The sequence below is a fragment of the Hibiscus syriacus genome, unplaced genomic scaffold (genome assembly GCF_006381635.1).
Source record: "Hibiscus syriacus cultivar Baekdansim isolate YM2019G1 unplaced genomic scaffold, ASM638163v2 tig00111506_pilon, whole genome shotgun sequence".
Classification (NCBI taxonomy): domain Eukaryota; kingdom Viridiplantae; phylum Streptophyta; class Magnoliopsida; order Malvales; family Malvaceae; genus Hibiscus; species Hibiscus syriacus.
The window spans coordinates 718,682-830,140 of NW_024063109.1; the positions used below are offsets into that span (position 1 = coordinate 718,682).

General features: G+C 33.2%; 14 protein-coding genes, 1 long non-coding RNA gene and 1 pseudogene across 30 annotated transcripts; 9 read left to right on the forward strand and 7 right to left on the reverse strand.

The window, feature by feature from the left end:
• Positions 1 to 1,440: 1,440 nt before the first annotated feature.
• On the reverse strand, positions 1,441 to 3,522 carry LOC120164253 (abscisic acid 8'-hydroxylase 1-like). The gene is made up of 7 exons (XM_039174009.1): positions 3,282 to 3,522; positions 2,870 to 3,188; positions 2,396 to 2,782; positions 2,136 to 2,310; positions 1,944 to 2,050; positions 1,705 to 1,823; positions 1,441 to 1,615 (listed from the first exon to the last, which is right to left on the reverse strand). The coding sequence occupies exons 1-7, from the start codon at positions 3,479 to 3,481 to the stop codon at positions 1,522 to 1,524; spliced, it is 1,401 nt and encodes a 466-aa protein (XP_039029940.1). The 5' UTR covers positions 3,482 to 3,522; the 3' UTR covers positions 1,441 to 1,521.
• A 19,120-nt stretch (positions 3,523 to 22,642) lies between these two features.
• Positions 22,643 to 27,821, reverse strand: LOC120164254 (cyclin-dependent kinase F-4-like). Of its 3 annotated transcripts, XM_039174011.1 has the most exons (18): positions 27,599 to 27,821; positions 26,793 to 27,058; positions 26,146 to 26,692; positions 25,986 to 26,064; positions 25,814 to 25,882; positions 25,646 to 25,735; positions 25,440 to 25,578; positions 25,242 to 25,344; positions 25,086 to 25,138; positions 24,935 to 25,001; positions 24,719 to 24,827; positions 24,510 to 24,575; positions 24,301 to 24,369; positions 24,138 to 24,201; positions 23,927 to 24,043; positions 23,545 to 23,576; positions 23,380 to 23,458; positions 22,643 to 23,091 (listed from the first exon to the last, which is right to left on the reverse strand). In XM_039174011.1, the coding sequence occupies exons 3-18, from the start codon at positions 26,151 to 26,153 to the stop codon at positions 22,871 to 22,873; spliced, it is 1,365 nt and encodes a 454-aa protein (XP_039029942.1). In that variant the 5' UTR covers positions 26,154 to 26,692; positions 26,793 to 27,058; positions 27,599 to 27,821; the 3' UTR covers positions 22,643 to 22,870. The 3 variants fall into 3 exon arrangements, with proteins under 3 accessions (XP_039029942.1, XP_039029941.1, XP_039029943.1); XM_039174010.1 differs by lacking the exons at positions 26,146 to 26,692; positions 26,793 to 27,058; positions 27,599 to 27,821 and having other exon boundaries at positions 25,986 to 26,139; XM_039174012.1 differs by lacking the exons at positions 26,146 to 26,692; positions 26,793 to 27,058; positions 27,599 to 27,821 and having other exon boundaries at positions 25,973 to 26,054.
• A 5,955-nt stretch (positions 27,822 to 33,776) lies between these two features.
• On the reverse strand, positions 33,777 to 36,567 carry LOC120164252 (probable methyltransferase PMT21). The gene is made up of 8 exons (XM_039174008.1): positions 36,484 to 36,567; positions 35,889 to 36,193; positions 35,668 to 35,816; positions 35,395 to 35,590; positions 35,084 to 35,294; positions 34,323 to 34,998; positions 34,121 to 34,198; positions 33,777 to 34,050 (listed from the first exon to the last, which is right to left on the reverse strand). The coding sequence occupies exons 2-8, from the start codon at positions 36,168 to 36,170 to the stop codon at positions 33,822 to 33,824; spliced, it is 1,821 nt and encodes a 606-aa protein (XP_039029939.1). The 5' UTR covers positions 36,171 to 36,193; positions 36,484 to 36,567; the 3' UTR covers positions 33,777 to 33,821.
• A 661-nt stretch (positions 36,568 to 37,228) lies between these two features.
• On the reverse strand, positions 37,229 to 38,149 carry LOC120164191 (hevamine-A-like). The gene has a single exon (XM_039173948.1). The coding sequence runs from the start codon at positions 38,127 to 38,129 to the stop codon at positions 37,233 to 37,235; it is 897 nt and encodes a 298-aa protein (XP_039029879.1). The 5' UTR covers positions 38,130 to 38,149; the 3' UTR covers positions 37,229 to 37,232.
• Positions 38,150 to 39,932: 1,783 nt separating this feature from the next.
• On the forward strand, positions 39,933 to 42,862 carry LOC120164162. Of its 8 annotated transcripts, none has more exons than XM_039173911.1 (6): positions 39,933 to 40,152; positions 40,282 to 40,323; positions 40,562 to 40,692; positions 41,035 to 41,160; positions 41,264 to 41,391; positions 42,165 to 42,862. In XM_039173911.1, the coding sequence occupies exons 1-6, from the start codon at positions 40,125 to 40,127 to the stop codon at positions 42,445 to 42,447; spliced, it is 738 nt and encodes a 245-aa protein (XP_039029842.1). In that variant the 5' UTR covers positions 39,933 to 40,124; the 3' UTR covers positions 42,448 to 42,862. The 8 variants fall into 8 exon arrangements, with proteins under 8 accessions (XP_039029842.1, XP_039029844.1, XP_039029840.1 ...); XM_039173913.1 differs by having other exon boundaries at positions 40,562 to 40,584; XM_039173909.1 differs by having other exon boundaries at positions 39,933 to 40,323.
• A 1,636-nt stretch (positions 42,863 to 44,498) lies between these two features.
• On the forward strand, positions 44,499 to 45,216 carry LOC120164315. Its single transcript, XM_039174064.1, has 2 exons — positions 44,499 to 44,905; positions 45,038 to 45,216. The coding sequence occupies exons 1-2, from the start codon at positions 44,578 to 44,580 to the stop codon at positions 45,214 to 45,216; spliced, it is 507 nt and encodes a 168-aa protein (XP_039029995.1). The 5' UTR covers positions 44,499 to 44,577.
• Positions 45,217 to 45,307: 91 nt separating this feature from the next.
• LOC120164181 lies at positions 45,308 to 46,526 on the forward strand. Its single transcript, XR_005519714.1, has 3 exons — positions 45,308 to 45,442; positions 45,553 to 45,692; positions 46,490 to 46,526. It is a non-coding gene; the product is annotated as an uncharacterized LOC120164181 (long non-coding RNA).
• Positions 46,527 to 48,640: 2,114 nt separating this feature from the next.
• On the forward strand, positions 48,641 to 52,701 carry LOC120164337 (protein root UVB sensitive 1, chloroplastic-like). Of its 2 annotated transcripts, none has more exons than XM_039174085.1 (7): positions 48,641 to 49,390; positions 49,481 to 49,756; positions 49,830 to 49,886; positions 50,041 to 50,239; positions 50,318 to 50,433; positions 51,811 to 51,987; positions 52,249 to 52,701. In XM_039174085.1, exons 1-7 carry the CDS (start codon positions 48,740 to 48,742, stop codon positions 52,519 to 52,521), a joined length of 1,749 nt encoding a protein of 582 aa, XP_039030016.1. In that variant the 5' UTR covers positions 48,641 to 48,739; the 3' UTR covers positions 52,522 to 52,701. The 2 variants fall into 2 exon arrangements, with proteins under 2 accessions (XP_039030016.1, XP_039030017.1); XM_039174086.1 differs by having other exon boundaries at positions 50,318 to 50,431; positions 51,809 to 51,989; positions 52,256 to 52,387.
• Positions 52,702 to 53,193: 492 nt separating this feature from the next.
• Positions 53,194 to 56,857, reverse strand: LOC120164196 (WAT1-related protein At4g19185-like). Of its 2 annotated transcripts, none has more exons than XM_039173953.1 (7): positions 56,540 to 56,857; positions 56,165 to 56,278; positions 55,939 to 56,055; positions 55,525 to 55,807; positions 54,707 to 54,862; positions 53,730 to 53,881; positions 53,194 to 53,593 (listed from the first exon to the last, which is right to left on the reverse strand). In XM_039173953.1, the coding sequence occupies exons 1-7, from the start codon at positions 56,740 to 56,742 to the stop codon at positions 53,389 to 53,391; spliced, it is 1,230 nt and encodes a 409-aa protein (XP_039029884.1). In that variant the 5' UTR covers positions 56,743 to 56,857; the 3' UTR covers positions 53,194 to 53,388. The 2 variants fall into 2 exon arrangements, with proteins under 2 accessions (XP_039029884.1, XP_039029885.1); XM_039173954.1 differs by having other exon boundaries at positions 56,165 to 56,227; positions 56,540 to 56,854.
• A 1,806-nt stretch (positions 56,858 to 58,663) lies between these two features.
• On the reverse strand, positions 58,664 to 62,397 carry LOC120164332 (conserved oligomeric Golgi complex subunit 6-like). Its single transcript, XM_039174082.1, is given in 13 exon segments — positions 58,664 to 59,319; positions 59,437 to 59,583; positions 59,772 to 59,983; positions 59,986 to 60,055; positions 60,138 to 60,404; positions 60,526 to 60,672; positions 60,766 to 60,889; positions 61,235 to 61,302; positions 61,544 to 61,651; positions 61,752 to 61,804; positions 61,807 to 61,898; positions 62,024 to 62,090; positions 62,093 to 62,397. Coding segments are annotated over 13 exon segments (2,064 nt in total). The 5' UTR covers positions 62,295 to 62,397; the 3' UTR covers positions 58,664 to 58,812.
• Positions 62,398 to 77,311: 14,914 nt separating this feature from the next.
• LOC120164347 (ABC transporter G family member 14-like) lies at positions 77,312 to 79,950 on the forward strand. Of its 2 annotated transcripts, none has more exons than XM_039174096.1 (5): positions 77,312 to 77,526; positions 77,624 to 78,413; positions 78,693 to 78,866; positions 78,946 to 79,136; positions 79,224 to 79,950. In XM_039174096.1, exons 1-5 carry the CDS (start codon positions 77,407 to 77,409, stop codon positions 79,872 to 79,874), a joined length of 1,926 nt encoding a protein of 641 aa, XP_039030027.1. In that variant the 5' UTR covers positions 77,312 to 77,406; the 3' UTR covers positions 79,875 to 79,950. The 2 variants fall into 2 exon arrangements, with proteins under 2 accessions (XP_039030027.1, XP_039030028.1); XM_039174097.1 differs by having other exon boundaries at positions 78,952 to 79,136.
• A 2,471-nt stretch (positions 79,951 to 82,421) lies between these two features.
• LOC120164326 (uncharacterized zinc finger CCHC domain-containing protein At4g19190-like) lies at positions 82,422 to 85,774 on the forward strand. 3 transcript variants are annotated; one of them, XM_039174075.1, is made up of 8 exons: positions 82,422 to 82,731; positions 82,819 to 82,881; positions 82,973 to 83,106; positions 83,215 to 83,340; positions 83,716 to 83,917; positions 84,226 to 84,340; positions 84,453 to 84,913; positions 85,043 to 85,774. In XM_039174075.1, exons 1-8 carry the CDS (start codon positions 82,495 to 82,497, stop codon positions 85,325 to 85,327), a joined length of 1,623 nt encoding a protein of 540 aa, XP_039030006.1. In that variant the 5' UTR covers positions 82,422 to 82,494; the 3' UTR covers positions 85,328 to 85,774. The 3 variants fall into 3 exon arrangements, with proteins under 3 accessions (XP_039030006.1, XP_039030005.1, XP_039030003.1); XM_039174074.1 differs by having other exon boundaries at positions 82,423 to 82,731; positions 84,453 to 84,831; positions 84,895 to 85,770; XM_039174072.1 differs by having other exon boundaries at positions 82,425 to 82,731; positions 84,453 to 85,761.
• Positions 85,775 to 93,303: 7,529 nt separating this feature from the next.
• On the forward strand, positions 93,304 to 94,295 carry LOC120164342 (upstream activation factor subunit spp27-like). Its single transcript, XM_039174092.1, has 2 exons — positions 93,304 to 93,582; positions 94,083 to 94,295. Exons 1-2 carry the CDS (start codon positions 93,361 to 93,363, stop codon positions 94,206 to 94,208), a joined length of 348 nt encoding a protein of 115 aa, XP_039030023.1. The 5' UTR covers positions 93,304 to 93,360; the 3' UTR covers positions 94,209 to 94,295.
• Positions 94,296 to 95,801: 1,506 nt separating this feature from the next.
• Positions 95,802 to 98,053, forward strand: LOC120164316 (coatomer subunit zeta-2-like). Its single transcript, XM_039174065.1, has 6 exons — positions 95,802 to 95,891; positions 96,300 to 96,459; positions 96,731 to 96,878; positions 96,973 to 97,050; positions 97,802 to 97,886; positions 97,994 to 98,053. The coding sequence occupies exons 1-6, from the start codon at positions 95,889 to 95,891 to the stop codon at positions 98,051 to 98,053; spliced, it is 534 nt and encodes a 177-aa protein (XP_039029996.1). The 5' UTR covers positions 95,802 to 95,888.
• A 3,959-nt stretch (positions 98,054 to 102,012) lies between these two features.
• Positions 102,013 to 103,480, forward strand: LOC120164340 (glycine-rich protein A3-like). Of its 2 annotated transcripts, XM_039174091.1 has the most exons (4): positions 102,013 to 102,081; positions 102,692 to 102,957; positions 103,095 to 103,213; positions 103,268 to 103,455. In XM_039174091.1, exons 2-4 carry the CDS (start codon positions 102,708 to 102,710, stop codon positions 103,337 to 103,339), a joined length of 441 nt encoding a protein of 146 aa, XP_039030022.1. In that variant the 5' UTR covers positions 102,013 to 102,081; positions 102,692 to 102,707; the 3' UTR covers positions 103,340 to 103,455. The 2 variants fall into 2 exon arrangements, with proteins under 2 accessions (XP_039030022.1, XP_039030021.1); XM_039174090.1 differs by having other exon boundaries at positions 103,095 to 103,480.
• Positions 103,481 to 106,051: 2,571 nt separating this feature from the next.
• LOC120164238 lies at positions 106,052 to 110,163 on the reverse strand (annotated as a pseudogene).
• Positions 110,164 to 111,459: the final 1,296 nt, after the last annotated feature.

Sequence of the window (111,459 nt, forward strand, 5' to 3'; positions counted from 1 at the left end):
AATTTTATCATTATGTCGAGTAAGTCATAATGCAAATTATTATTATTTTTTAGATAATCTATAGTGATTACAATATAATAGTTGTTCAGAATCTTTCTTACTATTAATAATGCACATACATCCACAAACGCAACTGCTTGAATTCATGACCTCTAAAGATCAATATTAATTCTTGAAAAATTACATGTTCTTTATTTTGTCAAGAGAAACGGAGATCCCAAGGTCTAGTAATGAAGCCGGGTCAAAAGGAGAAGCTAGCTGTTGCCATTGCTTGATTCTTGCTTGAGCTCCACTTCTTCCTAACAATATCATTATTGATAGTCAAATTAAAAAAATAATCATACCCAAAGAGAAAAGAAGCCTAAGTTTTCTCCTTGAAATGATCATTGCTTATAACAATTTTGATGTCAACTCAACTCGTAATCTATCTCGAAATTTGTTTAAATTAGACGATGCAAGCTTTATATAAGAAGTTGATGTTACAGATTCTCCCGCAGTTTATTAATTTCCCTCGTAAATGAAAACGACACTAGCAATGTGCTTCGTCTTGCTCTTCCACAAGGAATTATTCTGCAAATTAAGCATAGTGCAGTGATCGTCTTCATTATACAGCTTCCAACAGAAATTAACTATCTTTATATCATTCCCAAGAGTCGTCATTGTGAATTAACTACAGGAGTTGCATACCCAGAATTGAGGATTTTTTAGAACATTACATTGTACTTTTTGCAGATGATAAATATTAGAGAGTTGTTGAGTTGCATTTGCAGGCAGCAATATGTCCCTTGACATGAACCTCTCAATTTTCTCCTCTGCTACCACATAAAGAAGAGATACTTGAATTCATCAATTAATTCATTAGTTTGAGTGCAGATTCGATGAGTCTTGCTATAGTTCCCAGTCCATGCAATGCATGCACGTAGAAGAATCATTTCAAATTCCTTGTTCCCATTCATTTTCTTTCTCTAGTTTAACCCTCAATCCATTGAGTGATCTTTCATGGTAAAAGGGAGTGTTATTCTCCCTCGAGTTCTTAGGTTCGAACAAATTACATTTGTAGAATATACGTGCATATTATTAATGATTAAAAAAATTATGAATAAATATATTAAAACACTGATTCAAGGCATAAACTATGAGATTAATTAATGGCTGATTTTGAGGAGAGAGAAATGAAGTGTATGCCTTTGGCCTTTCATGAACACCAGTAATAATAATAATAATAATAATAAGTAACAAAATTTCACTAATCCAATTATGTAAAATCTAATTCTGCCTTGCGGACTTTCATTTAAATTAATAAAATTACAAAAGACTCTCCCTTTCGTTCTTCTTTTCTATGAGTTGAAAAAAAGAATTAAACAGAAATTTTCTCTTCTTTTCTTGTTGGGTTCTGGCAGAGACCCTTCTCTTCTGTACAGTTGGGGGTGAGTTTCTCCATTTTCTGCATTCTTTGTTTCACAATCATCCAATCTAATAAGCCTGCTCTGATCACACTACGTCTAAAACTGAGTTCGTTGGCTATGATTTTCTGATTAATCTGAGTGGTAAACCATTCTGGGGAAGAGCAAAGGGACCATATTGAATCCCAGTATTTGTACCCACCATAGACCACCTGCAAAATCCCATTTTCATGTCAGAAAACATGGTCATTTTTTTACCAGAAACTAAAAAAGGAAAAGATTTCAACAAAATTAAAGTTACCTGTACTTTGTGGTCAGATGATGGAGAAAGACCAAGATTTCCAGCTTGGCCAACTCATTCCCCGGACATGAATGGGTTCCATTGCCAAACGGCATAAATGTATTGGGTTTTGGAACAACCTGTTCAATCATTGACAACAATGTATGCTTTAGTTGATTGACAACAACTATAATACATTTGCATGTACGGCTACCAAGGGTAAGTAGACCTTTAAAAGGAAAACAAAAAACAAAGTTTACCTCAAATCTTGAGGGATCAAACTTTTCAGGATCCGGGAAGATTTCTGGGCTGTGATGAATGTTTCTAAAAAGTGGTAAAACTTTCCATCCTTTTGGTATAAGATACCCTGAAGAAAACAAGTCAGGCTATTAGCACCAAAATGAATGAAATAAAACTACACTAACAACTAGTAGCTGCTGCATGTAACTCACCTTCATATTCAACATCCTCCACTGCTTCTCTGAAGGTAAAAGATAAAATTGAAGCAACCCTAAGTGTCTCCTGAATCACCCTCGAAGTAATCGGCATCGCCTTCGTATCGGCCCAGCTCAGGCTTTGCTCCTCGCCGCATTTCTCTTTCTCTCGTATTATAGCCTCTTGTTCATCCTGTATACACATATACAACCAAGTCAATCACTGTATACAATGGATATACTGTAGGAGCAATCATGTATTATTATCACAATCTTACCGTGACAGCTTTAAGAACGCTTGGGTTTTCACCGAGGTACTTAATTATCCATGTGAGTACGCTGGCGGTGGTGTCACGAGCGGCGAAGATTACACCGATGATGTTGTCGGCGATTTGTTCATCAGTGAGGCCTTGTTTATCACCCATGAAAGACCCCAACAAGTCATTGTAGTCATGTTTCGTTTGCCTTCTGGTTGATATGATTTTGGCCAGGATCTGAGCGAGCTCTTTCCTGGCTTTCATCGATTTGTGGAAGAGTGTACCGGGGACGTTAATCGGCATCGAGTTATACCCTTTCTCTAGAATGTAGTAGCATCTCTTGAGATCTTCTCTGTATAGAACTTCATCCTCTCCGAATATCGACAGCAAAGCAACATTGAACGTGTACTGCAAAATTCGATATCCATATATCGATAAACAGGGGAAAACGAAACAGAGGAGACGACTATGTATTATTTTTTTAGAAATACTTACTGTTTTCATTTCTTGGAAAGTGGTGATCAACCTCCCTTCCAAAGACTGGAGAGAGCCTTTGGCGACGGATTCGATGTTGGAGATGATGGTTTTGATGGCTTCCGGCATGAAGGCACGGAGGACAAGCTTCCTCAATTGGGCATGATACTGCCCTTGGCTGAAGAAAATGGCTTGTTTGCCTAACATCCTCTCTTTGCTGGCGGGGAACGTCGGCTTAAAGAGATGAGCTTTGGTCACCAGCACAAATTTAGCCGCTTCGGGGCTGGAAATCATCACGCAGGGACACCCGAGTATATGGGTCTTGAAAATGGACCCAAACCTATAAAAAATCGAAACATTCACTACATTACAGAATGAACGCAGAAGAGAATATGTTAAAAATGAAGTCGCCGGAAGAGAAAGAGTAAGCCACCTCTTCTGCTTGGAAGCAAAGAAGACATTTGGGTTCTGGGAATAGAGCTGGAAGGTTTGGCCGATGTACGGCCAACCCATGGTGCCCGGCGGGAGGGGCAAATTGTGGTGGTCGTTGGATTTAAAGAATTTAAGTAAACAATAGAAGAGGAAGACGAAGAGAAGGGAAACGAATAAGGGAAGCACGAATTGGAATGCCATGGTTTTTTTTTTTTTTTTTTGAATGGTGAAAAAAGTAGCTGAGTGGTGAGGAAAAGAAGTGAAGCAACGTGGGGTATATATAGGCAGGTGGGGGAAAGGGGTAACCGGTCGGGTCGGGCCGGGCCGGGTCGGGTCAAGGACAGGAAGGAGATGGGAAGGGGCTTTGGTTGTCTTCTCCCCCACACGCGGAATCTCACTCCAGCTCATTGTAGTTAACGGTTAGTGATATTTACCCCACACAGAACCGGCACAAGCCAAGAGTCATGCCAAAAAGAGCGCGTGAGACTTTGACCACATCAAATAAAAAAAGGGGATTTTAAAATAAAATGGGATCTAAAACATGAAAACGTCCCTTGAGCAAGACAAAAGGAGAGTTTAAACTAAGCTGTGTTTTTAATGATAGAAGACCCCATTGCAATAAACAGGCAAAGAGAGGGAGTGTTTAGTTTAATGTAATAAAGCATTTTGGTGGTGTTTTGGTCAAGCATGCGTGGGACAGTCGTGTATTATGCTAGCGGTTCGCCGATGGGCCTTGCATTTATTATTTTTCTTTCAATAAAAATCTCGTTGAATACTCGAATCACACTCTATTTGAATGATCAAATTTGGTCAGTTGTAAGTTTACAATATTGCCTCCTCAAATCAATCTCATTTTTCTTTCGTGTTGGCTGGCCTTCTCTATCATAAATTTACGCTCTTTTTTTAGGTTTAATGCCACAATAACCCTATTAATCTTTCATTTTTAAAAAAATCCATTTCATTAGTGTAGATAGGGGATAAAGAGATTAAGTTATATAAGTCTTTGAATTATAATATATATATCTACCATAAAAATTTTATTTTTATTTTTATACTTTTAGAAATATTAACATTTAGATCAAATTAATTGTCTATTTGACTTTAACATTTTAGATTGAACTTAAATATTCGTTATGTTTCTATTAATTTTAAATGAACAAATTGATCCTTTTAAATAAAGAGTAATATAGTTATTATACACTTCGAAAGTAGAAAAATAAGATCAAACTATGACGATGTTAACTTTTTTTTGTTGGTGCATGACGTACATTTAATTGTAGGATAAATTTTTTTAAAAAAATTATATACTTTTTATTTTATTTTTTTGAAAATTTTAATTATTTTTAAAAATAAATCTAGCACTTAAAGGAATGGTTATTATTCCTAGAGGTCTCAAGTTTAAGTACACTGCAGGGTATTTGAGCGTTCACCGTCAAATAGTTGAGTCTTTAGAACATATACTACCACTTATAATCACCCAATATTAATAAAAAAATTAGATTGTTTGGATAAAATATCTATTTGGTACCCCACATATTCTCGTGTTTATGTTTTGGTCATCAACTATTTTAGTCTCAAACCTAATAAATTCTATCAATTTGATCCTAATTTGAAATAATTAAATAAATCATCATTATTTAAATCTTATCAATTTGATCCTCCTTTTAATTTGAAATATTTTAATAAATTTAATCTTTCAATAACATAATAACATGTATCATCATATTATTAGAGAAAAAAAATGAAAATGTATAACAATGAAAATAATTATAATTATAATAGCAGTGTTGCAGTGGGTTCTCCTTACGATTTCGGGGTGTTTAGAATAATAGTCTTGGGGTTTTCGAATTAAAGATTATAGTTTAGACTTTTTTTTTATTTTGTAATTCAATCATTGTTCAACTTTAATTTTAATTAGTAATCAAAAGATTATGAATAAATATTTATTATACAATTTTATGTTATTAAAAAATTATAAGAAATATGAAATAGCTGTCCTAAGCGGCCTAGATGTAGAGCAATGAATGGTCACATTTGTCTTATACCACTAATGACATGTTAATCGAATGAAATAAAAGACTAATTGATATAAATTCCAGTGAGATCAGTGCTGTATTTTTACACATTTTCTCACATTTTTTAATATATTTTTTCTCAGAATTCTCTTAGCTGAATACATACAATGATAACCAGCATACATACAACGACTTGTACCAAGATACGTGGCACTAAACCTAGAAAGAGTTGAGTTGTCAAAGTCAATTACCAAAATGTAAGGGATTTGACTATTTTATGCTTAATTATATTGAGATCAAGTTACTTACCTTTTCTTCGTTTTATAATATTAGATATTATCCTTAATAATTACGTATTTGTTTATATACAGTGATTTTCCAAATCGCTGACTTTCTGTGTTGAAGCCATCTGTTCGAATACTCAATAAAATAAGTAAAATATACGAAGGGACTTATTTTTAATGGCTGACCTTTTCCATTATAAAAAAACTAGGGTTATTTTCAAAACACATGCCTTGTCCATAGGAAACTTGCCATCTTGAAACCATAGTCGTAGAGCTAATCCTATCCCAAATAATTATATATTATATGTATGTGTGTATATATATGATTTTGACCCTATATGCCTATATGATATCGGCTAAAAAGATTAAGGATTTTGAGTTGATTGTAGAAAATCATAACAAGAGATTATATTAATTATCATTATATCACAAGTTGATTAGGTTAAGATTTTGTTATAAAGCTATATAATTTATAATAAGAATAAAAGAGAAACCAAAGAAAGATAAAGAGATAATATTATTTTTTTCAATTACCACTATTTATAGGGTTAAAATTCTAGTCATAAAGGGAGTGTAACAAAAAGGTGAAATATGAAGGATCTAGTTAAAATCTTCTTAGATATAGATCTGTCAAGTTTTTACTTAATGTATATATTATATAATGAAATCTATATTTTCATCCTTTTGTAAATCAAAAGTGAAGAAAAATCTTAGTGAGATATATATTGTTCTATCACTTTTTATGTACCATTCTTTAAGTTGTGCAATGCATGTTGTATTATGTTCATAAAAGATTATTTGAGGTCCTTTTCTGGAGCATAAGCCAGACTTTTATGTATATGATGAATTACATATCTCAACCACAGTCATTCACTACTAGCCTTATAGTTAGCTAAAATTTTTAGCATGGTTTTGAAGAAGTGACAGTTTTTTGTTTGTTCCATAGAGCGCCTAGGGATTGCACTACCACCATATATGAAAATCTATCTAATTTGAAAATTATGGGGAGCAAATAAGTACCACACGTATGCAAAACCAACTAAATTTGTTTTGAACAAATTAGTAAAAAAAATCTCATGTCTTTCGTAGCTTGAAAATATATATGTTTGACCACATTCAAATGCCTTCGGATTAGACATGAGCTAAATTTGGCTAATAAATTTACAAGAAATGATATTCAAATCGTGTATGACTAGTAAGATATATTAATGCATCAATGACACTTGAATATGATAATTTTATACCAAGAAGATCATCTATTTTTAAGAGGTTAGAAATGATCTTTATTCACATCAAGTGACCTAATAATTATTTTCAACATATGTATATTATGCATGTGAAACCCCAATAAAGATGCTCAAATATTGGTACCCAACTCGTCCACCAAATTTCAAATGTTGTCTAATAATAAATGACTTTATCCTCGATTGGTTTTCATCTATATTCAGCATGATTGATAATACCATAACTTGTCATGATTGATAATACCATAACTTATCATTTTAATGAATCAATCTCTTGATAGAGAATTAGATGAATAAGCGAAACATGCCAAACTTTTCAAGCTAAGTTGAATAGGTAGTAGATATAGTTACCAATATCAAATTAAAATCCTTGTTGAACGTCACCAATTAAGAATAAAATTGAGCGGGGTCGTGCTAATAGTGTGTTATAAAATTATAAAATTTGCAATAAGAACAAGAGAGAAATTAATTAAATAAAAATAAATAACAATTTGAGAGAGATGGTATTGCTTTCCAATTATTATGAGCTTTACAAAGTCACTGTTTATAGTACTAGAATTGTAGTCATGAAAGGATAATTAATTAATTATTCGGAGGTGAAAGATTAAGGATATAAGAGTTGAAATATGAAAATATATCCATTTTTAATAAAATTTATAACAAATATATATATATATACATGCTAATGAAATTATATTATATATTTATCTATTTTTTTTACAAATTCTAAATCTAATCCTAATTTTAATCCTACGTAGAGGGAATGGGAAAAGAAGGGAGACTTTAGGGGAGGAAAAGAGAGTACTTCTAATAGATCTAGAACTCATAAACTAAGGGAATATGAGAGAACAAATATGAGTAGCTTGACCAACCGATCAAAAATACTTACTCATATTTTACAATTTTTAATAAAATAAAGTTTTTTTTAATAATCTAGGGTGATTACAATATATTATTTGTTTAGAATTTTTTTAACCATTGGCAACGCACAAACATCTACAGATACAACTTTTAAACTTAAGATTTCTAAGAATAACATTTTTTTAATCATTGAAACCATATGGCGGTGATTTTAAAAAAAATCAACGTAGGTGTGTGGTGGTCCTGCAACACATATAATAAGCAGCGGTGAAAAGGCATATGAAATCCACCTTTGTACACTTTAGATCTCTACACTATTTCACTTTCCTTGTAATATCCACTTTTAAGTCATCCCCCCTTGTCGCCTTTTCTTCAGTGGTAACTGTCAAGTGGCAAGTGGGAAAGCACACTGTATATTATTACCATTATATTTTGTTTAATATATCCATCCAATGAACAAGTGGTTCCTTTATTTAATTCGTTTTGTTTTGCCCTTAACATGTACAATCTGTTTTCTTTATCTTGCATGGTGTAAGCAACAGAGTAATGTGAATTGAATTACACTAGCAAAACAACACATCTCTATTATATCATTCCTTATAACTTTTTTCGTTGAAATCGAGTTTGAGTAAAAAATATTGAATTATTTGAGATGATAAATACTATTTTATAACTCGAGTTTTATTTAAAAAAATTAAACCGAATCGAGTTTAAAAATTTAAGTCAATTTAAATTGTTGTTTAAATTTAATTGTATAATATTATAGTATTATTTGATTTCAATTAAAATGGTTTTCTATAGCAATATATATATATATATATGTGATATACATATATCATGCAAAGTTGAGGGATTCGACTTAAACTTGAAAATCAATCCACTAATTACTAAAAATTACGGGTTATTCAATTTTATTTCTAACTCAACTCAATTTTTTTTTTGAATTGACACAAACTTAATTTTTACCGTCAAGACAAATAAAAAAATTAATTTATCGAATCAAATTTTGTTAACGCTCACTTATAAGGGCAAAACTTTCGAGATAATGTTCTCGAATTTTTTATTTAACGATATAGCGTACTCCCAAGATTAATTGCTCAAATAATGTGAAATCCACATTGTTGGCCGTAGGTCGCCATGCCTTCCGGGCGACCTTCCAGGCATCCGAGGCCATCTGACCGAGGCCATCCGACCGAGGCCATCCGAAAGTATCCGAGAGCATCCGAGGCCATCCGACCGAGGCCATCCGAACGAGCTATGCGAGGACATCCGAGAGCAATCGAGCGAGCTATACGAAGGAATCCGAGAGCAACCGAGCGAAGATACTTCTACTATGACAGACAATAGCATCGAGGATGGATGGCAGTAGCTGGACATACACCTAGGTTTTTTTATGGGAACAGTAATATACACCTAGGTTTTCTTAGGTTTGAATCATATCGTATAGATGATGAAGCAATAATTGGATTCTTTCCACTATTCCCATAACATGTTTCGCTGGCAGATTTGCAGAGACGGCATTTTTGGGGATTAGATTAATAACAAAGGTACATTCTAACCCTACTTGTCTGCCATAAAATCTCTCTTTCATCTCCCTAATTTTAACAACATTTTACAACCAAATAAAGCAAAGAATTTAAACAACACATTCCAAGATAGTTCTGTTGTGCAGCGATATAATTTAATACTAATTTAATACGGGTTTTAATCTAAAATATTATTATGTTTAACTTAAAAAATTTATAAATTTATAACATTTCTTATTGTAATCGAAAAGTTATATTGTGGGGATTTGAAACTTGTAATCGAAAAAGTTATACAAATTTATAATATTATCTGCAATCGAAAATATTATGAAGAAGATTATATTTTCGGTTTCAACTTAAAACTTTACTCTATCTAACCTAAAAAAGTTAGATTATTGATAAAAATTCTAGTTAGATTTATGACGTTTTTTAACGTTATATAAACAAGGTGTAATTTAAAATTTTCGACCAATGCATGATTCTGACAACTGTCACCACATTCATGCAGGAAAAAAAATCCACTCTATTAAAACCTGTGGATGCAATATTTACCTTTATGCATTAATGGAAAGAATCTGCATGCATGCATGGTTCCATTATGTATCTGTGAGTAGAAAAGGTCAAAAAAGGCTACGACTAACGTGAGCTGCAAATTGTATTTGCTTTATAGATCTGATTTTGTCTGTCGTAAACAGAACTTAGTTTTTCCTTCTCTGGATAACGATTTATTCATGCATCATTACCAAATTTAGGAGTTAGTATTCGCTCGAGTTGAGTTAAAAGATTTTGAGTTAGTCGAGTTGATGAGTCTTATTTTATAATTTAAATTTTATTTGAATTTTTTATAGTCGAGTTGTTTTAGTATCTGTTTAAATTTAATTGCAAATATATATAATATTATGATATTATTTAATTCAAATTAAAACGATTTTCTATAATCATAGACGATATACATTATATATATATATATTTGTACAACAAAAGTTTAGGTTAGGGGTGGCTCCTCTATTCCAGGGTCAGGGCATACCTAAGATCCCATTGAGATTTACACAATAATTTACATATTGCACACAAAGAGTGACGGTGGTAGAATTTGAAATTGGTCTTACAAGCTCAAATTCCTAAATCTCGAACACTTATACCAACACTTGTTGGCACATATAATATATATATATATATATATATCTTCATATTTTTTATGTGTGATAAACATATATCATGCAGAGTTGAGACACTCAACTTGAACTTGAAAATTAATCTATTAATCATTAAAAAAATTCAAGTTGTCCGAGTTTTATTTTATAACTTAACTCGAATTTAAAAGTTTTTCAAGTCGAATCGCGTTTATGCAATTACAAGTTGAGTTGTTTTAACTATGAATCGAGTCAAAACATCTATTTTTCGATTTGAATCGAAATTTACTCACCTCTAACTAAATTTGATCAAAACTTTGATACCATCTAATCATTAGAATAATAAGACAATTGATTACATTAAACATACAACTGACGAAATGAACATCTGTACAATGCTAATAATTTCAATAGATTTGAAACATTGAATATGATCTAAATTCAGTCAAGTTCAAAGTTTGAATGATAAGTCTCCTTGGAATATTTATGGTCAAACGAACCACTTGGATTCCTCCCATTAGATTGCCGATATCATGAAATATAAGACATTGAATTAAATAGGGGACCCCTGTTTTCTTTGGGTTGGAAAATCTTGGTGACTATGCTGCCCTATTAAGTGTATGGGAGAATTTGGTACAACTGCAAGCTATAAAATTTGTCAAATATTCATAATACACATTTTGAATTTTAAATCATTTACATATCATATAATTAATTAAATTAATTTATAACTCTCAAATAATAATAATTTTAAAATTTAAATAAGTGAATTGGAAATGTTTTAAATGAATAGAAATGGAGGTCGAAAGCTAATATAGCGACTACTTTCCTATTTAGATAAGAACAGAAGGAAATTTTAGACACGGTTTTCGTTAGTCAATCCAATTCATTATAGAGTAGCTTTTGCTTTTTAATGCAAATAAATACGACCTCTCTTCATTTATGGGCGTTTTACCTAACATGTTGAAATAAAATTAATTAATGAAATAATATTTATTTATTTTTATTAATTTTTGAAATTACATCTATTTATATTTTGAAGACTGGAGAGTAAAATAGCATTTCATATATCAGCTGTATTTTAGAGAAAAATTAATTATATCACAATTAATTATTTTTTGTTTATAGATTAAAATTAATTTAAATTTATTTTGATCATTGAGTATTTGAATTTTAAACTAAGATAAAATTACTTAAATAAAATTAAAATTAAATAAATAATTAAATTTGAACTCGTTGAACGACCTTAGTGGTCAAAGGGAGTGTTGTTCTTCCCTAAAGGTCCCTTGTTCAAGCAGTTGTATTTGTAGATGTGTGCACGTTGGTAATGACTAAGAAATATTCAGAACAAATAGTACTTTATACTCACACATATATACTATTAAAGAAACAAACTATTATATATATATATAAAGTTGGATTTATGTTATTATTTTATTATTTATCACATTAATAAAAAAGAGATAATAGTAAAAATAAATAATGTGTTCACTTTGACTAACTTGTCGAGTTAAAATCAAGTTGATGCTTAATTCATATCATATTTAGTAAATTAAATTCAAATCACTTTCTGCTCGACTTGCTTTTGATTTGGGTTGCTTTCAATTCAAATTACTTTCGATCAGATTAAATTGAGTACGAGTCTATGTCGAATCATCGATCTAATTATAATTTAAATCAATTTAGAACAATTATATTGGAGTTTATATCAAATCTCAAATAAAGAGAATTAAATAGAATAATCAAATTCGGATTAAATTTGTAGGGTATAATAATAACATTATTTCGTTAAAAACTTGTATATTCAATCCAAATAAAGAAAACAAAAGTCAACTTGTACGGCTACAGTTTTACGGATCAGTGTAGTGTAAGAGAAGACAAACGAAGGCATGGGCGGGGCTAGGAATGTAGTGTGAGTGGTGACGTGGATATACGTGTACAATGATACCATTTCATGTAGTCCAAATCCAATGGATCGTCGTTCTGCAATAAAATCAAAGCCGTTTTGGCTCATGATAATACGACAACAATACGATATGACATGATATCTGCCCACAAACTCTATTACGAGAACCCCGTAGCATATGTTTTTCATTTCTATTTTTTAGTTAATTTGTATGTATATTTTTTAGTAAAAGCATATGTTTTCTCCACATTATTAATGGAGTATTTGAGTTTTGATGACTTTACGCAATTCGTAACTTTTAATTTAGGTGGAGAGTTGTATCGTTTTTTAGATAATTTAAATAAGTTGTATGCTTCAATTTTGTGATTTGTGAGATTATTTTGGTGAACCAACGTGACACTCACAAACTCAATGATGTGTAAAGGTCTGATTTGAAGGTTTTACAGGTAGAGACATTCTAATTTGAAGGTTTTATAGGTAGAGAAAGTAACTCAACGATGTGTAAATATCGGATTTAAAGGTGTGTGTTTCTTTTAACCATGAAAAAGACGTCTCTATATTCGTACTAGCAACAAAAAAAATATTGCTGTGGACTGGAGGTATCTTATACTCTTTAGAGAATCAATAAAGTCGTGATAGCTAGAGTGTGAGATAACTCGTTCCTACTATGAGTCATGTGGAGACATATCGTTGCCCTGTGGTGTGACAATGGAGTATTTCTTATTGCCAAGACGGAGGCATCCCAACTTTATCGAATGATTTTAGGAAGATTTTATATATGAGCATTGCCATCTTGAAGCTCTTGGTTGGTTTGGATGGCGCATATCAATTTGCAACAATGCATAGCATGTATAACGGATGCATTTTCACTCTTTAAAATTCTACGTGTGATTAAGGCATCTTCGTCTTCGTAAAAGTGAAGAATTAGAATAACTCTCGCTAGGGCACATTGAAATCACTCTTGTTTCTAGAGTGGAGGCTCTCCAACCCGTTGGGTAGTTTCAATAAGCAGTAAGCTTGAGGCATGTCAACGGTGCTCGTGAGTGGAGGCATCTCCGTTTCCCTTAGATAACAATGGAGTCTTGGCTCATCTGGTCGGTTAATGTGGAGATAACTCAACAAATTCAACCAAAAAGAAGACATCCTCACTATGAAAACATAGTGGAGGCGTCTCAATGCCATAACAACGTGACAGAGGTCATAAACATTCATGAGGAACTACTGATGAGAGGAGTACATGACGTACCTTTTGGGCAATTTTGATTTATAAATGGAGGAAGAAGAAACGTTGTTCAATTCCGTTGGTCAAATGGTCAAATTAGTTTTTTCTTCTGTTTAAGGGTCACATTGAGTTGGAAAAAAAATCATAAATTAAAATAATTTTTTTAAAAAAGTTTGAGAATCAAGTATACCATTAATAGATTATTATAATTCACTGTCACAACCTACGTGAAGAGAAGTTTTGAAATCAAGTACCTTTTCACGCACACAATTTGTCTCATTTTTAGACCAGAATTTTGGTTGCTTTTACAGATTTTTTATAATGAAAAGTTGTTGTTGGTTGGTTAAGCACTGCGTCATTAACGTCAGTTGGCCCCTAATTATTTAATTAATTTTAATCTGCACTGTATATTATGAAAAAGATTTAAAGGCAGTAAAGTAAGAGAAAAGTTGCACCGGAAGGTCTGTGGTGAATGACTTGGAAATCAGATTATCCAAATCTGAAAGGGTAGTTGGGATCCAGCTATGATTTGTTTTATTTGCGAGGCGAGAAGATAGTGAGAGATCTCCCACCGAGGTTTGAAGATGACATTCACTTGGCCATAGCTTCCAAGAAATCTGCTTTTGGGTTTGGTTTTACCATAATGGGTAGCCATCACAGAACCTCATTCACTAAAAAAAGAGAGTGATCAAAGCAAAATCCTGCTCCTTTTTGGATATCCCACTAATACTATTTTTGTTGGAATTTGACATCACCCTACCCTTTCTTCAATCTAACCAATTCCTTTATGTCTGTTGCTACGTGCCGTATATTCTTGCTAAATGAAGCACATCGGTTTCAGACATGATTAGCTGTTCTCAATTCTGTCACCAAAAATATCACTGCTTTTATTGACCAGGTTCAAAGTTAGTGCAGCAACTACTTTTTTGGACTCATCAAATTCTCTCTTTTTTGGGCATTTGACCCCCAGACTCTCTCTCTATCTCATCTTCCTACACTCTCACTCTCTTGCTACCTGCATGCTTCCCTGGTTAATTACTGGATCAGATTCAGAATATCTTGGAGCTTCCTTGTTTGTGGTTTACACTTCTTTTATATAAAACAATAGTTTCAGATTCGAATTTTTAAAATCAAATTATTTAAATTTATTTAGTTATATCAATAATAAAATAGAGTGTTTTTTTCTTAGAGGATTTAAATTTGAGCAGTTATGTTTGTAGAATGTGTTGTCAATAATTAAAAAAGATTCTATTCAAATATTAATTTGTAATCATCTCAACTATTAAAAAAGTATATGATTTTTTTAGAATTTAAATATTTAAATTGTGATTTAGATCTGTTTGTGTATGAGTCAATTTAAATTTAAATTAAAATAATTTTTATAATTAGATTGATTTTAAATTTTAGGGTAAATTACGAGTTTAATACTTAAACTATTAATTTTAGTCCATTTTAATACCTAAACTTTCAGTTTTCTCAAAACCGTACATAACATTTAATTTTTGTTTTATTTTAGTACCATTGCAGTTAAAAACTTAATGGACGGGCTTGTCGATTGCCGCGTTTACAGTCGTTGGCTGTCGCATCCGTCGGCCGATAAATCTCAAACTTTTCAGCCTGCACCATTTCGATCCCCTAAATGTGATTTTGGCCTTCGTTTCATCGGAAAATGCCTCAATCTTCCCAGATCGATGATAGACTCTTCGACTACTTCATCATTCGATCTCCATCATCAACCGTTCGACGAACCTGAAACTGGACTATGTTAGTCGGCTCGTCATTCTCTTGTGGTCCACCGTTTAGATTGGTCGTCCATCCACCGAAGCTATGCTCCGTCAGCCCATCCGTTAAGTTTTTAACGACATGATACTAAAACGAAACAAAACTAAACGTTAGTATGATTTAAAAAAAATAAAAGCGAAGTATTAAAACGAACCAAAGCTGATAGTTTAGATACTAAATAAGTAGTTTATCCTAAATTTTGATAAGGGGATAAAATTGAGATGTAAGCTCCAAGATATTTGAACTTGGATTAGTTAAGGCTGTGACCACGAAGTTTCGGTCACAGTCCTTTACTTATTAATTGATGAAATAAAAGATAAGCAAGTTGTGACTTGTGAGGATCAAAGAAAGGGTGAGCGTTGAAACGGGAATATTTTAGATTTCCGTACAGTGAGGGAAGGAAAAAGAAAGAGGAAAATTTAATACAAGCCAGCCCATGGCGTAGGAAGGTAAACCAGTATGGGCGAGTGGGATACTATGGGCCAAAACCAGGACAGCCTCCGTTTCATACATTAATTGTATCTACGAACTGGTTTTTGTAATCGATATAAGTTTCTACTTTTTTAGCTCTTCATTTTATATTCTCTCTGCTACTGCTAACTTATGCGTCTACGCATTACCACTAATAACAAACCCTACTTGCACAATAAAATAAACACTCAGCATCTGTTCATCTTCCTCTCTTTCTCTGTCATAAAAAACCATTTTATAAACCTTGAAGAATTAATGCATGAGTTTTCTAACCCTAACCCAACTTTCCTCACCACTATTTTAATATAAATTAAACTCTTTTTTTATGCAAAACACTAATTATAATTATTAATTTTTTGTGAATGCGACAATGTGGGATGGGACAAGCAGCCAGAAAAGAAGAAGAAGAAGAAGATGGAATCGTGCCTCACTTTGAATATAGAGTTTAGGGGTGGATACCACTACCAAGCTAAACTAAATCCACCTTTTGATGATGATATCAAAACCCTATGTGGGACCCTAAACCCTACTTGCAAAGGCAAATAAACACTAAAGAAAGAGTATATTGTTTTTATTTGCAATAGATATAGCTGGGGCATGTCCTGATTGATTTCATGCCAAGTCATTTTCTGACTTTACAGATAAGAGCGTCGCTGTTCCAGGGAATAAATTCGTCATTATTTTAACTAAATCACTGCGTTTGTCTTTTAATAATAATTCAGTAAACATGCTTTGACTTTCCGTTTAGTTTTATTTAAACTTGGCGTGGGATCCCATGCACAGGGACACGTGCTTATATTTCATTTGAGGTACAGTCAGATGCACGTACGTACGTAACACGTACATACAATACGTGTATAATTAATATGCCATCTGAGTTCTTCCACGAAAGCTACTCTCAACGGACAGCCTACTATCCTATTTCCCCCTTACCCCATTGTATATTGGAATTGAGTTTTGTTGTTGTTGTAGTTCTCACCAGGAAGCATCAATCAGTTTTTGTCCCTGTTGTCGAAAATTTTAATATACAAATTGGACCCTCAACTTTCTCAATTATTACTGAACAGAAACATTAAAGAGTAATTTATATGAGTACTTGTGGATCGCCCTAATAGATGGCAGGAATATTGCAAAGTAGATGAACACTGAGCTTTGAATGTTCAAAAGAAAATAGCTAATTATGGAATGTGTGATCATGTGCAATTGCTTGTTACTTAATTGCCTATACATTGTTTAATGCTTACCATCAATGTGCTGTTGACATGAACATTAAACTTTGTAAAATGCTTACCATCAATGTGCTGTTGACATGAACATTAAACTTTGTTTAACCTTGGGGAAATTAACTATTATATCCTAGTTTGACCATAAGTGAAGCGTTTAAGATTTCACGGTTATTTATAAACCAAGCGACCTCAATGGTTAAGAAATTTATCGTTGTCTTTTGAGGTCTCGAGTTTGAGCACCGCATATGCATGGCTATGAGTGTTCATTATCAAAGGTTTAAAAGTCTTTGAACATATATTATATTGTATTCACCCTAATTTATAAAAAAAGATAATGTTATGATTTATTCTTTGTACTCAAAACAAATAGTTGCAGTTTTTTTAACTTATTACAAACAAAAAGATTGTGAAATTCAGGCGGATAAAAAATAAAATTTGTGTCAAGATAGTTACATGGAAAATTTTTAATAACTGAAACCATGAACAATATAATAAAGATGATTCATATAATAATTTTTCCAAGTTATGGGATATTTTGCGGTTTTATCTGCACCTGACCTAATGTAAGGCAAGGCGTGGCCCATAAGTAGGATCAAGAGAGTTTTCCTAAACGAGAAAGTCCAATGTCATTAAATGGGTTGCCCGGCCCATAATTATATATATATATTATTTTTCTTATTCGTACAATTTGCTAGTTTATCGTATTCAATAATTTAATATTGTTAGCTTTTACATAAATCATGTAAGTTTAATGGTTAAGGGATTTGATGATACATCTTAAGGTCTTAGGTTCAAACATTGTGTATTCTAGAAGAATGAATCTTTATTATCAAATGGTTTAGAATTTTTGAACAAATACTACCTTAATTTACCAAAAAAAAAAATTGTTAACTTTTTTTTAGAAGAAATAGGATTGAAAATATATATAGAAGGTCGCACTTGATTTTAAAATCAACTAAAACATATAATAATTAATAAATAAAAATTATTAGAATGATAAGTATATTAAAGAGATTAAATTTATTAAATTAAAATAAAGTTATAACTAAATTGATAAAATATACTAATTTTTTAATAGTCACGTCAGTTGTTCCGTTAAATGTTAACGACTGATGGTTTGATAGATTACGATCAAATAATTAATAATCTTATTGACATAATTAAAAGATCAATGGTCAAAATGAAATTCGTTTATAATTGAGTGACCATGAGGTGTAGTTTTCCATCCTTTCAATCTTCTCTCCACTCTACCAAACAAAACCTTAAGGTTTCAAGTCACGTACTAATAAAAACAAACTTTATTACTTTTGGTTCACCTAATTAAACTTCTTTCTCAACAACCCATGTTTACGGGGAATGTCTCAGGAAATGCGGGTTAATATACGGCTAATATACAGCATTACCGGATACATTAAAATGTATTTAATAAATTCGGTTTAGCGGTACCTATTATGTTGACAACTAATAATGTTTTAGGTAGAAAATATGAAAAACTATTAAAAAATTTGGTAACCGGTAAACTTTGGTTATCGGTAAGTATCTATCCTTTTTATAAAAGTGTCCATACTTTTAACATATCAAGTAAATTTTACCGGTTTTGTCATAATGAATCTGGTTTTGTCATATTTTTACCTGTTATATTGTAAATTATCTATCCTTTTTATAAAAGTGTCCATACTTATTTCACTGTGAAAATATATTTATTATTATCTTTAGTTAATATTGTTAAATTTAAAATCTAAATAATATTTTATAAAATATCAAAACAATCAAATAATTTTTTGTGTAAATGAAATTATTAAATTAATATTGTAGGTGGAAAACATGAAACACTATTAAAAAAATTGAAACATAAATTACATAACTTTAAAAAAAGTATATATCATTTTTATAAAAGTGTCCATACTTATAAAAGTAGGTCTAAGTCATGAAGAAATATTAAAAAATTGTGCTACCGGTTCGTGTCGATCCAAATTAAAAATGTGTCGATCCAAAACGATATAACAGGTAAAACTATGACAAAACCGGTATAGAAATTATAAAACCGGTCAAGCGCTATCGGATACATTTAAAGTGTCGGTACTTTAATATAAGGATCGACACTTCGTGAATTTAAAAGAGAAGCAGTTTTAAATCCTATAAAGTGTCGATACTTTTAAAAAATGTATCGATCCAAAACTATATACCAGGTAAAAATATGATAAAACCGGTAACAAAATGATAAAACCGGTAAAACGTTACCGGATATATTAAAAGTGTCGATACTTTATATAAGGATCGACACTTTGTGAATTTAAAAGAGAAGCAGTTATAGCGCCTATAATGTGTCGATACTTTAAAAAAAATATATCGATCCACAACGATATAACAGGTAAAAATATGATAAAACCGATATCAAAATGATAAAACCGGTAAAATGATACCGGATATATTGAAAGTGTCGATACTTTCGTAAGTACGTGTAATAAATTATCGACACTTTCAAAGAAATAGGTAATTATCCTTTCGAAAGTATCGACACCTGACATAAAAGTATCGACACTTTTGTATTTGTATCGATTAAATATAAATAACATATCCGATGAAAATATAAAGGCCATAGCTAAATATCCTCTGAAAAAAGATAGAACGGACGAGTTTTTGAAATCGAAGAGTAATTGTTGCTGCATTTCAGAAGGCGTTTCTAAAGCGAAGTTTGTTTGTTTGTTGCTGCAGTCGAATCGAAAAGTATGTTGTCGAAACCCTAATTTTTTATTATTACAGTAATCGCGATAGGGTTTTTTATGTGTTGTTTGGGGTTTTGGAGTAAGGAAGCATTTGGGACCGATTGCAGGTAGAAATAGATATTCAAGGAAAAATATAAATGTCGATACTTTTATTAAATATTATAGGTAGAAAATGATATTATAGGTTGTATAAATGTGCCGACACATTTTGGTGTGGCCATTCAAATTCTTTTGAAGAAAACCGTTTTACCACAAGAGTAGTTATTTATATTTGTATATTGAATAAAGTGTATGTAACAAAATAATTTGATTTGCGTAAACTGATATATGAAGGAAAAATGGAGTCAATGGGTTGGAAAATTGTTGGTGGAGCAGATGACTTTGAAATTGAGGCCGAGACTCGAAAGCAACCAAAGGGTGGATATATGTACTTCTAGTAAGTATCAATGTCTTTTTGTTATTATTGTTGAAATGGTAATTGGATTAAAGTATCGATAAACTTTAAATTGATTACAAATTTTAAATGTTAACAGTATGGCCGAATGCAAAAGGATGAAGGGAGATGGCACACAGAGCGGTTCGGTATGTAAAATGAAATTGACATTGAGTAGTATTAGTATTTAGTGTTAATGTATTGATTAAGAAACGTTTATGTTTAATATTAGGTGAAAAAAGATGTGAGGTCCAAATGGAATTCAATGAGTGATGCTGAAAAGGAACTTTACATCACACAGTCAATGAATGATAGTAAAGAATACAAAGAACGGAGGAAAGCACATGAAAATAAGGTATTCATTAAACTTGTAAATACGTTGATACAAAATATATAAGAACTATAACATTATATATTGTTAAAAAATGTAGGAAGTGTCGACAAGATGCAGCATTAAAATGGTGAATTTATTAATTAAACACCTTAAGGAGAAGGGTCAGTTGAATGTGCTGGGAGAAATAGGTTTTGGATCGTTGATCGGAGTAAGGGATCGACCTATTCGGAGGGAATTGTGTGACAAGTGTGACAACTCCATCAACTCACAACTCAACTTTGAACTCAATCAATATTGTCTTTTAGCTTGATGGTTCATAAAGCATGTTACTTGAACAGTATGAATCAATTATGCAATTTTCATGTTCAATTTAACACTGCATTTCAAATTCATTTCATATGTAATTGGAGTTTGAATTTAAATTTCAATTTGAGTTTGAATTTCAATATATATTTCGGCTCCACTATAAATATTAGCCCAAGCCAATATGCATGTTATCATTGATTATTCCTAATTTCCATTGTTTTTTTCTAACGTTTAAACGCGAGGGAAATCCAGACCATTGTATTTTTTGGTCAACTTTAAAGCGTCAGAAACGTTTCGGGCGTATGATCTGGGTGGTAAACAAATAGCAACTAAAATCATAAGTCCGAAATGCTTCTGAGTACCACCCAAATCATAAGTCTGAAATACTTCCGATGCTCATCAAAATCCAAAGCTCATATGGTGCCAAGCAAAAGGAAATCAAAATTCAAATCTCATACAATGCCAAGCAAAAGGAAATCAAAATCTACAACTTGAGTTTGAACATTGATATGATATGTTCAGTTGTTATCATGTTGGGATTTTCTCGTTTTTGATTGCTTGGATAGTTGTTCTCTTGCTTCTTCAAGTGTCCTTAGCTTGTAATTTATAACTTGGAATGTGTTTGATGTTGTATATATTATTATTAAATTAAAAACAATAAACATATATATTACATATTTATTATTATCTTTGGTTAATGTTATTAAATTAAAAATTCTAAATAATATTTTATAAAATATCAAATAATCAAATAATTTTTTGTGCAAATGAAATTATTAAATTAATATTGTAGGTGGAAAACATGAAACACTATTAAAAAAATTGAAACATAAATTACATAACTTTAAAAGAAGTATCGATCCGTTTTATAAAAAGTATGGACACTTTCAATATAATATAATGTAATAGGTAAATTTGCAATACTATCGGTATAAATATACCGGTTTACTTATAAAATAGGTAAATATAAGCACTACCTATTACATTATATAAGCGCTACCTAGTATGTTATTGTACTTTATAATATTTCCGGTTAAATAATATAACATAACCGGTATAAATTTTAACTGGTCACTTGTTTAACCGGTCACGCCGTATATTAACCGTTTTTTAGGCGCCGCACCGCAGAACTACCCATGTTTACGTACATTGCTTATTTAGTAAACACCGTAGCGTTAAATTATTGTCTTACCAACTGACATAAAATACAACGTCATTTATTTAATATAAATAATGATGTGCTTTTTTTCTTCTTTTTCTACTTGTCTTGATAGGTATGGTGAAGAAAAATATTTGCTTTGCAGATAAAGAACCAATACACGAAACTTCTGTAGATTAATTCTGTGCTATCTTTATGGCTTAAAGCAGCACCAATACTGATACAAAGCCCGAGCTCGTCTAGCTTCATTAGACTCCCTTTTAACTTCTGTTCCAATTAATTCAATTTTCTCATCATTCTGCCACCACGTGGCTTCTCAAATTGGCAGAAATTGTCTATGGATCTAATTTGCTACTTACTCGATAAACCTCAGCTTCAAGATGCAAAGCTCAATCTTGTCAATAATGACCATACAATCTACAAGGTTACAAATCAAAGATTTAGCACGTGTTAACCTTTTCAACCTCTTTAATTATGTCATTCACTTCCTTTCCATGGCTTTTAATCAGGTTAAATGAAGGAACCGACTGATTATAAGCAATCAGAAATAAGCATTGATTGAATTCTTTTAACGTCTAAGCAAAACTTTCACTGCAAGAACAATAATTAACGGGCAGTTGATTCGAGAATATAATATAGAAAAGAATGTTAAGCATAGCCCAATGCCCTAAGTAAAAAAAAAGGATTGCAGGTACGGTTGAGAAGAGAAATCAGCGAATCAGGTATTCAAATTAAAAAAAAGAAAACACAACAGCTCACAATTCATTTATCAAGCAACGTCAATATGAAGAAACCAGTCAACTGTAACACAAACCATGTTTATTCTATGGTAACGCAAAACCACTCAAAATAAAAACAAATCAAACCAAAGCACTCATTCTTTTCGTATTCATGTATTGAATGAGATACCCTATTATTCAATTATTATAAAGCCATGATGTGGAGCGGCCCAGCCAGCCATCTCATCCCGCTACTTTTCTGGGAATACTTCTGCCAGGCTGTATTTGTTGGGTTGGCCTAAGAAACATGTCATTAGATTCCGCAGTCCACTGCACCCCAGCCTTCATAGGTGCCGGCCGTATTTGCCCAACATACTGCCTCTGATTTCCAATCCTAACATTTCCCGTCTTTTCTGCAACATCTGAAGCCGCTCCACCATCATTTTTATCCTTGCTCATGGATACTGCCAGACCACAAATACATTTCAATTCAATCGAACAAGATTACTACTAAAATAGACCCATTGAAAAATTTCAATGTCGATCTATCTTCAAAAACCAGAACAGGTTAAAGCATATCAGAAATGAACTACTTCTATTGATAGAACAAATATGGATAAATTTTATATTGCTTTCATTTTCCTTATACTTCAATGGACTGGTAATATTGAGATACTAGTCAAGATATAATTGAATATAAAAGGAAACAATATTTAAATCAAACAAAAATAAATAAATAAAAAGTCACTTACTTGGAGCCTTTCTTCCTGGTGGCAAATACCTGGGTTGTTTGGTAAAGTTCTTCACGGGTTTATCATTCTTTCTCAGATCCTTCAGAGAAGGCAATGATCATATTTAGCAGCAATACAAAGAAAATACTGTTAGAGAAGAAGAATTGACACCTTAAACATCGTTACCTGATTAAGCATCTCCGGTTTGCGTTGCACATCTACAAGAGTTGACAAAAAATAGAGAATCCACTATATAAAATCTAGGGAATAAACAACATTTGCAGTTGCAATTTAAAAAAAGGTAATGAGACAAAAAAAAAAACAGAACTAGATGCAACTCCTTAAAAATGCATAATTACAAATTTATTTGTAATTTCCTTCGGTAAAGAAGGTTCAAACTTCCCAAAAGGCATCACGTCTGTCTTAGTTTGATAAAAACCATGGCAAGAACACTTGATCATATTAATAATATGCAAGAAAGCTCTTTAAAGATACGAGCTCATGCACCCCACATCCAATATCATTAGTAAACTCTTTCCATATGGATACATATTCTACAATCTGTCACCTGTGCCAAAAGATGCATTCGTCTTCAGAGAAGAAAAGCTGCCAGTGAACTTCGTATTGGGTAGAGCCCCATAGGACCTCATAACTGATTGCTGTTCCAATGTTCCTTGAATCCCAACTACAAACATGCAAATCAGATATTAGCCACAAATGAGTCAAAATAATATACCCCTTCAAACATAAGAGAAGAACAGTAATGTTTTCAAACAAACCAGATGGAGTTGTTCTAGAAACAGCTATTCTGGGACGAAGAGAGGGAGGAACATAAAAGCAACTCTGCACATCATAAGAATTTCCTTCAGCAGAGTACTTGCTACAACATAAATGCATTTTACCATCATAATTAGGTCCCGCAATATAATTATAAAAAACCACCTGAAAGAAAGGATGTTGAAGGGCCTCGGCAGCAGTTGGTCTTTTGCAAGGATCCCACGAACAAAGAGACTAAACAAACAACAAAAATAATGTCAATTTGTCTTGAAGAAATCCAAAAAAAAGTAATATTAACAGTTTGAATCACAAACACAGAAAGCCCTTCCAGCTGTAGGGTGCAAAGGAATTAAAACCAACAGAGTACACTTAACTGTAATTAGACTTATAGCATCATTGCTTGCTGATGGTATCAATGCAGACAGATGGACACCATCGAACTGCAATGTCGAATAACAGAGATTAAAAATTATATAAGATTTCATATACACAAACTATACCAATAGAAACAGCACATGCTAAAATAACTTGGAACTCATGCTACAAAGTTACAATTTGTGCGAGAGAACTTCGAGAGGAAGACCTGTGGGAATTGGTAATTTATAGCGCTTGCAAGATCAAGCCCATCGGGCCACGATTCCTTAGTTGGGGTACCTATTACACTACAGATTTTGTAGATTTCATCTGCTTCACTGCAACAATGATGAAGGGCTAGCATCAATTAAATGAATAGCCAGACAAATACCCTAATTGCCAAACAAATTAGAAAAGATAATTAGATATAATCACAAGAACACACCTGGTTCCAGGAAAAAGAGGACGTAAGGTGAATAACTCAGCCATGATTGCACCCATCGCCCACATATCTGTAATAAGAAAAAAACATACTTAAAGGGCTGCTGCCACTTCTATCCTCAAGTGAATCACTATCAAATGCAAAGAAAACTTGCCAACTATTGAAGTGTATATGTATGATTGAAGAAGTACTTCAGGGGCACGATACCTAAAATACAAGGAATTCAAGGCTTAGATCAGTTTTCAATGAATATACAAACATACACACACAATATATTAAAAGCACAAAATTCTGAATGTACCAAACCTACCAGCGCGTTGAGACATACTCCGTGTACGGTGGATGTGAATTAATTTCACGTGCAAGACCAAAATCAGCAATTTTGATTATATCTTTACTAACCAACAAATTCTCTATACAGAAAAGGGCAGTCAGTTGCAGGATATTTCTTTGAGTAGATGTAAACAAAATAAACAGAATCTGGTAGACAAAAATTTAAACAGAATACCTGGCTTTAGGTCACGATGAAAATATCCACGCTGGTGCATGTATGCAAGACCTTGAAAGACTTGGAAACACCAATTTCTGATTTCAACTTCAGAAAAAAGCTTTTCCCTGTCTTTCATAAGTTGGTAAAGGTTGCATTCCTGGAACCATTTCATGTTTAAGGAAAACCCCAATAGTTAATAACACAAATAAAAGCTGGTCACTTACCATATATTCAAACACAAAGAATAAAATGTCATTTTCCCTGATGACTTCCTTAAGCTTCACAATATTCGGATGATTCATTCTCTGCAGTGACTGTCAAAACAAACAGATTTTAAGGCATATGAAATAAAATAACTACAAGCAAAACAAGAATAAAGCAACTCATATTACCTTAACTTCTCTCAGATTCACACATTCTTCCCATGAGTAATATTTCTTCTTCATTTTCTTAATTGCAACCTGCAAAAAAGAAAATATTTATTTGAAAAGGATATTTCAATATCAACATAACAGATGACAAATGATCTTAAAATTAAGTAAATAAGATCCCAGGCATACTCACAATTTGCCCAGACTGCTTATGAATAGCTCGCCATACCCTACCAAAAGTTCCATCTCCAACTTCCTTAATTAACTTGTACCTAGCATCATTCCAGACATTGATAAGCATAAATGACCATGCAGAAAATACTGTCTAGCAAATCCTGTATTAAACAACTTACCTCTCCATTTTTTTGCAGAACAAAAAGTAACCCTTTCTTTATTCAGGAGATTTATAGGAAACAAGGATAGGCATGTGACAATTATCTTCAGTAGAAGATAGCTTGTATTTAAAACTATAAAACAAAAACAAACCGCTTCGGAGATAAGATAAATCCACCATTAATTTCCGCTGGATGCATGAAATAACATAAAGCCAGAATTTTTATATTGGATGGGCTTCAAAGCCTTATTTGGTACTAAACCCGCAGCTTCAAGACCAAAAGAAGGCATCAACGGTAGGAATGGATGGGCTCCAAGAAACATACTGATACAACCCGAATGATTGCTCCAGCCAGAAGGAAGGGTTCCTAGCTCAAGATACACTCGTTTGGTTCAAAGGCTTAATTGCTGTTAACTCATTTAAGCTAAATATAAACAGTTGCAGAATGCTCATTAAAGCAACATATCCTCAGTAATCAGTACCCATCAGGAGCAACAACAAAACATAAACTAAGAACTACTAATGCTAATGCTTAGCAACCAACTTTCAATCATCTACTACAAGCCCTGTGATGATAAGAAGTGGAAAAAAATATAACAAAGGTTAGAAAAGGAAGTAGCAGTTAACAGATATGATAAAAGATAATTATGGAAATATATCATGTACCTGGAAGGTGTTTTTTCATGACTGGTTGTTGTATCAACAAAGCACTAAAATTCATTACAACTCTCGTGTTGAGTACTAGAAAGAGGATGGGCATTAAGTGCAATTGACAAAGGAAACCAAAAGAGAATCTCCACTAGCGATAAACCGCCAGTCAAGCACTTCTTGGAATAAAAAGACCCGGAAGAGGTTGCAATTTGACCAGAAGCAGACTTTTGCCATATCTTGAAAAGGAAGCTAAATTCCTTTAAATCCAAGTCCGGTGCAATCTAACATTAAAATAAACATCAATTGAAACTTGAGTCAACATACGTCTTAATTGAGCCCATATGACACACTGATTCAAGCATATGACATGAAACAAGAGATTCTAAGAAAATCGAAATCTCAAGAAAGCCGCAGAGGCTATCATATTCAAGCAATATTCAATAAAAATGCACAACTAGCGTCCAGCCTGCGACTCATCATATCACGACGAAAAAAATCAATGCCTGTTTATAGGTAAAAGAGCAATTCCTAATCCCTGTATATAAACCAAACAAACAGCGTATGTGACAATTGGAGGAGCAAACGAAATAGAAATAACAACAAAAACAAACCAATTAATGAAAGAAATCAATAAATACTAAGAAAATTTGTTACAAAACAGAAAATCCAATTCCCAATAGATTAATTTACCCAAAAAAAGGCAAACAGAAAATAGATCCAAATAAGAAAGGAAAAAACATATGATCTAACCCTAAACTGAAAATCACAAATAATAAATTAAATCGGATCAGATCTAGATGAAAATAAATGGAATTAGTTACCTGGAAACCAACCGGCATAAGCACCGTCGGCGAGGACGATAAGAGGTGGAATCCAGAGCTTCGTAATTTCTGTCTCTCGTGAAAAATAAAAACAAAATGATTTGCGAGCGTGTTTGGAATAAAGAAGGCAAATGCCTAATTTATTGTGGTGGGTCTGAGTTGGAGACTTGAGAATCGGGAGTTTCTCTCGTGTGAACCAAGAAATCGCATAATTTTTGGGTTCTTTTTATTTCTCTCTATTTATCGGAGCCCGATCGGACCGGTTGTTCATTAAGGTGGTGTTTGTTTTTAAGAGGCAAAAGGTTTAAAATCTACGGACTACATTTGTAGGTATCTGCAGAAGAAAAAGTAGACTAAAAATTTACAGTTTGCAAAAGAATATTGTTTGTTTTTTAACGTTTGCAGACTGCTAAAATGAACTGAAATATAAATAAATTGATTTTTTAAACTTAAAAGAGTTTTGTAATACTTAGATTTAAATAATTTTAGTTTTACAATACTGAAATTTAAATAATTTATACATCTATAATAATAAATTATTTAAAATAAATCAATTTATATTTTAAAATAAATAAATTCATACTAATAAATTATTTAAAATAAATCAATCTATATAACTACAATAATAAATCAATCAATATTTTAAAATAAATCAATATTTACTAATAAATTATTTAAAATAAATCAATCTATATTTTAAAATAAATCAATTCATGCTAATAAATTATTTAAAATAAATCAATCTATACAACTACAATAATAAATCAATCTATACAAATAAATTATTTAAAATAAATCAGTCTATATAAATAAATTATTTAAAATAAATCAATCCATATTTTAAAATAAATCAATCCATATTAATAAATTATTTAAAATAAATCAATACATATTTTAAAATAAATCAATCCATATAAATAAATTATTTAAAATAAATCAATCCATACAAATAAATTATTTAAAATAAATCAATCCATATTTTAAAATAAATCAATCTATACTAATGAATTATTTAAAATAAATTATTTTAAAATAAATAAATCCATATTTTATAATAATTTATTTTAAAATAAATAGTTTTATTAAATTATTTAAAATTATTTTAATAAATAACCATATTTTATAATTGTTCATGAAGAGATTTGAAGACCTTTGAAGACATAAAATCATATTTGCAGCAAGAAGAGCTCATGAGCTTATGTCTTATAAAAAACAAACGGTCTGCGAAGCCTAATGTCTGCTCGTGATCTGCGCGGCGCAAACATAAGAGGTTTGAAGAGGTGGAACCGTGAAAATAAACACATGCTAAAATTAGTTTACTTTATTCCCATATGTAATGGGCGAGGGGAGATAAGGTAGTAGGTTGTCTCCAACGCCAAATTGAGAACAACTTCCGTAAAAGACCTCCAATAGTCAGAATTATTCTACGCTTTGGAGTCGGATGGATGTCGTCATCATTTATTATCTCCTTTGATACTTTCTCTATTGGGATTTAGGACAACTAACGACGATGACTCATACCTTATTCATTTCTCTTTAATAAATGGCTTAATGCACAAATAAGGGCTCAAATTATACTTAAAATTAACTTTAAATATTTAAAGAATTTTTCGTTAAAAATAGATATGTAACGTTTAACGTTACACTTTTAGGTGTCTACACTGTAAAGTTTGTTGGCCGTTAAGTGACCCATATCACATTTATATTTTTTAAAAATATTTATTTTAAAAAATACTTAAAAATATTATTTGTTTATTCTATTGTCGATCAGTCATCGTCGATCCATGGTCATCACCGTTGATGTTATCAAGACCGTCTCGTCGCCGTGACCAAAACCAAGTCCCTTATCCAAGGTTTTCCTTTGCTATTTTTTTACCATTTTGACGGCTTCTGCTATCTGTGCGTTACACGACCATCACCATTGAGTTCCTCACATTGAGTTCCTCACATTGCTCTGAACAAAATTCAACAGGTGGTGACATTTCAAAGATTGGGGGATGGAAGGGAGAGAAAGCAAGGGCGGATGAGAAGAAAGGGACGGTGGGGGGATTTTTTAATTTTTTTTAAGTAATGTTTTAGTTTTTAAAAAAATAAAAATATATATGAATGTGTCGTGTCACTTACTGAGATTTTTTTTAATAGTAGACACTTAAAAATGTAATGAAAAAAACGTTATGCAACTATTTTTAACAAAAAAAAAAGAATTTATTCACTTATTTTTACATTGGGCCTTAATAAATATTTACTTTTCAATTTTGATTGGTTATTATTGTTTAATTAATTAATTTTACTTTGGTCCAACTTTAATTAATTAATTTTAAGGTAAACTACAAGTTTAGTATATAAATTACTACTTTTATTTCGTTTAGTATTTATATTTATTTTTTTTCAAAATCATACCTAACATTTAATTTAGGTTTCAATTTGACACCTCACCGTTAAAAAATTAACATAACTATATACGTGACATATTTTTTATTTTTTTCAATGATGATGCAATATTACCTTATGATGACACATCAACATCATTGTTAAGTTTTTAACGAAAGACACTAAAATGAAACTTAAACTAAATATTAGATATGATTTTGAAAAAAAAAATAATATCATAACAAAATAAAAGTACTAATTTAAGTACCAAACTTACAATTTACGCGAATTTTATAAAATTATAAACTATTTACTTTACTATCCCCTAATTTATTTTATCATTAAATAAAAGCTTTTCAATGAAGTTTAAAGAAAATATAAAGAAATATTAAATATGTTGTTAGAAATATTCATAGTTAATTCCTAAAAATTCCTGAAGTCGCTTTTATATTTATTTATTATTGGTTGATAAGCGACCACATCAATCTTGATGTCTATTGTTGCCATCAATATTTTTTATTTTTATTTTTTATGTGACATCTTTATTTTATTTATTTTTAATAATTTTATTTTTATAACATATTTTTTTCATCTTTATGACATTTTTTTTAATATTTTGACACATTTTTAATTGTTTGGTCGTTATTTTTGTTTATTTTTTTCGTGGTTGGACTTAACATCGTCAAGACTAATCAAAATGTCACTTATTTGTTATAATGTTGATCTTTCACGCTTTAGAACATTCAATTGGATTTAGATACGTGATTTGTGTTCATGGATAATTTTCTCAAGTCGCTCAACTCTGATTTACAATTTATCGGTGATCTTTCAATAGTTTGATCTCCTTTATAGTTCATTTATCGATACAATCAGATTTGTTCATATATATATTCCATTCGAGTTTTTTTAGTTAGGTTTTTAATATTTCTCTTGTATGATCCTTTTGTGATCTCTAGTGGCTATTTTTTGTGTCAGTAGTTATTAGAAGATGTCATAAGTATGTACTTAGTTTACGATTATAATTATAGACCTTCATTGTAATTTTAAATATTTCACATTTTAATAAAACTAGCGACTTCTATGAGAAAAAGAATCTATACTTCAATTTAAATTTGACGTGATCCAATTTTTTATATAAAAATATCTAGTTTTATTAAAAAAAAATATTTAGAATACACATGAAAATTTAAAACTATAATTGTAAACTAAACACACAATTAAAACATTTCCATAATTAAAAAAGAGAAAACTTTGGGTTCCAAGTTGGGAAAACAAACATGTATTAAGCCTTAGATTTATAATTAATTACAAAAACATATAATTTTTTTTAATAGTTGTCGGAACCGTATTTCGGTTGGGCCTCAAAATTGGACTTCGACGTGGATTGATTGGGTTAGAGTCGCCACCGACCATTTTAAAACGAATTTTGGTGGGTCAGACACCATCTTACCTGATTTGCGTTGTACCAGAAACGTGTTGGGTTCGGGAGTCGGTTACGGTCAAGGAAGAGTTAGCACCATTGAACTGCCCTTTCGGTACCAATTAATTTGCCGGTTATTTTAATTGCAAAAATTACAAATTAAAATTTAAAATTTCAATTTAAATGTAGTGTTAAACAATTAGACATATATAGGAATATAACAATTAAATGTTAAACAATTACTTTGAAAATGACAGAAGTGAAAACATGATATTAAATAAAATAATAGATAAAAGATGCTATGCACATTGAAAATGGTTCAATGTCTAATGATACCTCTGAATTCCAGAACCAATAATTATACCAATAATAAAAATATATGAAAAAGCAAATGATAAACAACAAGGCTTTAAGAAATGTTCTGTAACCATATTTTATATTGAAATGTTCTGTCAAACAGTAAGTAAGAATAGACAGACCAAAAACGATTCAGTGAACCTAGATTTCAATCTGACAGACATACTTTTTTCGGCACTACCAAACCTGAAAATGCTGATCCATAAGCAATTTAAAATGATTTTTAGGTCGTACGTGTTCATTCAACATCAGCTAAATTATCATATAATAATTCAGGTCAAAGATGGAATCCAGAAAATAAACCACAATAAAAGTTGAATCACTTAAAACATCAGGAAAACTGAGAACATTCTTAAATGTTCAAATACCCACGGGCTAGTACTCACCCCAGAAAGGAAATAACATCCCTTCTACCTGGTTTCGTTTTAAATCCCTGCATGATGTCTGAAATTGCTTTGAGAACGGCTTCCTGAGGCGGCCTTGCTCGAGTGCGGAGTTGGGAATATTGGAGTGTTCGACAAGCTTATCAAGCGCATAGAAATTAATATCGCTAGTCAAGTTGGCAAAGTTCAGTACTTTCAACGACGTGAAGCTCTCCGGGAAGCTGCTCAACCAACTACATCCTATATCATCACTGCCATTCTCCTGTGTGTCAAGCTCAGTCAAGTTCACTGCAAGGAACTCCAAGCTTTGGTCGCTGATCGCCATTCGCTTCAGCCTAAACTCTTTGAGGAATGGATACTTCGCCATGAAAACGACCAGCCACCTTCCATTCCTGCATTTTGAGCTATCAACGACGCTGGTGCAACAAAAGCCTTCTCTAAAATCGATTTTGTGTGCAACACCGGCCTTTTGGATCACAGGCAAACCCAGCTCGTAGTTTTCTCTGAGCCAAAACTGGGGTATTCATGCTATACGTAACCCCCTATCGGCTTTGTTGATTGAATTTTTACCAATAGATTGATAAACAACAGCTTCTTGCATTGTTTCAACCAAAGGAACACAGGTATTCATCTGGGAATCGTTCACCCCCTCTTTCGTTGTAGCGTTGGTAAAATTTTCGAGATAATGTTCTCGAATTTTTTATTTAACGATATAACGTACTCCCAAGATTAATTGCTCAAATAGGGTGAATTGCACAGTGTTGGTCGTAGGTCGCCATGCCTTCCGGGCGACCTACGGCGGCTTCCCAACATAGGTCGCCATGCACTCCGGACGACCTTGTAGGTCGCCATGCACTCCTGGCGACCTTGTAGGTCGCCATGCACTCCTCCTGCTCCTCGTGTGATTCCTCTTGCCCTCGGATGCCCTCGCATAGCTCGTTCGAATGGCATCGGTCGGATGCCCTCGGTCGGATGCCTTCGGATGCCCAACGTGTTGGAACGTGCATGACACATGCAATCTCTCTCATAGCTCGCCGGGAAGACATGGCGACCTAGTAGGTCGCCCGGATGGCATGGCGACCTACGACCAACACTGTAGATTTCACCCTATTTGAGCAATTAATCTGAGGAGTGCATTATCTCGTGAATTAATTTATTCGAGAACGTTATCTCGAGAGTTTAGCCCGTTGCACTGGAGGAAGCAATGTGAGGAGTGAAATTTGGGGGTGAGTTGAGTGAGTGGGTTAGGTGGTTTTTTAGGTGGGATTATCCCCAGATTTTCGGGGATAAGTTTTGAATTTGGTTTTTGCTTATTTGGTGCATATGGGTGTTGGGTCCGGATAAAAATTAGGTTCTAGTATGAGGTTATTACAACATATTAATATTTATCTAAATTTTTTTCACTATTAATAATGTAGATAACAATAAATCAGGACCTAGTTAAATAATCACAATAATAATATATCAGGACCCTGTGTGTATATAAATATATATGGTTTACAAAGATTATATCTACAAATGAACAAAATGGTATATTTCTTTGGCGGGGAGAAACATGAATTTGGAGATTCTTTTGATTTGTTTGGAATATCTGGTTATCCTTTGTGTATCAAAGTAGGTAACTTCCTTGTTTCAGATTAGTAATATTTACAATTAAACCTGACAAGGAGACTTGTCACATTGAATTTTTGGATCACTGTTGTGTACTGTTGTTGTTAGAGGAATACCACAGTGTTTTCTCGCATACTAATATCTTCTCCTTCTCCCCACCTTTTTCGGTATCTTCTTTACGGCAGTTCCACCTCACTGCCTCCGCGATGGCACCGATAGCATCAATAAAGTAGCTGGATTCCCGTATTAGTGCGTAACCCTCCGGACGAAGAATTCGGTCCATTTCCAGCAGCATGTACTTCATTTCACACCTGGGAAAGCAACTATGATTTTCGGAACATGATGCAGCAAACCATTAGATATGATTCAGTGTTCAATTACCTGTGGCTCTCAGCAGTGAAGAGGCCATCGACGTGTAGAAGATCATATGTCCGAGGATATGTTGAAAATGCTTCACACCTGCAAAAGGAGAACAAGTTAATACACCATGTAAGACTTAGCACCTTGAAAGCGATCATAATGCAGTCTCGGAGCAGCATTTGTATGCAAAGGATTGAGAATTCATGTATGTGTTTGAAGTTACCAATCATGATATGTGCCGATGAGGCCTCGGTCGAAGATCACGGGTAGTGTGTCCGCAGCATAGGAAGAGACAACATTCATAACCCATAAGGAATCATTGATGAGAGCTGCAGCTAAGCCCCCTAAATCTGTATTCATGTCCATAACATTTCTTATCTGATCACTCCCAAGTGCAGGGAGTAACTTTTTGTAGTGCTTGGCCCGCACTTTCCACTTGCTGGCATCATGATTTAAAGCAGTGCTACTCCCACCAGGAACATCTGAAATGCGCTCCGGCGTAACTTTCAATCTCTCTGGCCACTTTGGCAGGGAGTACAAGGATGTTCTCTTGAACTTTGGTCTCGGAGCTACAACACATGGGCGTAGCGGAGTGTACCAAGCTGAATCTGGTTCGATACTGTCATCGCACTTGGGAATATCGAGATCCGGGCTAGCGAGCTTCTCATAGCAGCTACTGTCTGAAGATTTCTGCCACACAGCAATATCATTCTGTTTGGCATAGACTGTAAAGCACATTGAAGACAATAGGTCCTGCAACTTCTCGTAAACTTCTCTCTGCTCTTTCTCGGTTGTATTCCATCCTTGATAGCGGTGTTCATAGTTTATGGGAGGACCAGACAAGACCCAGAAACCACCGGGGCGGAGTATGCGGTGAACTTCAAGGAGATAAATTCCACCTGAAAGCAAGGGCATCTAGTTTTAAGACAAGGGAAAGGCCTTTGAACCAATAGAGTGAAAAATCAGATAATGCCTATCAATTACCAAATTCAATCCATGGGATAAGACATCTTGAGCAATGAGCCATATCAAATGAGCTTGAAGGGAAAGGAAGGCGCTGTGTAGAAATGACACCAAGGATTGCAGGTATCCCGCGTTCTAATGCGAACTGGACCTGAGCTTCATGATTATCTCTAGGAGCCAGAGAAATCGTCAGAATCCCGCGGTCTAATAGATCACCTCCCCAACTTGCAACCTGGAAATACATCGATTACAAGAGTGAGGCCGGAGATAGAAGCACGACTAGTTCATGTTTTAGTATGAAAATTCCACAAACTTTCAGGATTGCAACTCACCCCACAACCGGTATCAATTGCAGTTCGAACTGTGCCATCTCTCATTTCAGGGATAAGATCTTGCATCAAGTTTACGTATGCACCCACTCCTTTCGGGAACATAGTACCACCACCAGGAAAAAGGAACTTGTCCCCTTGTTTCTTCAGCCAATTTTGATTAGACTTCTGCTTGTTGATCCAATCATATGGGACGTTTCTGAAAGCAGACCAACATGTTATAACAAAGCAATCGACCCTCTAAACATAAATTATGGCAAAACCAACAAATAATACCTGTACCAACATTGATCCCGACTCTTTGGCCATCTGATTGGTGGTTTGTATCCATCAGGAGGTGGAATCAAACATTCCTTCCTCTCAGACCGCGGAGGGCAGTGGCGTTCCAAGAAGGTAAGCCGACGGTAACCGTACTTCTTCCACCTCTGTATCAACAAACACGAGTTATTGATATAGCATTCTAACAAAGACCCTTAAAATGAAGAATGGTGTGTTACCTTGGGATCGGTGCATGGAGTGTAGTCCTGATATTCAATGCTGCATTCAGGGAAGGAAATGGATTTGATTTGAAGGGGTTGCACTGCAGATTCTTTCGGAGAAGAAACAACCTCGGAAAGCTCTTGGACCACTATCTTCCCTTCGAATATTTTCTTCTCGGAATAGAAGATTCCACCAAGATAGAAAGATAATCCACACAACGCGAAAACCAGTAATGTTGCAGGGACAATCTTGAAACCTTTATCAGGTTGGGGCTGATTTTTTTCATCTTTTTGCTTCATGATTTTCGGAAATAATTAGCTACCTGCAAATTGGAAAGGCACCAATCAACATATATGCTCATGCACAAGTGATGAACATCAAGAAGCAATGCAACATTACACGTGTAAATGGAAACAAGTAATTGAATCCAGTTAAACAAATTGTTCTGCAAAATACTAATAATAAATGATAATAATCATTTCCTTTCATTGCCAGTGCAGGCGAATAAGCTCTTTTTCTTTTGTTTTCTTCCTCACGAGCACTATCAATGAAGAAAAACTATTCAATTAACGAAAAGCAGACAAGCAGATAGTTTCAATGCCAATTGCATACCCTTCAAAACAAAGCATGAAACTTTCTTTCTGCGGCAACAAGAAATGAGAAAGCACAAGGAAGAAAGGAATTTGTTTGACTAGGTACTTATTTGAATTAATTTAGATAATTATCTAATGATAGTAAATTCCAGAGGACGGTGGTGCATGTACAAGAGAGAAGAACCACTAGTTCATGTCTTTTAAATAATGTCGGAAAATGTAAAAACCAAGTCTTTGCCAATGTGACAACTAAAAATAGGAAATCAATACAGAAAACAAGCTTCACCAGAGGAAATTAAAAAAAAAAAACAAGTCTCATCTTTCGAGCCATACGGAAGGCATAAAAATCCCCAAAATCAAAACTTTTCTTTTTATTGACAAAGACAATTTCTCTTCCAATGGAGAAAAACAAGGGATTTGCAGTAAACTCAATGAAATATCTGCTGTAAATTCATAAGTAAAACAGGCACAAAACCGCTCTACTTTATATAAAAGTAAGAAGGATGTGTTTGGTTACACATTTAAATCAAGGAGACATTTTGTATTTATTTTTTTATTGATATTTCACTTAAATTTTTTGTTATTTTCGACTTAAACATAAAATTTAATGTTAATATAGTTTAATGAAGATTATTTAATTATATTTTATAAAAACAATAAAATGATTTATAATATTATAATTTAATGATATACATGCATAACACATATAACAGAATCTAGTTTATAATATAAGAATAGATAGATACACGTATCGACTATACATAGACATCAAACATGGCTCTTGATGGAAGTGCTGTAGCCGCTTTGATCATCATAGTACTTGGACCAAAGCATAACGCCCCCATACTTGGAGGAATTCTTTATAGCTGGGAGAACCTTAGATGTCAGATCATTCACAGGGATGAAACCGCTGCCCGCAGCATCCGGAGATGCCGGTAGTCCGAGGAAAATCTTCGTCGCTGGGATATCTGAAGTCCATTGTTTCCATGCATCTTCGAGGTCGGAAATATCGGCAGATGAGTATTGGCAAGGAGGGTTGTTGTAGAATTGGACCCAAACATAATCGAATAGACCTGTTTTGAGTGCATTTCCGACCCAAGCATCAGGGAACGGGCATTGAGGAGCTGCCGTTAAGTACACTTTCTTCCCTTTCTTGCTATATCCCGAAAGGTACCTTGCGAGATCGTCCCAGTGTTCACCCGTTCCTCCTTCAATGTCGAAGTCGATCCCGTCGAGAACAGCGGGCCCGAGCGGTCGAGACGACGATGTTCCCCCCAAGAAGTTGTTCCAAAGATATGTCGCGACTTGCCTAGCGTCATCAGACGAAGCAAGGGAGTAACTACCGGCACCTCCGCCCAATGAAAGAATGACTTTAACTCCTTTGGCTTGACACGATTTAATATCGGAGCTCAACCCCGTGCAGCCATTGCTATAGGGATCACAATGACCGGCGAGGTTTATCATGGGAGTTTGGCCGTTACCAAATGTTGCCAAGAAGGCTATATTCACGTATTCGTACTTTCCCGTCGCACAAGCCTCGGCTAGGGTGCCCTCGTTACCGTTTTGGCCCCAGTAGATGGAAATTCCACCACCGTTTGAACCAGTTGCTAGCGCCAAAGCAATCAAACAGATGAATGAAACTGATGTTTTAAGCTTGAATGCCATATTCTTTGGGTTTCTTTATTACACGATCGAGTTGTTTCTGTGTTGAAAACCATGGTGGTGAAGCTCCACGTTTATAGCACAAAATTGGCGCTTGTCGTTTGACAATTAATCTGAAATTTTGCAGCAGCAGAGAACGTAGCGTCCCAGTTTTATTTCCTGTCTCAATATTTTAATGCTTGCCGTAAACTTCAGGCAAGCAGTAAGCCAATTTAATGGAAATTCCTATGGCATTCACTATATTATATCCCATAACTAAGAATGTTTAAAATTATTCTATCCGATATATTTAATTCGTTGATCCAATCAATTCAGATAAATTTTATTTGGATATTTTCCTTTAAAACACTCAATTTTTTTATTAGAATATTCAACCCGTTATTTTTCACTGGTCATTAATCAGATCATGGGCCACAGTTTTCAGCCCATTGGACCATTCAGTACCATTTCTTATTTTTCATTTTATATTAAAATTTTCATTCTAATTCTCAAATTATTTTATCGTGACATTCTAAATCATTGATTTTTCAAATTATTTCACATAGAGATTCTAAATTGTTTCTTTTAATTTCAAAACATTTTAAATTTATTTTTTTGTATATATGGTTTAATTCACAAATTAGCCCTCTAAGTATATATGGTTTTTCAGTTTTTGCACTCCAAAACCTTTTCAGTACTATTTTGACCTTTAGACTATACTCATATTTTTAATTTGCACCATGTAATAATTTGCACCAATCAAAATGTCATATGATACTTGATTTTTTTATTGTTTCCTGGCACATGGCATGTTTTCATTGTTTCAAATTGGATTTAAAATGAAATTATTTTATTAAATTTTATTGAATTGTTATAAATTAATAATTAAATATTATTGAAATTTATAAAATGATTATTAAATTTTATCAAATTATTATAAAATAATTATTAAATTATATTAAAATTTTACATTTATTAGTATCGTAGTGATTATTTATAACATTTCAATAAATATAATTATTATTTCATAATTTTTAAAAATTCAATTACTGAAACAATAATTTAAATATAGTTTAATATCTTCTAATTTTTAGAAATTCAATTACTGAAACAATAATTTAAATATAGTTTAATATCTTCTAGGGTAAAGTACACAAATAGTCCTTCGACTATAAGGTGATGCTTTGTTGAATCCCTTAACTATTAAAAGTTACAAAACGGCTCATTGACTATAGGATGTTGTTTTGTTGAGTCATCTAACTATTAAAAGTTACAAAATGGTTACTCGACTCATCGTATGTTCCGAACTCTTATTTTTCGTTAAAAATTTGACAATCGTCTGAGTTGTACATTAACATGTTGACTAAGATATAATAAAATAATATTTTAATAATACCTACTAGCACCGTTATTGCTTTCAAGCATGAGTTCGACAATATAATATAAATGGAGAATTGATACATAAAATACAACTCAAACAATTATATGATTAGATTTTATCACATTTCAATCAACAGGATAATATCCAGCTCATACGACCATCGATTTTTATGACAAAAAAGGACGAGCTTAGAACATATGAATAATTCGATGATCATTTTATAACTTTTAATAATCAAATGACTCAATAAAATAATTTTCTTAATTAAATAATTATTTTATAATTTTTAATAATTAGATGATCCAACAAAATAATATCATATAATATAACCAGGTAACATTTGTATACTTTACCTATCTTCTAATATACTTTTTAAAACACAGAAATTTATTTGTTTTTTCGTTATTTACACATCACGCTTTAAACAAACAAAAGATTTTTTTTCAAAGGAAACATAAGAATTGTTGGAAAAGGAAGAGAACCGTCTAAAATGCAACGATTCCCATCGTAGCGTGCATTCTTGTTTCTTCTTCTAAGTTCTGACTTTAGAAAGCTCTCCGATCACCGGATAAATAATTCTGGTGACCGGTACGCATACAGAAGTCATCTAGCTTCCGTTGATTTACGCCTTTGAATTTATGGATTCACAAGAACTCCCCGATAATGGTAACAAGGGTTTCCTCTACATGTTACTTCGAATTGCTTTTGCCCTTCTTTTCCCTATCTTCGCTTTCTTTTCCTTATCATTTCTAGTCGGGGTTCTTGCCATTTTCATGGAGGAATTATCAGTTTCAGATCCGATTTTCATGCCCACACAGTGCAAGATAGTTTCAAGCAGTAAATTTCTCTCCATTTCTCTTGCTGATCAAACGTTGAAATTTCCTTCTGTAACATTTGAGTATGTTTTAATTATTATTTATTTAATTTTAGCAAAATTTTATGGTTTAGCTGGCAAATTTACTTATGACATCGTTATTTAATGTATTTTGACTTATGGATTTTTTCCCTTGTAATATCTAGGTAATGCAAGCTTGCTTCTTATGGTATATTTTTTTCCTTGGAAATTTGAAATCAGGTGTGGATATTAGGTCGTCGAAGGTTTGTGAGCTTGGACTATTGAATTATAAAGCAAAACATGTATTTTATCATTCCATAAACAACAAATTTAAATGTCGACATGATTACTACTGGAGTTCAGTGTTCAAGGTAATAATATCTTATCCGATTTAAGTCATGAGCTCCTTTTCAGTAATAATTTTGGAAACTATGGATTTTTTAGCTTTGGCAAATATGCATAGTCAACTTCATTTTTCAATGATTATAGATTGGATGGTTTTTAATTTGCATTTCCATCTTAATGTTTTCCTATGTTCATATTTCAATTGGTTTTTAGATTTTCCAATTCTTGGTGTGCTAATTGTTTAGTTTATTATAATATTACTATGTAGGAAGGCAACAATTTTAGGTAGTCTATACTATGTAGGAAGGCAACAATTTTAGGTAGTCTAAACTATGTCCTTTTACATATTTTCTGCTTAAATATGGCAGGTAGAGTACAGAGACCGTTCTTTAGGTCAGATGCAATTTGCCCTGGCAGAGGCACCCAATGAAGCCCTTCCACTAAGTTGCAGACCTAACTTTGGTGCTGCTTGGTTAACCAAAGATAAGTTCAAGGTAATGCTTTTCAAGTTTCTATTGGTACTCATGACGAAGCACAGACCTGATTCTTCCTTTTAAAAGTGCAATTTTATATAATTGAACCTGTACTCCTTTTCAGATAAATGAAACCTATGACTGCTGGTACATATCTGGTAATCCTACAGTAAAGTTGTATAATGATGGTTTTTTCAGTTGCCAAGCTAAAGATCCATCTATAATCGAGATGATGAAGCGATATTTTATCATGTGAGTTTAACTCGTAAAATTTTCCCATTTAAAATTTATTTTATATGGTTGCTGGAAGTTGTTTTCATTGTTTTATTGTCCCATCAACAATGTCCTTACTCTGTTGTTAATTAGGTTGGGATTGAATAGGACCCTTTGATTTATTTGTACTCTGCTACATTTTGGTGAACTTGGGTTTCCAGTTAGTTTTTATGCCCTTGGAATTACTAATGAGGTTCATTTTGTTCCAAACATAGGTTACAAACTTGCATCATTAAGAGTAAAAGGGCTTTCCTCTGTAAATTTTGAGGGTTTGGTAATTATGATGGTATAGAATTTTTTTCTGGTAATTTATGCATATAGGAAAGTTTGTATTAGGTTGTTTTAAGCAGTATTCTAGGAACAGAACAGCAGCAAAGTGCTTTCTGAATTTTGGAAAGAGAATGAAAGTACATTTGAGAAGCCTAAGAAGGTAATAAAATCTAGTGAAAGGGAGAAAGGAAGAGAAAGAAGCTAGGGGATTCTAGTGAAGCAGATGGGAAAGCTGAACTAAGAGGGCATAATTTCTGTAACATTAGGCTGCAGTTAACATTTTGCTAAGAATGATGCAAAAATTTCTATGCCTTCTTTTTTGTTTTTAATTTAGTGTTAGTTAACCGCTTTTGATCATTCCTTTTTCGGTCGTAGTTGCAAATAGTTGAGTGGGACATTTTAAATGAGTCTGTTTTAATGGTTCATGTGTTAATTAATGCTATTTTCATCAATTTAATTATTGGTTGTTATGATGCCAACAGATCCACAAAGATTTTACAGTCTTGGTTTTCCAATGAGGGGAACGCCGGATATTTGGGGCAGGAAATCATAGCTGGTATTGTCACTGGATTTTCAACATCTATAATCACTATCAGCTTCGTTAAAATCCTAAAACATATGAAGTCCCGGTTGCCTCAAGCCATTAACACAGTCCATATAAAGCGTGTTTGTTTTCTGTCGGTGTACTTTTCTGTTATGGGTTGGTTGGCATCCCACTATTGGAGGAGCCTCAGTATCCCTTTTATTAAAGCTTTTAACTACTAGGCATCACCTTTTTTCAATGTGCTATTTTCTATTTCCCCTGGGAGTTGGTTTACATCGACTCATGCGCCTTTCCTCGGGGAAAGATATATGCTTGAGTGGTTACCCGATGTTTTGGGACAACAGTTGGATGTAGCTTATCAAGAGTACAAGGAGCAGAGAGAGATGAAATCGCCGTACTCATATTCCGGTGTATAATATGTATCACTATAGCGGTGAGATTCCGAGTTTCACAGTGCATGTTCTATTTCGATGCTTTCAGTGTTCTGTATGGAAGAGTCTTATGAACAAAATCCCTTATTTTTTTTCTTGGTTGAGTGTGATAATTGGAGGTAGTACCAAATTATGTAACGTATTAGGCGTTTCAAGCTAAAAGCTGAAACCATTATTTTACTTCAGCAAACCATTGCCCTTTTGTTGGACGGGTCTATTTTTTTCAAGTACGTAAACATAATTAAATCAGTCTCTTTTTTTTCAAATAATGTAAGATTCATGCACAATACTAATAAATTTTATGATTATTTAGATTTGACATGAGCTATAGTCTTCATTTCATGCAAAACGCTTCTAAAACTTAAATTTATCCAAAGATTGATATTAAATGATTGATTGTATTGTTAAATTTTCAAGAGGAGTTTACTTAAATGAAATTTATATAAAACGAAAAGCTTTATTTAATTATACTAAAATAATATGGTCCTTCTGTTACACCAAATTTGAACAAAAATAATATAGTAAAAATCTAGGTGGTTAACTTTTTGATGAATCTGTTTTTGGCCTAATTTCATTTTTTTTTCATCTTAATATCGGTCATTGACGGGTCCAGCGGTTACAGTATCGATTATGTTGAAGGAAGGGAGAAGAAGAAACCGTCGCCTTACCTTCCAATCTTGTACAGTTCCACCCTGGTGTACACTTTCAGTTCCATGTTGCCAACTCTTACCTTCTCCTAATTGAAAAACAGACTATTTTGGTAGAATTTCAGTTTTAGCTGCTCAATTTGTTATGGATTTTGGTAATTCTTCTTTTTATGTGTTTAAATCACTCTTCATTTGGTTCATCTTGTTATTCTGCTTGCTTTATTTCATCTTCTAAACCATCCATTTCTTGTTTGGAATCATGAAACCCTCTTCTTCTTCCAAACTCACTGCTGCACCGTCACCCTTTAGAGAATACGATTGATCATCTTCCATTTTACGTTACTCTTTTTTTATAGAGAAAATTTTAGTTCTATTCTTCGGTTTTGCTCATAACAATGCCGTGCACAGTATATTGCGTACCGGCAACATCTATGGTTTCTCAAACATTTGCTGATCACTGCTTTATCAGGAAAGCCTTTGAACTTGTTTATTTCTTTTCCGTTTTTTTCTTTATTAGGTAATTTCTTGATAATTGAACCTTTTTTATCTTCTCCTATACCTAGTAATTTAATTTGCTAAGTGGGTTTACTATTATTTGACTGTTTGGTATCTCTTAATCAGTGGGGGGAAATAGAATTTTACGGTACTAGTATAATTATAGAGAGACAAAAGAAGCATTATCCGTTTATTCTTTACGTTCAACAGGTATGATCACCACCATCCTGATCACAAGGACTTGAGATGGAGGAGTAGGACCTCTGCTGCTACTTCAACTTCTGCTTCTGCTTACCCTCTCTTTTCCAATCCCAATGACTTCTTCTCGTCACAAATTTGACCAGGAGGTTGATCTTGATCTATATATAATATATGCATATATGTTGTTCATCCACTCTGGATATCTGCATCACCATGTTAATCATCTTCTTGTTACATTTTCTTTTTCTAATATTCTGTTGAATTCGAATTACAATGTCACCATCTCTAAAGACTGCAAGGGACAACTTCACTCGGGAGATCTCCTTTCACTCCAAAGATGAAGACGTCTCACTGGCTAAGGTACATATATAATGAGTGACGCCTACCTGCCTACATCATCTTATTTTTTGTTTGACAAATGATGCTATCCAATAGATAATTTATATGGCCTTCACTAATTCATTTGCCGTGTCATTGCTTCGTTCATGCTCTTGAAACGTATGTTGGAAGTTTTGTTTTGCTTGATATTTTTTTTGTGTAGTCTTTGCTTTATGTTGCAGCTGAAGACGAGTCATTTATGGCTTACAACCGAGAAATGGACACTCGTTCCCTTCTCAATGAAAGGATGAATGTTTCTTCCTCATCTGATACCAAAGAGTGGGACACTGTGGACCAAATGCCTTTGGGTGGAAAGACCTTATCTGAATGGCTGAGTGAGTTAGATGCAATTACTAAAGAAGTCGAGGCGGAGCCAGTTTCAAGGGACATAGGCTGCCATCTGGTTGAAGTTTTGCAGGCAGTCAATTTAGTTCTTTTTGAGTTGAGAGGCTTTAAAAGATCCCCTGCTCTTGTAGACTCTAAGCATTCATACTTACACAAAGTGCTGAGCTCTGGATGTGGCAGTGGTAACTTTCATGCAATAATCCCCATAATTTTGATCTAGTGGCACTGCAATGGTTTTTCCTATTATAACATTTACTTCCTAACCATTTTTCGGCAGTTTAGGCAGTCTGATAATATGATTTTATTAATTGCAGCAACTTTGGTTAGCATAATTTACATTGAAGTTTGTCCGCGACTTGGTCTATCTATCTTGGGCTCTCGTGTTGGGGAAGATTTTCTGATATGGCCGCAGACAGCATACCCAGAGCCCAGAGGTTACTTCAATCTTGAAAATTCATCTTTGCATTTTACTTTAATGCTGCGTGATTCTTAGTTCAGATTGGTGGTGATGCATCGTTTGTCGTCTCATCAATCCCATGGTTAAGTTTGTGCTTAGAGACACGGCAAGAAACTCCCTTTTTCTTCTGACTTCTGACCTAACTTGAAGGTGTGTGGAGGACTCGATATCAATGGCATCGGATTTAACTGGTACATCACTTTTAGGGCTTGAGATAGCCACAAACCGTGATATTATTGGGATCTCTCTAGCCAATTTAATTGTAAGCTCTAATCCTTATAGTCAACTGTTTGTTCTTAAATCGGTTTCTTGTAAGCTGTACATGCCTCAAAGTATACTTATGAAATAACAAACTTCAAAAAAAAATTGCAGAGGCTTCACTAGAAACGTGCTTCGAGATCAAATCCTGGTTTGATGCTGACTTCTCCCCTGAGGAAGGTTCATAACACTGATGACAAACGTAACCAAATCGATAAATTAAGTGTCCCTTTGTCGCGGCCTCAAGATCTTAGGTAAATTCTAATTATCTTTATTAATTTTGTAATATAACTTTCTGATGATTTCCTGTATAGTTGAGCGAACCCCCCCCCCCGGGGGCTGAAACGAAGTGTTTGGACGGTTTATGGAATACAAGTTTAAAAATTATGGTTGCTCGAATCAAATTTAATTTTTTATAATGGAAAATAAGTGCTCTATTTTGAATAATGAAACTAAATTATAAATATTATATAAGAATTATAATTGTTTTAATTTATATGAAAAAATTAACTTTTTAAGAATATTTATATAAAAGACTTTAAAATTTATCAAATAACTATAGAAAAATATAAAAAAACAAATATATTTTATAAAATAAAGTAAAAAAGAAGAAGCTTGAACAGAAAATTAATATGGAAAAACTGAGATCCAATTAATGCACTCAAGGCTTAAAGATGAGATGTGTATTTGGCCTCATATGGTTGAGCTCATGAATCAATGTATAGTATGGTGAAGGATATTTGTAAATTTAGTATTCAATTAGCAATATTGGAAGAGAAGAGTCGGGTTTACTTATTGATATTGTAAATTTGAGATTTTGCAGAGAGTACGTTGATACGTGGGAATGGTAAACATTAGATATATGTGCATGTAGGATGAATTGAATAACATCATCCTTTGAGATTTTTAAATTTCTATAAATTTTAGATATATTTCTTTATTTTCTATCGATGATATATTTTCGTTCTTAAAACATTTAAGTTCTTTTTTTTAAATATTATAAGTTCGATTCCTAACATAAAATTTTACATATATAGATTCATGTTTTCAGGTTAGCTATCATGGCTTCAGAAAGATTGTTGATTCTGTATTATAATAGGTATGATTTCTGAAACTTAAGAAAAGGAGGTGTGTTTTGGAGGTTGATGGAATGTTAAAATAAATGTCACTTCAGGGAATATGGTAAGACAGTGCCAGAGCTTAGCATTTGCTCCGGAAGAAGAGGCAGAGATTCTCCAACCATTTGTCAACAAATTACATCTAATGCGACTGGAATCATCATGGGAGTCTTTGGGGAACACGCCTCCATTGACCATCAAATGATTTTTAATATACCTTTTAATCAACATGATGTTGCAGTAGCCAGTATGTCCTTTAAATTAACTATCCAGAACTATAAATATTATTACTAATACTAACTATATTTAATAAAGTAAAATAATATAGTTTTTAAAATTTTGAACCCATTCATATTACTTGAACAAAACTTTTATTTATTTAAATAATTAAGAATACAATACGAACCAAACGACCTCGATAGTAAATGAAATGTTGTTACTAATTTTTCCTTGTGTCGCTAACACATTTTATTTTTATTTGACCGCGGCAGCAACAACTTTAGTGTTAGTTGTCAGCCGCTTATACTTCTTATTTTTCACTTATTTTTTTATGTCTTTTTTTTAATAATTATGCATTCATGGTACGTTTTTCTATGATTTATGGCATGTTTTTTTTTGTCACGTTTTCGGTCATTCTTTTCGTTTTAATTTTCTTAGGGTTGAATTTGATGACGTCTCAACTGATCAAGATTATATTTATTTGTTATTATAATTATTGTTCCTGCTTTGGACCATCGAATTGGATTGAGATACGTGGTTTTGTTCATGAATATTTTATCACGTCGCTCGATTCTGATAAGTGATTTGTCAGTGGTATTTCAATAGTTTTCATCTCCTTTTTATGATCATTTGCCGATGCAATCAATTATATTTGTATTTATCATTGTTTGAGTATTTAGGTTGGTTTTAACATTTTCTTATATGGTTCTTGTATGATCTCAAGTGTCTAGTTTCTTGTAATAATTATAGAAAAATATTTTAATTATGTGTTTAATTTACTATTATGGTTAAGCATTCGTTATAATTATGTATATTTCTTCTAATTAAACTAACAGCTTTTATTAAAAAATTAAGAATAAATATAAATGTTAATCATTTAATTTATCTTTGCGGTATACAAGATATATTTATGATTTATTAACCAATTTAAATAATCAATTATATATGGTATGTTAATCACTCAAAAACAAATAATATATTAATAATGCATAAAAATTGTATAGTTTATTCCCCCTGTCTCCCCTCTATTTTTTCTCCAACATCTCCCTTCTAATTTTTATAGAAGTATATATTAAATATTTTTTAAAAATGCAATATCGTATATATATTTTGTTAAAATATAAGTATGAAATGCTTGGTTATCCCCATTTCAAACATTGATTGAAAACTACAATCCGAGAAACGAAAACATTGGTTTATGGCGTCTGTTGGTGGCAGATGAAGTTAAAATGAGAATGAATAAACCTTTTTAGCCATCATCAACATCAATCATGTCTCCATCAGCTTATTTGTTGTTCATGCAACTATCAAGTGTCCTCCTCATATTGGAAGTCAATGAGGGTAAAATGGAACATGCACTTGTTGTTTTGACGAAAAAAATTCTTAAATTATATAATTTTTATTCTAAATTCATTGTTAATCTTTAGATTATTCTATATCAATTCTAAATCATCGATTATTTCTCATCTTCCGTTAACGTATTGTTTTAAAGGTTTTGAAAATTGAATATAGAAAACAAGACCTTCAAAAATATATTGTTTTTTAACTAATAGAATCAACGATACATTGACAAAATTATGAAAATGGAATGGCGACGATGGTTTGAGGATTGATATAGAAATTTTAAAGCCATAAGGACTAATTTAGAATTGAGACATAGTTTAGGGACTTATATATAATATTTTAAAATTTAGAGACTAATATAGAATTAAGTTTATAGTTTGGGGACCTTCTATGCAATATATTTGAAGGAAAAAAAAAGGCACCTACCTCCCTAACAGAACCTCCGTATAAACCCTTCCATGTGCTCTTGAGGATCGGAGCCCTGAGTTGACTCTCCAAGCAAACTATGTCTAGTACTATTGATTTTCACATGCATAATAATCCCTCAAAGTAACAACGACGATTCCAAATTGACGCTGCTCTATATATGTGTTAGTGTAACAGAGAAGGCGCTGTAACAGATGGCCTGCGCTTTCAGTTGCAGGCCTTTACTCATTTCTTCACCCTTTGCCTTCCCTTCTTCATCATCGTCTCCCTCAATCCGTGCTCCTACAACCCCATTTCTCTTTTCCCTCTTACCCGTCAAATCGTCTTCTAGACCAATTATTAATATTGTTACTGCTAACTGTGGGTCCTTCCCTTTGCTCTCTGTTGGTGGCGGATGTGACGGCGGAAACAACAACAACGATGGTCTGTTTTGGTCCGATTCTTGGTGGTGGGACGACGATTCTTCATCTTCATCTTCTTATCCTTTTCTTTTGTTCCTTTCTTCGCTCCTTGCTTGTTTCTGCCATTCCCAATTATCTCCCGCCCTCGCGAGAACCAATAGGGATACAGAGGAAGATGGCATCGTTTGGGAAGTGAGTGGGGGAAAGTGGACTAAGCTCATTCCTGATTTCTCAGATGATGCATTTGTCGTTTCGAATGAGGTTGTAAATTTAACAAAATCGATGTCGCTTTCAACTCTTTGGGGGCAATGCAGAGACCTTGTGATGCGGTTGTTGCTCCCCGAAGGTTTCCCCGACAGCGTTACCAGTGATTATCTTGATTACGCTCTTTGGAGAGGCGTGCAGGGCGTTGCTAGCCAAATGAGTGGCGTTCTTGCCACCCAAGTAAAAATTTGTCTTAATTACTTGCTCTTATTTTCTGATTTAGGAATTTTATAGAACATCTGGTGCTCACTTTTGTTGGCTATTATTCAGGCATTGCTCTATGCTGTCGGGTTGGGGAAAGGGGCTATTCCCACGGCTGCTGCTATCAATTGGGTGTTAAAGGATGGAATTGGGTATTTGAGTAAAATCATGTTGTCCAAATATGGAAGACATTTCGATGTCAATCCGAAAGGCTGGAGGTTGTTTGCCGATCTCCTTGAAAATGCTGCCTTTGGATTGGAAATCTTGACCCCTGTTTTTCCCCATCTCTTTGTTCTTATTGGTGCTGTTGCTGGGGCTGGAAGATCAGCAGCTGCTCTCATCCAGGTATTCAAATTAAGTATAGTGCTGTTCTTATTGCCTTTATCTCTCACGTTAATCAATCACTGGTCGGTTCCAGGCTGCTACTAGAAGTTGTTTCAATGCCGGTTTCGCTGCTCAAAGGAACTTTGCTGAGGTAAAGTTTGTTCTTTTATGTGGTATCCAGTATGGTATGTAGTTAATACCCCAAATGTCTTCCTTTAACCATAATCAAATTGGTTTCTGCATGATAGTGGCATTTCTAATGATATTGTGACTTAGTCTTTACTAAAGTTAATTATTTTTTTTAGGTAATTGCAAAGGGTGAAGCTCAGGGAATGGTGAGCAAGTCGATTGGAATTGCTCTTGGTATAGCATTGGCTAACTGTTTTGGCTCATCTACATCTTTTGCCCTTGCTTCATTCGGTGTGGTTACTTGGATCCATATGTACTGCAATCTGAAATCATATCAATCTATTCAACTGAGGACTTTAAATCCCTATCGTGCGAGTAATGTATCTCTGCTAACATTGTTGTTACAAGAGAGTTCTAGTTCATTAAGTAATGGAAATCTTATTGTTTTAACAGGTTTGGTTTTCAGTGAATATCTGCTGAGTGGTCAAGCACCTTCGATCAAAGAGGTCAATGCCGAGGAGCCGCTTTTTCCAGATGTGCCATTCCTGAATTTTATTTCCGCAAACAGAGTGAGTTAATGACTTTCTCAAAGCTCTCTCAGAAGATGGTTACCAATTGACAAAGTATGAAAGTCTGGATTGATTGATTAGGGTCAATACTTAAGGAGGTCTTTGAGATTAATTTTTTCTAGGTTGCCTCTGTTATATTGAATGCATATCCTGGTTGAGGAATTAGTAGAAACATGAATAACCTAAGAGATTAAGAAGGTTAAAACTTCAAAAAATTCTTCTTTGTGATTAAACTAATTTTCTTGTTAAATTAAAAGAAAACTTTTTTTTTGGATAAGTCATGTATCATATATTATCAAAGAAAGCAGCCTAGCTGCTATAAACAACCAGCCAACCACAACAGCCTACAAAACCAACACAAACCAGACCACAAAACTGATTCGCCAGAATCACAGTCAAACCAGCAAAACTAAACAGATTGGTCCATAAAAAATGCCCCAATCAGCACACAAAATCGGATTATCACTTCTATCAATAAAACACTTAATTTAATTCGAACCATCTCCTTTACACATTCAACAATGACAGAAACCGATCGTCTTGGTACTCCAAACAAACGATGATTATGCTCCTCCCAAATGTAATAAAAGAACCCCACCCAAGCCAACTTTAGGATACGAACAAGAAGAGAACCACCTTTTAAGTTTTCCATTACCCACAGGAGCTGATCATCCCAACTCAATCCTCTAAATTGCAGCCGGCAAGCACACAAAATTCCCCATCCAACCTCCCTTGAGAAGGGGCACTCAGTGAACAAGTGGCACCTAGACTCCATGGCAGCATCACAAAGACCACACAAGACATCAGTGGCTATCCCAAATCAAGCCAATCTATCTTTTGTAGGCAACCTGTCTAAGATGGCCATCCAAGCTATAATGGAATGCTTGGGCACATGGGAAGGGAACCAAAGAAGCCCATGCCACTTCACTTTTTCCTTTACCATTCTAGTATTGTCCCAAATCCACCTACAATCAACCTTAGCCCAATTCAAACCAGAATTGAACAAGGCATTAGCTTCACCTCTCAATTTCAGCAATTTTCTAAAAATCCAGCTGAAATGAGCCTTGCCTTCCACCTCCCCATTTCAAATCAGTTGCAATTAAAAGAAACTTGTTGGAAGGGTTTTGTTTATAACTCTGGTTCTCTAGAACATGAACTTGTACCAGGGTTCAGGACTTCTAGTCCTTGATGGTTGCATTCAGCTCAAGCATGGGATGTGATAATCTATCTTATCAATTCAACTTTCTAAAATCTGCCTGAGTAGTAAACTGGTCAATGCACCAGTAAAACAACCAATTATAACATCTTTTTCTAGAGTTGGTTGTAATAGTTTCGGTACAAAATTTAAGAGATTCTGTGATGAATTCCCATTTTCAGGAACGGTCAGATGCACTATCTTCTGAAGCGAAGCAGGCAGCTTCTGAAATCAGGGTTCGGTTGCAATTGGGATCAAAACTCAGTGATATTGTCAACAACAAGGAGGATACACTGGCTCTATTCAGTCTGTATAAAGATGAAGGCTACATTCTGACTGAACAAGAAGGAAAATTCTGTGTAAGTGAATAACCATTGTGGCTTTTTAGCCTCTATTCGTTCATTCCACAAAGGCAACATACTTTACTTATTCTTGAAAGACTCAGCTCGGTTTCTTCTCGTCTCTCCTATAGTAGTCTTCTTATTTGTTACTGTTACAAATTCCTGAACACAACTTAGTCTTTAAATTTGTTGAATACTTTGCCATCAAAATAGGACGACCTCAATGATGATGTAATAGAAACACCGATACTAATTCAAGATTCTTTTTTGGTAAACCAGGTAGTGCTTAAAGAAAGTTGTTCACCACAAGATATGCTGAAGTCACTTTTCCAGGTAAATTACTTGTACTGGTTGGAGAGGAATGCAGGAATCAAATCAAGGGGTGCCTCCAATGACTGCAGACAAGGGGGTAGGCTACAAATCTCTCTCGAGTACGTGCAAAGGGAATTCAACCATGTTAAAATCGACAGTGAATCAGTGGGATGGGCAACTGATGGACTTATTGCAAGGCCTTTACCACACAGAATTCGACCTGTTCACGTGGCCGTATGAATCGACTGCTTCTTGCTGTTGATGTGAGAAAGGATAACGGGAATGCTTTGATCTTTTTTTGGCTTAAGAAAAGTAGGAATAATTGCATTTCTAAGTTCTAACAAATTTTGTAAGAAGTTGCTTTTACAAGGCAGTGGGACAAAGACAACAAGGTATTACTCTTTAGTGAAATCTTTTCTTGTGCGCATCGAATCTTTATGTTCCTTTTGGTATCTTGTTTAAAATTCAGATTTTGCTTATAGCAAGTAGTAACATGAGATGTAAATTATAAACATCATTGGTAAAAGTTGATAGCTAGTGTTTACATTTCCTTTTTGTAATTAACTGAGCTGATGCATGTACAAAAATGTTACCATCACTCCATTTTCTCCTCAAAACTCTTCAATTTTTCTCAATACTAGGGATGTTCAAATAGTCATTTCGGTTAATATCCGAATCGAATAATCATTAGTCAAACATCTAAAGTTGTTAACCATTAGCTGACTCGAAATATTTGCTAAATCAATTATCTGAATCTAATTAAATGTGGTTAATTCTGTCAGTTTTTGAATTAACTGTTTTTTTTAAATATTCAAATAGCAAAAATTCAAATTTAAGTAATAATTTTAATTAAAAAAACATTGCAGGGACTAATTTTTTATTGTATATAAATAAATCATTGGTGTCCTGGCAAACTGCATTGCTTCTAACAAATTAAGACAAAGGTGGAAGAAACTAAATTTATAGCAATTTGAAGATGGATTTAACGAATTTCTCGTTTGCTACCCGTCAAATTTTACAAATGCCGAGTGACACTACTTGATCTTAGTAAATGTACCTGTAAGAAAAGAGCTCATGGAAACTTTACACCACCACTGGATTACAAAGTTAATCAATGGGCTTCGCTGATAAAACGGAAGAGAAAAGGTGTCCTCTGTGGAGCGGGTTCTTGTTAATGGCTGCATCTTTGTGAACGAGAGGTTCAGAAGGCCGAACGACAAGAGGCACCATACCCGTAGCAGTGTGCTTTTCTTTGTAGGACGCCCAAGTGACCATATATAGACCAGCAATAATTAGAAAACCTCCAAGCACACTGTTGCCATGACAAAAGAAACCAAACCAAGTTCAAACTAGCTTTTTATAAATGAAGTGAGCAAAAACAAGGGTTATTTTTGTATTTGATGAGAAATTATTAAGTTCTACTTTGTACAAGAAGAGAGAAATAGAACCTTCCCAAAAAAATTGGACTGCCAAGGAAAACTCTCGACAGAAATGCTGATGCTGCAGGTTGAAGTGGATTATAAAGAGCAACTAAAGCAGGCCCCAAGATCTTATTCGACCACGTCAGGAGTCCATAGTTAAGAGCAGATGCAACAATTCCCTGAAGAAAACCGAAATTCTCATAGCTTTAGGCTTATGGTTTACCTATTTGGTAGGCAGCTAAGTTTTTAAGATACTTTAAGGACATCACATTATTGTTACTTTCATGGAGCCTTTATTCTAAAACGTTTCCCCTTTTTCCAGGACCATAAGGGAATTCCAGCATCCTTGATAGGTAGCTTCTAAAATCCTTATTACAGACCCCGAGGGCGACAAAGATCTGTTTAACCATACAAAATGTTTACCCATTTTTCCTGTTCTACCAAAAGTTTCTCACACTTTCCTTGTTTACATTTACGTCCACTTACTTATTCTCTCTTAAGAAATCGTGCACTTCCTGATGCTTTTTCTGGGAATTGCCTTGCTACCTTCAACGGGAACTTTTCTGAAACTTACGTTCCTAAATGTGTGTAGATGAGGAGGAAACTATAGGCCAAACTAAAGAACATGTATTCTCGGGGGGGATATCAAGGGAGTTGCTATATATACCATTTATATTTCTTATTCCAATTAAATCTATTAAGTTTCTTGTTCCAACACCTATTAGACAAATCGATTCAAGTTAGCACACCAGTTCATAAATAGATGGTTACATGAATTCATTTCCTTCACTTCAACCTGCTACAATGACAAAAGTTTGAAAACTGAGCCTCAGTCTTGATCACTAAACTAGAATATCAAGCATTGACCCGGAAGATTTTAAAACAAGCCCACGATAACATTTGAAACTAAGATAAAGCAGCAACTTTGATCGCCAGACTTTCAGTAAGAGGAATTGCAAAACTTTTTAAGAATGGAGATAATACAAAGTCCACAAGAAACTTACAGCGTATAAGACGGCAAAAAGCTCAGACTGTGTCAGCCTCCAGTCTGTTGACTCGTTGGTCATAAAAAGGGATATTGTTATCATCAATACAGCACCAAAAAAATAGGAAAAGGCTGTGACAGAAATGTTTGCAGGATACTTGGCTAAAACTGGAGCCTGGAATTGTTGAAAGAAAATGAGCCTTAGTTCAAAACTAGATTACAAGAAAATACACGTGAAGTTCAAATCACTAGTAAATATGCATGCGATAAAATAAGTCAGCACTATTTTAAGGAAATTCAATGTAGATGTTAATGATAAGAATACATAAGAATCACTTTCGTTAGTCCTTGTGGAAAGTAGACCACTGAGCAAAAGCAAACAGTAGATACTGCTTACATGCATAGTGTTGCTGAAGCAAGACAACATTAAAAAGCACCAGAGATAGTTACTCCAAGATATGATTAAAATTTAAAACAGGCATTGCAAAGGACCTAATTATATGATCATAACAGATAGGATCAGATCATAAAAAAACTAATGAGACACAGATCAAAGACAAGAATGGCATATCAAACCTCAAATTATATTCATGGCCACACTGGCTGTTGTCCATTTATTGTCCTAAACAGAGATTTCTGTTTATTTCCTCCAGAAAATAAGATATGGAACTTAATCTAATACAAGCAAAGAACATTTACGTGGAAAAACTTTGCACTGATACATTCTGATTAATAATTATTGAAAAATTCCTGTAAGAAGACTAGCTAACAGAAGTGGTAAAAGAGAAAATAGTTAATAATCGTCCAAAAATCAACCATATGATTATGAAGGCATACCTGAATGGCCAGGAAAGAAGCCATGCACATACAGTTCCCTATCAAGCATAGAACTCCAATATGCCAATATTCAAGACCAAACTCCAGAAAACTAGACACGAGCCATCCAGAAGGTTCTGGTTGACCCCTGGCACTTATGTCATAATGAGAAAAGTCCGCATCTTTCTGTCCAATTAAAGCTGGACCACAAAACAGAACCATTAATATTGCACCGGAAACACAGATTAGTGTACCTCCAACTTTTGCTTGACCTTCGGTTTTGAGCAAATTCACTCTTTCCGTACTGCATGTAGAGAGTTTCATACAAAATATGGCAAAAGTAACAGACATCAAAATGCATGCATCTAATTTAAAAGAAATGTAGAAATGAACCGATATCATAAACCGATAAAAGTATAAACTTGTTGCCATTACCCCATCATTACAGCCAAGAGAAAGGTGAAGACTGGAATCGAAGGCTGTATGGCAGCAGCATAAGTTGGATTTGTGTAGCTCAGACCAATGAGAAATAAAAGCTGGTTGCCGAATATCCTATTCCAGTTAATCAGAACCAGATAAGTTGGCTAGCAGGAAGTTTTACTAGGCACAAACAGAGACAATGACGTATCCAATTAGGGCTGTTTAGAAAATAACTACTCACCCAGTTAACCCAAGAAAGAAGAAAGAAAGGAGAAGGCGTTTAGTCATAGGAGGCCGAACCCTTCTGCAGGAAAGAGGAACAAAATGACCCCAGAAGTTATATTTCCGATTATGGCTTCCAGGAAACCAAAAATAACTAAGGCAGTCAATTTAGCCTACGCATACAATGTAGATGATCTTAATGAGAAAAAATCAGTGGATCATCTTAATACAACTGAGTTAAAACAGATCATCGAAATCTCAAATTGTGAATCCAATCCAAACCAAACAATAGAACAAAAAACGAAGAGAAGTGAAATGATCCAATTTAAAAACACAATTGATTTAAAAAAACATAAGCAGAGTCAACCCAGAAAAAAAAACAAAAAGGACGTACTTTTCACGAACATAGGCGATGGGGGCAAGAAGAGCGAGAGCAAGAAGATCACGGAAGACGCAGAAGACAAGCTGGTTAACACCAACATTGAGGGCTACTTTGGTAATTACATGATAACCTCCATTGCAGAGTTGCACCAACGCCATGGAGATATGGGCTTTCCGTGCATCTCTCTCGGCCACTCCTCCAATCATCCCTGTCATATCCGTGCTTCACAATAAAAGGGGTATGTAGATGAGAAATTCAGGTGGATTTGGGATGAGAGTTGTGAGGAAATTGATGCAACAGACAACCTTAGTGTTGGTGGATTTAATTCATAAAAGGTAGAAATAAAAAAGAATGGGCGTGCTTTAATTTGAAAGGAAACCAAATTAAGGCGCTGTCTTTGGAATTAATGTTGCTTTGGCCCGCTCCTGGGTTTTTTTTTCATTTATTTTGATCTTCCTTCATCTTCAATCTTGATGCCTAAGCCTAATACCTTTTTGTTTGGTATTTTGGATTAAGCTTCATGTAATTTTGAATAGGAAAAAAAAGAATCTTAAAATATTTAATTAACTCAAATATTTAATTAACTAACTAATTAATAATCAACACTTAACAACGTAATATTTTCATATATACTTAATTATTAACATTAAATTATATTTTTGATGATGTAATATTCATCACGTCATTAATTAGATATATGTGAAAATATTATATCTATAATAAATATTGATTATAAATTAATTAATATTTTTTCATAAAATGTTTTAATCAAAATAGAAATATTAAGATTTAAAATATTTTAAAAAAATGATTTGAAGATTCTGATCATAGGGTCGATGTCCCGAAGCATGTTCGGCTAGTCCCATAGAAGCCTAAGCCTTCGGTAATAAAATAAATAGTATAGCCACTTCTTTCTTTATTTTACCTATAAGTTAAGGCATGTTCTTCATGTTGCAACTGATAGAAAGGTAAAGAATCATCTTGAGAGTCGAAAAAGGGGTGACGGTGTATATGAGGCTCAAAGGAAGTAAACAAGTCATCCCATTTGAAGCTAAATGCCAATATATGAATTGTTTCATTATTTATTTCCGGGTCTTTTCGTTGCATTCACTTACAACAAGAAACAACCACCAGCGTTTGGTGTAGCACCTGCATTTTGGTGCATTCTTCTTTCTTTCCTTGGTCTTTCGTTCCGTCATATTCCTAGTAACTTATCCAATTACAACGTATTAACCGCTAATGCACCTTTCTTTTATCAAATCTCAGAGACATGGTCTAATCATGAGGGTAGTATTTTATCATGGTGTCGGATCCCAAATTTTTATGGATTCCTTCTTTGTTACCGGGGTCGACCCCAAAGGCATAATGTCTCAAAACGAGGAGGCCATAGAGAAACTACTTTTTATTAGATAAATGTCAAAAGTGTTTGATTTGAAGGAAGAAAAGTCGTTTTCCTCTTCCTTCCAAATGAAAAGGCGTTTCGGAATCATCCAAAACAAGCAAATAAATAAGTCATTTTATAATTTGATTGATTTTAAATTATGTATTCATGAGAAACTGTTGTACAAGTATAGCCATAAACATTGATTAAGAATCCCTAGTCCACCATTTACATCTTTCCCTTTCATTTGGCTTCATGTTTTTCATTTGGTCATGTCCCATGCAACTATAAACTCTACCCAAACATCAAATATGTTGCTTCTTTTTCTTCCTCCCTCACGTGTTAAGGTATAGTATGGTACGGTTTGGCTTCACATTTTTAAGCCAAAACAGACACGGGTTTCCAACCTTCAATTTCCCCCTTGACCTAACACCAATAAAGGGCTGATATTTCAGACACTATAATGTCTTGTTCAATACGTATTTGTAGACGTAACCAAAATCTATTGAGTGATCTTAGTAGTCAAAATAACCTTGTATGCATAGTACATATGCTTTGCTAATAGTTAAGAAATATTATAAAAGATACAATCTTAAAATCACCCAGATTATTAAAAAAAAAAGTAGACATGACCAAATAACTACTAATTCACCTGAATATATCCCTCACTTGCCGTTGGAGCTCTATCATATACCTATTCACCCAAGAAAAAACAAAACAAAACAAAATTCTGGAAGCAGAAGTATGTCCGGACATCATCCAAAAAGATACATTGTCATTGATACAATAATTGTTTGTCAACTTGAAAAACAAACCCTCTATAGTTTATACTCAAGGACATCAAGTTACTCCCCAAAAATGACTTGATTCTTTACATTTTTCAAAGTAAATATGCTCCAGGGACTCATATTCCCAGAATGGTTCTTATCTGATCTGGAGGATGCCTTGCCAGTGATTTGGGATCTGGGTATTTGTTTTTCGGGTCCATGATTGCATTGTAAATAAGCTCATAAGCATCAGCCAATGACCTAGCTACCTGTATACATGTATCAGCACGCAACTTTGGAACTTGCATCTGTTCAAACTCAGGCAACGAACTCTCGCTTCCCAAAATAAATCCGAAGAAAGCCTTCAAACACTCTGAAAGAGAAGCTGGAGTTGTGTCTTCAACCTCAGCTAATGGTGTCCCCACTGTTGTATCCTTTGAATTACGGAAGTGATGCATCTTCATCGACAAGCCACAACTTCTAAGAATTGTGTCAACTTCTTTTTCCACGAGAACATTTACATGATTATCAATCATAGTCCCGAGTTTCTTTACATATTCAGCTGCAACCTCATGTCCAAGTAAGGGTTGCTGAATAGCACACAAGCAGTTGATAAGGAAGATCTTGGATGGAGCTTCATTGTTCTGCATAAATTCATGATATAATGAGTTTTAAAAAAGAAACCTAACGCCCAAAACCGTGCATGTAAAGCATATGAGATAGCATAAACAAAAGATCAGACGGATGTATACTTTATTAACCTGAGAGAATGTAGCAGAGTTGTTATTTGATAAAATTGCATCAACTGCAGAACTACTAAGGTGGCCTGAGTCAGAACTCATTCGGCGGCTTCTTGATGAGTGCCCAGATCCCTTTGATTTGTGTGCCTCAGCTGCTTGCTCACACATCTGCATTCCATTGAAGGTAGTAAGTTGATCTACTAACAAAAACCTAAAAGGACCGAAGTTTTGACTCCCAGATTCTAATGCAACGAACAGTGATCTGAGCAGATGTTAACTATCCGAAAATAGGAATACTTAATATTGTAAGGATCACTGACAAATACTGCACTCATTCAAGAAAAAACTTGACACACCTGAATAATCGGATCAAGTAAAGCAGATATAACTGGATCAAAAGCTGGCTTTTTCCCTGAAGCAGGAACCATCATGCTGTTATATGTGTCAATTATCTCAAGCAGCACAGAGATTCCTTCCCTCACAGCTGGTGCTGGTGAAAGATCTACAGCAACAAGGGGAGGATACCGTAAAAGCTTTTCCCCGCGACTTTTCAGAATTTCAAAGAAGTTTTCTGTGCAGCATCTTTGAGTGCCCAAAGTGCATTGCAAAGAGATGTTTCTCTCCCTAGTAGATCTGATATCTGTAAGCAAACATATATTGTTATCAACAGATGACAAGCAAACCATATACAACCAGAATAACAAGAGATAGAGATCACCCACAATGTAGCTGTAGAACTCTAGCGTGTTACTAAGTTTATAAGAGATTATAAGACTAGGTTGTGACTGTAGAACTTGCTCAACTCTCACTTTAAAAGGCCGGCAAACTCCTTCAAAAATCCTATCCAGAACAAATGTCAAGTCTGCTTCAATCTTTCCAAAATCATTCTCCACATTCTTGGATAGAAATGGGTTTGCAGCTGATCCAGTCTCTATCAATGCACCGGGATCTAATAAAGCAAGCACAAGCTCACGCTCTGATGCCAAGGCCTATAAGTAGTTCAGGAAAGCTAAATTAATACAAAAAATGAAATTAATTGTTTCCTAATATAAATACAACTATATGAAGAAGAGAAGCAGAAACCATATAGAAGACTATTTTTTCACAAACCTGATGCAACCATCCTAGCATATCTCCAACATAACGTAAGGGATCATGAGCATGCACTTCTATTGGTCTTGGCATCCCACCTGGCCCTCCCCGTGTAAGAGCACTTATAAACCTTCTAAATAATGCATTATGCCTCATATTTGCTACCTGTGATTACAGCGAAAAATCTTAATAACATGCAACAGAAAAATCACAAGGGAGTGGAGTTATGTACATAAAATTTTGACTAAATGTAGTCACCTCTTCAGCACAATACTTGAAAAGGACAGGTCTTTCCTTAAGACAACGCACGGCTGTTTTCAAAAGCTCATTAACTTCTGGATTGTCCGTGTCACCCAGTTTCCTACATTCTGCCTGAACCCATCTACAAGAAAGGGACAAGACACGTCAACCAACTATTCTAACACTTGTGGAAATCCCCCTTATCTCCTATTTTATGTCAAGTAGAGAATTCCGGACACACAGTTTCTAGCCAACAGCCACCAAGAGCCAATTAATCTAGTGTATGTAGCAAGGATTTTCGCACTTTAATAAGAAATAAAAGAATGAAGTTAAAGACAGAGAGTGGGAGGACAGTTATTAACAACATTTCAAGCATGAGATTTTACTTTTAGAATGTTCCTACACTCCAAACTCTTAACAGATATCATAGAGCATTACTTAATTCTATCTTAGAATAAAAGGTTTTATCATTCTATGTATGATTGACCTGCATAGTCGCTCATAAGCTCCTTCTTGGTACATAGCCATCATATCCATCAGCTCCAAACCAGCACGCTGTGATGGATTCTCATGTTAGTGGTTGTGTTAAGAATGTAAACAATTGAAATGAAAGCATAAGGAACCAGATCAACATATGCAATGACAAAGAAACCTAACAACAGAAGCAATTGACAGGGGAAAGAGCACAAAAGAAAATTTATAGTAAGTCTTAAATCTAAAGATATCAATGGCTAATTTGGCAATTCATAGACATACGCTAAGAGTTCATATTTAGATTAAGAAATATACTATTAACCTGATGATGCGTCCTGAGAAGTATTTTGCAGTTGGCATGAATTTCTTGAACGTGAGAAAGCGCCTTAAAGAAATTTTCATTCAACTCTTCATCTCTCAATGCGCTAATCTACAAATGGAGGAGACGAGCATAATGGATTCAAAAAAAGGGCGTCAAAAAGTATTGAAGCTAAAACTAAAAAGAAAAAGGTTTACGACTGAAACTAAACCTCTTGAGGAGAAAGCTGATAATCTCGAAGGAAGTAGGAGACTATCTGCTGCTTTGAGTGGTAACTTCAAGTTCCTGCTTCAACCTCTCGGTGGTATTGATAATATCACCGGTGCTAGCACTGCAACTGCTCAATGCCTTTGCAATCCTATCAGATTCGATCGGATCTTTCTTTAATTACACAAAATAAGTCTAAGATATAGCGAACAATTAACGTAGACATAGGAGAATGGAAATCGTAGATAAGAAAAGAGAGAAAGGAAGGGCATATACTTATCGCAGCAGTCGGCGAGGGAATTGACCTCGTCCTCGACTCGATCCAAAGCGAGTTGAGCAGCTGAGAAGCACGGAGGAAATCGAGGTTGATATCGAGAGAGCGCTTCTCGATGGTGGATCTGAGATTGCGACGCGCCTGGGGAGTGTTTTCGGCGTAGAAAGTGGAGATAGTGTTGAGAGAAGCCAAAACTTCGGGGGTGTCCGTCCGACATTCCAATACCTTCTTCAATTTACGCGACAGCCCAGGAGCAAGCCCCCCTGTCACCATTCTCTTTTCTTCCTCTTGTCTCTTCTACTCTCCTTTTTTTCTGATCGATTGTCAAAATTTCCGATTACTCTGAGCAGTAGGAGGTTAGAATTAGAGGTAGATTCTTAGATCCATTTCCATTTTCCAGGATAAAATCATAAAATGTTCAGTTTTCTAAATTTTTTTTATCCACGTTTCGTTTGGATACTTTGGATGGAAAGAAAATTACGTCTTGTGTTGATTAAAGTGCGATGCCCGATAAGTTATGGGTATTCACAAACTGGGCTTCATCTATATCTGTTTGCACTTTATAGGATTCAGTTACCCAAGCGTGAAAGCCCACCCAAACACATTTAAGTTCAAAGCGATTTAAATCGAAATAATATGAATTTATTAAACAATTGATGTGAAAAAGGGAACGCTATCTTTCTATAGATTACAGTTTCAAGTAATTATATCTGTAGAGAATGTTTATATTTATTATCAATTGACTAATAAAATTCTGAATATATATTATCTTGTAATCATTTTAAATTAATAAAAAATTAAAACAATATGAATATACAACGATTTCATCAATAAGATAGTGACACATGTCATCATCTTATTTGATGAAAAAAGAGCAAGTTGATTTAATAAATAAAATTAAAAACATTTTTAATTAATAATTATTTTGATAAATAAATAAAAGATTAAAGAATAAAATAATTTTAAAAAAATAAATTAAAATGATTATTTTATTGAACATTAAGAATAAAAATTAATATTATGTCATATAATAATCCAAAATCAATTTAATCTTAAATTAACTTAAATAAGTAACTCAAAAAACCGAAATTGATTAAATTAAATTAAAATTTAAAATTTAATTTAACTAAAACAATTTAAAATTTAAAATCAAATAAAAATTAAAGTTCGAATTGAAGTAATTTACTCAAAAAATAAATTAAAATTAAATTAAATTTCGAGTTGTGGAATTTACATGTATGGATAAAAAGGAAACTGTTCACCGAAAAGTACGATATGAAAACCAAAATCAATTTAATCTTAAATTAACTTAAATAAGTAACTCAAAATAACCGAAATTGATTACGGCTTAAATTAATTTAAAATTGTAATCTTAACTAAAACAATTTAAAATTTTAAACTCAAACATGAAACTGACCCAATCTAAAATTATTGAAGTTCGAAGTTTACTCAACAAAATAATTAAATTAAATTAAATTTCGAATTGACATAATCCAAAATCAATTCGAGTTGTGGAATTTACATGTATGGATAAAAAGGAAAACTGTTCACCGAAAAGTACGATATTGAAAACCGGGTTCAATAACCCAATTATGAAGCCCATCCAACTATTTATTCACTTACCTTCATTTTTCCCTTAAATACCGAGGCCACTCGATGAGTTTTATGAAAACCAATTCTTAACACTGGTCGTTATATCACGTGTCATTTAGATGGATTAGCACTATATCACAAAATTAAGGAGACAGTAAAAAAAATTATATAAATATTATGAATTTAATTTTTTAAAGAAAATATATAAATATTTTACAATTTGTAATATTATACAAATATATAATAAGGACAATTTGGTCAAATATACATTCCAATAATCTTTTATTCATTTAACCAAACACGGTAATCTTACATTCCTGCTAAACCAACCAAATACAAAATATAACATTCTCAGTAATCATATTCCCTGGTAATCTTTTATTCCCACTGGTAATCTTACATTCCGTAAACCAAACGCACCCTTGGTGTTGTTGTTGCATGTATGGCTGTTGAGTTGATGGGTCGGCAGGGCATGGTGATGACGTGTGGCAGAAGCTGCCAAGGCTTGGGAGGGTTGGTGGTCTAGTGGCAGCAGGGTATGGTTGTAATTAATTTTTGTTAGAATAAAATTGGTGATTACAACAAATAAAAAAATAAAATAAAATATATATACTTGATATTCATGCGTCACATGTAGTTAAGGTCAGACATAATTCAATAAAAGTTCAAGTGAAATGGTACATAAGATCATCTCTATGTTTACTTCATCTCCCTTCAAATGAATTAAATTAATAAAAGTGTGTTACCATATTCATCATCATATATATCCATTCAATCACTTTAATATTAAACTCATAAAAAAGGAAGCAAACCTAAGTTTATGTGTAGTGTGATAAGAGTGACACCCATAACATATTGTAACCTAAAATGAATTCCATCTTACATTCATAAGATAAGATAAATTATAGTGGCAAACTAAAATATACAAAAGATGTGCACTTCAAATTCAAAACCGCAACAATAATTAACCAACTCCCAACGGTTCCCTCATCTTTGCCTAAAGTTGATGCAACATGCATTGTAGTAAACTTAAAGCAAGTTGTTGAGTTTGAGATGTCGGCAAACCTTATCATCCCCAATTTGCAATATACTTGTGCATGAAAGAGACGTTCATTTTGGTTTGATTGCTCCTTTTCTTTCACGGTCACCTTATGGAGAATATATACAAATGCGTTGATGGGATAAGTCCTAATCTTAGCACCAAAAAGGGGATACCTTTGAGCTATCTATATGATAACGATTGTACGTATACAATACCAATTCCATGTTTATAGTTCTATATGCTAAAACGCACCTCACTCTTCTCGCATTGGATACACGGGAGCTTAATTAATTTTATAGGGTGAACCACACGTTTACAACTTAAACTATTACTTTTGCTTTGTTTTGGTATTTAAACTTTATTTTTTTAATATCATATCTCACGTTTAGTTTAAGTTCTAATTTGGTACCTCGCCATTAAAAAAATTAACATACCTACTGATGTGATACTTTTTTTCCAATGATGATGTGACATTACCTTATAATGACACGTCAACACCACCGTTAAATTTTAATGACATGATATCAAAATGAAACACAAACTAAACGTTAGGTATGCATTTAAAAAGTAAAATAAAATGTAGGTATCAAAACAAAATAAAAATAATAATTTAGATACTAAATATGCAGTTTACCCTAATTTATATACTCAACTGTCGTAAACAAGTTTATTTAAATTATCTATTTAGCTGTTGATCCATCAAATACTCCACTTTTGAAAAGTTTTGAATAATTAATATGTTTGCTTATACTTTACACATATGTTAAATGCTATCACACATCTTGTCTCTAAAATTAAAAGTTAAAACATTTGTATCTATAACATGTAATTAGTTGTCTAATATAAGATTTATTATTTGAATCATCGTGTACAATATTTTGAAATTCAAATTTATTTCTTTGATATCCTTTTCTTTAAACAATTTTTACTAGGTGGAGGGAAAGAGAATTTTGCTCCTAACGGGTATTGGATCCACGACTTAGGAAAATAAAAAAAAACATCAATTGAAAGGCTTTAATCACTTACTCTATAAGTTGTAGACATTTTTTTATGTTAGTTATTCATTTTATGCACACACACATTACAGATGCAATTACTCAAACTCGAGTACTCTAAAAATGAACAATGTAACTTTTTACTATTGAGGGACTCACTGAATTCTAAATTAAAAAGTTTAAATGATACATCCTGCATACACAACTGCTCGAATCTATGACTTTTAAGGAAAATAATCTTTTTAATTTACTAATGAGACCATTTAAGGGATTCAAAAGTTTAAATCAACGTAACATATAAGTTGATTACAATAATTAGTGGTTGTGTGAGAATATTGGCACGTCGAGAAGGGAAAGAAATAAAGAGAAGGTATGCTTGTAGCAGCTGCAAAGCAGGCAATCCATGGACCAGGCATATTTACAGCGTGTAATGAATCTTTTACCAGGTTGCATCCATTGATTCAATGGGCGCCAAAGCACTTTTTGAAGATAAGGAAATGGCCCAAATGATTGCCCCTTGCCCAGTAACTTGTTAAAATTTTACAAGATGTTGGTAGGACGAAATTATAAATGACGATGATTAGACAAGAGGAACTTTATACAATAGCCGAGTAATGACTTTTATTACAGATTACGACTATATTTTGGTAATGCTTCATGACTGGGTTGCATGCTTACAAAGTAGAAATGGATTCACCAGGTATCTTAAAGCAATATTTAGGGCCGACGGAACGAATTTTTAATATTTTAGAAATGTGATAGAATTTTAAGAGATGAAAATAGATAAAAATATATATGAGAATTTAAAATTTTCGAGGATGATAGTCTCTCTCTCAGTCCATCACTGATAACATCATTGACGATTCTTCCAATTATCATTTGTAGACACTATATTAACAAATTACATAATTGTTATGGTTCAAAATCAAAATACTACTAATTCATCGTTTAGGGATACATTAGCATGCATCCAGTAAGATTATGATTGTAAACGAGTCGAGATCGAGTATTACTAAACTCGAATCGATTCAAAAAGTTTGAAACTGAGTTCGACTCGACTCGAAAATTCACGAGCTTAAAATTGTTATGTTCGACTCAAAAATAAAAAATTGAAACTCGACTCGAGCTCGAAAAAACATGAACTCAAAACACTCTCATACTTAACTCAATTGTAGCTCAAATTCGACTCTTTAACAATTCGAGTCGAGTTTGAGCTCAAGTTGAATCCATTTGATTTGAGTGTTTCTCGAACTTTAACCGAATCGATCTCGAATAGTTCGCAATCTATCTCATCTCATTCACATCTCTACATAAGAAATAGATCATATGTAAGAAATACAAGCACGAGTGGTATTGGTATTACATTTTATTTGTTGTGAGCATGACTGGGTTGTAATGTTGGCGATCAAACACGTATATAAGATAAAAAGAAAATGTTGTTCTCTTTAAAAGTTTTGAGTTAGAACAACTGCGTCTTCCGAACATGTATATATAATTTATTAAATGATTAAAATTTTTTATAAACGTATATTATCTTATAATCATTTCATATTATTAAAAAAGATTGTACTCATCTAATAAATTATAATAATTCATAAAAGATGAAATGAAAAAAAAATGATTCGCGAGGTATATAGGAGATGAGGTAGCGCTGAGGACTGAGCTGTTGCTGGTGGATTTATATAAAGAAATATGGAGACAATGAGGGTTTTCAGGCTTTAGTCAGCAAGTGGATATACACATATATAATAAGATACTCAAACTTTGTTAAGAAAATATCCGAATTAAGAACTTTTAAAATTTATTTATTTTATAAAAATACAATTTTTAATTAAATTTTAATATACTTTAAGATCATATGATTATTAAATGTATATTTTCAAAAGAAAGATGGATATCATTAAACCAACCAAAATAACAAAAACGATAAAAAATATCATGAAATAGTTATTCTACGAATAATAACACGCATAGAAGGATGTACACATATATTAAAGTGAATAAGTGTTTATTCTGAAATTCAATTTTTTATATTTAATATTGATTGTGCTTACCTTAAAATTTTATTTGTGTTAACTCATATACAAAAAATTTATGTTATTAATATATATGTATTCATCTTAAATATATTATTGAATCTATCACTAACAACGCAGATTAATATAAAACATCACAACAAAAATAAAACCTACATAGACTTTTAACAAATTCAAAATAAAACAAAGACGTGAATAAAGCCGAGTGCTTACAAAAGTTTTAAAAACAAACGAAAATGGAGTCTTACAAAATGATCACAGATCTAGAAATTTAAAATTAGAATCTAAAATTTTAATATTTTTTTAAAAGAGAATAAATATGTAATTTTTTCTTCCATTCTAAATTTTAGTTCATTGTATAAAATATTCTAAATAGGATAACAAGTATTGTTGGTTTTAGGATAAACATTCAAATAATGAATAAGATTACAATATGAATTAGATTTACATTATCCAAAAAAAATTACATGTCAATAAATTTTATTCATAATTTTCATTAATTCCTAAGTTCGATTTTGAACAATATCCCTCATACTTCGTATAAAAAATATTTAATTTTTATTACATATTTTATAAAATTAGAAAGTTATATCCCTCATACTTCGTATAAAAAATATTTAATTTTTATTACATATTTTATAAAATTAGAAAGTTAAAAACAAATTTTTTTCACTAAAAATGTTTTATAAAATTGATCCGGACTTAAATTCGTATTACGTATAAACATAAATATATATTTTAATAAATTTTATATATTAGACGTGTGACCATAGTTCAAATTCATATACATGTAGTGATTTTCTTTATTATTAAAAATTCATTTCTATTAACATACATGTTTTTCAATTTCTAAAAATTAGAAAATAAAAATTATTTTTCGAAATAAAAATAAAATCGAAAAATATTTTAGAAAAGCATACGACTTTTTTTTTCCAAATATCTCACAATAGCGTTACCGTTAGGTAATTTAACTTCATTTCCCATTATTTCTTGGATTAAAATATCAATAAATATTTATATGTTAAGAATAAAATATGTTGAGTATTTTTCATACGGTAAAAAGATAATTATTTTAAAAATAATTAAGATGTCTTACATTACATTGCAACTTTCATACATGAGAATGTGATTAGGAAGGAGATAAGAACGATTAGCATTTCATTACATTACATTGGTCATCCTATGTATCACACGGGATAGATAAAAGAGATTGGTGGGAGTGTCGTCCTTTCTAAAAATTTTAAATTTTATTATAAAATTTAGATTTTTTTATATTTTATTAATTATATTTAGTCTTCCTAAAATTTTATAAGCTCGTAACTTTAACAAAAAATTATATATTCCTCCATACTCATATATAAAATACCACACTATATTTATGTCACTCCCATTCAACAATTAAAATTCAAATGCTCAACACTAAGCATCAAAGTGGGATGATGTTGAGGAAATCTCATCTCTAATCAAACTACTTTTTAAGAAAAATAATAAAAATTATTTTCCGTTTCATTAATTTTTTTAATTTTAAAATTATCTCATTCACGATATCCTATTAGAAAAATCAACAAATACAACAATTATATTTCATTTTCCATTCTTATTTGTCTAATTCTTATACACGTATTAAAATAAATCTGTGAAATCTATCAATCATTTTTTGGAATAGTTTTCTCATCTATCGTTTTATAGAACTTAACATATGATCAAGTGTATCTCTTAAAACTATGTGCTAAGTCAAAATAAGATAAAATAATGAAATGGAAGGAATATTATCAAATTTGATTATATAAAAGTATAATTTCCTAGATTTATCAATTCTAGCTAGAGAGACAGCAGAATCCACGATACCACGCGTGTGCTTCCTTGTTTTTTTTTTATTTGTTGTTCTTTCTCTGGGTTGTAACCCCACTCACTTATTCTTCAGCAATTATTAAATTTTCTTTTCATCCCTTGGGGGCAAAAGAATAATTGAAAGAAAAAGGCATGTTGGTCGGTGATCATGATTGCTGAAATGATATATGAAAAATAGTACATGTAAGTGAATTAGTGTTTGATATTGATGGGTTTATTGTGTGTCAATATATATATAAAAGGAAAATGACAGGAAAATTGCAGCTCTTAGGTTGTTGGAAGTGGAAAATTATGATAATTGAAATGATCGAGACTTGAAAATCTTGGGCATCAGTATCATGTAGCCCTTTATTATTAAGCTGGGAAAGCACGCGCATGAGCCATTTACCCAACACTACCTCTCTACTCTTTCTCGCAACTCACGCACTCGTAAGCAATTCATGTTTTACACGTATCAATTGGATGGACGGGGTGCAGTGCCAGTCATATCCATTTAGATTAACAAAATTTAAATTTAATTAACAAAATTTAACGAATAATAATCATCCATAATTTATTCAAATGTTAATCTTTTATAAAAAAATGATTTATTATATATTTAAAGTTACTCTAGATTGATTAGAGATTCGACTGAAATTTCTTGTATATAAAACTATTTATAAATACATTGAGTTATTTTGTTTTTTTTTTCACTTTCTACTTTTTTTATACCCATTATTAGGAGTATTATAATAGGTTCAATCTGTTAGACGGTTAGTCCAAATAGTTATCTATTATGGTATGAGCTATATAGGTCAAGTCTTATTTATTAATGTAGTCAATTATTTTATAATATCAATCTTATCAAAATGATACTCTTGATTTTTGTAAAAATTCCTAGCACTTCTTCTTCATTCTCTATCTTGCTTATTCTTCAGTTGCCTATTCTCTTAACGATCTTGCATGCTAACGTTATTGAGTTTAATATGGATTTCTATATGATATCAGAGCTACTATAATCTTTAAGGAGAATATTTTATTAGTTGTTGTTGATGTAATTTTAGGTTTCAACTTCATGATTCTATAAGATTTTTTCCGTCATCGAATAAGATTATTTTCTAGTAAGATTGTTCGTTTGGTGAAATTGTTTTGAAGAATTACTTTTTCTGGTGAGATCTATTCTTTTCATTGATTTGTCGTATGTTCGTATTTATTTTCATCTTTTTTTCCTTATGTGTTTCATCTGATATTGTGTTGATAGCACTTTACTGGATAAAGTTGACGTTTTTACACAAAAATTATCATAACATGAATTAATTACCCGTCAGGCATTGTTTCAAAATTTTTTACAGATATATCATCCATCCTAAAAAGGCGCGGACCTTACTCGAGCGTGGTTACGTCAGCGAAAGGCATAGATCATCATTCGCGCCTTGTCATAAAGGTTACTATATCAGTAAATTTTTCTAAAACATATCTAATAGATAATTAATTCATTTCAAAGTGATTTTGGATAAAACGCCGTTATAATAAGCTCAATTTGTTAATAATGGTCGACTCAATCTATTAGGCGATTAGTCCAAACATTTATCTGTTATGATTTGAGCTGCTATATAAGGTAAATTCTTATTCATTTAATGTGAGTTCATACTTTATAATATCGATGTTATGAAATGAATAACATTGTTTTTTTTTGTCAAAATTCCCAACACATCTTCTTTATTCTCTGTCTTGTTTGTTCTTCAATTATTACAAGGCGATAATGATAAATGATTGTAGTAAAAGTTTTTTTTTAAATAAAAAAGGGAAAACCAGTAATGGAGAAGGGAAGGTGGAAAATAAGTGGGTGGGCCCACGTTCCTCCACCAAATGATTTGAAATCCGCAAAACGACGCCAAGCTGGCCACTAAAATCTAGAAGTGCAAGCACGTGTCGCGTTCCTAACTCCTTTCACACACTCACTATACGACATTCTCCCTTAATTTATTTTTGCCCTTTAACTAAGCAAATGATTTCGATACACTTAATCCACTGCCAATGCCAATTTGCATACTAATAAATATAAATAAATAAATGATAACATTGCTGCATGCTTAATTTCTGTAATCTCACAAATTACCATCAATATATAATTAATCATTTATAATGTTGATATTATGTTTACAGTATCCAAATAAATTCAAGATATTTTGGTAATGATGACGTTATGTTCATTGCATCTTGAGTTGGTTTATTATCACCGTAATCCACCACTAATATTTTTATTGATTTTTAATAGTGCTTTATCGTTATTTAATAAAATAAATATATTTGTAAATATAATGTTAGTAAATGTAATTTCAGGTCCTAAGTGCAGATGTCATTCTCATGAAAATAAGAGCTCCTTCACAAACAAAAAACCTAAAACTCACTTTTATTAAATAAATATTAATTAACACACCAATTCCTCAATAATATCAATTTTATTTTTTTTATATGTGCATCCTGCTCATCGTTTCTTATTTGTTTTCCGGGTTTTCTTATTTCCGTATTTCAGTTTTAATTAGGTCAAAATATTTGAGTTATTTTATTTTTTAAAATTCAAATAGAATTGAATTTTATAGTTTAAATAAATTAAATTATAAATATCTCTAGGTTTTTTATAGTTTTAAAAAAAATACAAATCGACCATTCTCAATAAAATTTAAATTTTAATATATATATATATTCAAATATTTATAAAAACCACGAATATGTTTATATTAATTTATTTTAGAAACATTAAAATTAATTAATCTAGTAGGATAAGGGATTCCTCTCAAACAAGTTAAAAATAAATTTAAATCTTGACAAAAAAAATGACTCTTTTATAGTTTTATTTAGACAAATTGACAACAGAGATCCTTGATTAGGGATGGGTATGGGTCGGGTCAGGTCGGGTTTTGGTCCACCCGACCCGACCCGAGAACAAGGAGTCTTCAACCCGAGACCTGACCCGACCAAAACAAGTTTTCATTCGACCCGAAATAATTAAAAAATTATTTTTATTAAATAAAACAGTGATTTAATTGAAAAAATAATATATAGAGGGGTAATAATTGTAATTATCTCTAAATATTTAAGGTAAAACTATATATATATATATATATATATATTTTTTGGGTCGGATCGAGTAATTTTCACCCTAAACTCAAACCCGACCTGACCCAAACCCTAAACTTTTTTAAAAAAATCTGATCAGATTAGGTCAAGTTGAAACCCGTCGGATTCGGGTCTCATGCTCATCCTATCATGGTACGGATCACTTTATAATCCTTTTTTATATGGCTGGTGATTGTATAAAAGAGAATTGATGGCTGGTGATGAAGAGTGTATAATTTATTAGGGCATCTCTATCTTTTTCTCCTTTAAGAAAAAAAAAACTATCTTGAAAAACAGAAAGTAGCAGGTTTCACAGAATAAATATAAACGTAGAAATTAGCATTCAGGAATTAATGCAGAAAAGCATAGAGAATCCATGTGCAACATGGAGCTTTCGAAAGACTGAGGGGGATTTGAATTAAGAATATGTGATAGAATATAAAAAGAAAGGATCACTTACTAGCATAATATTATATTAACAAAAAGATCAATTTTAAAGTTATTCATCAAATCTGTGATGTTAGATAATCGTACATATAAAATTTTAATTTTGATCCAATTATATACATAAATTTTTATTTTGATCCAATCATACATATTTAAAAATAAATACAATAATTCTATAATTAATTAAATTAAATTAAAATTTTATGTATACAGTTATATGATTTCTACGTAAATATATTTAGTCACTCAACTATAACTTTAGTTATGTTTTTGTCATACACTTTTTCTTTTCTTCAAAATCGTCACTAACGTTACATTTTGATTTTATTTGGTCATCCACTGTTAGATAATTAATTGTGATACTAGCGAGTCACCATTAGGTAATGTCATGTCATCATTGAAAAAATAAAAATTATCACTTCAGTTTTTTTAATTTTGTGACCAAAATGAAGCTAAAATGTAACAACAATGATGATTTTAAAAAAATAGATGACTGGCCGAAACAAAATTAAAGTGGTAGTTCGGTGACTAAATACGTAGTTTACTCAAAATAATTATGTATAAATATTACATTAATGAAAATTGTTTTTTTTTTGTAGAAACCGCTAATTTATTAAAAAATAAGAATATCCAATTACAATGAAAGATTACGACCATAATCGTAAACTAAACATTTCATTAGGATATTTTCATGTAACAATTGACACAAAAACTAGCCACTTAATATCACATAAGGATCATACAAGGAAAATGTCAAAACCTAACAAAAAAACTTGAACAAAAGATAGATACGAACAAATATGACTGCGTCGGTAAACGAACCGCAAAAGGGGATCGAGCTACTGAAAGATCATCGAAAAATCGCAAATCAAAGTCGAGCGATGTGAGAAAACTATTCACAAACGCAAATGGCGCATCCAAATCCAATATAGGGTCTAAAGCAGGGAAGATCAACATGATAACATATAAACACCATCTTGATCAATCTTGGCGAAATCAAATCCAACCCTAAAAGATGAACGAAAACAACAGTCAAATGATAAAAAATATGCCATAAAATAGAGACAAACGTGTCATAAAGGCATAATTATTATAAACTGAAAAGATAAATATACGATATAAAAAATAAAAAGAAAATGAAGAATATCGACGGTCGACGACTAACACCAAAATTGATATTGTCATCAGCTAACAAAGATAAAAAAAGGATGCAAAGAAAAAAAAAGCAAAGAAAACTAGGGCTTTTATTTACTTTATTAATTTTTTATACATATAAAAATTTAGGTCAATGATGGCTCCTAAAGTTCAGGATCATGGCACACCTAAGACCTAATTGAGATTCATATATAAATTTACAGATTGCCCAAAAAAATATCGATGGTAGGATTCAAACTTTGTCTTACAAACTCAAATTCTTAAATCTCAACCACTTGTAATAACCCATTTATTTACTTTATTAATTAGCTTATTTTTTTAAGTTAATGAAAATTCATGTTTAGTTTGATATCCATAGTGTAGCGAAGATAAAAAACTTATGAATGTTTATAATAAAACTTAAGTAACAATAATTTTTCCCTTAACTTCATCAGTTTAGTTATTTTAATAATTTAATTCTTAAATTTTATTGTATATTTTCCTTAATATTTTTTTTTCAAATTAGCCAAATACAATAAAACGGTATTAATATTTTATCTTTATTAAAATATTAATCACAACTATTTTATCTTTTTCTATTACGTTATCAAAAATTGTAAAAAAAATATTGAAAACTTAAAAAATTAAAATTAAAATTGTCATTTTAATAATAATATATTAATTAATATTTAATTTTTAATAGTTGTGATTGTAATATAATATTTGTTCAAAATTTTCTTAAACCATTAACAATGTATATACACATTGTAGACGCAATTGTTCAAACATAAATCTTCTAGGAAGAATAATATTCTCTTTATCATCAAGATGACTCGGTGTGTTAACTTTCTTTTAATTTTTAATGACATGATAAAAATGATAAATTAATTAATATCAGTTTAAAATAAATTAACAAAAAAAGTTTAAAGCTAAAAATAAGGCAATAAAAGTTGAAGGAAATATTTTTCGCCAAAAATTTATAGATTAAATATAGCAAGTTGGGAGGCAGAAATCGGTGGTCTCATGCGTACCAAAACAGTCGAGCAGCCATAAAAAGCCTCTCCCTTGGTCCCTGCCCGTCACCTTTATATCTCAGTGCTCTCTGCAACTTAACAGATTAAATTATTATATATTTCATCAATATGGGATGCTCCATTCATGACCTGTGTCTCCTTTAATGATTTCTCTCTTGTATATAATCAACAACTGAATAATGATTAATTAACTATGAAAAAGAAAGAATATTAGACAAGGACTTTGCTCAAGCATCCAACTTCCTTTTCAATGGATTTCATTTTTTATATATTATTAAACATGCAATGCAGTATACTGGTCAAATTGAATCTCGGCGATACGAATGTTAAAATCAAAGTAAATAGGAGTAGCAGGCACTAGCATTAGCATAATTCTCTCGCCATAGCCTGCCTGCCTATACAAAGTTATCGAAACAATAGTAAAGATGATTCTCAGGCCGCAACGTATGTGTGCAGGTATTGACCAAAAGGGCGGATGAGAGTAACCGTATCTCTTAAAAACTTTAAATTTTTAAGTTTTTTAACTTTTTTTTATACATTTTCGGTTGAAAATTGTTTTCACCATTTTAAAATTTTATAAATTCACTCGTTAACGTAGAACCTATACCTTGTATGTGTGAATATCCCCTCCCCATGGCCGTGAATGTAACGCAGCATCTGCAATTACCTCCTTTTAACTTTTGACTCCAGTTTTTGGCCGAAAGAGGAAAATAAACAATGCTTTGGTTTCTTAATTAGCATCCACTTCAAGTATGCGCCACAAGTTTGAAATGTAATCCCAAAGGAATTTGATTTGTGTGTTTATTTCAGTCACCCAAAGTTGTGTTGGGAAAGAAAATAAACGTGAAACAGTTGAAGTGTATGACTGCGAGAAATGGTGGGGGGGAAGCATCATCGTTGTCAGTAATCACCACATTCTCACATGCACGCAGCATATGTATGTATGCATCATGCATGTATAATGTTTAAAAGAAATCAGAACCCTACAGAAAATGGTTCTTCAATCTTTTGACGTACTTCTCGGACCGTAGTTTTTTACTATTTTCGGCTTCTTCGGGTCTCCCCACTTGCTTCACTATTGGGAACTTTTTCAGGTGAAATGGTATGTGTTCTTCAGCGTGGGAGATGGATTATTAAAAGAGAGAACACATTTAACCTCAATCCTAAAATTTAAAAAGTGTTTAATCGGTTGTTGGCAATTCATTCATTTTAATTCAAAGAGAGTTACAAGCGATTAGAGAATAACTTTTGACATGTGTTTTTTTATGGGAGAGAGTTAATCATAATGTGGAATGTAAAGGTGAAGGAGAAGGACTAATCTCTTTCTCAATTTTAGTTATTGGGTGTTTATAGTATCTCTAGCAAGTGGTGCAAGACAGAGCTATTATGATTTCTCGTAGATCAGCAGATTAAATAGATTTTGTAGTTAGACTTTCAGATTCCGTTCTACTATATCAGGAGAAGTTGTCAAAAATCTTATTTATATACTGTAGTTGACTTGGAGACATTTTCAGAAGATATGAGTTTCTTGAAGATTCTAATAAATGGAAGACATATCCGAAAGATTTTAGTTGATGGAGAGATAACAATCTTTAAATATTGTTTTTTTTAAGAAGTAACAAAAAGAATCTCGCTCCACATTTAACCTTAATTTCTACATGTAATCGCACATTGTTGTAGCTATACTATATCATGGCATGGCAAACTCGATCTTGTAGTACTTGTTAATATTTAAGATTACCTTACTAAAGTAATGGTTGTCCCTTATTCTAACATGTAATGGGATAAGGGGGAGGTATGATAGTAGATTGTCCCTAACACTAGGTTGAGAACAGCTTTCGTAGGAGATCTCCAAATTATGAAATGCCCTCCATAAAACTCGATCCCATGACTTAAGATTAAGAATATTGTGATTTAATGGTTTGGAGTTGGTATTACAATGAATTAAGGGAAAGGAAGGTGGGAGCCCACCATAAAGAAGACTAACCCTACACCAAATAGCTTTAACACACAGTAGAAATTATTGTTCCTTCTCTCCAGCTATATTTATATGCTCTCTACTGCACTTTCCGAAGCCCAGTTGAATGGAACTTAATTAGCTTCTCTCTCCCTTCCCCCAAGGCATCGACAACACCAACACTTCATTTTTTAGCCATGCCTCTCAACTGTATAGCACCAAAACCTGAACATAGTAGCAGCAATGGACGAGTGGAAGCTCTTTCAGAGATGTCCAAGTCCCATAAAAGGGCTGCCTTGTTTCCTATAACTTTGAAGGTCTCTTTCTACATTAGATATTGATGCTTTTTTTTTTCTGCATATGATAGAGTAATTAGTGTTTTAATCTTTTGTTCATATTGGTTTCTTTACACAGTTTGAGGAGGTAGTCTACAAGGTGAAGCTGGAGCAGAAAGGATCACGCTGGGGTTCGTGGATCACCCGAGAAAATACCATACTCAATGGAATAACAGGAGTAGTTTATCCCGGAGAAATACTAGCAATGTTAGGTCCATCCGGAAGTGGTAAAACCACCCTCCTTACTGCCCTCGGCGGCCGTCTGACGGGCAAACTATCCGGGAAGATAACCTACAATTGTCAGCCTTTTTGTGGTGCCTTGAAACGAAGAACAGGTTTCGTGGCTCAGGATGATGTTTTATACCCCCATCTCACTGTGACCGAGACCCTTTTATTCACAGCACTACTGAGGCTACCCAACAGCTTGAGCCGAGATGAGAAAGCCCAGCATGTCGAGCGAGTCATCTCCGAGCTGGGGTTAACTAGGTGTCGAAACAGCATGATCGGAGGCCCACTCTTTAGAGGTATATCAGGCGGGGAGAAGAAAAGGGTTAGCATTGGCCAGGAAATGCTAATCAACCCGAGCCTACTTTTGCTAGACGAGCCCACCTCGGGTTTGGACTCGACCACGGCACAACGGATCCTGACCACGATCAAAGGCCTTGCTAGTGGTGGTCGAACTGTTGTCACCACCATTCATCAGCCTTCGAGTCGACTGTATCACACGTTCGACAAGGTGGTCTTGCTCTCGGAGGGCTGCCCTATCTACTACGGTTCAGCATCCACGGCGTTAGATTATTTTTCTTCCATTGGCTTCTCCACATCCTTGACTATCAACCCAGCTGATCTGTTGCTTGATCTTGCAAACGGTAATTTCTTTAGCTTTACTATATATATTTACTTCCCTTCATGATATACAGAGACTGGTGGGGAATGAGAAGCTTTCAACAACACATGGGGTATGAATATGATCTGTTGGCCTACCATAAATATATGATGCTTCCACCTTTATATCCCCCTTAAGGACAATGGAGTATTATCAGCCCCACCCTTTAGAGTCACTTTGCTTTACCATTACATGATCAGATTCTGTCATCATTTTCATCAATACCATACTAAGCTTTGAAGTACACCAAATTTCAATGCAGGAATCAGTCCTGATTTTAAGCCCTCGAGGGAGAAAGTTGAGAACACGGAAGAAGAGAAATCCGTAAAGAATGCTCTGATTTCTGCTTATGAGAAAAATATTTCCACAAGACTGAAAGCCGAGCTTTGCAGTACGGATGTGAATAACTACGTCAATACAAATGAAGCATCTGCAAGTAAATTTTTCCCCAGATAAATTTAACCAACCTTTGCTCTGGTTTTTAAGATGAATTCAAGTCTAAGTAGTAATACTAGGCGCAGGAAATGACATGTCGGAACAGTGGTGCACAAGCTGGTGGCACCAGTTCAAGGTGCTGCTCCAGAGGGGGGTTAGAGAAAGGAGATACGAAGCCTTCAACAGGCTAAGGATTTTCCAAGTGATCAGCGTTGCAGTACTGGGTGGACTCCTGTGGTGGCATACACCAGCTTCTCACATCTCAGACCGAGTAAGACGAACTGCTCTTCTTTGTATCTTTCATGCTAAGCTAAGGTTTCAACATCTTCTAACTTCATTTGGCATCTTAAACCAACAGATTGCACTGCTGTTCTTCTTCTCCGTCTTCTGGGGCTTTTATCCGCTCTACAATGCGGTATTCACGTTCCCTCAAGAAAGAACAATGCTCATCAAGGAACGATCTTCCGGCATGTATCGCCTTTCTTCCTACTTCCTCGCCCGAACATTCGGTGACCTTCCGCTGGAACTTGCTCTCCCAACAGCTTTCGTCTTCATTATCTATTGGATGGGTGGCCTAAAGCCCGATCCGGTTACCTTCATCCTCTCCCTTCTAGTCGTACTTTACAGTGTCCTCGTCTCGCAAAGTCTAGGCCTAGCATTTGGGGCCATTCTCATGGACATTAAACAAGCCACCACGTTAGCTTCGGTTACTACACTCGTTTTCCTTATAGCCGGGGGATACTACGTTCAACAAATCCCTTCCTTCATAGTGTGGCTCAAATACCTGAGTTATAGCTACTACTGTTACAAGCTTCTGCTAGGGGTTCAGTACAATGAGGACGATGTTTACGAGTGCTCCAAGGGCGAATTATGTAGGGTAGGAGATCTTCCTGCTATTAAATCAATGGGATTGAACAATTTGTGGATCGATGTGGCCATTATGGCACTCATGCTGGTCGGCTATCGACTTGTCGCTTACATGGCGCTTCATCGAGTGCGGTTGAGGTGAATATTAAATGTGGCAAAGTCGAATTTTTACATTGGTTTTAAAAGAAAATTCAACCAGCATCCCTTTTATGATTCGATATGTACCGAGTATGAAACCCCCCCCCCCATTTTTTGTCATAGTTCTTAGGTAATATACTACTAACTCGCGAGTTCTTAATCTAATTTGAGTTTTGAATGTTATGCGATGAACAAATGCATCCCACAAATGCTGTAGATTAGGACAATTAAGTAAATAAGAAAAACCAGAGTCCAGAGTTTTGGTGGGGTTGTGAATCTAAAACCCACTTTAACAGCATCATCCAAGAGGGCGCACTCAACAGCAAAAAAGAATAATAAATGGAACATCTGATCACGGTGATGACTGATGGAAAAGACGGGAGTTCATCAGAGCATACCACCAAAGCTTTCTTTCATTTTTATATTAAAAAGATGAATTTTAATCAGTAAAAAAGAATGGAAGAGAGATCTGGATTCAGTTAAATATGGATCTTCAGGTCAAAGCAATTGAGACAAAATATGAGAATCGTCATCAAGATCGTGTCCACCATTCTCAGTAGAATTGTTTAGCAGTGAGATCTAACATCCACATGGCGGGGGATAGGATGTAGAAAGAAGATGAGTGGAGAAACATGTAAGCAATAAATGACAGCAGAGGGTCGGCATATTAGCATGGGCATGGCGTTTCCTACTTTGAAGATGATGGATGGATGGTGTATCTACGCTAAATACATCATCCTCCAAGCAAATGACAATCTATAAATCTGTCCTTTTATTCTTTATATATGTGCATATGGATGATGTGGGTTTCATTTTTCAGCTTTTATCAAAGTGCTAACCTCACTGGAGAGACTAGGCTATCGCCTGCACTGGCCTAACTCAAAACAAAACAAAACGGGTATATTAGTATTATATATTTGCACATCAGCTTGATTCGGATCTCAAGGTAAGAAATAGTACAATTTTGAAGATCTTGCTCAACTCATCATGCATTAGAGCTGACGATGCTACCGTTTACGATTGCAAACTACCATTAATTAACTATCAATTGACATTAAAAAAATATTATTTAAAAGATTGAAACTTCGATAATTGAAATATTAAAGAAAATTAAGATTATAATTTTTCCTATCAGCAGGGTTTTCGTCCCTAATTTTCTCTCTCTACTTGTGTCGATGTTAATCTATCTTTTTCTTCATCCTTGTACCGTGGATGATACTAATCTAAATATTGGTCATCAATAGTTAGTATTAATTATTTTTATTTTATTTAAATATATTATATTTTTAAAAACTTTATTTTTATAGTATTTTATTTAAATATATTATATTTTTAAACTTTATTTTTATAGTACGTTTTCGATCGTTTGTTATGTTTATTTTAATAGCATGTCTTTATACATTTCATTCTAAATTTTGGTACGTTTTCAATCGCTTGACCGTTATTTTCGTTTGTTCAATTTTTTAGGATTGGATTTGACATTTCTATGACTGATCAAAATTACGCTTATTTGTTATCATGCTGATCTTTCATGCTTTAGACTATCGATTAGATTTCGATATGCGATTTGTATTCGTGAGTAATTTTCTCATGCCACTCGATTCTGACTTGTGGTTTCTCAGTGATCTTTTAATAGTCTAATCCCCTTTGATGATTCATTTACCAATGCAGTCAGATCTATTTGTATCTATCTTTTATTCGAGCTTATTTGATTTGGCTTTTTAACATTTTCCTTATATGATATTTGTGTGATTTTAAATGATTAATTTCGTGTGTTTAGGGCTTAGGGTTAAAGAGTTTTCTTTTTCCATTATACTTATTAAAAAATAATTAAACGTGTGATATATTCTTAAAATTAATACGATACATTAACTTTAATTTTTATTCAATTAGATACATAAAATTATTATTTTTATATTATATTAATAATTATGATGATGATTTATAAAAAATAATAAAATAAAATAATATATATAATTATAAAAAATCATATATTGTATGGAATATTTAACAAAAGTTGATGGATGATTTTGAGATTTATCGCAAAAAATATATATAGAACTTTAAAAACAACAAAAGTTTTTATTTGATTACAGGATAAATTATACGTTTAATACTTAAACTATTAATTTTTGTTTAGTTTTGATACTTAAACTTTAATTTTTTTCAGAATCATATTTATCATTTAGTTTAGCTTTTATTTTGGTGCTCGCTGTTAAAATTTTAATAATGATTTTGACATACCATCATAAATTAATGTCACTTCATCATTGAAAAAAGTAAAAATGTCACGTCATCAGTTATATTTATTTTTTAAAGGTAAGATATCAAATTGAAAATTAAACTAAACGTCACAGATAATTTTAGAAAAATAAAATTTAAATATTAAACGGAAAAAAATAATAGTTTAGATAGTTTATAAGAGTAGGATGGAACTTTGTAAAGCTGTTAGGCCCATCAATAGTGGTTAGGCCAGCCCAAGAAGCGGAATTTCCAATCCCTAGTCGCGAAGCTGGTATTAGCAAATTTGGGATTGAAAGCAGAGGAGAACGAAATCCGACACTGTTTTGGAAATAGAATAAGCCATTGAAAGGAGAAGAAGAGCACAGTGAGTTGTTGATAAGATGGATGGAATCGGAGAGGACGGTGGAGGAATAAGGCTGAGCAAAAGGTTTTCCGATGACAAGCCCGGCACTTCGGCGGAAGTCGATTACAAGACAAAAGCAGGCACCGCTTGGAGCCATTCCTATCTCAACCAAAAGCCATGGCATCCCCTCTCCTATCCCAACCAACGCCGCAAGTGGATCGCCGAACAGACCCATGCCCAGCGCACCCGCCGTGCCGAAGAAGTTGCCCGCGAGGTCACTTTCTTTCTCTTCCTAATCTTTCTTTTATCTTCTTCTTCAATTCCCCTTACACTAAGTATTGTATTTTATGTTTTGTTACAGTATTCTCAAGAGCAAGAATTCTTTCGCCAGACTGCTTTAATTTCGAAGAAGGAGAAGGAAAAGGTTTTTCTTTCGCAATCTAAGTAGTTTCCTTTGGTTTTCCATCTTCGTTATCTTTTGAGACTAAATTACCCAACCCTAATTAAATTCCTAGATGGAGATGATGAAAGCTGTTAGCTTTATGTATGTTCGTCCGCCTGGTTATAATGCTGAAAGTGCCAAAGCGGCTGAGGTCGCCGATGAGAGGAAAATTACCGAGCAAAATTCCAATGATCATTCGACAACAATGTAATTTTGGTTTGAATATAAAACGTTTAATGTGCTTACTTGTTTTAATTTTAGCTGTTTTCCCTCTTTCTGAAATAGTTTTCTCAATTTATTAACTTCATTTTGCAGGCCACCGGAATCTTTGCCTGGTGGATGTACTATGACTAAAGAGAAGCAGAAATTGAGACCGAAAGATGTTTTCGGACGAGCTTTACCAACAGAGGAAGAGTTTGAAGTTCTTAAAAATGCCCCGCGGTATGTATCAACGGTAGTTCCTGCAATATTAATCATGGGGTAGTTGAAACCATAGATGATCATGGCTGTTAAACTAAAGGCAGTTTGATCTATTATGATAATGAAAAAAAACAGACAGTTTGATCTGATTTTTTATTGTTGAAATAAGCTATTTGATTGTCTATTTCCATGGTAATGTTTTGCTAATGAATTTAATTATAATACAGAAAAGAAACTGACTTGCATAAGGATTAAGGGTGCTCAGGCTACATTGTTTTAAGAAATGCTAAAACTAGCCATCTTATAAAAAGGGCAAAAAAATCTGATCTCATAGTTTAGCAAGTGTGAATTGATATTTTATTCGATTTGGTTTGCATGATGATGGCGCACTTTTAGGTTGGAGACTGGTGTTCCTGGTAGGGTTAAACCATTTGCTGTTGAAGTCCGTAATGTGAAATGTCTTCGATGTGGAAATTATGGGCACCAAAGTGGTGACCGTGACTGTCCATTGAAGGATATTATAATGCCAAATGAAGAGAGCCGTTTGAAAAGAGATGACCCCTTGACTGCTATAATGGCTCAAATGGATCCTACTGAGGTTGGTATTACTTCTTTATTGGTTCTGTTGAAAATTATTGATGGTTATTTCAAAGCTTAATCTTCAATCACTTTATTGCCCCAAATAATAACATGTATGCATACATCTTTTGAAAATATGGGAGCTGTCTTCCGTCACTACTATCTTTATTTTGAAATGTCTATTTTATAGTGAAGAGTTTTAACTTCCAATGTTAAGAATATTTTCAGTAGTTTATGCGCACCAAGTAATCAATAGTATTTGTTGTCTCATATGTTTCTTTGTTATTCATTTGGTTCCCGGCTTGATATGTATCCCAATTTTTGCAGCCTCCGAAGTGGGAGCTGAAGCAAAAACCAGGTTTGAGCCCTCCTCGTGGTGGATTTCGACCAGATGATCCAAATCAACAAATAGTTGCCGAGGATATATTTGATGAGTATGGAGGTGAATGCTTTTCCTATTGCAGACTCCTTGACAGGCAATTTTAGCTCATAACATCCAAGTTTCATGTTAACTGTTATCCGCTTTTTTGTTTTTTCATTTTTCTTGTTTACAGGATTCCTTTGTGGGGGTAATATTCCTGATTTGCTGACTAACATCTCTTGCAAACCCAAGAAAAGGAAGTCCTCAAAAAAGAGAAAACAGAAGATGAAGTCATCTCCAAGTTGTTGGGACTCGGAGGATCCTAATCAAGATGGCTTATCCTCAACTTCTGGTGATGATGAGAGAAAGCCGAAGGAGGAGAAGAAGACCAAGAAGAAGAAAAAGCGGAATCATTCTGGGTCAAGTTCTTCTGATAGTGCAGAATTTGATAGGCATCAAAGACGAAGAACACACAAGCATCTGCACACATTGGAGGACAGAGACTATGGGAAGCAATACAGGACTAAAGAAAGCAGAGAAAAGCGTTCATATGCATCTGAAGATTCTGACTCTAATCAGGAACACTCTGGTAAAAAGAGCAAGACAAAGCATTCTTATTCATCTGCGGAGGACTTTGATAGGCATTATAGGAAGAAAAAGAGTACCCACAAGCCTTATACAATGGATGATATGGATGCTGGTGGTAGACACAGGAAGAGTAAAAAGAGCAGACAAAGGCATTCTAATTCATCTGATGATGAGAATTATGGAAATGATAGGAAAAGTAAAAACAAACATTCCTATTCATCTGAAGATTCAGACCGTGGTAGGCATGAGTGTAGGAAAAAGACCATGCAAATGCATTATAACTCGGAATCAGAAGATCCAGACACTGTTAGGCGTAATAGGAGTGAAAAGTACAGACATAAACATCGTTATTCATCTGAAGATGATGCTCATCGACACCTTAAATGTGAAAAGAGTCGGAATAAGCATTCATCATCACGCAGAAATGAAGATTCTAGCTCTGATGCAGAGCGAAGAAGTAAACATCGTCGTCATCACTGAAACAGCCATAAGCTCCCAAATTTTGCCATCAGAATGAGAATCTGATTGTTTTTTGGCGTATACCAGATTGTGATGACAATGCAGAGGGGTGGGGGAAATTATAATGTTGTTACTAGCTATGATGACCCAGAAGCAGAAGAAATGAAATATCCTTGCCTGAACATGACTTCAATCGCTTGTCAGCCTTGAACCAAGTGAAGCTAAATGGATCTTGACCTTCTCTTTTGATGTTTATGCGTCTGCTATTGATGTTAAAAACTGATGAATCATGGAGTTTTTCTCATTGTAAAACACATTATTACAGGCCTGGAAACATTATTCAGCACGGTCTTTCAGTGATGGTATTGTGAGGAGCAAGAACATCATATAGAATTACAGATCATCGTCAAATCTTTGATGTGCGTCTTGCAATCTCGCATTTTAGGAAGTAATTCTCTTTAAGATGAATGCCATAGATTATCATTCTGTAATTTTTATCAACAGCTCAAGGGTCTGTACAAGATGAATGCAACAAAATATTTATTACAGTTTGTTTCTATGCTAAGATGTAGGTTTTCTTACTCCCACTCGCAGCACAATTATATGATTTAAATATGGATTTGAATATAAATTTGCAAGTAGAAATGTAAATTTTTAGGTTCAATGAAAAAATAAATGCTCAAATTATATTTTTCTCAATTAAAAGATATTTTTCGTTTGAAGTAAGTGTATAACATTTTTGGTATTATTCTTGTAAGTGTCTACATTGTAACGGATGTTAAAAATTGTTATTTAAAATTTTCAACGTTAATTCCCTTGTCCCATCCTCGTTCAGTCGTGCTCCCCTACCAAATTTAATTCGCGTTAAACAGTCGCAAAATCCCCTCAACGTTCATGTGTCGTTCGAACTAAATTTAGGGATTAGTAATTTAAGAGTTTGGGGTGAGGATAAGGGGATGGTTGTTAGTAGGTGGGTGATCACATGTGTCAACGATGAGCCAGATATAGTCGGTGACGGTTGAAAATGGAGTTTGAAATTAGGAATTTTAGATTTTTTTTGTATTTTTAAAGAAAATTTTGGGGTTTTAAAATATTTTTTAAAAATAAACACGACGCGTGTTAGATAACAATATTTTTTAATTGTTGTTATGACATAAGAACTTAAGAGAGTAACATTTTAAACATTTTAACTTGAGCTATAATTTGGACACTTATTTTTACATTAAGTCTTTTCTTAATAAGATTATCGAGATGTGTAAGTTTTATTTTTTGAATTAATCACTTGTATTTAATCTATTGACCGACTAATCTAGATCGAGTACTGCAGAGTCAAGGGCAACCATCCCAACCCAGTTTGCTTTATTCAAAAACGCTAGGGTTTAAACCCTCACATTGCTTAAGGAATCTAATATCTCATCCCACTAAACTAATTGATTGCTGATTGTAAGTTTTTAGTATATTATTATGTATGTTATATTATCTTGTTTGATTTTTTATTATAAAATTTTAATATTTGATATACGAAATATATAAATAAAGTGTCCAAACCATATCGTAACTTTATGTATTTAAAATATATTTTTTTCTCAAAATAGGTTTTTACTATTTTCAACGTTGATCTTTTAAGTAGGGGTGTATTCGGTTCGGTTCGGTTCGGTTTTTTACCAAAAATTGAACCGAACCGAAATAAACGGTTTTTCAAAATTTAAACCGAAACCGAAACCGAATGGTTAAAAAACCGAAAAAACCGAAACCGATTTTTTGATTCGGTTCGGTTCGGTAAAACGGTTTTCCATAAACCGAATACATTATTAGACATACTTGAAAAATATCATTGCCTGTTTTGATTTTCAATGAAAATTTCACTCGAACCTATAAATTCAAAAAAAAATTACTTTGCAGATGCTGAAAACACATAATCCACATATATAATCTTAGTAAACACGTATATAATCCAACAAAAACTATAATCCACATTGCTATGGATGATCCACATTCCACATATATAATCCATACAAAAACTATAATCTACATATTGTTCGCAATTCGGTTCACACAACAAATTAAACAACCAAATCAAAGTGTAATTCAACTATCAAAGTTAATTACTTGAAACTATAATCATCCATTCATGATAAAACAACCAGCAGCCTCTAGCTTTTCATTTGCAGATGCTGAAAACTTTTCAGCCTTCAAGTTTAACTTTACAGTCAGCTCTTCATCACCCAACCTTCAATCTATATTATACGGATAAGATTATCATGCAAAATTTAAATCAGAATTACATTTCAATTGAAATATATTTAAATTTAAACTAATATTTAATATATTATCAAAACAATATTTTAATATCACAAACAGAAACAATATTTAAATATTATCATGTCATAAGCTTTATAACATTAAATCATAGAACTTTCAATCGGTTTGATTTCAAATATTATCATGTCATAAGCTTTATAAAATTAAATCATAGAAATTACCTTTGTAAGTGTTCCATCTTCGATCAATCATCAATGGTCATCATTGTTTCATTTAGCCTTAAATCTTCGAAACCTATTAAAAGTCAAAAACAATATTTAGAAGTAAGAATATTTACAGAAATGAGTCAGAAAATATTTTACAAGTGTTATATAATTATTACTTACCACTCTCAATGTTCTCCATTTCTTCAATTTGTTCCTCTTTTTGGATTGTTACAGGTGATGCTCTCAGCCAATTTTGTGCACAAATGAGACACTCAACAATTTTTGGAGTTAAAGAACTCTGAAATGAGTCAAGAACACGACCTCCAGTGCTGAAAGCAGATTCTGAAGCCACTGTAGATACAGGAATTGCCAATATATCTCGAGCCATTACAGAAATTATGGGATAGGTCTGACTTTTGTTCTTCCACCAATCAAGCAAATCAAATTTCTTAACATCAGGTTCTACTTTGTCCTCCAAATACCTTTCAAGTTCAGATTTACCTTCACTAAACACACTTTCAGCCCTCTTCCTTTTGTACTTGGTCTTGGAATAAACAAACAAATCAAGCATCTCATCATTTTCAACCCTAGAGACATTAGATTGAGAAGCAACATTTGGTTCCTCTTGGGATTTACCACTTAACAAACTATAATGATCAAAAAACTCACTTAAAGTTTGTTTTACAATTTCACTCAACTGCTCAGATTTTTCAGCATCGTAAACTTCTTCAATCACAAAGATTACATAATCCATCTTATGTCTAGGATCTAAAATCATAGAAATGAATAAGAATGGATTAAGATTTTTCACATTCCCCCAATACTTGTGATATTTTTCCCTCATATTTGAAGCCATAAGTTTTATGCTTGAGTTTGAATCATTTAGCTTATCATTAATTCTCATTCCAATGCCAAACACAACATGAAAATAATAATTGCTAGTGACATATAAAGAACCGGACAGCTTCAATGTAGCATCATAAAAGGCTCTTAAAAATGGCAATAAAGCACGAGCATGCTCCCAATCTAAGTCGGTAGGTAGACCCTTCATTTTTGAACTTGAAAGCTCATCTCTATATTTAAAATCCTGCTCTCCCAACCTGTCAAAAGCTGTTTCGAATTTCACGGCAGTATCTAGCATTAAAAATGTTGAATTCCATCTAGTTTCAACATCCAAGCAAACTAAACCCTTGCACTCAATTTTTTCTTGCTCAACACACAACTTAAACCTTTGCATCCTAGCTGGTGATGACCTAACATATCTAACAGCCGAACGAATTCTAAAAATCGAGTCATCCAAATCTTTCAAACCTTCTCTGACAATTAGATTTAATATGTGTGCACAACACCTCATGTGAAGGTAATCACTCCCTAAAATGCTATGTTTCCAATTGTTTAGCCTTTTTTTATATACTTGATCGCAACATCATTGGAGCTAGCATTATCTACTGTGATTGTGAGCACCTTATCTATTCCCCACTCAAGCAAGTGTTTTTCAATGCATTTCCCTATCACATCACCCGAATGACTTGGAATGGGTGTAAAATTTAAGATTCGTTTATGTAATTTCCATTCATCATCAACAAAATGAATAGTGAGACACAAATAACTAAGGTTTTGCCTAGAAGTCCATATGTCAGTAGTGAGAGAAACCCTTTGATTGAAACTCTTAAAATACTTAAAAAGTTTATCTTTTTCTTCCAAGTAAATTTCCATGCAATCCTTGTTATAGTGAACCTAGAGGGAACTTGGAATCTAGGCTGCATCATATTGCAAAAATCTCGAAATCCCTCATGCTCAACAACTCTAAAAGGCAATTCATCCATGATAATCATCCTAGCACAATATTTTCTGCATTGTGTTTGGTCGAATTTCCAAATAACTGAACCTGAACTTTGCTGCCCATCCTCCTCTGATTTAAAACACAAATTCTGTTGCTTTTCATCTACCTTGTTAAATGGGTACTTAGGACAACGTTTCATATGATTATGCATGACACTAGTTCCACTTTTAATTGGACATTTAAGGGGTTTTCCACAATAATTACAGCTACATTGTGGAATATCTCCAACTACACAAGGTAATTTTGTAAAATGTTCCCAAACTATAGAACTTGTAGTACCTAACCTGCCTCCTGTTTTTTTTAAAGGCTGCTGAAGATTCGATGGGATGCTTGAAGAAGCTGCAGCTGATTGATCAGTTTTGACAGTAGTATCACAAGGAATCTCAGCATCAGCACAAAACATTGGAGTAGCATTAGATGATGAAGACTTCATTTCTGAAGGAAAAAAACAGTTTACAATGACAAGAAAATATTGAAGAATGAGAAAGTTGAAGCAAATAGAGGAAGTTGAATCAAAACATGAATTATGAGATAAGCAAAGGGATGAGTTATGTTAACAATTCGGTTGTGGTTTGTTATCTTAAAAAAAGAAAAGCATAAGTTTAGTTATTAATATTCTATTTAGATTTAATGTAAAGCAATTTTATACAATTATATATTAATAATGAGTTAAATGATATTATTTAAAAGGATAAATATAAGTAATATTTTTTTTAATTAAATTATGTGAATTATTAATAAATTTGTAATCATGGGACTGGTAAGTGAGCAATTTAAAGAAGTGGGTTTTACATTTCTATCTGTGGCCCCCAATCTGATAGAATAAACCCGTGACTTTTCGCTTCATGTTTGAAACAATTAAATTCAATATCAGTTTTAGCATTTTTTTTTTCTTAAATTATCCACATTCTTTGTAAGGACTTAACATGGCATGTGTCACTGGGTTCATTAAGCTACAAGAAGTTTGACTTAGAGATCAAATTGAGATAAGCGGGAATGAGACTAGGTTGCATAAGGACTGGGAAATGGTAGTACCACATCTAGCAACATCTCTTTATCAATCCAACTGGTGCTTTTTTATTTGGTTTGAAGAAAATATTATTAATATGAAAAGGATTGATAACTGATAGACTTACTTAAATACCAAAACAACCCTTGGCCCCCTGATTTTTGTTTCATGTAAAGTTAATTTTGTGGTCACTAGATGTGGAATTCTATTTTAAACCGGGTTAACTTTCCTGGAAATTTGTTTCCTACACTAAGTTTTAATTTTCATATTTTCTAAAATCTTTCATGTATATGAAGAATAATACTATCATATCATATCCAGGACATATGTGAAGGACATGAATACCTCAAGAAAATGAGCATAGAATAGATGGATAATTGAAGAACTATGGTGAATAAGCATGAAAGTTTAAAATTGAAATGCAATAAATAAGCTTTCGGAATTCAAAACTTAAGAAACTCTTTGAAATTGAATGCATCTGTGACAGATATATAGCCACTTGAATCAAAAGGGAAAAGAAAAGCACACCATAACCCGGGTAGACCTGAGGCTTTTAATATGTAGTCGAGAATGCTTGCCAACTAAAGATTACGACATTTTTATCCTATAAAATCTTAGACAAACACCACGCAATGACAGTTTTAAACTATTATTTCCGGTGTTGAGTCACTATCCAAGACACAATAGTGTTGTGGGAGATGTCAAAGTTTCATTATTATAGCACATAGCTAACAAACAAATATTAGGTTGAGTACATGATCAAGCCAAGACCATCACAAGGTAATAGAAAGGTAAGCACACTTGAATCTCATCAGAACGCTCAATCACACTGATCTAACAAGGGTAGTTAAAAATAAAGAAAGGAAAACAGATCCAAGCATGAGAGAGAGTAAAGGTGTAACCATGATTTAGCATAGTTCTTCAACCAATGAAAATAACATTTTGATTTCATACGAAAAATCACAATTGATATGCAAAAAGCAAGATAAAAAAATAGTAAAGATCGAAGCAATACAAACACGAATAAGTAGAATTAACAAGGATAGAAGCGGGGAAAACAAATATTACGACCTACAAACTTTGAAACCCACAAAAAAAAAACTCTAAATTCACGCCCCAAAATTAACAGACCAAAAATATGTTCGAGTTATTTACCTTATGAAATCACGTTCAAGATGCCAAGATGAAGGGAAAGAGATAAAGCTTTGTCGAATCGTTGCAGTTGAAGACTTGAAGCTCTGTCGAGACTGGGGAGAGTGCAGAATCAAGAAGACAAGAACGGCAGAGTGAGGGTCGAGGGGCTGGAGAAGAGTGGAGAAGAGTGAGGGCCGAGTTATTTAGGTTTTTTTATTACATCAATATCACTTATGGGTAAGGCTGTAAGGGTAAATGTCCAAGTGAGTAGCAGGCTGGACTGACCCAATTTCTTATTTGGTTCAAATGGAATAAATGGATTACATATGGAAAAACCGAATCGAACCGAATTAGAAGATTTGAATAATTAAACTAACCCGAAAACCGAACCGTATAAGGTCAAACCGAACCGAACCGAACCATTTTACTCGGTTCGTGTCGGTTTTTCGGTTTTTCGGTTTCGTTGCTCAGCCCTACTTTTAAGTGTTTATGTCGTAATAGTTGTTAAAATGTTATTATCTGATACGTGTAGTGTTTATATTTTTTTTTAAAATTTTATTTTTAAAATAAAATGGAAATATTATTTTTCTAAAAAATATCATTTTCTTTTTATTAAAATGTAATTTATATAATTTTTAAATTTAATTAGCATATTATTTATTTTAAATATAATAATTTATAATTTATTTATCTTTATTTATGTATTGACTTAAAATATTATATTATAATAAAATTTAAAATATATACATAATATATTTATTTAACGTATAAAATATTTATGAATGAAAAGATTAATCAAAATAATAAAAAAGTAAAAAGGTAAAAAGAAGAAGAAGATTATTACCAAAGAAGAGGAGATTACCTAAGAAATATCCCATTATCTAAGGAAGATATATCCCACATTTTGGAATCTTAGGACTATTGAAAATATAAGATTACAAACTTAAGGTAATCTTGAAAAATCAAGGGTCATACCTAAAAATATTATTATTTTTTAATAAATTTATCACATTTTAATTTTTAGTGGTTAATTTTTTTAATTTTTTTTAATTTTTTATTATATTACATATATTATTGATCAAAAAGTTATAGAAATATATTTTAGAATTTGTGAATGAAATATTTTTAAATATATTAATTATAAAATTTAAATATTTAAAATAATTAAAATCAAAATTAAGAAAAATAAACTTTAATAAATATCAGTTGTTACAAATTTTCAGACCGAAGTATATTAGGAAAGATTGTCAAGTGATTAAAAAGAGTGTTATTCTTCTTTGAAGTCAAACATTCATATATGTAGAATGTGTAATTATAATTACCACGTACTATTAAAAAATTTATTCCTGAAACGCCAACACCTCTAAAAAATGAAGGTTGAAAAGGCTTAGTCCAATGTTTTTATGTTTGGATGATAAGCCCAATTGTGACACGTGTTCAACCCAAGTTAAATAGCATGAGAAAATAACCCAATTAGTTCACTCTATTTCCTATTTTACCTCTAAATTTTTTTTTCAAAATGCCCACTGTCCACCAGACTTATTAGGGTTTTAGGAGGAGCTTTTTGGTTTTCGAGAAAAGAAGAGAGGAAGTGACGGTGATGATGGCTACATCAAAACTGCTTCGAAGGTACATCGGAATTCTAGAAGCGGCGAAGGTTTCCTCTGCTTCTTTTGCTTCCTCTTCCAGTGGAAATGGAAAGGGGCTTATGCGGTTACAACCCGTCTCTCCACAGCTGGGCAAGTTCCTTGGATCTTCCGAAGCTTCTCGCGCGGACGCCACTAAAAAGATCTGGGAATACATCAAGCTCCACAATCTCCAGGTCCTTCCCTCCACCCTTTCATTTTCCTTCCCTGTTTTCTTCCAAGATTATTGTTGCTGCCGCGCTTTACTTCATCCTTTTCTCATGTTAATGGTGGAAGAATCAAATATATTATGTTAATCGTGTTTGTTTCTTTGGAAATTCAATCCATATGATTTCTTTAAGAAACTCGTTTTACACAAGTGGAAAATATGCGTGATGCCACTTATTTTGTACTGGGTGTTAATAGGAAGACAAAAATTGGAGCATTATAAAAGGAGCAGTCGTGGCAAATTGTTCTGCAAGTTTACAGTAGGATTATAAATCAGAAATCTCCTTAGATATTTAAACCCATCAGAATTCACATGTTTGATGTTTTCTTCTTTAATTCCACTGATGTTTTTTGTCCCATTAGCATTTAAGGAAGGTTGGATAGTCCTATGAATATTGTCTGTCTTTATTCTATAAATTGTTGTAATTTTTATGTTGCTGAGCATGACTTCTTGTGTGATGGTGCTTAGAATCCTGCAAACAAGAAGGAGATTATTTGTGATGAGAAGTTGAAGACGATATTCGATGGCAAGGACAGAGTTGGAATGTTAGAGGTGGCCAAATATCTGTCCCCACATTTTGTGAAATCTAAATAATGCTTGGCATAGCCTTGTTGGAACTTTATGATCTTTTTGGTACTAATGCTCCCAATGGTTAAATATGCTATTTGTGATTCATGATGATTGGTTTTTGTTAGATGATCGAGTTGCTTTGAACCTTTTGATATTATTCTCTTCGTTGACAGGCTGCTTAACACAAGATTGTGATTGGAACTATTTTTGCTAATTAAGGGGGCTGATTAGTCTCCCCTTCATTTTTCATGTGGTAATTCCCCCATCATTATCGGTTTTGTTCGCCGGCTCAGTGATTGAAGTTTTGCAAAGATGCACAACATGAACATCATATATGGGAATGAACATGATAGTGTTCACGGAGTTGGGCAAAATCGTTTAGAGAATGTGGTGAAAAAAATTTCCCCATGTTAGGTGCAGGAAAATTTATTTCTTTCACTAGAGTGTTTGCTACAGTATCTGGGGAATTCGTCAGGACTGTACGTCGACTTCTGATTGCACGGTAACTTCTCCATGCAGCAGTGATGCATTCCGATACTTGGAACCTTGCAGGTGATGCAGCGGAGTAGGAAGTCGTCGAGCAAGTCTATATGCTTTTCATAAATTACCGTGTAGTGCTGGTGAATTCTCTGAGTATTGTAACAAACATCCTAGTTCAAAAAATAATTTTTGGTACACTGATTTTTTTTCCACCACATTATTCTAGCAATTTTGCCGATTGAGCTGTGAAACCAGTTCTAGGTTTGTGTTTTCACCACCAAGATCCGGAAATTTATCACCTACGAAATCTTACTCTTACACGCGTAACATAATATTAAAATTGTATTATAAAGGTTTTTAATGTTGTAATTGCATTTGCAATTTAAAAAAAATTATAATTTTTAGAATTTTATGTTCATAACGATTGTTATAAATTATGTAACATCCGCGATTACATTCATAATAAATATTACGATCTCAATTTAACACTATACTTGTAGGTGTCCCAAGATTTTTGGATAATATTTTTGAACAATGTGGTGATGGTTTAGGAGAAACCGTATAAATTAACAAGTTAGATTGAATTTTAGTTTTTAAGCGGTTAATGATTTATGAATTAATTTAAAATGGGTTTTTAAATTTAAAATAATTTTTTTTTTTATGATTAAGTCTTATAATATAATATAATTATTCTATATATCAAAGTGAACATAAATTTAAAATACTATATAAGAATTATTAATTATTTTTATTCACTTAAAAATTAATTTTTAAAAAAAATCAAAAACTGTAAATTAATTTGAAAAAAATAAAAAGTCTGCAGATGTTTTAAATTTCAACAATCAGTTGGTCTCGTGGGATGAGAAACTAGGTCCCTTAACCAAGGTCAGAGGTTCGAATCATGGCGTTTGCGAATGGAGCAAACTGGGTTGGGAGGGTCGTCTCCGCCTTGCAGTATCCAATCTTGATTAGTCGCTCAATAGATCAAATATCAGTGATTAATTAAAAAAATAATAATAATTTAGGCGCAGGCCAGGCCTAGTTGCAAAGCCCAAGAGGGGGTAGAAAAATGGAGATATTCGAAACAAATAGAGATGCAATTGCAGTGCAGGGTGGCATTTTCTCATAATTCCCAACTCTCCGTCTTCGTTGATCGCCACATCAAAATCCAACATCTGTTGCAGAGCCCCTCCATTCCATTTTGTTCCCTAACATCCAACACAAATGGTCAGCTCCCTTTCTCTTTAATCACCGTTTTCCATTCTTCTCTATGGACTAACATTTCACGCTTAATACTCTGCATCTCTTCCTATGTTCGGCCCCCCTTATTTTTACCGCAGATCATCACTTGTTTCATTGATTAGTCGATTCTGATTTTCATTTCTCCTACGATGTATTCGGATCCCATCCCCCCTTTATATAGATATTTGTGGAATAATGTTTTAGTCTTAACTTTATCTGAATTGGAGAATAGACAATAATGTTGATTTAAAACTAAATCCAGGAGCACTGAATGTAAGCATTTGATCCCATTACTGTTTTTTCTTTCATCAGAAATCTTAAGCATCAATCCAACAACATGAATTTGGTCATTTACAATCCTTAATTTTGTGTTTTTTGTTGGTGTGTTGGTAGGATTCTTGTCTTTCTATAAAAAATATCCTTCTTCTGGATTCCGAGGGGAACCGTGTTGCTGTTAAATATTATTCAGACGAATGGCTGACTAATAGTGCTAAGGAAGCCTTTGAGAAAGCTTTGTTTTTCAAGACTCAAAAGACCAATGCTCGCACTGAAGGTAAACAATTTCTAAACCCTTTTGTGTGAACAACTGTAATGCGCATGTAACTGTTCTTTCCCTTTTGATGTTGGTTTATAACCATATATTCTTAATCTATGTTGATTTACAACTGGTTGGTTGAGTTGATTTTCTGTATCAGTTTTTAGAAAGATGGCGCATTCATGTTTTGCAGTCTGTTTTACTGCTTTTGCTTGGAAGGACGAGAAATATCTATCATTCATTCACCTTCCGTTTATACTTGATTATAGTGATGTTTCTCTGTTAACAGAGGAGATATCGATGTTTGAGAATCATATCATCGTGTATAAGTTTGTTCAAGACCCGCACTTTTTTGTTACTGGGACTGAGGGTGAAAATGAGCTCATTTTGGTTACTGTTCTTAAAGGCTTTTTTTATGCAATTGGCCTTCTTCTAAGGTTTTCAAATTTACTTATTAATCTGTTTACCATATCTTTATACAAGATTAAAGGAAATATTGCTATGAACTTATTTGGCTTCTTTACTGTCCAGAGGGATTGTGGTCAAGAAAGAGGCATTAGAGAACTTGGATCTCATTTTGTTATGTCTTGATGAGATCCTTGATGGCGGGTATGCAACTTGATTCTTAGTGCTTAAAGTTTGTATGAATGACACAACTTTTATTCTTGTTTTCTTGGTAATAGTCAATTTTCCTTTAATTTTGAAACATTAACTTTCGGCCAAATACTAAAGTCTACATGAGATTATTAGGAAAAAGAAAAGTGGGTAGGTGGGTGGGTGTATAATACAAAATGGTGGTCGTAACGCAACGTAACGGTCACATTATAATGGTTTTAAAAGTTTCTGCAACTGTATATGTAATTTAAAATTTTAGTTATTTTTAGAAAACAAATCACGTCCTAACTTTATAATCAACTATGGATGCGGGACAACATCTAATAGACTAGTTTCCATTCAATGATCGTTAGTCTATCATTGTTAGTGGGAACTATAGTTAGTGATATTTTGCTATTACTTGGATAGGAAGGTATTTACTTTGTCTACCAAAGTGTCTATTCATACATCTCATTTTGTTTGGAATGCCATAAATTAACGTGGTTGGTAAAATGCCTTAAACTAATTATACAAGCAAAGAGAGGACAACATCTCGTACATTTTACCCTTCTAACAACCATTAATATTGTAATACATACATATATATATATACTTTCCCTTCTAGCAATGTTGTGAGAAACCTTTACCAACAAATGATTTTGTTCAATACATCAGGTTTTTAAACTTGTTGGCTAAAAATTACTATGTAAACAAGAGTTCTATGGGTTATTGACTGGAAATGAGATAATCATTTTACCCTTCGCAGCATCATCCTAGAAACTGATGCTAATGCTGTTGCGGGAAAGGTTGTCAGTCATAGTGTAGATGCGACTGCTCCTTTATCTGAGCAGGTAGAAACCACTTTGATTTCTATTTTTAATAATTCATTTCTCAATCAGCAGGCAGACATTGGAACCATATTTAACCATCTTTGTTTATATAATGTGGTGCACTGCAGACAATAAGTCAAGCATTGGCCACTGCTCGAGAACATTTAGCAAGATCCCTCCTTAAGTGACGAATGAAAAGAGGTTATATTGTCTATAGCTTTACTGTTCTTGTATTGTAGGTTGTACCATGGCATCGGCTTGACTTAGTCTGAGTGGATGATGATGCTATGGGGTATGGTTAATAATATTTTATTACATCCAAAGGATTCGTTTCATCTGTTCATGTTTTATAGTTATACTCATTTGAACATTAATGCAAAATAATAATGTTAGAGGTTAAGGGAAATTGAGAATATAAAAACATAAATTTGCAGAGGGTTCAATTTTGTTCAACAAGCCGACTTTCATAACTAAACAACTCTCCGAGACTGGTTCCACATTTAATTTAGATGGTGGATTACCACCAATTTTAAGGATCTAGCTATGTTCTGAATTTGGAATCCAAAAAGCATAACTAATACATGATTAATATGGAATGAGTCATATATATTAATTGTTATATTTCTTTATTTTTTAATTCTTAATTTTATAATAAAGATATTTGTCAATATTCTATCATCAAATAATTATAATATATATTATATATTATATATTTTTATTTTTATAATATTATATTATATTTTATTAAAAAATATTGGAAATTCTTCAATATTTCTCATTCCTTGAAGGACTTTTTCTGTTTTTGTGGATTTTAAAATTATTTTTTTGAATTATGTTTTTATTTTCATATATATTATACATTTTTTTATTAATTTTACTATTTTATTAATTTTTGGATTATATTTTTGAATTATATTTTAATTTTAAAATTTTAAAATCACGGTTAGAATCGTACTATAGAAGAAACATTACCATTGTAAATTTGTAATTGATCCTTATTTACAGAATAGGTGGCTAGGGTTAAATTATTTCGAGGTAGATTATTTTAAGTGTAAATTATGTTCGATTTATGTTTGGTTTGGATCATATTGAATTTAGTTCCAATTCACCATAAGTTTGGTCGTGTCAATTATCAGGTCAGATCAATATTGAATTATTTAATTTTTAGATTGTATTAATATTAGATTAGTTGATTTTCAACTCAAATCAATATTATATCATTCGTTTTTTAGTTTAATCAATATCAGATCAATTGATTTTGGGTCAAGTTAATATCATATCGTTCGATTTTCAAGTCATGTTAATATTAAACCAGTCATTTTTTTAAATCAACCTTTGGATCTTTGGATCAATTTGAGTTGAGTTGATTATGAGTCCAATCAAATTAAAAAAAAATAGATAATACAAGAAATGATTATTAACATTTTTGTTTGTTCACGAAAGGGATGATGGCATTTTAGCCCAGCTCTGGATCTCCTCTCCTTATCTGTATTGCAATTTCTAATGCTACTCTGTTTTCGCATCACAATATATGCTTGGTTTGCACGTTCCACTCTCGGATTATCAACCCATCGATATGTTGTAAAATGGTGAGGTTTCGTCCCTTGTCCGGCTCTTTTTAGATAAGTTTGAAGGCGTCCCTGTTATCAGTTTTCACTTGGATCTGTCTTGTTCCTGTTTTCCATGCACATTGGGAGAATTTCCAGAGTTCAGCTTCGAGTGTATTGCATAAACATAAAAGATTGATGATTAACTAATAGTATAATAATATTAAATCATTAAACTATTATTAAATATAGTCGTTGGTTATTAGTATAATACAAAGGACAGTAAAACATACATCATTTTACTATTTATTACATCGTTAAAAATTGATAATAATAGAAAATAAATTATTTGTTCACTGTGACTCAATTATTAGGTTAAGTTCAATTCTAATTGAATTTGAGTAAATTAAATTACGGTTACTTTTAATTAGAGTTTTTTTAGGTTTGATTTATTTTCAATTTAATTGCTTTTGTTCGGGTTACTTTTAGTATGTATCAAATTAAATACGTGTCTTTATTAGTCTAATTAAAATTCGGATAAATTCTAATCAATTTAATTCTTTTAATTTCAAATCAAATTTTATTCATCATATTTAAATTTATTCCAAATTTTAGATTAACTAAATTAATTCAAATCAAATTGATCGGTGACCAACAAATTGACCGTGCTTAAAAAAGTTAGGACAAACTACAAGATCGATCACTTTTATTTAAGGTTTGTATATTTTTTCACACTGAATTCGAAAAATATAAAAATTGGTCACTTTTGTTTTTATTTAATTAAAATACAATCACTAATGATTAACTACCCTTAAACTTTACCAAATGATTGATGTGATATAGTAAATATATAAAATTAAAAAAAAAGTAAATTACACAAATAATCACTAATATTTAAGTAAATTCTCGTTTTTCTCACTAAAAATTCAAAAATAACGAATTATTCTACACTAAAACGTGCACGTTTCATTATCCCAAACACATTTCAACTTGACTTTCTTCATCCCGCAAGACACGTCTACACTAATAAATGTCAGCAGGTTAAATCTGAAGAGAATCCAATGCATAGCTCCCAGTCGAGAATACCAATCGCAAACGGGCAGTTGCTACCATCAACTTTCTTTCATATGCATGGCTGTGGGAGACAACATGTTTATGGAACATTTTCATCAGCAACCGAAGCCTTCGGTGCTCCTAGTGCAGCATCAACTGTTAAAGAGTTCTTTGGGGTTTCACGCTTGGACTGTGCTCCCATGCGACAGGAATTCAAATGACTATGCCATATCAAGCTGGCCATACGGCCATCGTAGCTCCGAGAAATCTGCAACGAATACCTTTTATTCGTGTGGAACGAACCCCATGGGAGTAAGCCGTGCAGGCACCGTTGCGGTCTCTCATTAACAAAGATATGCATGCAGCACACTAACAAGCATATCTTCTTCCAATTTACATGAACCACTTAAACTTCTACACATTATATATATATATAACACTTGCACCGATGTACAGTTACAATGTCCAGAATTTTGCGTTGTTGTATACCGACTAGAAACGGGATGTACCACCAAATGGTGTTGGAATATGTCTAACAGCCTATTTGTGAAATGCATTGCAACTCGTCCTGTAAACCTGCAAGAAGAATAGAACAATGTAAATGTATGAAGAACATTTGAAAGAAGGAAAAAAGGGTAGAAATCGACGTTTGTGCATTTACCTTTCTCCCTCTCGGACAAATTATGTGGTGAGGAAATAAAACAGGTCGTCATTTACTTGCATGGAGTTTCGTTGTTGCTCCACTCTTTGGACATGTGTTGAAAGTTGAAGCAAATCAACAGTGGTTCCGTTTTCGGGAGAAAGGCAATACCTAGTGATCAAAAGATCCGAGTTTTGCATGAGAGACCGCAACGGTGACTGCACGGCTTGCTCCCATGGGGGCATGAGAGACCGCAACGGTGCCTGCACGGCTAACTCCCATGGGGTTCGTTCCACGAATAAAAGATATTCGCCGCAGATTTCTCGGAGCTACGATGCGCATAGCCAGGTTCATTGAGCATAGTCATTTGAATTCCGTTGTTACTTTTGAAATTTCATTGAGAAATCAAAAATTTACTTAAATATTAGTCAACATTTATATAATTTACCTTTTCTTTATTTTATATATTTATTGTATCACGTCAATAATTCGTTAAAAGTCTAACGATTATTAACTCTTAATAATTACATCTTAGTTAAATAAAAACGAAAGTAATTAAATCTTAATTTTTTTAATTTAATGAAGAAAAATATAAAAAACTTAAATAAAATTATCGATATTTTGTAATTTATCCTAAAAGTTAATACAAAATCTTTATTAGATTCGACTTTCATACCTAAACAATCTTTATCTCCTCTTTCATATATTATATTTTATTGTATTGTATTGTATTATATTATATTATATTGTATTAAAATGAAATAATAGTATTGCAAGAAATGGACGGGTTCCATTACTTACGGATTAAGGTCAAAACTCAAAAAAGGAGGTGTCCTTATCAGCAGCCGCGTTCATTACGCGTTAAAGCAACGCGCGGAATCTCCGTTGTGATTATATATCTTCCCCCAAAGATTTTTTTTCTTACAATTACGAAGCTATCCTCTTACCCTTCGCTGACTCGCTCTTCTCTGTAATTGTAAGAACAGATCTCTCTATCTTTCCCTGATTTACTTGTTGTTTCATCTTTTTTTCTTCAGAATTTTGTTATGGTTTGTGCTAGTCTGCATTGATCCCCCATCTTATCCAATTTCTCAAAGCTTCCCTAAACATAAACACGTTGACTGTTTTCTTACCATCTCTGAATTGCTTTTGATTTCTTCACTTTCTTTTCCTTTGGGGGATTTTAGGGTTTTGTTCTATTAATTCTAATTGGCACGTTTTCTTGTCTAGTCAATGATCGTAATTGCTACCCATTATGTGTTATGACATTTGTTAAACGATGAACCCTTTTTTTTGTTGTAATGCTTTCTTGTTTATCCTATCCAGCGGCTGATTTACGCCTTATTGGTTGTGCCGAATTTTCTTCTTTAGTTATCTATTTTATTGATTGTCTCGTACAAGAATTTTATGGTACTCCATTAATATATATGTGTGCTACTTTCAAAAAATCCTATTCTATGTTTGTGACTTGTTTTGTTGATGAACGACGATGATCCAGGAGTCATTTGCTAATGTTTCCAATCAGAATGAATGAATGAATTTTGTGTGTTGTCTATCACTCATGTTTGTCTATCTTGATTCCACAGGTTGAGGGAAAAAAACATGGGAAAGGACAAGGACAAGCATGATCATGATGACAAGGGTCTCTTTTCAAATCTTGCTCATGGTCTTGCTCATGGTCATGGAGGATACCCTCCCGGTGCGTACCCACCAGCTGGAGGGTATCCCCCTCAGGGCTATCCACCTGCTGGAGGGTATCCCCCTCATGGCTATCCACCTGCTGGAGGATATCCCCCTCAAGGCTATCCACCGGCTGGTTATCCCGGTGCACCTCATGGCGCATCCCATTCAGGTAAATTGCCAAAATTGTCTTTTTGCTTGTTGTTGGAGTTTGTTGCCATGTCATGTTTGTGGACGATGTGTGAGATGCAAATAATTAGATTTCTTTCTTTACACGTTTGTAAATACTTTTTGTAATTGTGTCTACAGGGCACGGTGCCTTAGGAGGGTTGCTTGCCGGCGGTGCTGCAGCAGCGGCAGCCGCAGCGGGGGCTCACCACCTGGCTCACGGTTCTCATGGTGCTTACGGTGGTCATGGTGGTGGCCATTTTGCACATCACGGGAAGTTCAAACATCATGGTGGGAAATTTAAGCACGGGAAACATGGGAAATTCAAGCACGGGAAGCATGGGAAATTCAAGCACGGAGGAGGGAAATTCAGGAAGTGGAAGTGATTTAACTGGGGAGGAAAACATGGACTTTTGGGAGTCGTAAGGTCCATTCCAAGAGGTGGAAGCGATTTACTTATCAATTGATGTTATAATAATCGACTTCAACTGGTTTTATGAATAATTACAGACCCTTTGCTTTTGGCATATAAGTACATAGATTATTTCTCTTTTTATTCAATCGATGAGACTCAAGTATGTGATATGGTATTATGGAACCTCGACTCATCTACGTGTTTATGCTTTTAATTAATTATACTGACGGCTCTATTTACTTATCCCCTGTTTTCAAATAATAACCCATCAAAAAAATTATTTATACAAACTTACAGTTCATCCAAAAATATTAATTAGGATTTTTTTTTGCGTTGCTTAAATAATGATTTTTTAACAGTTGTATTACATGCATTTAAAATTTAATTATAATGCCTAAGAGATTAGTTCAAGTGGTAAATATTTTGATATTGTTTAATTAGGTATTGAGTTCGAGTTCGAGTTATTATATGCAAAAAAATAATTATAATGGATAATTTTATGTATTAATTTTTACTCATTTTATTAATTTATTACATATTGACATGATATATAAAACATGAGTGAAATTATGCACATAAAAATTATTTTATCAACTGTCGTATCAAAATCGTTAAACTTAATATTTTAATTAGTATTTTTAATTAAAACCAATTACTCTCATCTTATATTCATTATTATAACATAAAAAATTTAATATCAAGCTAAAATAAAATGTAAGTGAATAAATTATCACATCAAATAATATTGAGAATCGATATATTAGTTAGTACTTTCCGTTGAGAAACCAATAGAAATTGAAAATTTCTCGCTTTGGATCTCTTTAAATGACGAAGATCTAACTCTATTACATTTCAAGAGAATCTTATACGTGCACTCACGTCGGATAAAGTCAACAAATATGACGTATTTATGATTCAACTAGGGGTTGTAAATTAGTTTCATTTCTCCATTAAATTGATCAATAATAATAAATAAAACAGTTTAAAAGTTTATTACATAGACATTTTTATCTTACCCGAGATTTAAACGCGCGATGGGTAATATTTGTTCTCTAGTCTCTTACTCGTGAGGTTGTCTTGGTTATCGTTGTTTTTCAATTTAAGTTTCGAGGTACAATTATAACATTTTGATTTAACTCGATTTGAATATAATGAATTCAAATTCTACACGAAATTATCGAAGTGATTGATCTTTCTTCTTAAAACATATAACCAAATCTTAATGACTTAATCATTAAATCTAAAATAAATAAGTTTAATTTAAGTTTACAAAAAATGAAACTCCAAAATAATACAATCCGACTATCAATAATAGATTTTACAATAGTGTCTACTAGAATACAACACAAGGTCTATAATATACATGTAGTCTATATAAACCAAAAAAGTACTCTCAGTTAAAAATTCAACTCAGTGATAGTGCTCCTCGATTCACACCTAAATACCTACGAATAAAAACACATTTTGAATGCTAAGGTAATGAGCTCAATATCTTGCAAATAACTCTACTATACTACATGTATTCATAACAATAGCATGACTACATGTATCGTTAGAGGAACAATATCATCTACTCAATACATATCCACAACACATATATAGACACGAAGGATGATGCTTGGTATCACGTAGCTCAAAGACACATCCACAAACACATAAGAAGACATAATGGTGTAATTCGGGGTCACCATAACACATAAGACTCACATTTATCTAGCAAATAGTGTTGGTAGTTTAGGAGAGACTTGGGTTACTTTCACATCAAGAACGTACATCCTATAGTTCCTTGGTGGTCAAATACTTTGAGTGAGACTTGAGTCACATATGCGTACATTAAGCTAACCTACTCTTCTAGATTATCTAGACGAGTCTAGGTCACAAAATCATTAGATCAATATCTAAAAATCATAATGTAAGTACTACAACATGATTCTTAATATATTTAGATAACTATTAAACACAATAAACAATCGTTATATACAAATAATTATAACATTAAGCTAACGTACATCCTAAACTACCATTACTTTACCTCATAAAACAGGAACAATTTAATCGTAAACTTCGACGGAGGAGACACTTTAGGATTTTCTGAATATGAGATCTGATTGGTTTAACGTTTTTACCCCTCTTTTGTGTGTACCGGGGGGAAGGCGCTGTGAAGCTTCTAACAATGGAACAGAGAATTATTAAGACTATCCAAAAAATAGGGATTAATTTACAAGATTTTTTAAGCTATTTGCGATTTTGTTTTCTTCTCTTCCAACGAGTTAAACAATTTTAATCCTATTATGCCCGTCGTCCCCTGCATCGTCAAATTGGACACGCACAATACAAGTCCATCACTAAATCAGAATTTGAATACTCAAAAAGATTTGTACTAACTAAACCAATTTAGACTACTTTTTATGGAATTATTAAATTTAAAAAAAAACAGGCTGATTCAACCGCTGCACCTCAAAGATTTAGGCCCATATTTGTTGACTTTAAAATGGAAGGGTAGATATGATAATGAAGAATAATTTTTAGGGGGGAAAAACAAACGCTAACTACACTGATAATCCAAATGTCTCACTTTAACAGCATTCCTTGCTCTTTTAAACGTGAAAAAACAATGGGTATGCAGTGAAGTCCAAAAGAAGAGTAGCAGGATTCTTCTCACTCATCAAATATCAACCAAAATGGGTATTAAAACATGAAGGAAACCCACACTGTAGGATAATCATAGGATAAAATTTTCTAAAATAAACGGCACGCCACTGCCGCCGCCGCCTACAACGCACCTTTCCTTATCAACATCATATCAGATCCCCGCCATGGACATGTCTTCATTTTCATCTCATCACAATTAGCAACTGCAATGGACAAAGTTCAGCACCCACCGCATAAACATACTTGCAATTCATGAGCATTGATTTCACACCTGTCATTAAATGTCTCAATCATCTAGATAATAATAGGACCCAGCAGACTTTTGTTCTCGATCCTTAGTTGAGTCCAATTTGTTGATCCTAGGTCGGTAATTGGTCGGGTCCCGCCTGAAAGTGATGTCCAGATGCTGTAGAGTGCCGCAATGTCAAACAGTGAGCATCACTAGAAAAATTTCAAATGAATAGCACAATCAATCTACAAGGGAATTATGAGAAACTCACCGATAAGAAGAGATTCATGCCAGTCAACAAGGACTGTGGAGAATTTGCAATACAATCCACTGATGGCTTCCCTTCATACACAATAACTCGGTCTGCAAGATACGATGCCATAATAAAATCGTGCTCAACCACAAATGCGGTTTTCTTTGCATGGAGGATAAACCTCTTTATAACTTTAGAAGCAACAATACGCTGCTCAGAGTCGAGATAAGCACTCGGTTCATCAATCAGATAAATATCTGCTGGCTGCATGACTTAAAACAAACATATGCATCAGGCAGACTATAAAAGATAACAATACCTTGGAATTTGAAAAAGTAAATACATGACCCAGAAACCAATTGATATACCAGCATTCCACGAAACAATCAAAGGTAAAACTGAATGAAAAATTAGAAACATAACAATCAGAGAGAAACTGAATAAGAAGTTGGAAACATAACAATGCAAGTATGCACCTCTTAATTAGGATCATCTAAAACCAAATAGAACTTGATCTATCTCATCACTTGACTTTTTATAGCCACAACTTTGATCCAGAGAAACTACAATTCAATAGCTCTCAATTCCTAGGATTCACCACAAAACCATTGCGTATTTCATATATTGTTACACAATTTATCAAATTTCAAATGGAGACGATGTGCTTTGAGTATTATGCACACTACATGTTCTGCAACTTAGGAAGACCTACAACTTGCATATTAAGTTATTAATAATAATAAAAGAGTTGAAAAATCTGTATATTAGGCCCTTCAGTATAGTCAAGTAGATACCCCTATAGACTAAAAGGACTATAGCAGAACACGAGTCCATACACAAGAAGATACTAGTGTTGGCAAATGCACATGAAAAGCCCATAACTAGACATGACATGGAAGGTAATGCTTAGTGTTAAAAGGAGTTATCCCAAAACTTAGGTAAGGATTAGGTAAGAACAGTAACCAGCACCTCCAATAATTTAGGTTCAAGCAAATCACGTTTCAAACTTGTAAGAAGGTAAAGAAAAACTTGGAACATTTAACTCCAATCTATATCCTTATTTTTTTAGCTAATTCAGAAACATTTACCTTTCCAAGGCATAGACATGATGCAACTCTTTGCAACTCCCCTCCAGAGAGATTCACTACTTCCTGATCCATCAATTGCTCAATGAGAAGTGGCTTCATCACATCTGAAACAAATTGGGGATGCATGTATGAATCACGTATCTTTTGATGCAGCAAGTGCCTGACTGTAGATTGAAATTTGGGACTGATCTTTTGAGGTTTGTATGAAACATTAAACTCAGGGATCTCCACATCTGAACCTTCTACACTATCAGGTTTCAACAAACCAGCCTGCAGGTTCATCCAATAATATTTCAAGAGACGAGATTAACAATGAATTAAAACATGTAATACTTAATGCACAAATGATGGAAGACCAAAATACCAGCATACGAATAAATGTGGTCTTCCCAGTACCATTCTCACCCAACATTACAATAATCTGAGAATCAGTAAATTCACCCTCCATAACTTTAAGTCTAAAATTGCCCTGTGTTTTAGTCATGGTTGGGTATTTGTATCGTGCATAGGTTTCAATTTCTTCAGCACTTTCCTGTGGGGCCTCTGCAACCTATAACAAAGGGGAAACAGAGAGGTTAAGACAATAATTTAAAGATGAATGACATATGCACGGATGACAAGAGAAACAAGCGTACCTTGAAGGTCAAAGATTCATCTCGAAACCTTAGATTTTCAGTAGGGACAAATCCAGCCAAAAAGATATTTATTCCCTCTCTTCAGAAAAGGGAAGGGTTACAACTTCATATGCTCCCAGTTTCCCGTACAAGCAGCAAATGAAATCCGATAAATAATCCAGGACACTCAGATCATGCTCGACCACAATCACATAGCTGGAAAAAAAATGTAGAAGTATTGTTCCCCAATTAAAACCATTCAATCTATAAGAAGCATTGGAGACTAAGGACAGAGGAGATTTTACCTATTAGGCCTGAGCAAAGATCGGATGACTTGTGCTGCTTTCAATCTCTGATTCACATCCAGATAACTCGAAGGCTCATCAAACATATATATTTCAGCATTCTGTATGGCAACAACAGCAATAGCAAATCTCTGGAGCTCTCCACCAGATAAATCACCAACATTACGGTCTATGACCTGGTTCAGTTCAAGATCGGCACAGAGTTCAGCCTTCATATCTCTCTCATCCTTTTGGTCAAGCACCTGTCCTACATTGCCTTGAACTGCCTTTGGAATATGATCAACATACTGTGGCTTGATGATGGCCTGTTTAACATAAAAATTCTCAGAAAATATCAAGGAAAAACAGGGAATTGCAGGGAACTTATCAAAGTTGCTATAAGCAGGGAAGCAACAGTATTAAAAATATAAAAGTTGACAAGAGAGTAAACAGTTATTATCGATCATTGAATTTTCTTCTGTAAGCTTCATATATGTAGCTTTACATGACAAGTAAAATTCTAGGTGATTCAACTATACAATCTTAACTGCAAAACTAAACTAGTTTAACTTTGCAGAAGCTTTCCCCATGAACGCTCAAGAGGCCAAGATTGAGACATATAAAGAAATTCAACACCAATGCTGGAAATATAATAGAAGTAGAAGAAACAAAAAGGTTATGGTTAAACTATTGATGAATATTTGAATCTAGTTTATCACACAATACCGTTTTAGGGAAGAAATATTAATATCAAGGAAGATAGTCATAGAACTAGATGTTGATTCAATCTTACTCACTAAATCTCACAACCTAAGTTTCAGGAAAACCTTCAAACAAACTAGCAAGACCAATAAAGAATGTTTTGACATCAGATGTGGCTAGATTATCCAGAACTCTCATCATCTCCCTCATCAGTACTTGTAAACATATATAAAAAAAAGAAAAAGAAAAACGCAAGTTGAAGATGCACAATAAAAATGTTATGTTAAGAACCTTCAGATTATCTTCCAAGATGCGAGTAAAATAATTCTGCAACTCAGATCCTCGAAAATAGGTCAAGTTTTCCTGTCAATCTGGAGGGTTCTGCAAATAGATTATCCAAACAGGTAAACAAAAAACACAATGAAAGAATCAAATAAGGAAACAAAACCTCAGAGAATTACATTGAAACGACCCAAATTTGGCTTTAGCTTCCCAGCCAGAACTTTAAGAGCAGTTGATTTTCCAATGCCATTGGTTCCAACCAGACCAAGAACTTGCCCAGGCCTTGGAACTGGTAACCTAAAATTGCAATTAAAAACCATCTCAAAATTGAGGTGGAGAGAGAAAGAAACAAGAAATAACATGAAAATTATAAGGTTTTTCAAGAACAGCAAGATTGAACCAACCTGTGTAACTTGAAAGTATTGGGGCCATATCGATGGGTTGTATCTTTATCCAAATCTCTTGGTAAGTTAATGATTTGAATAGCTTCAAATGGGCATTTCTGCATGAGAAGATAGTTGGTTCTGCTTCAGTGATAGGCTCTTGTTCATCCACAAATTGAGAAACCAACAGCAATATGATATCAAAGTAAAACTACATACCTTGACACAGATACCACAACCAATGCATAACTCCTCAGAGATGAAAGCAATCTTTGAGGCAGGGGAAACCTCAATGCAAAGTTTCCCTGCAGACAGAGAAACAAAAGTGAGATGGAAAATCTGGAGCAGGATAGGAAGGATAAACATGACCCGAGTAACAGGCTAACAGCCAACTTGAATAACAAGTGTCCAACTAAACGAGTACATTACAAGCATTAACAAGATCCAAAATGCTTACAAAATACAAGGTTATTTTAGTGTTAGCTGAATCAGCAAGTGAAAGACGGTATACACACACTCTGTCAGAAACATTATTGATATAAGAATTTCATATAGCCAAAATGAAATCCATATCAATATATATATATATATATATATATATATATATATAGTTTCTTTCTCTAATAAATCTGTTATCTTCTTCTACTTATCTATTATTCTATAATATTATTCTCCCAATTTTATATGATTAGCTATTTCTTTCATGTTACTGATTAATAATAAATCAGCTCTCGGTACAAGCACAGCAAGTTTCCTTGTTCCTTTCACGGATTCTCCAATAATCAACATCAGTTGAGGGAAATTAATGAAACGCTTCATTTAAGCTAATTCAATTAAGATGGAATTAGATTACCTCCAAATTAGAAAAAAAAATCAGAGATTGAGTGAGTATTGGAAACACTATTGGGAATAGTATTTAATTGCAGATGTTCTATCATACAACATTAATTGGTAATGCTCAATCCCACATAGTATTGGAAACACTATTGGGAATAGTATTTAAGGCTTGGCTTTCTCACTTCCTTGTTGAGTGATAGAGAACAAGGGGGACTCTCGCGCGCCGCCGTCCGTCTCGGGCCGGGGCCGGGGCCGTGGCCGTGTTCGTGGTCGTGGTCGTGGTAATACGTGTCTTCGACACGTCCGCGCGGATACTAATAGAGAATTGATTTGTTGAGTCAATTGACTATTAAAAGTTATAAAATAGTCACACGACTATTCATTATAATTCAAACTCGTCATTTTCCGTTAAAAAATTGATTATTGTCTAAGTTGGACGTCAACCTGCTAACTGACATATGATAAAATTTAATCTTATAATCTCAAATGACTATCGTATCTCAATCAACATTTTAAATAAACTTTTAAATAAAATTTTATATCATCATTTTTTATATAACTCATAATTATCTTTATTAAAAGTATAAATAATATTCAAAATTTCACCCCTTAAAATAAATAAATATAAAATTGTATATAAATTAATTTAATAAAGTATAATGTCCTAATTTTTCTTTATGTCACTTGTTTTTTTTTTTGGTCTTTGTTGGTTGGTGAGATATTAATTTTGATGTTAGTTGTTGATCGTTAATATTCACTGTTTTCTC

Coding starts and splice junctions, on each gene's coding strand:
- LOC120164162 (XM_039173909.1), top strand. CDS start 40,125: ATGGATTCACAAGAACTCCCCGATAATGGTAACAAGGGTTTCCTCTAC. Junction 41,161..41,263: donor TAACCAAAGATAAGTTCAAG/GTAATGCTTTTC, acceptor ACTCCTTTTCAG/ATAAATGAAACCTATGACTG. Junction 41,392..42,164: donor ATGAAGCGATATTTTATCAT/GTGAGTTTAACT, acceptor TGATGCCAACAG/ATCCACAAAGATTTTACAGT.
- LOC120164316 (XM_039174065.1), top strand. Junction 96,879..96,972: donor GCAATTGGCCTTCTTCTAAG/GTTTTCAAATTT, acceptor TTTACTGTCCAG/AGGGATTGTGGTCAAGAAAG. Junction 97,887..97,993: donor CTGCTCCTTTATCTGAGCAG/GTAGAAACCACT, acceptor GGTGCACTGCAG/ACAATAAGTCAAGCATTGGC.
- LOC120164342 (XM_039174092.1), top strand. CDS start 93,361: ATGATGGCTACATCAAAACTGCTTCGAAGGTACATCGGAATTCTAGAA. Junction 93,583..94,082: donor TCAAGCTCCACAATCTCCAG/GTCCTTCCCTCC, acceptor GATGGTGCTTAG/AATCCTGCAAACAAGAAGGA.
- LOC120164253 (XM_039174009.1), bottom strand. CDS start 3,481: ATGGCATTCCAATTCGTGCTTCCCTTATTCGTTTCCCTTCTCTTCGTC. Junction 2,783..2,869: donor CTTTCCAAGAAATGAAAACA/GTAAGTATTTCT, acceptor CGAATTTTGCAG/TACACGTTCAATGTTGCTTT. Junction 2,051..2,135: donor GGAGGATGTTGAATATGAAG/GTGAGTTACATG, acceptor TGTTTTCTTCAG/GGTATCTTATACCAAAAGGA.
- LOC120164196 (XM_039173953.1), bottom strand. CDS start 56,742: ATGACAGGGATGATTGGAGGAGTGGCCGAGAGAGATGCACGGAAAGCC. Junction 55,808..55,938: donor CTCTTGGCTGTAATGATGGG/GTAATGGCAACA, acceptor CTCTACATGCAG/TACGGAAAGAGTGAATTTGC. Junction 54,863..55,524: donor CTTCTTTCCTGGCCATTCAG/GTATGCCTTCAT, acceptor CAACAATTCCAG/GCTCCAGTTTTAGCCAAGTA.
- LOC120164191 (XM_039173948.1), bottom strand. CDS start 38,129: ATGGCATTCAAGCTTAAAACATCAGTTTCATTCATCTGTTTGATTGCT.
- LOC120164254 (XM_039174010.1), bottom strand. CDS start 26,093: ATGCTTATCAATGTCTGGAATGATGCTAGGTACAAGTTAATTAAGGAA. Junction 24,576..24,718: donor TAAATTACCAATTCCCACAG/GTCTTCCTCTCG, acceptor TCGACATTGCAG/TTCGATGGTGTCCATCTGTC. Junction 23,092..23,379: donor ACCAGGAAGAAAGGCTCCAA/GTAAGTGACTTT, acceptor GTGGTCTGGCAG/TATCCATGAGCAAGGATAAA.
- LOC120164252 (XM_039174008.1), bottom strand. CDS start 36,170: ATGAAGCAAAAAGATGAAAAAAATCAGCCCCAACCTGATAAAGGTTTC. Junction 35,295..35,394: donor CAATTGATACCGGTTGTGGG/GTGAGTTGCAAT, acceptor ATGTATTTCCAG/GTTGCAAGTTGGGGAGGTGA. Junction 34,199..34,322: donor ATCGGCACATATCATGATTG/GTAACTTCAAAC, acceptor CTCCTTTTGCAG/GTGTGAAGCATTTTCAACAT.
- LOC120164337 (XM_039174085.1), top strand. CDS start 48,740: ATGGCCTGCGCTTTCAGTTGCAGGCCTTTACTCATTTCTTCACCCTTT. Junction 49,391..49,480: donor GTGGCGTTCTTGCCACCCAA/GTAAAAATTTGT, acceptor GCTATTATTCAG/GCATTGCTCTATGCTGTCGG. Junction 50,240..50,317: donor TTTAAATCCCTATCGTGCGA/GTAATGTATCTC, acceptor TTGTTTTAACAG/GTTTGGTTTTCAGTGAATAT.
- LOC120164347 (XM_039174096.1), top strand. CDS start 77,407: ATGCCTCTCAACTGTATAGCACCAAAACCTGAACATAGTAGCAGCAAT. Junction 78,414..78,692: donor GTTGCTTGATCTTGCAAACG/GTAATTTCTTTA, acceptor ATTTCAATGCAG/GAATCAGTCCTGATTTTAAG. Junction 78,867..78,945: donor TACAAATGAAGCATCTGCAA/GTAAATTTTTCC, acceptor TAGTAATACTAG/GCGCAGGAAATGACATGTCG.
- LOC120164340 (XM_039174090.1), top strand. CDS start 102,708: ATGGGAAAGGACAAGGACAAGCATGATCATGATGACAAGGGTCTCTTT. Junction 102,958..103,094: donor TCATGGCGCATCCCATTCAG/GTAAATTGCCAA, acceptor TTGTGTCTACAG/GGCACGGTGCCTTAGGAGGG.
- LOC120164315 (XM_039174064.1), top strand. CDS start 44,578: ATGGCTTACAACCGAGAAATGGACACTCGTTCCCTTCTCAATGAAAGG. Junction 44,906..45,037: donor GAGCTCTGGATGTGGCAGTG/GTAACTTTCATG, acceptor TATTAATTGCAG/CAACTTTGGTTAGCATAATT.
- LOC120164326 (XM_039174072.1), top strand. CDS start 82,495: ATGGATGGAATCGGAGAGGACGGTGGAGGAATAAGGCTGAGCAAAAGG. Junction 82,732..82,818: donor CCGAAGAAGTTGCCCGCGAG/GTCACTTTCTTT, acceptor GTTTTGTTACAG/TATTCTCAAGAGCAAGAATT. Junction 83,341..83,715: donor GTTCTTAAAAATGCCCCGCG/GTATGTATCAAC, acceptor GCGCACTTTTAG/GTTGGAGACTGGTGTTCCTG.